This window comes from Giraffa tippelskirchi, chromosome X (genome assembly GCF_054371585.1).
Source record: "Giraffa tippelskirchi isolate mGirTip1 chromosome X, T2T-mGirTip1v1.2.pri, whole genome shotgun sequence".
NCBI classification, from domain to species: Eukaryota; Metazoa; Chordata; class Mammalia; order Artiodactyla; family Giraffidae; genus Giraffa; species Giraffa tippelskirchi.
Window position 1 is genome coordinate 48,867,317 of NC_137289.1, and position 144,179 is coordinate 49,011,495.

At 40.0% G+C, this 144,179-nt stretch overlaps 2 protein-coding genes across 19 annotated transcripts; both read left to right on the forward strand.

Annotated features, from left to right (window-relative positions):
- The first annotated feature begins 45,025 nt into the window (after positions 1–45,025).
- On the forward strand, positions 45,026–113,900 carry ACSL4 (acyl-CoA synthetase long chain family member 4). Of its 18 annotated transcripts, none has more exons than XM_081566791.1 (19): positions 45,026–45,118; positions 57,768–57,873; positions 60,448–60,517; positions 64,879–64,919; positions 71,776–71,828; positions 84,546–84,962; positions 85,202–85,379; positions 85,767–85,876; positions 85,994–86,132; positions 88,825–88,975; positions 89,107–89,230; positions 89,973–90,044; positions 94,462–94,601; positions 95,872–96,044; positions 97,767–97,841; positions 100,272–100,463; positions 101,756–101,870; positions 104,465–104,622; positions 110,968–113,900. In XM_081566791.1, exons 6-19 carry the CDS (start codon positions 84,612–84,614, stop codon positions 111,123–111,125), a joined length of 2,136 nt encoding a protein of 711 aa, XP_081422917.1. In that variant the 5' UTR covers positions 45,026–45,118; positions 57,768–57,873; positions 60,448–60,517; positions 64,879–64,919; positions 71,776–71,828; positions 84,546–84,611; the 3' UTR covers positions 111,126–113,900. The 18 variants fall into 18 exon arrangements, with proteins under 18 accessions (XP_081422917.1, XP_081422926.1, XP_081422928.1 ...); XM_081566800.1 differs by having other exon boundaries at positions 84,723–84,962; XM_081566802.1 differs by having other exon boundaries at positions 84,726–84,962.
- Positions 113,901–132,917: 19,017 nt separating this feature from the next.
- On the forward strand, positions 132,918–134,417 carry KCNE5 (potassium voltage-gated channel subfamily E regulatory subunit 5). Its single transcript, XM_081564236.1, has one exon. It carries the CDS (start codon positions 133,110–133,112, stop codon positions 133,545–133,547), a length of 438 nt encoding a protein of 145 aa, XP_081420362.1. The 5' UTR covers positions 132,918–133,109; the 3' UTR covers positions 133,548–134,417.
- Positions 134,418–144,179: the final 9,762 nt, after the last annotated feature.

Genomic DNA, 144,179 nt, shown 5'->3' on the forward strand with positions numbered 1-144,179 from the left:
GCTTTACAGCTGAATTCTACCAAAAATTCAGAGAAGAGCTAACACTTATCCTACTCAAACTCTTCCAGAGAACTTCAGAGGAAGATAAACTGCCAAATACATTCTATGAGGCCGCCATCACTGTAATATCAAAACCAGACAAAGATGCCACACAAAAAGAAAACTAAAGGCCAATATCACTGATGAACATAGATGCAAAAATCCTTAACAAAATTCTAGCAAACAGAATCCAACAACATATTAAAAAGATCACACATCATGACCAAGTGGGCTTTATCCCAAGGATGCAAGGATTCTTCAATATTCACAAATCAATTGATGTGATACACCACATTAACAAATTGAAAGATAAAAACCATATAATTATCTCAATAGATGCAGAGAAAGCCTTTGACAAATTCAACATCCATTTATGATAAAAACCCTCCAGAAAGCAGGCATAGAAGGAACATACCTCAACATAATAAAAGCCATATATGGGGGCGGGGCTAAGATGGCGGAGGAATAGGATGGGGAGACCACTCTCTCCCCCACAAATTTATCGAAAGAACATCTGAACGCTGAGCAAACTTCACAAAACTACTTCTGAACGCTGGCAGAGGACATCAGGCATCCAGAAAGACAGCACATTATCTTCAAAAGGAGGTAGGAGAAAACATAAAAGATAAAAAGAGAGACAAAGGAGTTAGGGATGGAGACCCATCCCGGGGAGGGAGTGGTAAAAGGAGAAATTTCCAAGCACCAGGAAACCCTCTCACCGGCGGGTTTGGGGGAAGATTTCGAATCTCGGATGGCAACATAACTGGGAGAAAAAATAAAACCGACAGATTACGTGCCTAAAGGCAACTCCCAGCAAAGAACCCCAGACGCTCGCATCCGCCACCAGCAAGTGGGGGCTGAATGGAGAGGAGTGGGCGGCACTGCTTAGGGTAAGGACGGGGTCCGAGTGCCCTGAGGGCAATCTGAGGGAGCTAACGTGAGATAGCAACCTAAACTGTGGGACAGCCAGAGAGAGAGAACTATCCCGCGAAAAGCTCAAATCTAAGGCACTGCCGGCCCGCTCACAGAACAAAGGACTGAGCGATACCAGAGGAGAGCTAGCCGGCTGCGGACTGCCCCATCCCCCGCCGGACACAGCGGGCAGGCGGGGCCAGCCAGAGCCAGAAAGGGGCAAACTCGGCCCCAGAGAGGGCACCCCCTACCAAACTGCAAACAGGCTTCCAATATCTAAGCAAAGACTGCCTGAGATCCCAGAGGGTCGACAGCCGCCGGGAGGGTCGCAGCCAGAGACCAGCTCCCCAGAACTAACACAAAGCACACTGGAGCCGGACGCGCCCGTAAACCGAGGCGGGGACCAGGGAGGTGATAAGCCGCACCACCCCAACAGGGGAGAGTGCGCTCGCCAAACTCCTGGCTGCCTGAGCTGCTCTGACCGGGAACGGCACAAACCGCGGGCCCAACCAAGTCTGCACCTTTGTGGAGTACCTGGGAACCTGAACCTGAGCGGCTTAGATCTGGGAAGTGCACGCATCTCAGGGCCCACTCCCCAGCCAAGTAACCTGAAGCCTGAGCAGGGCAGACTGGGAAAGCTCACACGCCGTGAGCGGGGGCAAACCCAGTGCGGCCGAGACACTGCGAGCTCTCCACACACACCCCAGTGATATTGGTTTGCAGTGTTCCTCCCTCCCCACAGCACAAATGAACAAACGAACCTAAAGAGACCACCTCCGCCCCTTTGTGGCAGGGCGGAAATTAGACACTGAAGAGACCTCCAAACAGAAGCCAAATAAACAGAGGGAAGCGCGTTGGAAGTGACAGGCCAACAGATTAAAATCCCTGTAGTTAACACTGACTGCATTGAAAGGGGCCTATAGATCTTGAAAAGTATAAGCAGGAACAAGGATCTATCTGAAACTGAACAGACCCCACACTGCTCACAACAGCTCTAGAGAAAGTCCAGGATATATTTTTACTATTATCATTTCTTTTTTTTTAATTAAAAAAATTATTTTTCTTTCTTTTTTCTTTAAGTCCTCTATTACACCTTTAATTTTCATTTTCATAACCCACTATTACCTTGCAAACAAACAAACAAACAAACAAAAAACCCTATTTTTTAAAGCAAACCACATACATATATCTTATACTTTTTGCGTTTTCTTTTTTTACTGTTTTGTTCCTGTTTTACTTTTTTTACTGTTTTACTGTTTTTTTTCTTTTTATACTGTTTTCATTTTTTTATCTTGTATTTTTTATAAGAGTCTAACCTCTACTCTAGATTTTTAATCTTTGTTTTACATATTTGATATCAATTTTGTACATTTAAGAACCCAATCTTTAGTACCCATTTTTACTCAGGAGTGTGATTACTGGCTTGATTACTCTCTCCCCCTATTGACGCTCTTTCTTCTCCCCCAGGGAACCTCTATCTCCCACCCTCCTCCTTCTCTTCTCAACCCAATTCTGTGACTCTCTGAGGGTGTTCTGGGTACCAGAGAACACTTCGGGAACAGAATACTGCCTAGATCTCTCTCTCCCCTCCTGATTCGTCCCTTTCTACTCATGCTCACCTCTATTACCTTCCTCCCACCTCTCTATGTATCTCTGTGAACCGCTCTGAGGGTTCCAGACTGTGGAGAGCACAGAGGGAAGTGATTACTGGCTAGACTGCTCTCTCCACGTTTGAGTCCCCCTCTTCTCCTCCTGGTCACCTCAACCTCCCCCCCTTCACCTCTCCATGTAACTCAGTGAACCTCTCTGGGTATCCCTCTCTGTGGAGAATCTTTTCACCATTAACCTAAAAGTTTTATTATTGATGCTGTATGGATGGAGAAGTCTTGAGGCTACTGCAAGAATAAGACTGAAAGCCAGAGGAAACATTAATTAATAAGAGATCATCCAATAGCCTCCACATATACACTGAAACCAAGCTCCACCCAAGAGCCAATAAGTTCCAGAGCAAGACATGGCACACAAATTCTCCAGCAACGCAGGAAGATAGCCCTGAGTATCAATATACAGGCTGCCCAGAGGCACACTAAATCCATAGACATCTCAAAACTCAATACTGGACACTCCATTGTACTCTAGAGAGAAGAAATCCAGCTCCACCCACCAGAACACCGACACAAGCTCCCCCAACCAGGAAACCTTGACAAGCCACCTGTCCAACCCCACCCACAGTGAGGAACCTCCACAATAAAGAGGAACTTCAAACTACTAGAATACAGAAAGGCCATGCCTAGCACAGCAATCTAAACAAGATGAAAAGGCAGAGAAATACTCAGCAAGTAAAGGAAAATGAGAAATGCCCACCAAACCAAACAAAAGAGGAGGAGATAGGGAATCTATCTGAAAAAGAATTTAGAATAATGATAATAAAAATGATCCAAAATCTTGAAAACAAAATGGAGTTACAGATAAATAGCCTGGAGACAAGGATTGAGAAGATGCAAGAAATGTTTATCAAGGACCTAGAAGAACTAAAAAGGAGTCAATATATAATGAATAATGAAATGGAGACAAGGATTGAGAAGATGCAAGAAATGTTTATCAAGGACCTAGAAGAACTAAAAAGGAGTCAATATATAATGAATAATGAAATAAAGGAGATAAAAGACACTCTGGAGGGAACCAACAGTAGAATAACGGAGGCAGAAGATAGGATAAGTGAGGTAGAAGATAGAATGGTGGAAATAAACGAAGCAAAGAGGAAAAAAGAAAAAAGAATCAAAAGAAATGAGGAAAACCTAAGGGACCTCTGGGACAATATGAAACGCCCCAACATTTGAATCATAGGAGTCCGAGAAGAAGAAGATAAAAGGAAAGGCCATGAAAAAATACTCGAGGAGATAATAGTTGAAAATTTCCCTAAAATGAGGAAGGAAATAGTCACAGAAGTCCAAGAAACCCAGAGAGTCCCAAACAGGATAAACCCAAGGCGAAACACCCCAAGATACATATTAATCAAATTAACAAAGATCAAACACAAAGAACAAATATTAAAAGCAGCAAGGGAAAAACAACAAATAACACACAAGGGGATCCCCATAAGGATAACAGCTGATCTTTCAATAGAAACTCTTCAGGCTAGAAGGGGATGGCAGGACACACTTAAAGTAATGAAAGAGAATAATCTACAGCCCAGATTACTGTACCCAGCAAGGATCTCATTCAGATATGAAGGAGAATTCAAAAGCTTTACAGACAAGCAAGAGCTGAGGGAATTCAGCACCACCAAACCCTCTCCAACAAATGCTAAAGGATCTTCTCTAAACAGGAAACACAGAAAGAATGTTTAAACACGAACTCAAAACCACGAAGTAAATGGCAACGGGACCATACTTATCAATAATTACCTTAAATGTAAATGGGTTGAATGCCCCAACCAAAAGACAAAGACTGGCTGAATGGATACAAAAACAAGACCCCTATATATGCTGTCTACAAGAGACCCACCTCAAAACTAGGGACACATACAGACTGAAAGTGAAGGGATGGAAAAACATATTTCATGCAAATGGAGACCAAAAGAAAGCAGGAGTCGCAATACTCATTTCAGATAAAATAGATTTTAAAATAAAGGCTGTGAAAAGAGACAAAGAAGGACACTACATAATGATCAAAGGATCAATCCAAGAAGAAGATATAACAATTATAAATATATATGCACCCAACATAGGAGCACCACAATATATAAGGCAAATACTAACAAGTATGAAAGGGGAAATTAACAATAACACAATAATAGTGGGAGACTTTAATACTCCACTCACACATATGGATAGATCAACTAAACAGAAAATTAACAAGGAAACACAAACTTTAAATGATACAATAGACAAATTAGATTTAATTGATATTTACAGGACTTTCCACCCCAAAACAATCAATTTCACCTTTTTCTCAAGTGCACACAGAACTTTCTCTAGGATAGATCACATCCTGGGCCATAAATCTAGCCTTGGTAAATTCCAAAAAATTGAAATCATCCCAACTATCTTCTCTGACCACAATGCAGTAAGATTAGGCCTCAATTGCAGGAGAAAAACTATTAAAAATTCCAACATATGGAAGCTAAACAACACGCTTCTGAATAACCAACAAATCACAGAAGAAATCAAAAAAGAAATCAAAATATGCATAGAAACGAATGAAAATGAAAACACAACAACCCAAAACCTATGGGACACTGTAAAAGCAATGCTAAGGGGAAGGTTCATAGCAATACAGGCGTACCTCAAGAAACAAGAAAAAAATCAAAAAAATAACCTAACTCTACACCTAAAGCAACTAGAGAAGGAAGAAATGAAGAACCCCAGGGTTAGTAGAAGGAAAGAAATCTTAAAAATTAGGGAAGAAATAAATGCAAAAGAAACCAAAAAGACCACAGCAAAAATCAACAAAACTAAAAGCTGGTTTTTCGAGAAGATAAACAAAATTGACAAGCCATTAGCTAGACTCATCAAGAAACAAAGGGAGAAGAATCAGATCAACAAAATTAGAAAATAAAATGGAGAGATCACAACAGACTACACAGAAATACATCAAAGGATCATAAGAGACTACTACCAACAGCTATATGCCAATAAAGTGGACAACTTGGAAGAAATGGACAAATTCTTAGAAAAGTATAACTTCCCAAAACTGAACCAGGAAGAAATAGAAGATCTTAACAGACCCATCACAAGCACAGAAATCGAAACTGTAATCAGAAATCTTCCAGCAAACAAAAGCCCAGGACCAGAAGGCTTCACAGCTGAATTCTACCAAAAATTTAGAGAAGAGCTAACACCTATCCTACTCAAACTCTTCCAGAAAATTGCAGAAGATAGTAAACTTCCAAACTCATTCTATGAGGCCATCACCCTAATTCCAAAACCAGACAAATATGCCACAAAAAAAGAAAACTACAGGCCAATATCACTGATGAACATATATGCAAAAATCCTTAATAAAATTCTAGCAAACAGAATCCAACATCATATTAGAAAGATCATACATCATGACCAAGTGAGCTTTATCCCAGGAATGCAAGATTTCTTTAACGTCCGCAAATCAATCAATGTAATACACCACATTAACAAATTGAAAGATAAAAACCATATCATTATCTCAATAGATGCAGAAAAAGCCTTTGACAAAATTCAGCATCCATTTATGATAAACCCCCCCAGAAAGCAGGAATAAAAGGAACATACCTCAACATAATAAAAGCTATATATGACAAACCCACAGCAAACACTATCCTCAATGGTGAAAAACTGAAAGCATTTCCCCTAAAGTCAGGAACAAGGCAAGGATGCCCAAGTTCACCACTACTATTCAACATAGTTTTGGAAGTTTTGGCCACAGCAATCAGAGCTGAAAAAGAAATAAAAGGAATACAGATAGGAAAAGAAGAAGTAAAACTCTCACTGTTTGCAGATGACATGATCCTCTACATAGAAAACCCTAAAGATTCTACCAGAAAATTACTAGAGCTAATCAATGAATATAGTAAAGTTGCAGGATATAAAATTAACACACAGAAATCCCTTGCATTCCTATACACCAATAATGAGAAAACAGAAAGAGAAATTAAGGAAACAATACCATTCACCATTGCATCAAAAAGAATAAAATACTTAGGAATATATCTACCTAAAGAAACAAAAGACTTATATATAGAAAACTATAAAACACTGATGAAAGAAATCAAAGAGGACACAAACAGATGGAGAAATATACCGTGCTCATGGATTGGAAGAATTAATATAGTGAAAATGAGTATACTACCCAAAGCAATCTATAGATTCAATGCAATCCCTATCAAGCTACCAATGGTATTTTTCACAGAACTAGAACAAATCATTTCACAATTTGTATGGAAATATAAGAAACCTCGAATAGCCAAAGCAATCTTGAGAAAGAAGAATGGAACTGGAGGAATCAACCTGCTTGACTTCAGACTATACTACAAAGCCACAGTCATCAAGACAGTATGGTATTTCCACAAAGACAGAAATATAGATCAATGGAACAAAATAGAATGCCCAGAGATAAATCCACGCACCTATGGACACCTTATCTTTGACAAAGGAGGTAAAAATATACAGTGGAGAAAAGACAATCTCTTTAACAAGTGGTGCTGGGAAAACTGGTCAACCACCTGTAAAAGAATGAAACTAGAACACTTTCTTACACCATACAGAAAAATAAACTCAAAATGGATTAAAGATCTAAACGTAAGACCAGAAACCATAAAACTCCTAGAGGAAAACATAGGCAAAACACTCTCAGACATAAATCACAGCAGGATCCTTTGTGACCCACCTCCCCGAGTAATGGAAATAAAAGCAAAAATAAACAAATGGGACCTTAAAAGCTTTTGCATAATGAAGGAAACGATAAGCAAGGTGAAAAGACAGCCTTCAGAATGGGAGAAAATAATAGCAAACAAAGCAACTGACAAAGAATTAATCTCAAAAATACACAAGTAGCTCCTGCAGCTCAATTCCAGAAAGATAAACGACCCAATCAAAAAATGGGCCAAAGAACTAAACAGACATTTCTCCAAAGAAGACATACAGATGGCTAACAAACACATGAAAAGATGCTCAAGATCACTCATTATTAGAAAAATGCAAATCAAAACCACAAAGAGGTACCATTTCATGCTGGTCAGAATGGCTGCTATCCAAAAGACTACAAGCAATAAATGCTGGAGAGGGTGTGGAGAAAAGGGAACCCTCTTACACTGTTGGTGGGAATGCAAACTAGTACAGCCACTATGGAGAACAGTGTGGAGATTCCTCAAGAAACTGGAAATAGAACTGCCATATGACCCAGCAATCCCACTGCTGGGCATACACACTGAGGAAACCAGACTTGAAAGAGACGCGTGTACCCCAGTGTTCATCTCAGCACTGTTTACAATAGCCAGGACATGGAAGCAACCTAGATGTCCATCAGCAGACGAATGGATAAGGAAGCCGTGGTACATATACACAATGGAATATTACTCAAGTATTAAAAAGAACGCATTTGAATCAGTTCTAATGAGGTGGATGAAACAGGAGCCTATTATACATAATGAAGTAAGTCAGAAAGAAAAACACCAATACAGTATATTAACACATATATATGGAATTTAGAAAGATGGTAATGATAACCCTATATGCGAGACAGCAAAAGAGACACAGCTATAAAGAACAGACTTTTGGACTCTGTGGGAGAAGGTGAGGATGGGATGATTTGAGAGAATAGCATTGAAACATGTATATTACCATATGTGAAACAGATCGCCAGTCCAAGTTCAATCCATGAAACAGGGCGCTCAGAGCCGGTGCACTGGGACAACGCTGAGGGATGGGATGGGGGGGTGGGTCGGAGGGGGGTTCAGGATGGGGGACACATGTACACCCATGGCTGATTCATGTCAATGTATGGCAAAAACCACCACAATATTGTAAAGTAATTAGCCTCCAATTAAAATAAATTAATTAATTAAAAAAAGAAATATCTCAATACTTTGATTAGTTCTTTCTTATAAACAAAATGGAAGATGGAAGCAAACAGTAATTAATTATAGTACAGAATCAATAAGCCATACCCTATAAATATTAAAAATATTGAGATCACATTTCACTAAATGAAATATAACTATAATTTCATTTCAATTTTCTCATATGATTGAACAGATTTCATCAAAACAGTTTTGTCTCCACAATCAATGCTTAGCTCTTTTTCTCCTATGTCTTGTTCATTGTTCTTATGGGCTCTGGTTAGTTCACTGATGTACTCTGACTATCCCTTCCTCTCATAAAGTGGTCATATGATCTTAGATACAAGAGTGATGCCCAAATTGCAACAAAATTGAGATTTTCACTCCCACCAATAGATAGGACATATTTGTGCTTCAGTTTGGGCACAAAGCTTAGTTTCTGCCTTCTGTGTTGATAACTGCACCATTTGGGGTCAGCACTGGCACCAGTAAATTGCATGTCCTCTATCTTCTGATGTGTGTTGCCATGAATTTGAATTGTTTCAATGCCTGTAGTCTAGTTGTACTAAAGGACTTGGTTATTGGGGAATCTAACTTGACAGTGCTAGTTATAGCTTGTAGCTGACCCCAAAACACTTAATTTGTTAAGATAACAAGTTTAAGGGACACCTAGATGAGATGTCCAATTCCCACTAACAGACCCATACTGTTTTAGTGAGAGGGAACTTGTGAACCTGCTAGACTTCTCAAGACAGCCAAATTTATTCAAAAGTTTCCATAGCCCATTTCTGTAAATGGCATTAAGGGCTTCAGTTAGGTCAATATATCATGTGTGGTCTTGATGCTCTTCCTCACATTTTTGCGAAACCAGCCATAGGATCACGTCCAGCAGAAGCATCCTGGTACTTTGCATCTCATTCTGATTTCCTAAGTTCTTGGTTTCAAGGTGCTGTGTTAGGAAGGATTTTACCAGCTGGAGGAGTGGTATGATTATGTTCCTTCAGTCTTCTATTCAACAGCTATTTATTGTGTGCCTATATGCTCTAAGTACTAAGGATGCAACAGTGGAACAAACTAGACAAGAAGCCCCTGCTCTCATGGAACTTACATTTTTGTTGGGAGAAAAACAGAAAAACAAATACAGGATATCAGGTGATTATAAGTCCCAAGAAGAATAATAAAGCAATTTAAGAGGAAGGAGTGAGAGAGAGGCATGGATGACCAGTGCAAGGGATATGTACTAATTTAGGGAAGGTAGTGGGGCTTTCCTGGTGGCTCAGATGATAAAGAATCTACCTCCAATGTGAGAGACCCAAGTTCTACCTGGTTGGGAAGATCCCCCGGAGAAAAGAATAGCAACCAACTCCAGTATTCCTGCCTGGAGAATTCCATGGTTAGAGGAGCCTGATGGGCTACAGTCCATGGGGTTGCAAAGAGTTAGACATGACTGAAGCAACTGAATACACACAGGGAGGGTTGTTAGGGATCCACTGACACCTGAAAGAAATGAGGGATGTTGGAGGGAAATGCATGAGTAGCAGCAAAGCGAAGTCTGTGGGGCAAGATGGTGCTTGGGTTGTTCAGGGAGCAGCAAGGAGACCTTTGCTAAACGGCAAAAGCAAAGAGTAGTGGAAAGGAGTGAGGAAAGAAGTAGTGCATATGGAGGTCAAAGAGATAGTTAGGAACAAGACAGTGTAAAGTCTAGTGGGCTCAGGTCATGCTATGACAAAAACTAATCTTGATTTTACATTTTTTGTTTTAGAGTTTCATTTGTAAACTGGGTCATGGATTAATATAACAATGTTTTATTTACATATTTTAATATTTAGTTGCAGCAGTAAAAGCAGCTAGCTTATATATCAATAGCTAGGAAACTTTTATTTTCAAAGGAAACATGATTTGGAAATAAGACAATTAAAACAGGAATTGATACATGTGTGGTGTAACAAAGCTGTGCCTTATTCAAAACAGACCAGTTCCCGGGTGGATGGCTTACTTGCGGCATGATAATGTCTGACATTTTCAAAATGCTTTTAGATTTGTGATCTCATCAGACTCTCATAACAACCCAAAGAGATGCGGGGACAGTTGATACTGCAGATATGGAAATAGAGGGAGCTGATATGGTTTACCCCAAGATAACCCAGAGTATGAGTCAGTATCAGAGCGGGAGACTCCTGACTCTGAATAGCCACCTCCTCACAGCCTGCTAAAAGGATTATTGAGTAACTTTTTGACTCAGGGGTCAGAATGTTGAATCAACCAAACTATTAGCTTGTTCCTCCCTTTTACCTCCCAAGGGCATAAAAAATATGCACTATAGAGTTGAGAAAGAAGGCAAGGGATCTCTCTCTCTCTCTCTTTTGTTCCCCAAGCAAAGTCATTGACCACTTTGAAAACATAGCTCTATACTCAGAGAAAGAATGGGTATGTAGGACCCAATCATCTGGAAGATCACCATAGTACAGGGGCTATCCTTTTCCCACCCTCCAAGAATCAACCCTGGAAGAGTACAGTAGCTCTCTGTGAGTCCCATGCATCTATGAATAAGGCTCGGTACATCAACAAGTTAATCTTCTGCTACCATATTCTCAACTTAACAGTATATAAATTTTTTCTAGTTTTTTGAGAAGTATTAACAGTGTATTTACTAACATCCTCCTACTAATATGTGGTCAAAAATAAACGTACTCCCTCACAAAAATAGCACAATCTCCTTCAATAAAGGGAATGTTGATTTAAAGAGGGGAAGAGTTATTTTTTTGGATGTAGTCAGGGTGATTGAGTGGCAAAGTGAAAGAAAGAATTAAGATTTTTAATTTCCAGAAGTGGAGGGAGAATCCACATATTGTCGTAGCTACTTTTTCATTTGGGAGTATAAAATGAAGCAGGGCAAAGGCTAACATAGTTTTGCCAAGAGAACACACGCGTCATAGCAAACACCCTCTTCCAACAAAACAAGAGATGATTCTACATATGGACATCACCAGATAGTCAATACGGAAATCAAATTGACTATATTCCTTGCAGCCAAAGATGGAAAGCTCTATACAGTCAGCAAAAACAAGACAGGGAGCTGAATGTGGCTCATATTATGAACTCCTTATTGCCAAATTCAGACTTAAATTAAAGAAAATAGGGAAAACCACTAGATCATTCAGGTATGACCTAAATCAAATCCCTTATGATTATACAGTGGAAGTGACAAATAGATTCAAGGGATTATATCTGATAGACAGAGTGCCTGAAGAACTATGGATGGAGGCTCGTGGCATTGTGCAAGAGGCATTAATCAAGACCATACCTAAGGAAAACAAATGCAAAAAGGCAAAATGGTTGTCTGAGGAGGCCTTACAAATAGCTGTGAAAAGAAGAGAAGCTAAAGGCAAAGGAGAAAAGGAAAGATATACCCATCTGAATGCGGAGTTCCAAAGAATAGCAAGGAGAGATAAGAAAGCCTTCCTCAGTGATCAATGTAAAGAAATAAAGGAAAACAATAGAATGGGAAAGACTAGAGATTTCTTCAAGAAAATTAGAGATAGCAAGGAAACATTTCATGCAAAGATGGGCACAATAAAGGACAGAAACGGTATAGACCTAACAGAAGCAGAAGATATTAAGAAGAGATGGCAAGAATACACAGAAGAACTGTACAAAAAAGATCTTCATGACCCAGATAACCATGAAACCATGATGGTATGATCACTCACCTAGAGCCAGACATTCTGGATGTGAAGTCAAGTGGGTCTTAGGAAGCATCACTACAAACAAAGCTAGTGAAGGTGATGGAATTCCAGTTGAGCTATTTCAAATCCTAAAAGATGAGGCTGTGAAAGTGCTGCACTCAATATGACAGCAAATTCTGAAAATTCAGCAGTGGCCACAGAACTGGAAAAGGTCAGCTTTCATTCCAATCCCAAAGAAAGGCAATGCCAAAGAATGTTCAAACTACCACACAATTGCACTCATCTCACACGCTAGCAAAGTAGTGCTCAAAATTCTCCAAGACATACTTCAATAGTACATGAACCAAGGACTTCCAGACGTTCAAACTGGATTTAGAAAAGGCAGAGGAACCGGAGATCAAATTGCCAACATCCATTGGATCATCGAAAAAGCAAGAGAGTTCCAGGAAAACATCTACTTCTTCTTCACTGACTACACCAAAGCCTTTTACTGTGTGAATCACAACAAACTGTGGAAAATACTTAAAGAGATGGGAATACCAGACCATCTTACCTGCCTCCTGAGAAACCTGTATGCAGATCAAGAAGCAACAGTTAGAACCGGACATGGAACAATAGACTGGTTCCAAATCAGGAAAGGAGTATGTCAAGGCTGTATATTGTCACCCTGCTTATTTAACTTATATGCAGAGCACATCATGAGAAACGCTGGACTGGATGAAGCATAAGCTGGAATCAAGATTGCCAGGAGAAATATCAATATCCTCAGATATGCAGATGACACCACCTTTATGGAAGAAAGCGAAGAACTAAAGAGCCTCTTGATGAAAGTGAAAGAGGAGAGTGAAAATGTTGGCTTAAAACTCAACTTCCAGAAAACTAAGATCATGGCATCTGGTCCCATCACTTCATGGCAAATAGATGGGGAAACAATGGAAACAGTGACAAACTTAATTTTGAGGGGCTCCAAAATCACTGCAGGTGACTGCAGCCATGAAATTAGAAGACACTTGCTCCTTGGAAGAAAAGCTATTACAACCTAGACAGCATTTTGAAAAGCAGAGACATTACTTTGCCGACAAAGGTCTGTCTAGTCAAAGCTATGGTTTTTCCAGTAGTCATGTATGGATGAGAGAGATGCACTCTAAAGAAAGCTGCTGCTACTAAGTCACTTCAGTCGTGTCCGACTCTGTGCGACCCCATAGATGGCAGCCCACCAGGCTCCCCCGTCCCTGGGATTCTCCAGGCAAGAATACTGGAGTGGGTTGCCATTTCCTTCTCCAGTGCATGAAAGGGAAAAGTGAAAGTGAAGTCGCTCAGTCGTGTCTGACTCTTAGCGACCCCATGGACTGCGGCCTACCGGGCTCCTCCGTCCATGGGATTTTCCGAAGAATTGATGCTTTTGAATTGTTGTGTTGGAGAAGACTCTTGAGAGTCCCTTGGACTACGAGGAGATCTAACCAGCTAATTATAAAGGAAATCAGTTCTGAATATTCATTGGCAGGACTGATGCTGAAGCTGAAACTCCAAACTTCACATCACTTTGGCCACGTGATGTGAAGAACTGACTTATTGTAAAAGACCCTGATGCTGGGCAAGATTGAAGGCAGGAGGAGAAGGGGACGACAAAGGATGAGATAGTTCGATGGCATCACTGAAGCTATGGACATGAGTTTGAGCAAGCTCCGGGAGTTGGTGATGGACAGGGAGGTCTGGTGTGCTGCAGTCCATGGGGTCACAAAGAGCTGGACACGATTGAATGACTGAACTGAACTGAACTGTTTTGTTACACATGTTGACTTTTCCTGAGGCCCAGTCCTCAGTTGTCTCCCATCTCTATGCTCTCTCCCCTGGCAAACTCACCCACATCCACAGGTTAATTACCATGTGCACACACATGAGGTCCCCAATTTATATTTCCAGCTCAGTCCTCTTGTCTGACCTTCAGACTGGTATACCCAAATGCCTACTTGACTGGTCCTCTAGGATTTCTGAAAGCCTACTCAGACTCAACTTGCTCCCCAAACCTGGTCCTCTTGCAGCCTTCCCTATCTCAGTTGATTGGTCTACCATTCTATCCAGTGGTACTTAGAGATCTTTTGATACTACTTGGCTCGTCCCTCACTTTGAAACTTGCTTTTGGGAGGGGAGTCAAATTTTGCTTACTTTTTTGTTTATTACTTACTTCCTAAAATCTTGGGAATCCATCCACTTCTTTCCATCTTCATTCTCACCATGCTACCATCAACCTCTTTCCTAGACTACTGCAGTATCTCCTCATCTACAAACATTCACTCTGATCTGTTCTCTTAATTGCTACCAGAATGGTCTTAGCATAAGGAATGCCATGTCATCCTCATGCTTAAAAGCCTCATGTCTTCCCATCACTTCTAAAACAAACACAAACAAGACTCCTAAATGTAGCCTACAAGGCCCTGCATGACCTGGCATGTGTACTTATTTCTCCAGCCTCATCATAGGCCCCTTCACTTTCCTCACTTACTACCACATTTGTCTTAAGTTCTTCAAGTCACCAGGCTCCCTCCTGCTATGGGGCCTTTGCATGTTCGGATTTGTTTGTTTCTTTGTTTTTCCTTCCTTTCTCATCTCTTATTCATCCTTTAGATGTTATTTTGAGTGACTCCCTTAAGGTTATCTTCTTTGACCACCACCCCCCGGCCCCCGGCCACCCTCCTCCCTGTACGTCAATTAGTGTCTTGGTACTGAGTACTAGCATTTGTAGCACTTACTGTAGTTCCTTTTTGACATTTGTTAGTATGATTACTTGATTATTATCTGTCTCCCCAGTAGATTGTTAGCTCCTGGAGAGCAAGAACTTAACACAGTCTTTCTAGGGCCTAGTAGTAGTCCTAGGGCCTAGCACATACTATATGCCTGGCACATAGTAGTAGTAGTAGTGTTAGTTGCTCAGTTGTGTCCAACTCTTTGTGACCCCATGGACTCCTCTGTGGCCCACCAGGCTCCTCTGTCCATGGGATTCTCCAGGCAAAAATACTGGATTGGATTGCCATTCCCTTCTCCAGAGAATCTTCCCGACCCAGGGATCGAACATGGGTCTCCTGCATTGCAGGCAGATTCTTTATCATCTGAGCTACAGGGAATATCCTGGCACATAGTAGACACCTAATAAGTACTTGTTGAATGAATAAGTATGTTTAAGTACATTAGGTCAGTACTTTCTCCCTGGAGAACAAACACTGGGCCTTTTTAATTTTTTACATTCCTTAGAGCTACTGACTGGATCCCATAGCCATGCCCAATGGTTATCTATGTTTTTAACAGTAGATTCAAGGATGAGAAAAAATAGACTTAGTTAGGGCTCCCAAAAATTTAAATACCAGGGAAATAAAAGAGTTTTGCAACTGGAATTTCAGATGTAAAGCATTGAAAAGAATGCCACCTTATTAATGCTGTTAGAATAATTTAATTTTTAATATTTTGTCCATTGTGGTTTTTTCCCCTTTAAGTAGGCTTTATTTTTCAGAGCACATTCTTTTAGGTTCATAGCACAACTGAGCTGAAAGTACAGAGAGTTCCCATATACTCTCTGCCTTCAAATACATACTGCGTACTCCACCATCAACATTCTGAACCAGATTGGTACATTTGTTACAGTCAATGAACCTACAGTGACACATTATAATCATCCAAAGTCCAGAGTTACCTTAGGGTTCACTCTTGGTGTTATATGTTCCAATGGGTTTGGTTTAGTTGCTCAGTCGTGTCTGACTCTTTGTGACCCCATGGACTGTAGCTTGCCAGGTTCCTCTGTCCATGGGATTCTTCAGGCAAGAATACTGGAGTGGGTTGCCATTTTTTTCTCCAGGGGAACTTCCTGACCCAGGGATTGAACCGTGGTCTCCTGCATAGCAGGCAGATTCTTTCCTGACTGAGCCACCAGAGGTGCCTAATTTTATTCAAAAGGGCTGAGAGGCTGTAAATGATTCCTTCCCTTCAAGTAGTGTCCATGGGAAAATCATCGAAAAAGAATTCAAAGCATGGTCCAAGTCCAAAAGCACTTGGAAACATACTCCACATTGTAAGGCAAGTGCAGAGAAAAAGAGAGCGAGCCGGGCAGTCAGGCAAGGAAAGGGAAATTTATTAGAGGGAAAAGAGAGAGTGACTGGCCCTTAAAGAGAACCAGCATCCTCCCTTTCTGACGGATTCCTTCTTATACCTCACCAATGAAAAATTCTCTGGGCTTGGACTAGTGTATAATGATATTGTAGTATCACACAGAATATTTTCACTGTCTTGAAAATCCTGTATTCTGCTTATTCATCCCTCTCTTTCCTGCTTATTCTATACTAACCATTGACCTTTTTTAAAAAAATAATTTTATTTATTTATCATTTATTTATTTATTTATTTTTTGCCTGTGTTGGGTCTTGGTTGCTGCATGGGCCTTTTCTCTAGTTTCAGTGAGCAGGCTTCTCATTGCAGTGACTTCTTTTGTTGCTGAGCACAGGTTCTAGAGCGCTCAGACTTCAGTAGTTGCCGCATGTGGGCTCAGTAATTGCCAGTCCTGTGCTCTAGATCACAGGCTCAATAGTTGTGGCGCATGGGCTTAGTTGCTCTGCAGCATGTGGGATCTTCCTGAATCAAAGATTGAAACTGTATCTCCTGTATTGGCAGGCAGATTCTTTACCACTGACGTTTTTATAGTGACTATACTTTTGTGTTTTCTAGAATGTCATATAGTTAGAATCAAATAGTATGTAGCCTTTACAGATTAGCTTCTTTCACTTAGTAATATGCATTTAAAGTTTCTCCATATCTTTTCATGATTTGGCTTCTTTTTAGCTTTGAGTAATATTTGACTGTCTGGATGTATTACAGTTTATTTATCCATTCAGCTATTGAAGGACATCTTGGTTGCATCCAGGTTTGGGGAATTATAGAATAAAGCTTCTATAAACATTCATGTGCAGGTTTTTTTAGTAGATGTAAGTTTTCAGCTCATTTGGATAAATACCAAACAGTGTGAATGCTCTATCATACATTAAGAGCACATTTCATTTTGTGAGAAACTGCCAAACTAGCTTCCAAAATAACTGCATCATTTTGCATTCCCACCAGCAATACATGAAATTCCTATTGCTCTGCATCCTCACCAGCATTTGTTGTTGTCAGCGTTCGGATTTTTGGCCATTCTAATAGATGTATAGGGGTATCTTATTGTTGTTTCAGTTTACAGTCACCTAATAATACATGATAGGAGAAGGCAGTGGCACCCCACTCCAGTACTCTTGCCTGAAAAATCCCATGGATGGAGGAGCCTGGTAGGCTGCAGTCCATAGGGGCGCTAGGAGTTGGACACAACTGAGCGACTTCACTTTCACTTTCATGCACTGGAGAAGGAAAGGCAACCCACTCCAGTGTTCTTGCCTGGAGAATCCCAGGGACAGAGGAGCCTGGTGGGCTGCCGTCTATGGGGTCACACAGAGTCGGACACGACTGAAGTGACTTAGCAGCAGCAGCAATAATACATGATAGGGACTTCTGCAGTGGCTGAGTGGTAAGGAATCCACCTGCAAGGCAAGAGATGTGGGTTCTATCCCTGGCTCTGCAAGATCCCCTGGAGGAGGAAATGGCAATGCACTCTAATATTTTTGCCTGGGAAATCCCATGGACAGAGGAGCCTGGTGGGCCACAGTCCGTGGGGTCACAAAGAGTCGGACACGACCGAGTGACTAAACAACAACAAATAATAACAATTTGGAGAATGTTTTCATATGCTTATTTGCCATCTGTATATCTTTCTTTTTTGATTCGGTGTATGTTCAGGTCTGGTGTTAGAAAAGGCACAGGAACCAGAGATCAAATTGCCAACATCCACTGGATCATTGAAAAAGCAAGAGAGTTCCAGAAAAACATCTATTTCTACTTTATTGACTATGCCAAAGCCTTTGACTGTGTGGATCACAACTAACTGTGGAAAATTCTGAAAGAGATGTGCATACCAGACCACCTGACCTGCCTCTTGAGAAACCTGTATGCAGGTCAAGAAGCAACAGTTAGAACTGGACATGGAACAAGAGACTGGTTCCAAATAGGAAAAGGAGTACGTCAAGGCTGTATATTGTCACCCTGCTTATTTAACTTATATGCAGAGTACATCATGAGAAACGTTGGGCTGGATGAAGCACAAGCTGGAATCAAGATTGCCGGGAGAAATATCAATAACCTCAGATATGCAGCGGAGAAGGCAATGGCACCCCACTCCAGTACTCTTGCCTGGAAAATCCCATGGATGGAGGAGACTGGTAGGCTGCAGTCCATGGGGTCGCTAAGAGTCAGACACGACTGAGCAACTTCACTTTCACTTTTCACTTTCATGCATTGGAGAAGGAAAGGCAACCCACTCCAGTGTTCTTGCCTGGGGAATCCCAGGGACAGAGGAGCCTGGTGGGCTGCCGTCTATGGGGTCACACAGAGTCGGACACTGCTGAAGTGACTTAGCAGCAGCAGCAGCAGCAGATATGTAGACCCACCCTTATGGCAGAAAGCAAAGAAGAACTAAAGAGCCTCTCGACGAAAGTGAAAGAGGAGAGTGAAAAAGTTGGCTTAAAACTCAACATTCAGAAAACTAAGATCATGCCATGTGGTCCCATCACTTCATGGCAAATAGATGGGGAAACAGTGACAGTCTTTATTTTAGGGGGCTCCAAAATAATTGAAAATGGTGACTGCAGCCATGAAATTAAAAGACGCTTGTTCCTTGGAAGGAAAGTTATGACCAACCTAGTCATTATATTAAAAAGCAGAGACATTACTTTGCCAACAAAGGTCCGTCTAGTCAAGGCTATGGTTTTTCAAGTAGTCATGTATGGATGTGAGAGTTGGACTATAAAGAAAGCTGAGTGCTGAAGAATTGATGGTTTTAAACTGTGGTGTTGGAGAAGACTCTTGAGAGTCCTTTGGACTGCAAGGAGATCCAACCAGTATACCCTAAAGGAGATCAGTCCTGGGTGTTCATTGGAAGGACTGATGTTGAAGCTGAAACTCCAATACTTTGGTCACCTGATGCGAAGAGCTGACTCATTTGAAAAGACCCTGATGCTGGGAACGATAGAGAGCAGGAGGAGAAGGGGACGACAGAGGATGAGATGGTTGGATGGCATCACCGACTCAATGGACATGAATTTGGGTGGGCTCCGGGAGTTGGTGATAGACAGGGAGGCCTGGTGAGCTGCAGTTCATGGGGTCACAAAGAATCAGACACGGCTGAGCGACTGAACTGAACTGAACTGATGTTCAGATTTTTTGTCCATTTTTAAAATTAAGTTGTTCATTTTCATATTGTTGAATTTTAGACTTTGTACATTTTGAATGACAGTCCTTTATCAGATATGTTTTTTGCAAATATTGTTTTCCCAATCTGTGGCTTGTGTTTACATTATCTTAATGTTTGGTTTCACAGAAATGAAGCATTAATTTTTAATGAAGTCTAGCTTATCAATTATTTCTTTCCTGATTTTTGCTTTGGTGTTGTACCTAAGGGGCTTCCCATGTGGCACTAGTGGTAAAGGACCCACTTGCCAATGCAGGAGACATAAGAGACACAGGTTCAGTCCCTGGATTGGGAAGATATACTGGAGTAGGAAATGGCAACCCACTCCAGTATTCTTGCCTGGAGAATCCCATGGACAGAGGAGCCTGGCAGGCTGCAGTCCATAGGGTCACACAGAGTTGGACACAACTGAAGACACTTAGCACACACACACATTGCACCTGAAAATTCATTGCCATACTCAAGGCAATGATATTCTCATATGTTATTTTGTAGGAGTTTTATAGTTTTGCATTTTATATTTAGGTCTGTGATCCATTTTCAGTTAATTTTTGTGGAGAGTATATCTAGATTTTTTTTTCTTTTTTTACATATAGATGTCCAATTGTTCAATCACCATCTGTTGACAGGATTATCTTTGCTCCATTGTATTGCCTTTGCTCCTTTGTCAAAGAACAGTTGACTATATTTTTGTGGGTCTATTTCGAGGCTCTCTATTCTGTTCCTTTGATCTGTCCATTCTTTCACTAATTCCATTTGGTTATGGTATAGAATTCTTTTTATACATTGCTGGGTTTGATTTGCTAATATTTTGTTGATGATTTTTGCTTATATATTTCTAAGAGATATTTGGTCTATAGTTTCATTTTCTTGTCACGTCTTTGTCTGGTTTTGGTATTAAGGTAATGCTGGCCTCATAGAATGAGTTAGAAAACATTATTTCTCTTTTTATTTTCTGAAAGACATTGCAGAGACTTGGCATAATTTCTTTCATAAATGTTTGATTGAATCCACCAATGAATCTATCTGGCACTAGTGCTTTCTCTTTTAGAAGGTTATTAATCATTGATTCAATTTCTTTAATAGATTGGCTTATTCAGATTATCTATTTCTTTTTGAGTTTTGGCGGAGTGTGTCTTTTGAGGAATTCCATTTCATTCAGGAGGTCCATTTCATTCAGGTTAAGAAATATGTGGGTGTGGCATTATTCATAGTATTTCTTTATCATCCTTTTAATGTCCATAGGATCTTCAGTGACGTTACCTATTTCATTTCTAATATTAACAATTTGTGTCATCTCTCCTTTTTTCCTAATTACCCTAACAAGAGGTTTACTGATTTTATTCATCTTTTAAAAAAACTAACTCTTGGTTTCATTGATTTTCTGCATTGATTTCCCATTTTCAATTTTATGGAATTCCTCTCTAATTTTTATTGTTTTCTTCCCTGTGCTTGCTTTGGGTTTATTTTGCTTTTTAGCTTTGGCGGTTTCTACTGACATATCCTCAAGCTCAGAAGTTCTTCTATCCTCAGTTGTGTCCTACTAATGAGCCTACCAAAGGAATTCATTTAGTATGAATGATGTTAGTATGTTTGATGTCTAGTGTTGCTTTTGTAATCTTTTTTTAGAATTTCTGTCTCTCTGCTTATATTATCCATTTGTTCTTGCATCTTGTTTGCTTTTTCTTTAGCATCCTTAGCGTATCAGTCACAGTTGTTTTAAATTTATGGTCAGAATTCCAATATCCCTGACATACTGAGTCTGGTTCTGTTGCTTGCTTTTTCTCTTCAAACTGTATTATTTTTATGATTTAGTATAATTTATTTTTTTATTGAAAGAAGACATGATGTACTGAATGAAAAGATCTTCAATAGATAGGCATTTAGTGATATGCTGGTAATGTGTAGGAAGAAGGGAAAGTTTTCTGTAGTCCTATGATTGGGTCTCAGTCTTCTATGAACCTGTACCCCTGGAATATAAAGTTCACCAGTATTTTTCAGTCCTCCCCCCCCTCACCTTAGATCAGACAAGATGGCCAGAGGAAATTGGAGTTGGGTATTTCCCTTCTCCCAGAATTGGGTATTTCTCTTTCATCAGGTGCAAGGCTAGAATAAGCTGAAACTTAGTATTTCATTTCCTCCAAGTCAGGCTCCAATACAAACCCAAAAGTTTAGGCTCTGGTAAAATAGATTCTCTTGAGGGTAAGTCTTGTTAAGAAGAACAGAATGCTCTGGTCTAGTTGAAAGTGGCCACTTTTCCCTTCTTCCTGCCAGAAGCCTGAGGGAATTTTCCTTTTCTCCTCCCTGTAAGAACCTGGTAGGGCTCCAGGAGATAAAACTCACAAAAGTGTTGAGTCTCCCTGGAGTTTTTAACTCACAGACTTGTCCACACTAAGCCTCCAGCAGTTCATCATTTACATCTCAGATTTTTCTACCCCAGTATCCAGTACAGGTTCCACTGGAGGTTTCTGCTTTGATAAACTGTGATTCTCTATATCCGCCTGCCTGTTTCTCTAATTTTCAGAGCAACATTTTACCCTGTGACCTCACTTCTTTTGTGAATCTAAGAAAAGCTGTTGATTTTTCAGTTTGTTCAGCTTTTTTTACTTTTTGTCAGGATGGAGTGCCGACTCCCAAGCTCTTTACATGTTAGACAGGAAACCAGAAGTTCCTGTTATGGTTTTAATGCCACTTTAGTGTAGATGTTATCTCTGCAATCCTTAGATAAAAACTTTAAAAACAAAAAAGTAATTTGATCTGTGTTAAAGAGTGAATTACTTATTGAAATCTTGGTAGGCTAGAATAATATGCATTTTGTTGTACATTAACTGTACAACTGATCAAACAGCTATCATTGCCCCTAGGCAAGAGTTAAGTTTTTTGTAAGAAAAGGACTTCAACTAAAGTCTTATGATTAGGTCTCAGTCTTTTATGAACCTGTACCACTGGGATATAAAATTCACCAATGGTTAACTCTCAGATGACAAGGACTACAACCTAAGCCACTCGTATGATTACTTGACTCCATCTCTGCATCACCATTACCTTCTCTTGTATTATTTAAGGATGCCACTGTTGGCAGAGTCCCCCATGTATGGAAGAGTAATTGAAGAGGCTCAAAAGTGAGGCAGTTTTCTCTACACTTGTGTGTGTAAGGAGATGGATTGCAAATGGGAATAGACATTTAGAGCTATAAAAGGTCACAGAAATAACAATTTTTAGTTGTCTATCTCCATGATAATCTCAGGATGTTATGTAATGTTTCCATTGATATATCTAATATGTGACCTCAGTAGTATTTCTATTTATTTCCTTGATCATTGGCATATCACCTTGTGAATATTTTCATGGCACACATTTGGACTACAGGAGTACTTGGATCTTGTATGAATTATATGCTTATTGAGAAGATTGGAAGTTTACTCCAAAAACAAGTTTCTAAGCCCCTTGCTGGGTTATGTCTTGGCTTAGCTTCCCTGGTGGCTCAGGTGGTAAAGAATCTCCCTGAAATGCAGGAGACCCAGGTCTGATCCCTGGGTCAGGAACATCTCTTGGAGAAGGGAATGGCTACCCACTCCAGAATTATTGCCTGGAGAATCCCATGGTCAGGGGAGCCTAGCAGGCTACAGTCCATGGGGTTGCAAAGAGTTGGACATGACTGAGCAAGTAATACTTTCACTATGAAAGATAAAAATGGATCTATGACACAATCTTTTTTTTGCAGCCTTAGTGACTGAGGGGAATGTTCAGGATTGTTGTTCATTGCTCAGTCACCTACTTGTGTCTGACTCTTTTCACCCCAAGGACTGCAGCACGCCAGACCTTCCTGTCCCTCAGCATCTCCTGGAGTTTGTCCAAGTTCATGTTCATTCCATCAGTGATGTTATGCAGCCATCTCATCCTCTGACACTCTCTTCTCCTTCTGCCCTCAATATTTCTCAGCACCAGGGATTTTTCCAATGAGTTGTCTGTTCACATCAGACGACCAAAATACTGGCGCTTCAGCTTCAGCATCAGTCCTTCCAGTGAATATTCAGGGTTGATCTCCCTTAAGATTGACTGGTTTGATCTCCTTGCTGTCCAAGGGACTTTCAGGAGTCTTCTCCCCACCACAGATTGAAGGCATCAATTCTTTGGCGTTCTGCCTTCTTTATGGTCCAGCTCTCCCCATTGTATATGGCCACTGGGAATACCATAGCCTTGACTATATGGACCTTTGTCAGTAGAGTAATGTCTCTACTTTTCAACACACTGTCTAGGTTTGTCATTGCTTTCCTGCCAAGAAGCAATCGTCTTCTGATTTCATGGCTGCAGTCACTGTCCACAGTGATTTTGGAGACCAAGAAGAGAAAATCTGTCACTACTTCCACATTTTCCCCTTCTATTTGCCATGAAGTAATGGGGCTGGATGCGATGATCTTAGTTTTTTAATATTTAGTTTTAAGCCGGCTCTTTCACTCTCCTTCACCCTCATCAAGAGGCTCTTTCGTTCCTCTTTGCTTTCTGCCATTAGAGTGGTATCATCTGCACATCTGAGGTTGTTGATGTTTCTCCCGCCTATCTTGATTCTGGCTTATAACTCATCCCCTTCATGGATCACTGCCTTGTCATGGCAAAGAGCCTGCATAACTCAATGAAGCTATAAGCTATGCCACTCAGGGCCGCCCAAGGTGGACGGGTCACAGCAGAGAGTTCTGACAAAATGTGATCCACTGGAAGAGGGAATGGCAAACCATCTCAGTATGCTTGCCATGAGAACCTCATGAACTGTGGTGGTGGTGGTTTAGTCGCTAAGTTATGTCTGACTCTTTGTGACCCCATGACTGTAGCCTGCCAGGCTCCTCTGCACAAGGGATTTTCCAAGCAAGAATACTGGAGCGGTTTCGGTAGCCATTTCCTTCTCCAGGGTATCTTCCCCACCCAGGGATCAAACCTGGTCTCCTGCGTTGCTGGTGAATTCTTTACCAACTGAGCTACCAGGGAAGCTTAAAAAGAAGTTTTCAGGATACCAATATCTATAATATAATTGACCATATTATTATGGGATATTAAATGGATCTCATTTGAATCTTAGCTGTAAGACAAGGGATTAGGCTTCAAGAAATTTGTGCTAAATCTTTTGTGAGTGGTTAATATGGTCTAGAAATCTTAGTGTTCATTGACATTTTTTCTGTATTTTTTTCTGTATCTGTCACAATGCAAAGAAAGTGAATGCTTGCTATTCCACAGTAAGTAAACAGTTCAAAGAAAACGAGAAAAGGAGCAAAATAATGTTATATTTATCCAAGAGTTGCAAAAGTCTGGGTTTTCAGCAAAGTAATGGTTTGAAGATGTCTGCTTTTGTGAAAAGAAGCATTGGTCATTGAGAGAAGCAAGTGGCTCCCTGTGTGAAGTGTTTATAAAAGGATATATTTAGAGCTTACCACAAGAGATAAAAAGAAGAATCCTTGTTGACTTAAGAGACATCTGAGGAAGAGTAACTCTTGGGAATTTACAGAGGATAAGAACTATAGCCCATTAATATGACATTAGATAAGATAGCTCAAAGGACTCTCAATGGAAACTGCAGTGGAATTCCTTTAGCTGTGGGATGGGAATGATGGCTTAGGCCTGGAGAAGCAGCAGCCTTCTATGATGGAGGTATGCTTAAGAAGTGTGAGTTTTTATTAGAAGTGAGGCCTAGATAACAAGAATTATGTAACACAAATATGCCAGATTTTTCCATTTGGTGAAATGAGATCACATGTATGCTACTATCCAGATTTCATCAGCTGCAAAGCCCCACCTGCTCTCAGAGGAATTTAATCCCCTTCCAAAGACTCTCCAGTTATTTCTAGCCATCCTCTGCAGAAAGCTTTACCACATGTGCTTGTAACAATATCATTCATATTCTTATAGTCCAGCCTATCAGACAAGGCACCTCATCACTATCTCTGTTGCTGATACCCTTTGGGCAAATAGCATTGAGCTTCCAGTCCTTGAAGTATTGAGATTGGGACCCTCACCCAACTTTATATTAATTTTATCAATTTGGCCCTAAACAACAACATTTGAGCTCAGAATCACAGAAGGTCCTTCATGAAAATGTTTTTTTCAGCTTTTGGCTCTATCTTCCATATTGAGCCTTGAATCCAAAGGTCTAGCAGGAACACCAACACTCCACGTTTCCCTCTGTTCTTTGAAGCTCTCTCTCCTCTTCTGTGTGCCCAAGCAAAAACCCAACAAACAAAAACCCAACTTATCACTCCTTCGGGCAAAACCAGAAAGCCTCAATGTGCACAGAATTATGCTAATAGGTAAAGGAAGTAATAGGAGTAGGTGTCACCTGATTTGTTTCAGAAAAAGTTCTAGCACTAGCAGGAGCCTAGTCAAGATAATCTGTAACACATACAATAAAGAGGCTATGTTTCTGTTACATCCTGGGTGGAAATAGGAAAAGCATATCAAGGAAACAGTGGTATAAAGGAACCACCACTTCAGAAAGAGAATTAAACCTTTAAAGAGTGATTGACTGTCTTTGTCATTCTTTCTTATTACTCTCTTTCATTTTTTCAGGTTTAATTTCAATACTGAGTCAAACTCTTTTGTTCCCTCATCTCCTTCATCTTTAGATCCAGGAGAGGACAGAGATTAATTAGTATTCATAACTGAACAACCATTAGTTAAGATGAGTTTTCATTATGAAAAGCTATGGAAAATGATTGATGACATTAAGTTTGACAGACCTCTTTGCCTTAAGTTAATTCTACTTTATAGCCAAAGCAGAAGGCTTCTGTTCCATAATTCAGTGGAATATCTTTTCAGACAAAGCAGCCTTATTATGAGGACAATATCACACTTGAACTGTGGTTATTGAAACAGTAAGGACATGCAAGTACTACCCCCATCCTGTTTTTTGGAGCAGAGAAAGTTTTATTGCAGGGTCATTCAGGGAGAACCAATGGCTCATATTTAAAAGACCCAAACTCCAAAAGTAGCCCTGTTAAATTAGTCATATCACTGAAGATTTTCATACCATAAAAAAGAACAAATAGTTGAACAATTATCTCATGTCTTGAAATGGAAGAATTAATAGACTTGATTTGTTAGATATTATTACCCATGAGGGAGATGATGATGAACCTCACTTCAATAGGTATGTTGTGGATTGCCAGACAAAAGTGGAGAGGAAGAAAGTTCTGGAAGCTGTCGGTGAGGACTCAGAAGATTTTAAAGTTTTAAGAAAAATTCTTGCACATCAAGAGTTTCTAACAACACAGAGAAGAATCTTGAACTTGGTAAAATACTATAAGGTGTTGTTGTGCTGTTTAGACACTAAGTTGTGTCTGACTCTTTTGCGACCCCATGGGCTGTAACCCACCAGGCTCCTCTGTCCTTGGGATTTGCCAGGCAAGAATACTGGAGTGAGTTGCCATTTCCTTCTCCAGGGGATCTTTCTGACCCAGGGATTGAATCCATGTCTCCTGCATTGGCAGGTGGATTCTTTACCACTGAGCCAGCAGGGAAGCCCAATACAGAGGGTGGAACTGCTATAATGAAAAAGCAAATGATTAGATTGAGTTAGAACTGTGGTTCTCAACTGGGGAAGGTTTTGCCAGCTAGGGGAAATTTGACCATGTCTGTAGACTTTTAAAAAATAACCTTTCAAACATTAGTATATCTTTTAGTTCAGTACAGTCGTTCAGTTGTGTCTGACTCTTTGCGACCCCATGGACTGCAGCACACCAGGCCTCCCTGTCCATCACCAACTCCCAGAGTCCACGCAAACCCATGTCCATTGAGTCGGTGATGCCATCCAACCATCTCATCCTCTGTCGTCCCCTTATCCTCCTGCCCTCAATCTTTCCCAGCATCAGGGTCTTTTCAAATGAGTCAGCTCTTCACATCAAGCGGCCAAAGTATTGGAGTTTCAGCTTCAGCATCAGTCCTGCCAATGAATATTCAGGACTGATTTCTTTTAGGATGGACTGGTTGGATCTCCTTGCAGTCCAAGGGACTCTCAAGAGTCTTCTCCAATACCACAGTTCAAAAGCATCTATTCTTCGGAGCTCAGCTTTCTTTATAGTCCAACTCTCACGTCCATACATGACCACTGGAAAAACCATAGCCTTGACTAGACAGACCTTTGTTGACAAAGTAATGTCTCTGCTTTTTAATATCTGTCTAGGTTGGTCATAACTTTCCTTCCAAGGAATAAAGGTCTTTTAATTTCATGGCTGCAATCACCATCTGCAGTGATTTTGGAGCCCCAAAATATAAAGTCAGCCACTGTTTCCACTGTTTCCCCATCTATCTGCTATGAAGTGATGGGACCGGATGAAATGATCTTAGTTTTCTGAGTGTTGAGCTTTAAGCCAACTTTTTCACCCTCCTCTTTCACTTTCATCAAGAGGCTCTTTTGTTGTTCACTTTCTGCCATAAGGGTGGTGTCATCTGCATATCTGAGGTTATTGATATTTCTCCTGGCAATCTTGATTCCAGCTTGTGTTTCTTCCAGCCCAGCGTTTCTCATGATGTACTCTGCATATAAGTAAAATAAGCAGGGTGACAATATACAGCCTTGACGTACTCCTTTTCCTATTTGGAACCAGTCTGTTGTTCCATGTCCACTTCTAACTGTTGCTTCCTGACCTGCATGTAGGTTTCTCAAGAGACAGGTCAGACGGTCTGGTATTCCCATCTCTTTCAGAATTTTCCACAGTTTATTGTGATCCACACAGCCAAAGGCTTTGGCATAGTCAATAAAGCAGAAATAGATGTTCTTCTGGAACTGTCTTGCTTTTCCGATGATCCACCGGATGTTGGCAATTTGATCTCTGGTTCCTCTGCCTTTTTTAAAACCAGCTTGAACATCTGGAAGTTCATGGTTCACGTATTGTTGAAGCCTGGCTTGGAGAATTTTGAGCATTACTTTACTAGTGTGTGAGATGAGAACAATTGTGTGGTAGTTTGAGCATTCTTTGGCATTGCCTTTCTTTGGGATTGGAATGAAAAATAGGGCTAACTGTAATAGTGCTGAGCACACAAAGTCATTCTTAGAATTCAATGAGATGGCACATATGTTAACACTTAGTGCAATGTTTGAAATGTAAATTATTCAATAAAAATCAGTCATTGTCATTGACGATGTAGTGGTTGTTATTGTCATTTAGGAGATTTTAACAGATTTTGAAGGCAGAGAGACCTAGGCTTTTATTTTTGTCCTTAGTTGTTATCTAACACTTCGTTTCTGTTTCAAGAAGATACATTGTATTAATTGTCATGTCTCCTTAGCGTTCTCTAAGTGAAGGTTTCTCAGAATTTTCTCCCTTTTGATGATCTTGACAGTTTTGAGGTGTACAGGTCAGGTATTTTGTAGAATGTTCCTCAATTGTGATTTGTCCAAAATTATTCTCAAGATTAGACTGGGGTTGTGGCTTTTTAACGGGAATAACAATAGAGGTGAAGTGCCATTCTTATCACATCATATCTAAGGCTGTCAACAAGACTTACCAGAAATGGTATGGACCTAACAGAAGCAGAAGAAATTGAGAAGAGGTGGCAAGAATACACAGAAGAACTATACGAAAAAGTTCGTCATGACCCAGATAACCATGATGGTGTGATCACTCACCTAGAGGCAGACTTCCTGGAATGTGAAGTCAAGAGGGCCTTAGGAAGCATCACAACGAACGAAGCTGGTGGAGGTGATGGAATTCCAGTTGAGCTGTTTCAAATCCTAAAAGACGATGCTGTGAAAGTGCTGCACTCAATATGCCAGCAAATCTGGAAAACTCAGCAGTGGCCACAGGACTGGAAAAGGTCAGTTTTCATTCCAATCCCAAAGAAAGGCAATGCCAAAGAATGCTCAAACTACCACACAGTTGCACTCATCTCACACGCTAGTAAAACAATGCTCAAAATTCTCCAAGCCAGGCTTCAACAGTACATGAACCATGAACTTCCAAATGTTCAAGCTGGATTTAGAAAAAGCAGAGGAACCAGACGTCAAATTGCCGACATCCACTGGATCATCGAAAAAGCAAGAGAATTCCAGGAAAACATCTACTTCTGCTTCATTGACTATGCCAAAGCCTTTGACTGTGTGGATCACAACAAATTGTGGAAAATTCTGAAAGAGATGGGAATACCAGACCACCTGACCTGCCTCCTGAGAAATCTGTGTGCAGGTCAAGAAGCAACAGTTAGAAGTGGACATGGAACAACAGACTGGTTCCAAATCAGGAAAGGAGTGTGTCAGGCTATATATTGTCACCCTGCTTATTTAACTTATATATGCAGAGTACATCATGAGAAATGGTGGGCTGGATGAAGCACAAGCTGTAATCAAGATTGCTTGGAGAAATATCAATATTCTCAGATATGCAGATGACACCACCTTTATGGAAGAAAGTGAAGAAGAACTAAAGAGCCTCTTGATGAAAGTGAAAGAGGAGAGTGAAAATGTTGGCTTAAAACTCAACTTTCAGAAAACTAAGATCATGGCATCTGGTCCCATCACTTCATGGCAAATAGATGGGGAAACAATGGAAACAGTGACAGATTTTATTTTTTTGGGTTCCAAAATCACTGCAGATGGTGACTGCAGCCATGAAATTAAAAGATGCTTGCTCCTTGGAAGAAAAGCTATGGCCAACCTAGACAGCATATTAAAAAGCAGAGACATTACTTTGCCAACAAAGGTCCGTCTAGTCAAAGCTATGGTTTTCCCAGTAGTCATGTATGGATGTGAGAGTTGGACTATAAAGAAAGCTAGTGCTGAAGAATTGATGCTTTTGAACTGTGGTGTTGGAGAAGACTCTTAAGAGTCCCTTGGACTGCAGGGAGATCCAACCAGTGCATCCTAAAGGAAATCAGTCCTGAATATTCATTGGCAGGACTGATGCTGAAGCTGAAACTCCAATACTTTGGCCACATGATGTGAAGACCTGACTTATTGGAAAAGACCCTGATGCTGGGAAAGATTGAAGGTGGAAGGAGAAGGGGATGACAGAGGATGAGATGGTTGGATGGCATCACTGACTCAATGGACATGAATTTGAGCAAGCTCCAGAAGTTGGTGATGGACAGTGAGGCCTGGTGTGCTGCCGTCCATGGGGTCACAGAGTTAGGCATGACTGAGTGACTGAACTGAACTGATCAACATGACTTATCACTAGTGGTGTTAATCTTGACCACCTGTTCAAGATAGTATTTGTGAGGTTTCCCCACTGTAACATTTCCCCCCTCATCCCACCCATCTTATACTCTATCCTTTGGAAGCAAGTCACTCCCTTGTGTAGCCCTCACTTGCAAGGTGAGTAGTTACACTGCATTGCATCAAAGAGGGAGTATCTATGTAAATGATTTAGAATTTTGCACAGGAGATTTGTCTCTTCTCCCATATTGATTTATTCATTGTTCATTTACATTATTATGGACTCCTGTATATTTATTACAAACATTTAGATTTTTATAATAATCTGGGTAGAGTGCTTATGGCATCTAGGGGGCAGAGACCAGGGTTGCTGGTCCTGTATCACACAAGACAGACCTCCACAACAAAGAGTTGTCTGATCCGAAATATCAATAGCACCAAGGTTAAGAAACCCCACTTTTGAGTCCTGGATGTTCTATCCTGCTAGAGATCGCATATGGAAATACAGGTCTAAAATCATAATTGAAGTTAGTGAATAAAAGTTGTGTTTTCAGAGAACTTCATTGGAATACATAAAATGAGTGATTCTTTTGGTTTTATACAGACATAAATAAAAGACTAGTCTCTCTAGGCTGTGCTCAAAAGGAGCTGGAAAGTTAAGTCAGCTACCCAGACTATTTAAATCCAGAGGTATAGTGACTCAATAGTCCACATAGGTAGTGTGCATTGAATGAATTTACTGAATATTTACTTAGCACCAATGTATGAGTTCTGGGAATCAACAGATGCTTTGGAATGAGCCTGGAGATGGGAAAGTTAAACATGGTATAATGCACAGGACAGGCTCCTCTGTCCATGGAATTCTCTAGACCAGAATACTAGAGTGGGTAGCCTTTCCCTTCTCCGGGGATCTTCCCAACCCAGGGATCAAACTCAGGTCTCCCACATTGCAGGTGGATTCTTCACCATCTGAGACACCAGGGAAGCCCAAATAAAGAATTATTCAGCCTCAAATGCCAATAGTGCCAAGGTTGAGAAACTCTGGACTAGAAGGGAAAACAGCAATCTTTCAACTTGATCAAATTGATTTCTCACAAACAGAGAGTGGTGTAATTATCTTGGATATCTCTGTTAAAATTGTGTGTGTGTTTCACCAGCCTCTTTGTCCAGATGACTGCTGGTGCTGAAAGACATTTCAGAGCATAGGTGCATCTGAATAAAATCAAACTTCTTATGCTAGCCTATAAAACTGAAAAAAACAGGCCCTCCCCACCTTTCTGTCTTCTTTCCATGCTCTTATGCCCTTGGTTCTCTTGATCCATCCAACTGTAGAAGATGCAAGCCCCATCTGACTTTAAAACCTTTGTACGTCATAATCCTTCTGCCTGGACCACTATTGTCTGAGACTTAAGCATGGCTGGCTTTCTTTCATCATTTCCATGTCAACTCAAGCATCACCTTCTCAGTAAAGTTTTCTTTCCTTTCTTTCTTTTTTTTTAAAATATGGACCATTTTTAAAGTTTGTATTGAATTTGTTACAATATTGCTTCTGTATTATGTTTTGGTATTTTGGCCATGAGGCATGTAGGATCTTAGCTCCCTGACCATAGACTGAACCCACACCCTCTGCATTGGAAGACAAAGTCTTAAACCACTGGACCACCAGGGAAGTCCCTAGGACTCAACACTTTCACTGCCATGGGCCAGGATTTGATTCCAGGTCAGGGAACTAAGATCCCACAACCCAAACGATGTGGCTGAAAAAAAAATGGAATTATACATTATGTGACCTTTTGTGTCTGGCCTCTTTCACTTGGCATGCTGTTTTTAAGGTTCATCCATTATGTATCACATATCAGTGTTTCACTCATTTTTATGGCCAAATAATATTCCACTGTATGGTTATACTATATTTGTTTATCCATTCATAAGATGATGGACCTCTGGGGTGTTTCCACTTTTTGGGCTATAATCAATAGTGTTACTTGAACATAAGTTGTTCCTGTATTTGTTTGATTACCTGTTTCCAATTATTTAGGGTAAATGCCTAGTGGTGGAATTGCTAGATTACATGGTAATTCTATACTTATCTTTTTGAGGAACTGCTGAATTGTTTTCTACAGCTATACCACTTTGCATTCCCACTAACAGTATGGGAGAGTTCCAATTTCTCCTTTTTTGTTTTCCTTTTTTTAAAAAATAGCCTTCCTAGTGAATGTGAAGTTGTACCTCAACGGAGTTTCAATTTATATTCCCTAATGACTAATGAGGCTGAGCATCTTGTCCTGTGTTTATTGTACATTTTCCAGGCAGATTATTTCTGACTGTAGAGTATTTCTGAACTTTTACAGTTCCTTTTATATAGTGTAGAAGATAGAAAGATCAGAAGCAAACAGGAACAAGAGAACTAGTGTTATAAAATTATATTTGGCAAATACCCCAAATGTCTTTCTGGCCTCAACTCCTGAGAATATCACATTTTCCATAACACTGGAAAGTTCCCTTCTGATATCAGGTATTACCGGCCTTGAATATTTGCTGCTACAGTTAAATGACACTGCAGGAATGTTGTAAAAGTGACAGACAGGAAATATGGAAGGCATCTATAGATGGGGCAAGCTGACCATCAACTCCATGCCTCCATCGGGTAAGGAAGAGGTTGCAACCTGAAGTGGACCTTTGTAAAGTAGATTGACCACATGCAAATAATCAACAAATACATTGGAAGAGTTTGTTTTTTTCCCTTAATGAATTACATTAGGGAGCAGAAATGATCTTTCCCCTCAAAATTTCCACTTACTTTCTCAGACACATTCCACATAAATTGAATAGACCACATTTTTTTTGCTATTTTTAAAAAGGTATTCCTGATTTAAAAAAAGAAAACTGAGCAATCCAGGGCACTTTAATAAATGTGGTTATGGAAACATAACCTTTTCAATCTTATGGTTAGATCATCAAACCTCTGGCAAATTGATATGAGGTAGGCAATGTAGCAAAATAGGAAGAGCTTTGAGCCCAGTCAGGAGATCCACGTTCTGGTCTCTAGTTCTGAAACAACTAGTTTTGTAACCTTGGATAAATTAAACTCTTGAAGCCCCAGTTTCCTCATTTGTAAATAAATGAGTGATTGTACTCTAGATTAGCCTTCAAGCCCATTACAGCTCTAAAATTCTATTTGAGAAGCTCATATGTTACGCTAAATTTCAGAAGCAACACATATTCTTTTTATGTTTGCACATGTAAAAATTAAAACCGTTGCCTCAGTTCAAACCTGTATCAACAGAAGAAGTTAAAAAGGATACAGGGTGCTCGGGGCTGGTGCACCGGGATGACCCAGAGGGATGGGATGGGGAGGGAGGTGGGAGCGGGGTTCTGGAAGGGGAACACATATACACCCATGGTGGATTCATGTCAATGTATGGCAAAACAAATACAATATTGTAAAGTAAAAAAATAGATAAATAAACTAATTAAAAAAAAGTTAAAAAGGAAAATAAATAAGGCCTAGGGACACAGGCTTTCAAGTTCCAGAGCCACACTCTTCTTTGTGTACTGGCTAAATGCCTGGGTGCTTTCTACGTGTGATGATCTGTCCTCTACCCTGAGGTTTCTTAATCTACGTTTTGCAATGTGTGTCATAGATGTTTGTTTATCAAACATAACTGACTCATACAGGACATAGCACTCTTTCCTAATCAGTGGCTCAAATATTTCTCATCTCCTAAACTTTTCCAGTCTTAAATTCTGACCTGAAATGAGGATACTTTGACTTTCACTTAATTTGATGATGCATTTTATTGTTGCAGGAAGATACTGGGTTTTGAAATGTTTCCCCCCACCCCCTTCACTTGTAGGAAAACATTACAGGAAATGGTAAGGTGATTCTGTTCTGTCATCCATAGAGTCTCGTTCCAGGCACAAGACCTGGGGAACTCTGGGTCATTTCATTGCCATTGCCAGGAGAGTACAACTGGCAACTTTAGTCCCTGATGAAGATCCAGAGCTTACGATCTCTCTGGGAAGGGTTGTGTTACATTTAGGTACAGTATAGCATGAGGTTGTTTGTAATCTTGGGATTAACATAAAGCCAGAGGAAAGGAAAGGGTGAAGCTAGTCATCTTAGATGAGAAAAGCTGACGTGATCTTTGCGTTAGCATTTATTTCCAATTCGGAAGATGTTCTCACATGAAAAACTGTCCTAGATAAGATAAAGGCTCTATCAAAATTTATGATCAGAGAACTTTATCAGAAAACTGATCTGTTCTGCACTATCTTAAGACTCATTTTTCATGTATTTATTACCTCTTGGCTATTTCTTTTTTGTTCATTTACAGGTGTACATTGCATCAGTGCTTTTCTTAGTTTTCTGTATTTGGTCTTTTAGCCCTAGGTCAGCTTGTGTATTTCCCAAAAAGCAGCAGCTTCTGCAAAATGCTGGGAAACAGGGTGGAATATGGGGTGTGAAGGAGGGAAATGTGATTGAAGCTGAAAGGAACTTTTATGGTTAGTGTGTTCTGTTCAACTAAGCTATCTCTCCCTCGACTTTTTTTCTCCAGTAGAATGTTAAAATATTGTATTCCTGCCAAAGAAGTTCCTAAACTCAAATCCTACACAAAAGAAATGACCTCTCTATCCTGAACTAAGCTGTATTTATTTTGTTTGTGTCTTATTTCAAGAATCATTACATTTAATTTAATTTAAAATTACCCTTGTGATTTTACAGCAGAAAAGTACATATATTTGTTTTCCTATTGGGGTCTATCGATAAACGGGACTATCATTACAAATCATGTTTTCAATTTCTTTTTAAAATCAGAGGAAAATTGTTATGGTGATGTGAGTCAATTACCTTGAAATGTATCATTTGATTCACTAAGTCTATATCTAGGAGTTATTCTAGCAAAATAATTAGGAAGACAAATTTATGTCCAAGAATGTTCACAACAACATCATTTATACTACTGGGAAAACTTAAAAACCAACATAAATGTCTGGCAAAAAAGAGGTAACTAGTTAAATAAATTATGATTCTCATATGCTAGAATAGTATGCAATCCTAAACATTATTTTTAAATAATTTTTAGCAAATGGGGAGAGCTCATGTTACATGTCAAGTGAGAAAAGCACACAGTATCCAATTTTGGAAGAAATATGCATAAGACAAAACTGATGAAAATATATCAAAATATTAACAGTGGTTCTCCCAGGGCAGTAGAATTAAATAATATTCTTCATACATTTTTGGTGTTTTCTATATTTTCTATGATGAATAGTCATTACTTTCATAGAAAAATACAAACAGCTACCAAACATTTTAATGAAAGCCAATTAAACAACAATGAGACGGCATTACCTATCAGATTGGCAAGATTTTTAAAGCTTGATAATATTCAATGTTTTCAAGAATATAAGGAAAATGTTACTCTTATACACTCTAGGTAGGAGTATTAATTCATCTGGCCCTTTTGAAAGACAATTTGACAGTATCTTTTATTTATTTATTTATTTATGTTTTAAATTTGTTTATTTTAGTTGGGGGCTAATTACTTTACAATATTGTAGTAGTTTTTGCCATACATTGGCATGAATCAGCCATGGGTTTACATGTATTCCCCATCCTGAACCCCCCTCCCACCTCCCTCCCCATCCCATCTCTCTGGGTCATCCCATTGCCCCAGCCCTGAGCATTTGTCTCATGCATCGAACCTGGAATGGTGTTCTGTTTCACATATGATAATATACATGTTTCAATGCTATTCTCTCATAACGTCCCACCCTCACCTTCTCCCTCAGAGTCCATAAGACTGTTCTATGCATCTGTGTCTCTTATTCTGTCTTGCATATAGGGTTATCGTTGCTGCTGCTGCTAAGTCGCTTCAGTCATGTCCGACTCTGTGCGACCCCATAGACGGCAGCCCACCAGGCTCCGCCATCCCTGGGATTCTCCAGGCAAGAATACTGGAGTGGGTTGCCATTTCCTTCTCCATCTTTCAAATTTCATATATATGCATTAGTATACTGTATTGGTGTTTTTCTTTCTGGCTTACTTCACTCTGTATAATGGGCTCCAGTTTCATCCATCTCAATAGAACTGATTCAAATGTATTCTTTTTAATGGCTGAGTAATATTCCATTGTGTATATGTACCACAGCTTCCTTATCCATTCATCTGCTGATGGACATCTAGGTTGCTTCCATGTCCTGGCTATTGTAAACAGTGCTGCGATGAACACTGGGGTACACGTTTGACAGTATCTTTTAAAATTTAGAATGCGCGTGCTCTTTGACTCAGCGTCATTTCCACTTATAGGGCTCCACTGTAGAGATGCTTGGACAAATACACAAAGCTATATGCATTGGGATATTAATTGGTATATTGTGAAAAATTAGAGAAAAATCCTGACTGTACATCAGTAGGGCTTTGGCTAACACATTATGGTACATCCATACTATGGAATACCGTGTAACAGTGGAAAAAAGATGAGGTGTAATTATTTAGATATCTATCTACATACAAATATAGACATGGGATAATGTTTGTGATGTATGATTAAATGCATAAAGGCAATCTGTAGAGCAATATGCATAATCTCGTTTTGAAAAAATAAGTATATGAATGTATCTGTGCACAACAAACATTTGGAATGATATATACCAGATTATTCATAGTTATCTCAGAGATTCTGTTACTTCATACACTTCTGTTTGAACCAAAGAAGTGAACATGCACTTCATTTGTAAAAAAAATGATAATAATAAAGAGACAATCAGTGGAAAATGAGGCTTTTTGTGTGAAAATCTGATGTATTAATAGCCTTTCAGGAATGTATTACAGTGGTATACAGCTACTAAGAGTTTGGCCACCTTAACCTAGGGCCTAATCTGTACCATGGCTCAGTAAAGAGACTGAATAGTCTCAGGGAAGGAATTGATTCATAAACTTATCTAGGTTGCCATACCTGAATTTTGCCCAGTGGCAACAAAATCACATTTGTTGAATTCTTTCATAAATACCACTGAAGTGAGTTTGCAGAGAGTTGAGGTTAGCCAGTGATGTTGAAATCTGCCTGAATAGGTGGATTAGATACATATCAGAGCTAAAAATGACTCTTCTAACCTATAAGTTAAATATTTAAAAAAAATTCTATGTGTTCACCTTCAAGGTATTTGCTTTAAATGTCCCTTCATAGAAGGGATTTTCCCTGGGTTTAATATAGAAGTAGGATATTCCCAAACGAGACTTTGTTTCTCTTCTAGATAGGTTTATGTGATAATGAGATGGACATTGGAAATTTTACTTATTCAATCATATGTACATTTCCTCTGGAATAATAATAGTATCCACCTCATAGGCTCATTGGGAAGGTAAAATGAAATAACACATGCAGTGTTTGTGGCAGTGCCTGGTACATACTAGATACTCAATAGCTGGTGGCCATCATTATCCAACCACTTACTAAAGCTTTTCCATTTGAATAATAATTACTTGGCCTGAACCAGGTGCTATATATGGTCCGAGTGAAGGAGAATATTTTCTTATAGTATTTTAGTTTAAAGAAGAATTGCTTTGAATGGAAGTTTGCCAGTTTAAGCAGATGAATATCTAGGTATAATGATGGGGCTTGTCCATTTCATAGAAAGCATTAGCAAAGGCACATTTATAGGATTGAAAAGAATGGAGGCTGGCTTGTAGGTCAGAGAGTGATTTAGTGAATGAAAGTGAAGGTGGTGGTTGTAGACCACTTCAAAAGGGATTTAGCCCTTGGCTTTGAAGAAAAATCACTCAATAAGTAGGAGAATCTGGAGAAAGACTGGTGGAGTATAATGGAAGGGTATGAGTTTTGGTCCTAGCTTTTTTTCAAATCTGTAAAATGAGGAGGTCAAAGTTGGTAACGAATAGCCCCATTTTCTATATGTTTGCCATAACTTGAGTTCAGTTCAGTCACTCAGTAGTGCCCGACTCTTTGTGACCCCATGGACTGCAGCACACCAGGCCTCCCTGTCCATCACCAATTCCCAGAGCTTGCTCAAACTCATGTCCATAGCTTCAGTGATGCCATCGAACTATCTCATCTTCTGTCATCCCCTTCTCCTCCCACCTTCAATCTTTCCCAGCATCAGGGTCTATTTCCAATGAGTCAGTTCTTCACATCACGTGGCCAAAGTATTGGAGTTTCAGCTTCAGCATCAGTCCTGCCAATGAATATTCAGGACTGATTTCCTTTAGGATGCACTGGTTGGATCTCCCTGCAGTCCAAGGGACTCTCAAGAGTCTTCTCCAACACCACAGTTCAAAAGCATCAATTCTTCGGTGCTCAGCTTTCTTTATAGTCCAACTCTCACATCCATACATGACTACTGGAAAAACCATAGCTTTGACTAGACAGATCTTTGTCGGCAAAGTAATATCTCTGCTTTTTAATATGCTGTCTAGGTTGGTCATAGCTTTTCTTCCAAGGAGCAAGCATCTTTTAATTTCGTGGCTGCAGTCACCATCTACAGTGATTTTGGAGCCCAACAAAATAAAGTCTGTCACTGTTTCCATTGTTTCTCCATTTATTTGCCATGAAGTGATGGGACCAGATGCCATGATTCTAGTTTTCTGAAAGTTGAGTTTTAAGCCAACATTTTCACTCTCCTCTTTCAATTTCATCAAGAGGCTCCTTAATTCTCTGCTTTCTTCCATAAAGGTGGTGTCATCTGCATATCTGAGGATATTGATATTTCTCCTGGCAATCTTGATTCCAGCTTATGCTTCATCCAGTCCAGAGTTTCTTATGATGTACTCTGCATAGAAGTTAAATAAGCAGGGTGACAATATACAGCCTTGACATACTCCTTTCCTGATTTGGAACCAGTCTGTTGTTCCATGTCCACTTCTAACTGTTGCTTCTTGACCTGCACACAGATTTCTCAGGAGGCAGGTCAGGTGGTCTGGTATTCCCATCTCTTTCAGAATTTTCCACACTTTGTTGTGATCCAGACAGTCAAAGGCTTTGGCATAGTCAACAATGCAGAAGTAGATGTTTTTCTGGAACTCTCTTGCTTTTTCAATGATCCAACGGATGTTGGCAATTTGATCTCTGGTTCCTCTGCCTTTTCTAAATTCAGCTTGAACATCTGGAAATTCATGGTTCACGTACTGTTGAAGCCTGGCTTGGAGAATTTTGAGCATTGCTTTACTAGTGTGTGAGATGAGTACAGTTGTGCAGTAGTCTGAATATTCTTTGGCATCGCCTTTCTTTGGGATTGGAATAAAAACTGACCTTTTCCAGTCTTGTGGCCACTGCTGAGTTTTCCAAATTTGCTGACATATTGAATGCAGCACTTTCACAGCATCATCTTTTAGGATTTGAAATAGCTCAACTGGAATTCCATCACCTCCACTAGCTTTGTTTGTAGTGATGCTTCCTAAGGCCCTCTTGACTTTGCATTCCAGGATGTCTGGCTCTAGGTGAGTGATCACACCATCGTGATTATCTGGGTCATGAAGATCTTTTTTGTATAGTTCTTCTGTGTATTCTTGCCACCTCTTCTCAATATCTTCTGCTTCTTTTAGGTCCATATCATTTCTGTCCTTTATTGTGCCCATCTTTGCATGAAATTTTCCCTTGGTATCTCTAATTTTCTTGATTGCCATGGTTTCTTGCTTCTTGGTTTATGCTTGCCATAAACCAGACATTTTATGAGCATGATTTCATTTAGCCCTCCCTCAGAAAAGCCTGTGGTACCATAATGAATCTGGTATCATTATTATCCTTGACTTACAGATGAGCAGGCTGAAGTTCAGAACAGGTTATGTAACTTGTCTAGGGGGTCCAAGTCCAAAGCCCATAGTATTTCTCTCCTGCTCCTCTGACTCTATGTGACCTCCTGACTCCAGTAGTCAATGATTCCCAGTAAAGGGGATTAAAAAACAAACAAACAACATTTGTTTAGTTATTTTTGCGTGTACTGGTCTTCATTGCTACATGGACTTTTCTCTAGTGAGTTGGGGTGGGGGGTGGCTACTCTTCTTTGTGGTGCACAGGCTTCTCATTGCAGTGGCTTCTCTTGTTGCAGCTCCTGAGCTCTAGAGCACTGACTATAGTTGTGGCACATGGGCTTTAATTGCTGTGTGGCATGTGAGATCCTGCAGGACCAGAGATCAAAACTGTTTCTCCTGCATTGGCAGGCAGATTATTTACCACTGAGCCACCAGGGAATCCCCGAGTAAGGGAAAACCTGGACTCATCTTTTAAGAATGGGTAAAGAAATCAAATCTTCTTGCATGTGAAAAAGAAAGGAAAATAAAGATTTAAAGTGAGTTAAGATATTGATGATCTTTTGTACATACTGCTATATTCAAAATGGATAACCAACAAGGACCTATTGTATAGCACACAGAACTCTACTCAGTGTTATGTGGCAGCCTAAACGGGAGGAGGGTTTAGGGGAGAATGGATACATGTATATGTATGGCTGAGTCCCTACACTGTTTACCTGAAATGACCACAATATTGTTAATTGGCTATACCCCAATACAAAATGAAAAGTTTAAACTTTGAAGAAGCAAATAAAATAAAAAGGAAAATTCTAAAAAAAGAAAAAGATATTGATGACCTTTCCCTCTAACATTACTAAGCTAGAATCACTACAGAAAATGGGCAAACTATACAAAAGGTAACTTTTTGCAGATTTGAGGACTACCACTGCACATTCAATTTGCCTCTGCCCTTATGGATAAACATGAATATTTTGCTCCTTTTTTCTTTCTTTTTAGGAAGGTTGCAAAAGCAATTTGCGAGGATACTGCAGAGGATTTTATCTAGAGGGGATAGAATTTGTTTTTAAGAAGACAGAGTTAATGAGAGACATGGAAGTCAAATTTCATTAAAACACTGCTCAGGTTTGATTTGGACTGCACAATCTTTACAGATGAATTTGGGAAGAATTGGGTCTTTACTGAGTTTGCCCATCCAGATGAGTTCAATATCTTTCCATTTGTTTTGCCTTTTCAATTAGTTTAAAAGCCACTGGAATGTACTAAAGTGAGAAGAAATTGTGGTCCGAAAAGATAAAAGAGTCGTTTCTCAAAAAATGACATTAAATCTAGCTACGATGGCTATGGTCATTTTCGAAAGGATTACCTTAGGTTATGATTTATGTTCACAGTTAGATCAGCTTCTGTCTAGGTTTCTGATTTCACCAGTTGTTTCAGACACGCCATTGAAGACAATGTTTGGCTTGGTTATTGGGTCTAAAAAAAAATAAGGTCTCATGAATGACAAAACATAACATCACTTGGCTATGCAAATATTATTATAAAGTCCTGCTGCTTGTAGTGAGACCAAAAAGGAAATTATTATTTTACAAACATGTGAAGTATGTTTAACATGCAAAGGCTTGTTACACAGTCAATGAAGAACAGTTGTTTTCTGCCCTTCCATAAATAACTAATGCCAAGAGCAGCCTGGCTATCTGTTTCAGCTTCTTGTTACAGGAGAGTAAAATGGGCAAGTTCTAAATATCAGTACCTGCTAACAGAGCTGTCCTCGTAAGTTCTGTTTGCCTTCAGTTTAATTTCCATGCTTTCAGTGCTTTTTATGTTGTATGTTGAATCTGTCAATTGCACTGTACATTTTCCTAACTTTTCTCCATGTTCATATGTTTCTCTCTTCTGTTTCTAATTGGACTGGTTGTCCTGGGTAAAACTTATTACCTAGGAAGCCTGATGTAGTGCAAGCACCCTGGTCTGGGACTCATAATTGTGATGGGAATTCCATACTCTGCTACTGGTTAGTTGTATGTCTAGACAAGTCATTTAACATGCATGTCTTTCTCTATCTGTAAAATAGGGATAATAATCCCATGTCTTCCAAACTAGTAAACAATGATGCAAATGTTCTCTCTAAAATGTCAGACAGGTGGCTTGGGGGATGTTTTGCTCCTGGGTAGTACACTTCTAGAGGGTTTCTGATGACAAGAAATCAAGCAAAGTTTATTTTGACCTTGAAAAAGTGAAAAAAGAGCAGCTAGAAACAGCGTGGATACACTTGGTTTCCTTTTTGGAGATACTTCTATCCCCTTCGTCCTGAGTGTGGTTAACTAGAGAGGAAAAGGTGAGAAATGGCAGATGATAAAGGTAGCCAGAACTGTTAACATGAATGAATGCTGCTGCTACTGCTGCTAAGTCGCTTCAGTCGTGTCCGACTCTGTGCGACCCCATAGACGGCAGCCCACCAGGCTCCGCCATCCCTGGGATTCTCCAGGCAAGAATACTGGAGTGGGTTGCCATTTCCTTCTCCAGTGCATGAACGGGAAAAGTGAAAGTGAAGTTGCTCAGTCGTGTCCGACTCTTAGCGACCCCGTGGACTGTAGCCTACCCGGCTCCTCTGTCCATGGGATTTTCCAGGCAAGAGTACTGGAGTGGGGTGCCATTGCCTTCTCCGAACAGGAATGAACAGCATGTGATAAAGATCTTGAAAATTCAACTACTTTCTTGGTCTGATAAATATCTCTATATCTGTATTTACAGACATGCTTACACATAGGTATGTACATGCACAGATTCATACATACAAACAAAAACTGATAGCTTCAGACTCTTTCGTTTACACCTTCTAAAGCTGGAGGAATTTTAGCAACCTACGGCTGACTCAGGGTTCAGAAAAAATTACCCAATGAAAAATTCTGGGCTAAATGCCTGCTAGTAAAGGAAATTGACAAAAGTATATACTTTCATTAAGAGTTTTTTTTTTTTTCCATTTTGGTCTGATTTATGTGGTCTACTGGGTCTGTTCTCTGTGTTTCCATTCCATCACTAGACACTAAGTTTGTTGAGGGCAGGGATGATAATTTGCTTGATTTCGTTTGTGTTTACTATACTTGACAGTCCTCTGTACACTGTTGGTGCCCAGTAAATTTTGTAGCTGACAAATGATTACTTATTTCTGGTATTACAACAAGATCTCATAAATAAACATGACAATTAAATTTGTTGTTTGAAGTCCTGAACTTTCTAGGTCAGTCTTGAAAAAAGTTATATGACTGCCATAGCAGTATTCATAGGCATATTATATGTAAGTGGGTGGGCCTGTTGAAAATTGGATGAGTAATCCAACTTCAAAGAAGTAACATAAAAAGGCTGCAGCTCTCAGCTCTCCAATTGCGGGCTTCCAACCACCTATAGTGTCACCTGAGATGCTTATTAAAGATTGAAATTTCTCAGTCCCACTCAGATCCAGGTATCCATATTTTAACAAGCACCTCAGAGGATTCAGATGCATACTAAAGTCTAAGAACAACTCTAGCCTGTAATCTGAGTTGGCCACACACACACACACACACACACACACACGTTGTTACCTCCCATAATTATATGGGAAAATGAAAAACAGTGAAATTACATGTCCATTCCTAGCAAGAAAAGGAAGCCAGTCCTCCATTAAACATCAGGGAACTGGAAGAATACTGGCATTTTCTTTCTTTGGGTGATATATTCTTGGCAGTTTGTCGTGGCTTATTTACAATTACGGTCTCTTTTGAAGCCCCGAGACAGTTCGCCAGCATTTTATTTTTAACAGCAGTTTCTTGAATCTCTTGGGAAGATTATTTGTAGGACTGGCTCAGAAGCAACGATTATGGCCAGTAAGATGTCACACTGCTGCGGTGACATTTCCTTATCGGTTGTGAGCTCTTTTTGCCACGACACCATCGTAGAAACACAAGGCATAAAGTGAAAATCCTGCATTCTTGTGATATTTCATAAGTGGGGGTGGCTATATGGGGTCTTAACGCAGTGAGAGGCGCGATAAAGGGGGAAGAGAGGCGTTAGGTGGGGCTTGGAGAGGCAGGATGTCTTAGGCAAAGAACGTTAAGATCTCTCTCTAGAGTAGTGAAGTCGGAAGATGAGTATCTTGAAAGGGCAGCTGGAATACGACCCGAGGGGAACTTTCATTCTGGGATGGAGTCCTGGGAAAGCGAGCGCAGGTGCGGGCGTGGGCCCATGGGGTAGCTCGCGGAAATCAGATAAAGCGCTGGAACCTGCCGAAAACACGCTCCATCACCCGGCGGCGGGTGCGGGAGCTGGAACCTAAGGCAAGCCCGCGGGGAGCCGCTAGCCAACTCGGTTCCCCCACACCTCCCCCCGGCCCCCGCGTTCTAACGGCCCGCGCCGCCCCTCCTTTTCGGCTGACGTCGGGGTGAGCGGAGGCGGGAGCGTGGGTGGGCTGAGCGGGCCGTCGCCCGCGATTCGGCCGGCTGTGCCACACCACCGCGCGCCCCCGCTCCGCCCGCCCCTCCGGGCGCGTCTTTTCCGGGCCCGCGCGGCGCTGCGCCTCGCCCCGCCTCCGTTGGCCCTCCGGGTGCGCGCGCGCTGCTGCGGCTTTTTCTCCGGCCTCCGCGGCGCGCCCCTCCTCGTCCCAGCGCTAGCGGGCACGCGGCTCCTTTCCGCCAGCTTCTAGAGTGCCGAGCGCCCGCCGGCTGCGAACACGCCACAGGCAGCACCTCGGGTAAGCAGCCGTAACCGGCGAGGCTCCGGCCCCGGCACCCCTACCCCGTTGCTATGGCCCGGGCCCCCCGCTCTGGCCGCGCCACCGTCCCACACCTGAGCCCGGAGGTCGTGCAGGGGGTTGGGGGGGACGTTCCTGTTCTCGAAATCCGTTCGCTTTCTTCTAGAGCCTGGGCGATTTACCCGCCCGCCTCCTCCGGGGCCGGAAGATTTCCCGAGATGCCAGTATCAAATCCTTTGCCGAGGTGTGGGGTCTTTGAGACCCTGGTCTGCCTCTTCATGCCGCTCACCGCCGCCCCCCCGCCCCCACCGAGGGCCAAAAGCTCTTCCTGATCGGGGTGCTAGGCTTTGCCTTGACCTTTTCCCAATGAGCACACCAGGGACTCGCCAGACCTCCAAACGACCTTTAGGACGCCCCCGGACCTCAACTCCATTTTGTCCGTTTCGAGTCGCTCTATATCTGAGAGCTTGGGACTCTTTCTGGCTCTAGAAGCATCCGCCCTTCGAATTTGAAGGATGCCCTAGCTTCCAATATCCTCTTAGCTTCCTATCTTTAGGTAGGTTAGAAAACGACTGGTTTCTAGCAGAAGCATGCTCTTATTTTTTCCTGCCCTACCTATCTCCATCCCTGCCCTCCGTGGGTGCTGTATATTTAGCATCAGCTTTATTCACTTCCTCTTCCTCTCATTCGAGTGCCCTACAGAAAGAACTGTGGTCGATGTCTATAGCACAGAGAAAAATCGAGGAGAATATGATTCACTCCCTAACCCCCATTAAGGGGTTACATATTTTAAATAAGACGTCATTTCTCTTCTTCACTCCAGCATCTCCTCTTTCAAAGGCATTTTTTTCCCACCCTCTTGAAATGACTTTGCTCTAATCGTTCTTTTCACGTTAAAAGAATCAATCATCGCTCTGAGAAACAACGGGCGAAATGGCATTTAAATGAGTCCCTCTGAAAAAGTAAGCAGTCTGCTCTATTGGTTAATGGTTTAATCGACGCCTCAGTTAGCTCATTTACAAAATTGAGGATGTTTAACGAAGGTTCCTTCTAGTATTTTGATTTTAAGACCTGTGAATTCATGCTTAGTATTGTAACGTGTTGCAGCGTAAGGGAGATTTAACCTGATGAAATCCACGTTTCCCAGTAGTTGCTTGTCACATTAGGTTTTCTTTTATATTACTTCTAACAAATCCTTTTAATTGCTCTTGATGCATGAGTTTGTAAGCAGAGATCCAATGACTACTGTCAATGAGCATATGAGTTAGGATTTGCATAGTGTGAGGCCTCTTCCTTGAATTGTAAAATAGCTCATCTTTTAAATTGAAAAGAAGTGTGAAACACCTAAAACTCCTGTAAGAATTAACACCCTCTCTGCCATTTTGGCAGAGGATGAAACACTGAACTGTTACTCTTCTCCCAACGTAGAATAAAGTACCTTATTGTTCTGATAGAAGTAATTTGACACCTAAAAATCCACAGAAGGTGTAATGCAACAATGAACATCTTGAATAAATTCAATTTTTCCCCCTAAAGCCCCGATTTTAAAAATAAGTGATTCAGGCTTGCCCAGTTCCGTGGGAAGAGAAATGAATTGGGACTCTGGAGAGGCTGACGTGCAGTTCCAGTGCTAGCTAAATGTATAACCTTGAACAAGTCACTTTACCTCACTTCATTTTTGCATCTGTAAAAGGGTCTTGATGTTGTCAGAATAATCTGCATAAGTCCCCTAATTTGACAATATATATCTATCACAGTTTGCGTTAAGGCTGTGCCGTAAATCATTAGTTAAGTCCTTAGTTATTTAGAACGTTTTTCTCAAAGATCTGTTTATACTAGTTCCAATCTGTATATGCATAATTCTTAATTCATCTATATCAAATGAATTACTCTATGTGAAAGTCTATATATTGGGAAGCATTCTACAAAAGTCAGGTATTGTTCACTTCTGCTTGAAAGTGAAGGGTGTGCATACCACACTTTATTATTCTTTAAAGGTTCAAGGCTTTTAAGAAATTTGTATGGGAATGTATACAGACTGCCTTGTAACTAATTGGCTAGGCAACTTGAAAAGAATATGCAAGCATCTCATTCATTCATTCATTTGTTCCTTCATTCAACTTATCTCATTCCTCCATCTGTCATTTATTTTGTGCCAGGCCTCTAGGGTATGATGGTTGAGAAGACAATCGTTTCCCTCCAAGGTTTAAATTTATAGTCCAGGATGGAGGCGATAGTGGCGAGGGTTGTGGAGAGATAGTTTTGTGTGTCAGTTTATTTTTATTAACAACAGTCAAATCAGGGATATAAAATCCTGGGGAAGTTAACGCTCCACAGGGGAGGAGGAGATAATTGTGTTAATTGTAGCCTGTAGACTCTCTTCTTGGTGTTCCTTTTTTTTTTTTTTCCTTTCCATTCCTTGACTTTCAATTACTGAGAGTTTAGCAAAAATGAAAGGTTTGTTTTTTCACTCCTGCTGTTGACTGGTTTTGTATATTCCTTTTATTTGTTTCTCTTTTTGCTGTTTAAGATAGTTGTACATTCTCATACAATTGTGAAAAACAATACCGTTTAATTTTCTTAGTGGTACATCTGGCATAACTAGCATAATATCACAAGGAGATTGAAGTAGGTACAATCCATCCACCTGATTCAGAGATCTCCAGTTTTACATACACTCACTTGCGTGTGTGTACTTAGTTCTGTGGGCTTCTCTATAGGCAATATATAGTGGTAAAGAATCTGCCTGCCAATGCAGGAGACATGGGTTTGATCCCTGGGTCAGGAAGATCCTCTGGAGAAGGAAATAGCAACCCACTCCAGTATCCTTGCCTGGAAAATCCCATGGACAGAGGAGCCTGGCCAGCTACAGTCCATGGGGTTGCAAAAGAGTTGGGTACAACCTAGCGACTAAACAACAACAACTTGGCTCTGTGCAGTGCTAGCACATGTGTAAGTTCCTGTAACGACCAGCACCACAGTCAAGATACAGAACAATTCCATCACCCCAAGGTCTCTGATGTCCTTTTATAGCCATTTCCCTCCCTCCCTGACCTCCTGGCAACTGCTAATGTGTTTTCTTTGCCTGATTGGTGTTTTTTCGCTCAGTGTAATTGTGTGGAGATTCTTGCAGGGAATATATCTTGTATCAATAGTTCTTTTCATTCTTGAGTCATATTCCACGCTGTGGATATATTATAGTTTCACCCACTGAAGGATATCTGGTTCTTTATTGTACTTTGTAACCCGTTATGAATAAAGCTCCTATGAACAGTTATGTACTGGTTTTTGTATGAACGTAAATTTTCATTTCTCTAGGATAATTGCCCAAGAGTGCAACTGATGCTTGTATGGATGTTTAGTCTCACAAGGAACTGCCGAACTGCTTTCCAGAGTGACTGTGCCATTTTAAGTTCCCTCAGCAATGCATGAATGGCCCTCATGTTTGCCAGCACTTGGAGTTGTTACTATTTTTTATTTTTAGCCATTCTGATAGATATATATATACGGTGATATCTTGCCATAGTGTTAATTTGCATTTCCCTAATGGCTATGATGTTGGACATCTTTTCATGTGCTTATCTGCTATCTCTGTATTTTCATCAGTGAAATGTACCTTCATGTCTTTTCTCCATTCTCTAGTTGGATTTTTTTTTTTTTTTTACTGTTCTGAGAGTTCTTTATATATTTTCAATGCTAGTGCTTTGTTGGCCTCGTGGTTTGCAAATATCTTCTGCCAGCCTGCAGCTTGTGTTTTTGTCCTCTTCACAGGCAAGTTTCGCAGAATAAAAGTCTTTAATTTTGATGAAGTCCAGTTTGTCAATATTCCCTCTTATGGATAGTGTGAAGGAATCTTATGTACCCTTGTTATTTAATTTTATTCCTTGCTGTTCTGTATAACATCCGGTATTTCTGTAAGCAGTGTGAACATGTTTTTTTCTTTGAGCATTCCTGGGGCTCAGATGTATTCTTCAAACAAGTGACCTTGATGGCTTAGAGTATGAATCCATACTTATACATGTTCTCACTGGATTAAAATGGCTGCCATCCTTTTGTGCCTTAAAAATATAATTTCTACCTTACCAGGCAGTCACCATAACATTAAAATTAATATTTTAAAATTAAGTAGATGCGTCATATGCCAAGGAGATTTTTGGTTTCACTTTCTAATTTTAAAATATTTTGGCAAAACTGTGTAGTTTCTAATCAACATTTCTGGTAAGTAATCCAAAGAAAAAAATTTGAGTTCTCATTTAAATGTACTTTGAAAGTCTGCTTCTGCATTTTGAGTAGTCAAGTTGCAAATATGATGCTACATTTAGTAGGCTTGTTCTGCTCAGAATAATGAATAGAATGTTGAATTTGTCTGTCTAGACTGGATGTTTTTCTTTATAGTAGCTACTTAATGTTCATTTTAATTATCTCTTAAAATAAGCATTAGTTTTAAGGTAGCTTACAAGTGTTATTTTGAAAAATATATGTGCTCATGTTTGAGAAGAACTTACAGGAAAAGCTTAGTGATTGATTTTTAAGAGTATTCATTTCTCTAAGGGGGCACTAAAATTATTACTTGTCCCTTCAGTGTCACAATATTTGCTCAATAAATTTATAGCCAGGATAGTGGATTCCTAGTTGGAGGAGATCAATCATTGGTGTAAGACAATGGTGGGTAAAATACTGCCTGTGACCAAATCCTGCCCACCACCTGCTTTTGTAAATAAATTTCTGTTGGAATACAGGCACATCCATTCATTTATGTGTTATCTGGCTGCATTCAAAATACAGTGTCAGAGTTGAAACAGAGAACTTAACGGCCCTAAAAGTCAATTTACTCTCTGGTTCTTTACACAAAAAGTTTGCCCAGAGATAAAGCAACCTTATAATAAATTATTGAGTCTCTATGCTTTAAAGGAAATTTAACAAATGTTACCTTGAGTTTTAGTACCTTTTAGGTATATTTCCATGTGGAAATTGTGGTTTGGAAGAGTGTATTCATTTTCTTTATTGTGTCCAAAGGCACTGATCTAGGGGCAGCGTTAAGGAATGGATGAAGAGTTGGAAAAGTTGATCTTGTTGTTTTTGTCAAGTGTGGGCTATTTCAGTGTGAATGTCAGTTTGCAAGTTTGGCAACTGGTGAGATTCAGAAGGAAGCCTATCTAGTCGAGATATCCTTTGGAGATTCTGTTGTGTGCCAGAGTGGTAATGACAGAGCCAGGTATGGCAGTTCTGTTGCTCCTCCTCCCAAAGTTACTGTGATCTTTAAATACATAGTAGTTTGAGCCTGTCAAGCTGAACCTAAGACTGTTTATTATTTTGTGTGCACAGCTTCCTTTTATAAGTTAGAAGTTCATACTTTAGTTCTTTTAAATGCCCCACCTACAAGTAAGGTTGAAAATGGAAACTGAGTTTGGACTGTTTCACTGTATATTTGGAAAGAAATGGGTCCCTGCCTCACATCATACTCCGAAAGAAGTTAAAGATGTATTTTAAAAAAAATCTATGTATATATTTTTAAAACTTCTGGAAAGCCCAACACACTGTAACAAAGTTGAAAAGTCATATGACAGGCTGGAGGAAAAGAATTTCTATATATGCCATGGAAGCTTTTATTGACTTCCACTTAACTGACCCACACACGATGAACTGAACACTTGTTATTAGTAGATTGGTATCTGGTATGCCAGGCTTGTGAACCCACCAGTACAACAGATGCTTTTATTACTGAATTATTATGAATTAAAATAATTAAATTAAAATATGAATTATTATTTTATTATAAATTACTATGCATGTTCTTGTTTTCATAAACATGAAATTTATTTTCATATAACTTGATACAATCTGTGCAGTGAGGAATTGAAGTTCTTACTGAAAGTTTACATATGAAATGATATGATATCTGGGATTTGCTTCAAATTATATAGGAGTTGAGGTGCAGAGTGCATAGAGATGTGAAAGAAATAAAATTCAGCAAATACAGATGATAGTTGAAGTTGGGGGATAGGTTTATTGTAACAGAACAAATGGCATATTTTGAAATGAGTTGATGAAAGCAAGTTGTAAGTGTATAATTAGGTGTGTGTAAGACAATGATAAAAGATTTGTATAAAATATATATATAAATCTGAAGGGTTCTCCACTAATAGTTCCTTGCAAGTATCTTTTAAGTTCTTTGAAGTTCTGCATTATCTAAGAATTCAGTTTAAATTTCTTTACAGTCAGTGGGCCTGGAGTTAAAGAAAGGTTTTGGCCTCCTGGCCCTTTATCAAAAACTTGATGAATGAGTGTACATTTACCACTGATAAAATGAAGATAAAATGAAATGTTTGTCATGAGCATATTTTTTTATGATTGTTCACCTTAGTTGACTTTTTAAATTAGCTAATTGTGTTCCAAATAAAATTAGGTTAAAAGGTTTCTACTCTATAATATCTATGATACGTAAAGAGCTCCTACAGACAAATAAGTAAAAGGTACCCGTTAGAAAAAGTGGCAGAGGGTTGTGAATTAGCCTTTTACAAAAAAAAGAAAAGAAATTGAAATAATGATTCAAGAAGAAAAGATGCTCAAATTCACTCTAGTAATTAGGGAAATGAAAAACATTTTTTTTACCAAATACATTGGCAAAAACTGTAATATCCACTTTTAGAAAGGAATGGGCACTGTCATACACTTTAATGAGAGTGTGAATTGTGTAGCTTTTTGATAGAGTGCCAAAATCCTCTCATTTTTAAATGTGCATATATTTTTGACCCAGTAATTCTGTAGGAAGCTATTCTGGGTAAGTTACTGTACATTTGTATAAAAATATATACAAGATTTCAATGCAATGAAGCTTGGTAACAGTGAAAACTTGGCAGCAACCTAAATGTCCATCAGAAGGGGAATGACTTAAATAATAACATGATGTTCTGTGGAATAATATGAAGCTATTAAAGGAAAGAAATCCCTTAGACCTATATAAATGGACATGGGAGTTCCAAAATATGTTGTTAAAGGGTAGAGGGAATTATATAACACTCTATATACCATGATTCCACTTATCTAAAACAGACAAAACCTTGCCATGCATATGGATAATACAAAGAGGTGTGACTGATACACACCAAGAATGGTTATCTCTAGGGCAAAAGGGAGTGGTGTTAGAGGAAGGCATTATAGAGATACTTATACTTTTTACCCTATACAATTCTATAATGCATTTTAATATATTATTACTCTTTTGATAGTAATTTTACAGATTCCTCATATGCAACATTACACATTGAAGGATATTTACAATGCAGTTTCTTCATTGTGCTTTATACAATAACATTGTGCTAGAAATGGGGTGAGTGCCTTGTATTTAGAGAGTGAAGTGAAGTCGCTCAATCGTGCCTGACTTTTTGCGACCACATGGACTGTAGCCTACCAGGCTCCTCTGTCCATGGGATTTTCCAGGCAAGAATGCTGGAGTGGGTTGCCATTTGTACTTTAACAAAGGAAGAACATTATTTTTAAAACTATTTGTATTTTCGGAATTTTCTGCACTGAAAATATAAGTATAAAAAAGAATAAAAGCACCATAATCCCATACCCAGGGAGATCTATTGTCAACTTTTGGGCCAATCCACTCCAGTACCCTTGCCTGGAAAATCTCATGGACAGAGGAGCCTGGTAGACTAGAGTCCATGGGGTCACAAAGAGTTGGACACGACTGAGTGACTTCACTTCTTTCACTTTGTGTACATACATGTATGGACACTTGCATGCACACACACATGCATGTGTGCAAACATATGTATCTTCTTTCTACAAAAGAAGGGTTCTTAGTGTACACACCGATTTGTAACTTGCTTCCTTTAACTGGACTCTATACAGTGAGCATCTTCCATGATCGATAACTGTGAATAAGTGAAAAAGATATCCTAGTAGGAAAAAGAACAACCATGTGCTAGGTAAATGTAGTGTTTCACTTAAAATAACTGATTTCTGGGACAAACTATAATCTTCAAACAAAGTCATGGCCGCCAAAAGTAAATAACCAAGGAATGAAAAAATTCTCAATGTTAAACCAGTTCAGTTCTGTTTTGAATTTATGCACATGTTGTTTAAGTTATAGTTACTAGTAATGATATATAAGTACAGGATATTAAAAGGTCATTAGGGATCTTTTGGGTGGGGTTTGGGTTTAATGAAGATTTTAAAACTGAGCTTTAACAGTTATTGTGGTTCAAAGAAAAACCAACTGCTCTAATTTTTGGTAAATGTGTGGGCATAGTTTTGTTCTTTCCCAGCTTATAAAAGTAAAGAAAATCTGGCTGTCTGTGGCAACATGAATCATTGTCTATGGTATCTCAGTCTACAGTAAAACTGAACATTAGGAGAAGTGTGTTGCAGGACCAAGGTTGATTTATATAGGTATGTATTCTGCTCATATGTCATCGAGAAGCATTTATTAAGCACATCTGCTATAGGCTCATTATAACCACTTCTGGGTTTATATTGTGGGATTTAGAGGTGAAAATACCTCACTTTATGATGAATTCAATAGAGTATTTAACAAAAGAATATTCTGCCTTGTAGACAGTGGTGGTAATGTGATGGCCCAGTGTAGCTGCTCATATTTTTGTTATGGCGATTGAAATAGCATCCCCATTCTCCAAGGCCTTTCTGGAATTGATTTTGCAGCAAGAGGATTTTTTTTTTCATAGGCACTGTGAAGTTAGAAGATTTTATAGGGGTCTAAAAATCCCATGGACAGAGGAGCCTGGCAGGCAACAGTCCATGCGGTCGCCGAGTCAGACACGACTGAGCCACTAAGCATGCGCGCAGAATAAGAGTTTTCCCATTTCTCACTTGATTAATGACAGGTGCGTGTGAGATGAGGTTATTAACAGAGGTATTTGAAACATTTATGGTGGCTTCTAGTGATTGTTAGGAAGTTAAGGCAGTGGAAGGCATGGTGAAATACCTGTTTTCTCTTAGGTATTCTGTTTATTACCTTCAACATGTGCCTGAAGCATCCTAAATATTGTTAAAAAAAGAGAAATGACAGGGTTGTGGAGGACCACTCCCCTGGGGGTACCCAGGTGATGTCATCAAAAAAAAGTCTGCAAAAATGGGCCGAGCAGCAGCAGCTCCCTATGAAATGGTGCTCATTCGTTTTTCTTGGAATATATTAGTCATTTCTGCTTTTCAAATGAACTGAAAGCTGAAAACTTCCCGCAGACAGGAAACAGGGACTTGGTTGAATGGGCTTTAAGTTCAGTTATGGCTTTGGAAACAGAAGAGAAGACACAGCTAGCACAAGCATCTCGCGGGATGCCTCCAAGTAAAAGGTGCTGTGTCCTCCATGACTGCTGAAGATGGTAAGTTGAGAAGTAGCTTAAAAGAATAGTTGAAAAACCGTAACTTGACTCAGGGGTGGAAGTGGGCAGAACTAGCCATAAATAACTGTCAGATGAATGTGTTTCAGACAAATAGAGTAGAAAAGAGAAAAGCAGGCCGGGATAATGGTATTCTTATACTTGGAACCACAGAAACCTTCGGGATTTGGTCAATTGCAGGTTAGTCTAGAATGGTTTAAAGCCTTTGGTAGAATATTGGGGATTCCCTCTGTGCCCAGGCATTTCCTTACAGAAGTAGGTTAGAATATCTGTGAAGAAAGTGGTTTCTATACTCTGGAAACTAGAAAAGGCAGGGTTCAGGCTCACTGTTTGGTGAATTATAGTGACCTGCAGATGGGAAAATGTGTAGTGTTTATTTCCCCCAGTAGAAAGAAATGTCAGCATTAGCATATTCATTCAAATATAGTTACATGTTATACATTTTTAAGCAAAATGACTGAACTTGGAAGGATATTATACAACTCAGATTTTCCACCAGAAATTTTGGGATCCCTTTCCTTCGATTTTGTTTTTAGTGTCAGGTGTAAAGGCCAGAATTTTTATGTAGAAGCAGGTTTTTAATTTATGCCCTTGTGTACATTAATTTTAATATTCTCTTGATCACCAGGAGATCATTGAGAATTAAACTGTTAATAAGGGAGTAGCTTTCTTTAGGAAGTATCCCCCCAAATAATTTACTTCTTTACAAGTAATTTTAGAAAAGACAACTGCAAAATGGAAACCTCCCTGGAGAATCTCCCTTCTCTTTTTTTTATTCTTGTTTTGAAATGGAGTTCCCCAACCTCACTATTCCAGTCTTTCTTTTAGGACTGAGTGGAATTGAATCAGGGATGATGATTCTCAACCCCAGAAGTACATACAGAGTGTTCACTGCAGTTGTAAAGATACGTGCACTAGTCCTGCTGGCTGACTTGAATCCTAGCTCAGTAGGGTCCTTTTGTAGTCACTGTAAGTATAAGAAGTCTGCAAAGGAAGACTGTCCTACCTGGCTCTTGGGAGGAGAATATTCCAGTGCTCAGGTAGCTCCCTAATCTCTGTCTTATGTCAGCGGTACCCTGCATTTGAGCCATTGTTCTTTGGTTATATGAAATGTTTGTGTGGAGTGATTGGCCTGTGATTACAATGATATACATGTGGTGAAATGGCGGAGTTGTTCCTAACTCAATTTTCAGACCACTGATCTTTTTCTCATAAAGCCCCTAACCCTTAAAGATTGTAGGATGTTTTTTTTTTTTTTAACTTCTTGGGGAGAAAGTGTGTTTCCCTGGTGGCTCAGCGGTAAAGAATCTGCCTGCCAATGCAAGAGACTCCGGTTCAATCCCTGGGTTGGGAAGATCCCCTCGAGGAGGGCATGGCAACCCACTCCAGTATTCTTGCCTGGGAAATCCCATGGATAGAGGAGCCTGGCAGGCTACAGTCCATGGAGTTGCAAAAGTTGGACATGACTTAGTGGCTAAACAACACAAGGAGGAAGTGCTTCCTATTAATCTTGCTTCTAATTGTCCTCAACTGATGAAGACTGTTGTCTACCTCCCTCCCTGCCTTTGATTGAAGGGTCATGTTGCTTAGGGCATTGCCCACAGGAAAGAGGAGGTGGATGCTATACTAGGGCATGACCAAAGGAGTGGGAGGTGGCTGTGAGCATACGGTCTCTAGGCAGAATGTACCTTGAGTTTTGAAAACTAGGAATCTCTACTCCAGTTTGTAATTTAAAGACATATTTTAGAAACCAGCTGTAGCCTATCGAATCCCTAAACTAAGAGAAGATTGAGAAGCCTTGCAGTGTTTAATCTGATGATATCACAGTCCTCAGTGGAAATCTGCAAAATTGAGTCAAGATTCTATTTGTCTTCTTCAAATATGGGATTGTTGTTATGAAACACATATATGTAACTTTAATGAGTTTGATGAGATGCACACAATTCATTTTGATGCAGCTAATTCTGGTTGAAAGAGTTACTTTTCAACCTAGACTTGATTTCTTTACTCTTGCATCATTTCTAGCTATTGTGACACTAAGGTCATTTTATTTGTCTGGTCTCTTCTAGATGTCATAACATTTTGTCATGAGATCATGAGAAATGTTTCTTCTGCTTTGAGAGGAGTGATTGGGAATCAGTTTAGGACGGAAAATCTATTCTTAGATTTGTTGCCTCTACTGCTGACCTCTACCTGCTGCATGAAAGAAAATCAATAATGTCTCAAAGCCTCACAGTTAACATATTTGGGTTACATAAAATTGTTCTGTGGAATGATCTAAACTTTTAGAATTTGTTTTGAGTTGGGTACTTGGTCGGGTCTGGGGCCATGTCTTGCTATTGCTTGACCTTAAAATTTTTTTTTTCTGTTTTTTACTGGTACTGCCCCCTTGCTGATGAAATATCAGGATGTTGTCTAGGTGGGCTTGGCACCAGGTGCCAAACCTTGAGGTGCTGGAAGCATTTTAATAATATCTTTTCTTATTCTTTAAAAATCTGGCCTGTCACTGTCACACAACCATCAGACCTCAAGATGTGTGCTTAACGGAGAACGTTTGTTTTCAGAACCGCCTCTGTGTTGACCTTAGTTTTGCTTTTGAAGAAGAGTAAGCAGTGTATTGCCCCATGCAGTCCATGAGAAAGCAAACCACTTTTACTGCTCCTCATATTGTTTGCAGATGTTTCTAGGAGGATTGAATTATAACTTAATTTAAAGATGATACATTTTTGCTTAACAATTCACAGAAATAACTGCAAAGGGATGTCTTAAAGGCAGATTACATTGCAGATACAGCAGAAATTAAATGCTTTAGAGATAAATGGGTGATATCTACTAGTAGGAAATATCAACACTGTTGAAATTGCAGCAAGTTTCTTGGCTGACCTTTTTATGGGGACACATAATAGCCCTTCATTAAGCAGTGTCCCATTGAGATGGGAAAGACTTCTGTTCTGCTTGGGAGTTCTTAGTACACTGGTGCTTCTTTTTAAATCTGTTTTTTGAAATTCTTGTTTTGGGTATCATCTGCAGAAATACCTTATTGATGCATTTTCGATATCAACTAATGAAACTTCCAGGTAACAAAACCTCAGTTGAGTGTGTTTTGCAATGGCACTAACCTATTCCAAATTTTACACTTGCCAGAGTAGTAGTATAGCCAGAAAGCTGTAACCTGTTTGTAACAGCTGGGTAGCAGTCTGTAGATGAAATTGATCAAAACCTTTTAGTTTTCTGTTTGTGTACTTCAGCTCTGCATTTTCCTTTCCTTTATTTCTTTTCAGAACCTCACTTTCATCCTTTGGCCTTGCATAATTCTTCTTGCTTCAATATTTAAAGATTAAAAAAAATACATTTTGAACAAGCCAGCTGGACCCTAAGCAGTAACAGGTATAACTGGATAATTCTGGCGGGTAGCTATTATTATTAACTTTTTATTAATAAAAGGTAAGATGACCATCTGATTGGGCATATAGGGTTGAGGGTTGGCTAATGGGTGACCCTCCTTTCCTGTTACAAGTGTATGTCTGCTCTCTGGGTTAGTCTCATGGCCTCTTTAAAAAAATTTTTTTTAAAGATTTTTCTGATGTGGATCATTTTAAAAGTCTTTATTGGATTTATTACAATATTGCTTCTGTTTTATGTTGTGGTTTTTTGGCCACGAAGCATGCAGATCTTAGCTCCTGGATCAGAGATTGAACCTGCACCCCCTGCGTTCGAAGGCAGATTCCTAACCACTGGACCACCAGGGAAGTGCCTAGTCTTATGTCCTCTTAAAATATTATCTATTGAACACTAAGCTCCAGAAGGAGAGGACATAGTAAATGTTCACTGGATTTTTCATGAATGAATGCATGTTCATGTACCTGTAGCTGCCTGGAATTTGGCAACTAGAAATATTACAACTAAAAATATTACAAAAGAAATGGGTTGGGACTTCCCTGGTGGTCCAGTGATTGAGAATCTGCCTGCCAATGCAGGAGACATGGGTTCGATCTCTGGTCTGAGAAGATCCCACATGCCACGGGGCAACTAAACTGGTGCCCAACAACTACTGAGCCTGCAATCTAGAGCCTTTGAGCCACAACTACTGAAGCCTATGGGCCTAGAGGCTGTACTCCGTGCCCCACAACAAGAGAAGCCACGGCAATAAGTCCATGCACCACAACTAGAGAGTAGCCCCTAATCGCTGTAATAGAGAAAGCCCAAGTACAGCAATGAAGAGCCAGTGCAGACAAAAAGTAAGTACATTTTTTTTAATTAGAAAAAAAGAGAAAATGGTTATTACTGGCTTTACTTACTTTTAATTCCTTCCCTCAAATGTTCTTATGGTGGTTGGTCTTCAGCAATGATTACAAAATCAAAGAAAATAGAGACTCAGCCATTTATTTCTGGCTTCAGTGAGTCTTTGCCCAATAGGGTAACTTCACTTTCATATTATGAGAGGCAATGCATATGTCATTAAGTCTTTACAGCTTTTGGTTGTCATGCTAGAAGGCATAGCTTCTTCAAAGCTTCTATCTATGAAAGAAGTTTGATTCCACAATATTATTCTTTAGATGTAGGAATCTTTTTAACCAAATGGATATTTTCTTCTAGGTTTAAAAGGTGTGATCTTAATACATGGCTTATTTTTTAAAATAAGTATTTCATGTTAGAATAATGTTAGATTTACAATGAATTTGTGAAGATAGTTCTGATGTTCTGGATATCTTTCCCTCAGCTTCCCCTAAGGTTAACATTTTACATAACAGACAGTGGCACAGTACTCTACAGTATAGAATTTGTTTGGATTTCCCTAGTTTTTCTACCAAAGTCTTTATTTTTCTTCCTGTTCCAGGATCCAAAATTGTTATACATGTTTATTTTTGAAACATATTTGGATAAAAAGACAAAACAAAGTAAGGGTAACCCCCTACCCAGAGACATCTAAGATTTTTAGTAAATATCCTTCCATATGCCCCCAAACTTTTGAATGCCCCTAAAACACTGGGTCTTAGAAAAGGCCCTGATGCTGGAAAAGATTGATGGCAGGAGGAGAAGGGGATGACAGAGGGCAAGATGGTTGGATGGTTTCCCCGACTCAATGGCCATGAGTTTGAGCAAACTCCAGGAGATGGTTAAGAACACGGAAGCCTGGCATGCTGCAGTTCATGGGGTCGCAAAGTCAGACACAACTGGGTGACCGAACAACAACAGCAAAACACAAAATGTGTTTTATATACTGTTTTGTAATTGCTTTTTACACTTAATATGGTATTTACTTTTTTGGTGAACGTGTTCCCATGTCTGCTATTTTTTAATATAGTTTAATCTAGTCCCTATCCTGAGGGTTGTTTTTTTTTTGTTTGTTTGTCATGCTATGTGGCTTGCAGAATCTTAGTTCCCCAACCAGGGATTGAACACATATCCTCAACAGTGAAAGGACCGAGTCCTAACCACTGGACTGCCAGCAAATTCGCTATATTTAGTTGTTTTGTTTCCATTTATTTGTTCAAATAACTCTTCATGATTAAAGAGAAACTATGCATGTATTCTGAACCTTTTTTCCCCAACAAACCCTAGAGATAGGACACTCTTATCAGTAACAGTGGCTCACTAAACCAGTGGCTCTAAATAGCTGTGTATTTGGTTGAACTGTTTAAATTGTTATTTTGAGGGGTATGTAACAGTTTTTTGACTCAAGCAATTTTATATGGCTCAAGTTAATAGTTTTTTTTTTTTTTTGATTTTTAAAAAATATGTATTTGTATTTTGAAAATTTTCCGATAAAGATCATGTTCATTTACTAAGACAAAGTATATTCTTTATTTCCACTAAAAGTGGTTTAAGAAGGACTAAAGAAAAACTGCCAAAATCAATTCATGAAAGATATTTTAAAATGTGAGATAATACCACCTAATAGTTTTTTAAATAGCTTTCTAAGTCATTCTGATTGCTTTCCTTCCTTCTCACTCCACTCAGAATCCCTGGTATCTCACTCTGAGATTCTCTGCGTTTAGAACAATGAGCCAACTCTGAAAAATTTCACCAGGTAAAAATGTTGACAAATCACCTTCCAGGTGTCTCTGATAAACACAGCATCCTTAAGACCTATGCCTGTGTTAATGATATATGCAGGGAACTTGAAATCTGGTTAATTGCATCTGTCCATCAATATGCTGAAAATAAACTTCTGAGCATTTAACCTAAGCTCTGGAAGATGCAGGCTACTTGATGGCTCTGCCTCCTGGTTCCATATCTGTATTGGATAGCCAGGGGCACTGGCGCCACCCAGTGGTTCCTTGTAGACTAGCAGCTGATGTTGCTCTTAATACTACTTTCACTTTTTTTTCTTTCCTGTTTTTCCGCGTTCATGGTCTCACCTTCCTTTGCTTCTCTCCATCTGTGCCAATTGCGCTAACGGATTTCATTTAGCCCAGCTGGTGAGAACTGGAGCGGTACCCTAGCCATATAATTTTGCTGCGATATCCTTATATCAGTAAAGGCTTTGGAATATGAGACATGAAATCATAGATGTAAACATACTGAACAGACTGTTACTTGCCCTGCTTGTGAAATCATTATTCCTACCCAGAATGGCCATAAAATTTGTATTCTGCCAGAATGTGGCATGTCTCGTGTTTAATTTCAAACTTCTCAATAGATGAGAGGAAGTATTCCTATACATCTCAGATATGAAGAAGCATACATTTCTGCCTAGAGTGAAAGATTTAAGTGGGAACTCATTCTTTGGTCTCCTTCTTTAGCATGACTTGTTATTTCAGTCCAGAACTGTTTTGTAAGCACCTACTGTGTACCTGTACTGTGCTGGGTTCTGGGGATTATAGCAGTGATGGGGACAGATATGACTTCTGTCTTTAAAGAGTTTATAGCCCAGCTGGGGAACAGAAACTTGAACACATTTAGGTGTTGTGCTATATGAGCGCTGGGAGGACAAACAGCAGAGGCACCTGACATAAAGTGGGGAGGTCAAGGAAGGCTTTTTAGAAGTGTCATTTAAACTAAGACCTAAAGGAAGCCAAGAAAAGGGAGAAGAGAATGTTCTTGGCAAAGAGAAAAGCATGTGCTAGAGGCAGAGGTGAGAGATTAAGCTTGGTGCTTTTGAGAACCTGAAAGAAGTTCGTGATGGCTAGAGCTGTGAGATCAGCTCATTTCAGCTTCACAGCAGTCCCAGGAGGTAGGAGTATTATTCCCTCCATTTCAGGGTTGTGGCAAATGAGGCGCAGATGGTACATAACTTGCCCGAGGTCACTCAACTCTAGTAAGTGGCACCGCCAGGAACTGGACCCAGGCCGGCTGGCTCCAGCACGTTGGTTCACAATTACCCCTCATCAGGGCGGTGTGTTGTGTGTACTGGAGCTTCACTGTCCCCCTCCCTTTAGCCTTTGATGGAGCATAGCACCTTATCCTGTTCATCTGTGGTCTTTTTTTTTTTCCCTAATGGGCCAAATTAAATAAAATCTTTCTTAGTAAACTGAACATTAGGCTGTACTGGATACAGGCTCGTCCAAGAACTGAAGCTTATAAATAGGTGAAAAATTCCTTAAGCTTACAGCATCTGGGTTAGCCTGGAATGTCTCCTGTTTGCTTTAGTCTTTTATCACTGGGAATCAAATACCTCATTCGATATGCAGCTCTATGGTTGTAACCTCTATTTTCCAGAAAATCTTAGATGGCAAGTTATAATCGGTTGTATTTTTCAGAAACGAGTATCAGATTTGTATTCCCTGCAAAGTTAGAATTTTTGTTTGCTCAGTCCATGGGGTCACAAAGAGTTGGACATGACTGAGTGCATAAGCTCAAAGTTGGTTTGGCAATAGGTTAATTGCCAAATTAACCTATTTGATTTAGGTTAATTTAGTGAAAGGGTAAACACAACTTCTTAAATAGGATTATAGTCTTTAAAAGTCATAAGTTAAAACCCTATTTGTGGAGGTATTTTCTTAAAATGGATCTCATTTATCCTTTATGTACATAATATACAAGTGTATGCTTTATAAGATGAGGGATTGACTTCAGTTAGAAATTACCAATTAAAATCTGAGTAGATTTTAGAAGTGGGATTATAAATATTTGGTTGTAGATAAAATATTTAAAGTTATCATAATTTGATATTGTTGAAACACTTGGAATAAAAAGTCGTGTGTATGTTTAATGGCGCAAAGCTGATTATTTCATTTACTTGCCCATTTGTATATGACTGTGGATTCAGTCAGGACTTAGTACATGGAAGTGTCTTTCCAGTTGGGAAGGTTGGCTTTTGCTGATGTAGCCATACATTCTTACCTTGTTCTCTGTGGGACCAGAGTTAGGGTTATTACTGGGTCATCACTAGGGTTGTCTTTCCAAAAAAAGGAAAAAGGTTGGAGGGTGGGGACGACTCTGATAAGAATTCTGGTAAGAATCTGGGAAAACACATGACAACCAGGGAACATACATTAGCAAGCTGAGAAATGTGATTGCCTTTTTTTCACCAATTCATGTGCGCGTGAGCTTGGTCACTCGGTTGTGTCCAACTCTTTGCGATCCCATGGAGCCCACCAGGTTCCAGTGCCCATGGAATTTTCCAGGCAGGAATCCTGGAGTGGGTTGCCATTTCCTTCTCCAGGGGATCTCCTGACCCAGGGTTCGAACCCTCATCTCTTGCATTGCAGGCAGATTCTTCACCAATTCACATGGGGCTCAAATTTGTGAGCTTAGCTTCAGAAGCACTGGCTTAACCCAGTTAGTTGAGTTAACCAGCAGCCACAGATAGCTTTCCCTTTACTTTGGAGTAAAAACATTAATTTTCAAGTAAATGTGTTATTGTATATTGCAGTGGGATGTTATGCGTAGCTGCTGTGTGCCTTTTATCATTTTGAGCATTGTGAACTCAGTGCCACTAGGCCCTGTTGAGGTTATTGCAGGACACAGTTGAAGCTGTGTGGGCCTTTACAGGAAATGAGATTACTTAATGATACTTTACTGTTGCCCGAAACATTTTGAAATGAAAACTTTGAGGGAAAGAAATGATTCAACCCTTTCTGCCTCCTACAGCTTTTTGAAGTCAGCTAGTACATATTAGTAACTTGATATCACAGTTGATTGGAATGTCTGAAGCAAGACAGTCTTAGGTAAGATGAGATCCTCTAATATTCTGAGCCACTGGTCCCAGAGTTGAGGTTGTAAACAAGTGGGTACTGATGGAGAGTTTACTTCTAAAATCCCCTGCCTTTATCATCCCTCCCATCACCGTGTGGAAAGCAAAGAAAGGATACTCATTTGCTGCCTTTTGCCTGTGATGTTTTCACCTGGGGGCAGGCAGGCCTCAATTCCCATTAGGGGGATGATTGATATTAATATTATATTAATATTAATTAATAATATATTAGTATTAATATACTTGGACTATCTGAAAAATATTTTCTTTGTGGGGCAGAGGAATCCCCATATGACTCTTCTCATACCTCTTAAATCTTTTGCCAGTGTCACCTGGCATTTGAGTTCCTGTTTGTTTTAATAGGATAAGTGGTTGGAACTGTGGGCATTAAGGAAATTATTGACATTCCATCTGTGCAGAACCCCTTGTGATTATCTGGTTTTTTGATATTGCCTATTCACTTGCTAGTCGGCTTCCCTGGTGGCTCAGATGGTAAAGAATCTTTCTGTAGTGGGGGACACCTGGGTTCAATCCCTGGGTCAGGAAGATCCCCCCTGGAGAAGGGAATGGCTATCCCAAATCCAGTATTCTTGCCTGGGAAATCCTGTGGACAGGGGAGCCTGGCAGGCTACAGTGTAGTTATAGCAAGAAAAAAACCCACTCATTTTATTTCACTTCATAGATCATATTACATGGGCAAAAGAAGTTTTTTTACTTTGAGTCTAGTTTAAAAACTGAAGTATCTCTTTTGTAGCATCACTTCACCATGTCACTAGGGCCAAATGCCTTATGGGCCATCTTCTTTGTCACTTATAAATACCCACATATAAACATATACACACACTAGAATTAATTGACACTGGTGCTATATTTTTTATTTATGTATTGAGTGATAGAAGTAATATGTTCACTGTAGCAGTTTTAGAAAATGTAGGAAAAAATAGGACAAAACTAAAAATCACCTATAATTCTATAATCCAGAGATGAATATTTCAGCTGCTAGCCTGTATATATTTAGTTAAGTTTTGTCTTAAAGCAATTTCACTTATTAATATCTTGACCATTTTTTCATATCCTTAAAAATCTTTGACAATACTGCGTTTGATGACTGTAGTGTTAAATCATGAGGATACATCATTATTTTACCAGTCTCCTTTTGGATATTTGCTGTTGTTTCTAGTTTTCTGTTATTTATATCACAGCAGTGACTATTGTCTTTGTTTTTTTGTGCGTGTGCATTTCTATTTCCTTAGGCTAGTCCTAGAAGTAGAGAGTGAAATTACTCAGTCATGAGGTATGTATGGCTTAAAGCTTCTGAATGCCTGTTGCCAGATTGCTTTCTATAAAACTTGTACCAATTTACACTTCCGTCAATGGGATATAAAGTGCCTTTCTGTATACATTTGGCAACACTGAACAATTTCTTTATTCTTAATTGGCACTACTTTCAATGGAATTCCAGTGCATTTTTTTTCAGCAAATAAAAATTATTCCTGGCAGAAATGAAAGTGGCGCTTGCAATATTATGAACAGTAGTACTGCCAGGAACTGGTGGCCCTAGATACTTTGAGAGTCATCAAAACAGGCCATATTTTAGCTCTAAGAGTCTGTATTTCTAAAAATATATTTTCTTTTCTCAAGTAGTTTATCAATCTCATCTTTAATGTAGAAGAAAATGCTAATGTTTTTCTCCTAAAATGATTACTTCATGAGTACTTATTGTTCATTACCTTAGTGCTCTCTGTGTGTTTATTTACTGAGTCATGTCTTTAAAAACAAAATGTAACTTCTGGCAAAAATTGCCCAAGCTTTTGGAAAGTTTTGATTGTTACACAGCAGTACTTTCTGGTCAAGATCTCTTAAAGTAATGAATACTTCTTTCAAGCATTGTTCAGTTCATCAGTATTTTAATAAAGGCCTTGTAAATTCAGAATTACCCATGTATCAACATACTGCTTGAGTAAACCTGGAAGGAAGAGATGTGGTAAGTCCAATGTTTGATATTATGCAATCAATTTGTTCAAAACACTCGTTTAAATCAGTATCGGAAGATTGATGCTCCTGAGTCAAGAATTACCAATGTGTCAGCAATTTTCATCTATTAAAACAGTTCTTCCCCAGTGATTGCCTCCTATTAGTCAAGCTATATCTTAGTTGGATCTTACAAATAGGACTTTTGATCTTTGTGGTTTTAAAAATTTCTTATTTAAATGCAGTTGTTCTATTGAGAGCATTTCAAGAGAATGTGCCTTTCTGTCTTGATACTGTTAATTTCATCCTAGGTAACCAAAAGGTTAGAAATAGTGTACTTTTTTGCTTTCTAATATTCTCACATTTCATCTTAAGAGTAAACCTAATCAACACTGATTAGAAAGAAATTCTTACTTTAGCCATATAGGGAAGCATATAAGAGGCTTTCCTTATGTTCTAGAAAATAGATCCTCTCTTAGCTCCTGTGATCATTTGGAAGGGGAGGGAAGAGAGTTTCTTTTTAGAGACTAATTACCCTGATTTTAAAGCCTATTTCAGCTCTGGAAGTCTATAACTTTGTAGGTAAGGAATGTAATTTTTATGCATATAGATTATCTTCCTGTCCCAGGTGAGGTCTGGTATTTATATTGTAGGTAGATACTTGTCATTTTTATACATACACATAATTTATGTATGTGTGTGATATGCAAATTGTATGGGTGCATATATATATATATAGCCATGCTAATGATGAAACTGTGTGTGTGTATAATTCATATAATTTACCATACTAATTATAAGGGAAAAGTTATGTAAGAGAATGGGTGATAACAGAATTCTTAGAGTTGAAGTATTTCTCTTAACGTTCAAACTAGACTGTTTTTGAGCTTGGGTAAAGACGGTGGGTAGAGTATAAATAAACATTGCTTCAAAACTGTGAGAAAATGAAACAAAGAATTTACCCCAGAATACTGCAGATTTAACTACGTAAAGAAATATTCATTGTTGTCATGGATATGCAATTTATATATTGTTCTAGCACTGAAAAGAATAATTTCTGACTAACGAGTAAAACAAAGGATTTTCTCTTTGGCTAAAATTGATTATCATTGTATCATTGTTCTAAAATGTAATGGTAGTTTTTTTGTTGTAAGTACTTTTCCAAAATATCTGCTGAAGTTGATAATGTAAAAAAAAATCCTATCTTAAAAATAGTTATTAATGAAGTGAAAGCTGATACTAAATGTGAAGAAAAAAATGAGTTAAACCAGCTGTATTCTCTGACAGCTGTTAGTTTCCTTTATCCATTCCAACAGATTTTTAATGCTCTTTCAAGCCAAAATAGATGCAGAGATAATAAGACAATCCTTGCCCTATATGACCTTCTATTTATGTTTAATTAAGTGATTAAGATAAATTCATAAATGGTATAAGGTGCAGTTAACCTAGCAGTTTGACTTAACAATTCTGCTAGAAATGTATCCTGTAGAAGGGCTGGCATAAATATATTGTTAAGGGTGTTTATTGCTATGTTTCTAATGATGAGAAATTAGAAAATCCCAAATATGCATCAATAGGGAAGATTGGTAAGACTTAATTTTGACATGTCCATACAATGGAATACCATGTAACTGTTAAAAACTTAAAAAGCAATAACAAAGTAGTATTATGTTAGATCTATGTATTCTGACATGGAAAGGCATGTAAGAGCCATTTTTTAAAAAGAAAGTTGCAAGCTTATATAGATAGTATGATTCAGTTTTTAAAAATTGTGTGTGTGTATTAGAATATGCTTAGAAAAAAGTCCCCAAGGGTATTCACCAAACTGTTAAAAGCTCTTGTTTCTAGAGGATCGAATGAAAAAGATAGTTTCACTTGTATTTGATATTTTGTAATGTTTGTTTTTCAAGCAGCTTTTTGATATCATGAGTATTTTATAAACACTTCATGGTTTTAACTAACTTTTCCATGAAGCAGCATTATAGTCTGTGACTAGTCTGTGACTAGAATTACATCGGTACTCTTTTCATGATAGATTCTGGGTAGTTTTACTTAGGTCATAACATTTCTTTAATAGTTTTAATGTTTACAAATCAAGTGACCCACAATCTTAGGAGCATTTACAGCTCCTGGACCACTCATACTCAAGTATATTTTTAAAGAGAAAAGAAAAGATTCTACTGTAGCTTAGACTCTTGAGCAGTAACCTCTGGTAATTTGACTAGCTTATGACTGTCATGTAGGCCTTTTAAATGAGTCATTCTTGTTCCTTTGGGATTTTGAAAAACTAATTTTTAAGTAAGCAACTTTTATTTCTGGAAACTTTGGAAGATACTAAATCAAAGAATACACAACATAAAATTAGTGAAGCATGTAAAATTCCCCTTTAATTGTACCATGCAATAATAGCAGTAATATTTGGTGCATGTCTTGCTAATTTTTCTACGAATATGTGCCTTCTCAAATATGTATGTATATATATATATAATGATAGACTCATACATACTGTTTTGCACCTGTGTTATTTTTTATTTCAACATCTCTGACCTTTAAAATATATACTAGCATGGCAGTTTTCATCCATTAGTACTTGCCGGTATATAAATTTTGTATACATAGATTTATAAAAGACTGTTGCTTAGGGAATTGTTTTGTAAGGGACTTTCCAGGATTTACTTTTAGATTTGGACACAATGTGCATAGGACTTTGTTAATGTTTCCCACTCTTTCCCGAAACATTCTCTTTTAAACTTACTAAGATTGGTACTTGAGTCATTAAGGAAGGAATGATTGATCATGCTTGAAACATTTCCATCTGATGCTATCACATTTTTAGTATATTGACTTTAGAAGAATGTTTCCAAAATATTCATTAGCAGACTAACTTATTTACAGAAAGGGCAAAAACTAAACACATTAATGGTTTGTTATGAAGTCTGTCTCAAAACATGAGGTTGAACAACACTGCCTTCTATTTGTATTACTTTTCCCCTTAGTCACTCTCTTGTTAGCTGCAAGGACACTGTTATGCTCCCTGATATTTAGTGGGTAAGGCTTTCCCAGAGCTGCCTCATTCCCTAATTGAAAGATGATCAACTCTAGATGCTGTATTACTCCTTTTTTCATGCCACCAAGTGACTATAAAGTGGAAACAAACCATGTTATATGCTTCAGTCTGTTTAAAAATTTGCTATGCTAGGGATTTCCAACTTCCTTATGTTGCAAAAGCTTGCATATCCATGAAAGTGAAAAGTATGACTCAAATTTGCATTATAATTTTAGCCAGATCATCCCTATTTCTGATCATTTGTAAAGAGAACCTGCGTGTTGATAATCTGTTTAGTTCTTTTATATCAAATTATTTCTTCAGTTTAATAGGATGACTTTAAGAGGAGGATGCTATTTTGTAGGGAGGAGGCTAGAGAGAAAGGCGAGTACCAGTTTTTCTGTTGTGTAGAGAAACTTAATTAGGCTCGGTTAGAAAATGTGATTTGATTCCCTTTTATTACACTGGGCAGCTGTTGCTTGCTTGCTTTTTTTGTGTGTGTGATGATAGAAATGTCCTTTAAGATTATAGGCACTGAGAAAAATTATGTCTGTCTTTTGTATTAAACAACATCTGAGAGTTACTTTGTCCTGCCCAATTATTGAGGGCTTTCAGACTGGAAATTAGCCAAAGGTTGGTATGGGCCTCTCATCCAGCTGAAAGAGTTCTCTTATACTTCTGAGTATCCTCTCCAGCCTCTCTCTCTGTAGGACCAATGACCAAGTGTCAAGTCTCCTTTGGAAACTTTCACTATGGAAATTATTTTTCAAATTACACAAACTACTGGATAGTTTTGTATCCCGTCCCCACTCTGCACCACCTATAGGTGTTCATGTGATTTTATGAAAGGTTGGTTTTTTGTTGTTATCTGAATTAAGCTCTGTGTGGGGGAGGAAATACGTGCATTTGTATAAGAAATATGAAGTTTTTCTTCCTTAACGTTCTCTTTTTGAGCTCTTGGGACTTTGTTTTAACAGGAACAAGCAGAGATTTCCCCTCTTGGTGTTAATATCAAGTGTTAGCCCTCAGGGAGAAAAGGAAGAAAATATTAAATAGTGTGTCTTTTGTTTATAAGTAATCTTAACCACTTGTATTCGCACAGGTACTGATACTATTGCCAGAACCCCCTTCCTAAAGTAGATTGTGGGTATTAACTTGAAGTTGAAAAGTAGTTCTATTAAGCCAAACGAGAGGCATCCTCAGTTAGTGATTGAGCTGGGTATAAACCTTTGTTTCCTTCACCCTCCTGATGGTAGCAAAAGAGAAAACCAACTGTTTGAGTTAATACCAGCTAGTTAGTATGTTGATTAGTTATATGGATGTTTGTTTTGCAACTTCCTTTGGGGTGTCTAGAGTAAAAATTTTGTTTGAATGTTATTCTCATAATCATATGGAAGTAGTACTGAGTACTACTGGATGGAAAGAAAACTGAAGCCTAATATGATGCCCAGTCATGTTGAAATGTAAGTAAACAGTATCAGTTACTTGAGAGCTTTATTTTACTGTTCTGAGTATTCAGATGGTAAGAAGTTTTCTCCTGTATTTTCCAAAATAGACTAACCCTCAACTATAAATGGATCCTAAACCTTCACAGTGTATGTATCTTGAAGGATGTCACAAGACTTTCTTTATTCATTGAAGGAAGATGAAAATTATCTCTCATTTCTACTTAGACCAGTGCTGTATTTGAATTTGGAAAGAGCCATGTATTGTTTAAAGGAAATAATTCATTTTTAATGAGAAAATAGCTGGGTGCCTGTGGGCATTGAGATTGGGGATAACCAGTCAGATTGATCTACTAGTTTCCTATAGTCAGACTTTATCTCTGAACTTGGCTCCTATCCTGACTATGGGAGAATAAGAAGTAGAAATAAAACCATTTACATCATGACTCCTGCTCCCTGTCATTAAAAATAATTTAATTGTATATATATATTTCATTGAGATATAATTAACATATCACATTGTATAAGTTTAAGATGTACAATGAGTTGATTTGATATAATTATATATTATACTGATTACTACCTTAGTATTGGCTAACAACTATCACATCATGTTAACTATCATTTCTTCTTTGTGACAAGAACATTTGAAATCTAATCTCTTATAAATTTTGAAGTATGTAATAGAGTATTGTTGATCATAATTACTATGCTATAATTACTATTACTATCTCCAGAACTTACTCAGTGTTCTAGTTGCAAGGTTGTATCTTTTAACATCTCCCCAATTCCTCCACCACCCCACTCAGCCCCTGATAACCAGCCTTCTAGTCTGTTTATTTGAGTTTGACCTTTTCGGATTCCACATAAATGATATAATACAATATTTGTCTTTCTTTGACTTAATCTAACTATAATGTATCAGGGTCCATCCATGTTGTTGAAAATGGCAGGGTTTCCTTCTTTTTCATGACTGAATAATACCTCCATTGTGTGTGTATGTGTGTGCACGCATATCACATCTTCTTTATCCATTCATCCCTTAGCAGACACTTGGGTTTTTTCCATATCTTGGCTATTGTGAATAATGCTTCACTAAACATGGGAAGGCATTGAAGAGATCTTCAGTACCCTGTTTTCATTTCCTTTGTGTATATAAGCAGAAGTGGGAATGCTGGATCATGTGATAGTTCTAGTTTAAATTTTTGAGGAACCTCCATACTGTTTTCCATAGTGCCTGCATCAGTTTGCATTCCCACCAACAGGGCGCAAGAAGTCCCTTTTTCTCCACATCCTCACCAACACTCATTATCTCTTGTCTTTTTGGTGACAGCCATTCTAACAGATGTGAGGTGATAACTCATTGTAGTTTTGATTTGCATTTCCCTGATGATTAGTGATATGTACCTTATTGACCATTTTCTTTGGGAAAATGTCTATTCAGTCCTCTGCCTGTTTCTTAATCTGCCCTTTTCCCATAGGGTTTTGACTACTGTTTCTTAGAGCCAGGCTCAGTTACTTTTGTAAGACCCCAATAGCACTATTTCTAGTCATTTCTTGTTTTTCCTTTGGTACCTGGCTTATCATGAACTAAGGTACACAGGTAATGCAAAAAAGCAGGTGGGTTTCTTTTTAAAAAGGATCTTTTCTTATGTCACCATACACATAAATATTGTCTCTTATTGCAGATTCAAATCCAGAAAGATATACGGGTTCTTCTTAAGAGAAAAAGAGGAAATCTGTAAGTATTTGTCCTTTAAAAATTCTAAATTTGCAGTCTTGTCAGCTTTTAGAGAAAGTTAAGTGACCAAGCTAATAGACATTTTTCCTCTCTTTATATTGGAAAAGCCCTGCCCATATTTATATGTTAAAAAGGCGTTATTTGGGAAAGTAAAATAGGAAAACTTTTTACTCTGGGCAGCTTCTAAGATTAAAACCATCTGTCACTCATTTATGAATGGGGAAGTGATAATTAAAATCTAAATATAATCTTTTTTTTTTTTGAGTATTACCAAAAAGTGGAGTCACGATTGGAGTTCCAATTCTGACTACTGAGGCAGTGTGTCTCTGAAAAGTTATTTAGTTTCCCTTTGCCTCAATTTCTTCATCTGTAAAATGAGCTTAATAGTAAGTGTCCAGTGAATGGTTCGTTAATATTGATGAAGTTGAATCTGTAGTAGTGTATACTTTCTCCAATAAATTGAAGCTTAATTTTAGTCATTATTTCTCAAAATGATGTAAATATATTTCTGATCTTCAAAAATCTAAGCATCAGTACTGTCCTTCACGGAGCACCTACTCTAGAATATAACATAGAACGAAAGAAGTATAACAGAGCACGTAAAATTATAATTTTAGTGTTTGAGCCTTGGACCTTGAAAATTAGTTCAGGAGTTCCAAAACATTTACTTTTAGACAGTACCTTCACCGGTGAAGACTTTTTACTGGTCCATAGTGAAGTGAGGGAAATAAGCCCCACAGGCCGTGAGATTGTTAAAGCTGAACTTTTTCCATTTGAAAAATTGCTGCTTATTATAAGATATATCCTTCTAATTTTGAGGAGTTAGACCCTTTCTGTATTTTATGAAATGATGATAGTAAATGATAGGTTTTTGTTTTCTATGTCCATGCTTGGCCAAAACAAACAAACAAAAAAAATTGGCAGTTCTGTCATTGCCCTCACCATCATTCTTTGTTTATAAATCCTTTGCTTGTCTGTGATATCTTAAAATCTGAATCCAACTTTCTCGTGTAGATGAGGAAATAGACAAGAGGTAATTTAATTTGTTCCAGGTAGTGCAACTCGTCAAGCTGCTGAGCCAGGACCAAAGCCCCGTATACAGTGTTGTCTCTCTTGTATTTCTGGTCTTCTGAGAATCACTCTCATTATAACAGATTATGAAACTGAAACAGAAGAAAGAGTAATTTTTATGTGCTCGTAACTATTTTTGAATTCCAAGTGTAAAGAAATTCAAAAGACTTAATGTGCTTGTATAGCGAAGATTGCTACAGTTGACTGATTAGGCTGCATTAGAAAAATCTTGAACAAAGATTTTCATCAACAGACCAAAATTAGTTGTCTCCAAATTCAGCTACACAGGCAGCATGCTATCCCATGATTGACAAAGGAGATAAGGTAATAGATTTAGTGTTTCTTTTGGGAAATAGACCATAGTGCAATTGTATGGGCTGTAGGACTCAGGCTCCTATAGTTATTTATACACAGAGAATCTATTTCCTGTTTCTTTTTCCCTCTCCACCCCCCCTCCACATGTCCCACACACATAAAAATTTACTGTAATTGGCCTGCGTGTAAGAGAAAGAACTACCAAGGTGAAGAGCAGGAGTTTCCAGAAGCTTTAGCAAGAGTATCTGGCCAGTTCAGGAGTCAACAGACACTTTGGAGAGAGCTCTTCAATTGGCATAGTGCCTTGGCTCTCCCAAAGTACACTTCAAAATAGAAATACCTAATTCCCTTATCTCACTCAACGTTCATGAAGCTTGCATGGGTCAGGTGAACAAATGAACATGAAGAGAGAGCAGAATGGAAAATATTCCTCATCCCTAACATGGAGACATTACCTCTCGGAGTACTTTTCCATGGCTTCTTGTATTTGACTTCATGTGGCATCCTTCTTTAGTTAAGAATTCTTTAATTTCTCAAATGTCAGGTACACCCATAATTCAATGTGAATAATTTAACTATGTATTGCATTAATAATAATGTTAATAATAAAAACACATATTGAATTTTTTCATTGTCTTTGGAATATCCATGCCCTTTTCTTTACTAGCGCTAATATTTGAGTTGACTGAATGGCTCTAAGATTTCAGTCTTCAACAGATTTATCAGTCACTGAACTCTTATTAATCTCAGTTATAAGATATATTTGCTACTGAAGAGCAGAGCGAGGTTTTGTTGTTTTATTTTGTTTGTTATATATCACAGTACAGTTTCACATTATGGTGGCCTGGTAGCTGAATCATAGTGACTTATTTAGCCATTTTGAAAGAAATGATTTAAGACTGCCTTGCTGCATAACTTTTTAACAGTGTGAGTACTGGGAAACAACATTCCTAGAGAACTAATCTATTAAACTGGTCCCTCCTCTAGCAAAGGCCAGAGGGTAGTGCATGTGGCCAAAAAAGATGTAAGTTGCAAAATTCTCCCTGTAACACAAAGGCTGTGGGAAATAGCACTGCAGGTTAATAGATATTTTTTTTAACCTGTGCTCATGGTTGGCAGCTCACAGCTATATTAATTTATTATAATTAGTAGATAAGATGATAGGAGACAGATGTGTAACAAATAGCAAAGATAATAGTCTGTATATTTCTCATTCAGATAACACATTTATAACTGTGAGCTAATTTGAAAGTTCAGATATATAATCCGATTGTTTTTAATTAACTTATGTTAAGATCATAAAGAAAAAAATAGCCAGTACACGGAAGACTCTACAGACAAAAAGTCTACACGGTGCATGTTGGGCCGTTTAATGTAGCAGCCGGGTTTTGTCCAGAGGAACCTGTAGCAGATCCTCTTTAGCAGCAGCTGTAGGGATTGGGGTTGTCATTGTCATTGTCTACTTCCCTTCTACAGCACTGAACACTTTATATTTCTCTCTGAACACATAACTCCTAGGACTTAATTTCTCTCCCATTTTTCATGATGTCTGATAAAGTTGGATGATAACATCATGCTTTGTTGGCAGGTGCCACTTCTAGCATGATATATCCTCAGAATTCCTTATATGTAAGCTTTGGATGAAATTATACCCAACCCACTCTCAACTTTGGAAAGCTTTAAAAATCAAGTGTGTTTTTAAAAATAAAAATCAAGTGTGTTTCAGTCACTTAAAATGAGGAAGATATATGTACTTGTACACAGTGTGTGTGAAGTGTGTAGGCACATTGTATGAGGCTCCCACATTTCAACATACTACATCTCCTTATTTCAACATATGTAGATAGGATCCCAGTAATACTATCCTGTGACCTAGAAAAAGCATTATCTGATGTGTGCTGGGCATGTTCTTAATGCATTATGGGAGGGAACACATGCTCAAGCAAGAAAGGGCATCTTCAACATGGCAGCTGAGGTGCTTTCTTTGCTGGGGAAAGCTGGGAAGAGACTAGCAGGATGGCGACTTCAGGAGTTAATATCCGTCCAGGTGATAAAGCAAACAGGTTTGGTTAATCTTGTCAGAGATGTTACCAAAGATCAGTCATAGCTGTGAGACTCTTCTAGTCAAACTAGCTAGGCAAGGGTACAGTGTGTGGTATAGAGCGTCTGTCTAGTCTAGTCACCCTAGGTCTTTGCTTTTCTTTTGCTTTTTTTTCAGCTTTCAAATGTATTTATTATAATTACTGTATACTTCAAAAGTTTTACTGTATAAGCTATTTCATATTGATTAGATTGACTTAACTTTGAGTCACATGAGACTTACGTAGAGCAGACAGATATATATTTCACATGATTATTTAGTCCTACAAACTGTCTGATAGCAAAAGAGCGTGCTAGCTACTCTTACTGCCTTTTATTTTCTTAAAATATTAACGTTTAAAAAGTTTTAATGTTGAAATATAAGGTTAATTATGTTGTAATCTTGTGCCTATAAAGTTTGATTTCATTAACCAAAGCAACTGTTTTCTTTAACGTGTATATAACCTTTCTTCTATATATTTTAAAATCACTTGAAACTTTTTAATAGTGTGTGAAAGAAAATAGGAATTTTAAAAAAAGCACTCCACCCCTTTACAAAAGTCTTGTTGATGCAATATCTATGTTGAAGTATGACCTTTTAAAGTGCAACAGGTATGCATATCTGTTTTAATCTCTTGGAATTTTTATAATTGTTTTCTGATTTAATGTTTAGTGGATACAGGCTTATCCTTTTCAGAAGGCAAATTATCTCTTTATTTGGTATTTAAATTACTCTTAACTGATGTGTGATTTGAAAATGTGATTTCTTAAAGTAGCACTGACAGTTAATCATTGATTATCACATTGATATATCTTACATTTTCATGAGGAAATATATCAAGGACAGATGAAGTATATTTGTCTCTACCACGTGTCTCAACTTGGTAGATGGATGGATCCTTGCTTGGTTTAGTCCATTTTCTAAAACTTTCGAAAAAAAATATCTTGGCATTGACTTTAGTTTATTATTTTTCCTCTTTCTTAAATGGGTGTTGTGTCACATGCTACTGGGAAAGATGATGATTTCTTTTAAATTCAGCCTTTAATCAGTATGTCACATTTGTTTACTTTGTGTGCTGGAGCTTCATGTATCACTAATGCTTTTTGTGTTTAACCTAACTATCTCAGAGTGTTTGAAGTAACTGGAATGAAATACTTAACATTAAATTTGGCCTCAAAACAAGAAGCAAAGTAAAATTACGTCTGATTTTCACTTAAACTTCTAGGACTTACTGGGCAGCTAAAGGGCTCCCCCCCACCCCCGCTATAAAAATGCCTTAGACTGTAGGACAGATCAGTGCTCAAAGTTGTCATCAGGATTTTTTCATATACAGAGTTTGTCACTCTCAACCTATTTAAATTATACCAGTATGACCCAGGTCACAGACAGTACAGCTAAAAGCATGGACTTTAAAATCCAGTAGACCTGGATCAAAATCTCTACTTAACTGTGTTATCTTGGTCAAATGATCTGTCTGAGAATGTTATATCATCAGTTATAAGTTATATCCCTAGGTATTAGTTCAAAGAGTGTTTCTGAAGGATTAAAGGAAATAGTGTATCTAAAGGACTGAGCACAATCCTAGCCCATAGTACAGGCTCAATTAAGTGGTTATTAATCTGATTCTCGGGCTTCCTAGGTGGCTCATAGGTAAAGAATCCCCTTGCCAATGCAGGAGACGCAAGAGACGCAAGTTCGATCCCTGTGTCAGGAAGATCCCCTGGAGGAGGGCATGGCAACCCACTCCAGTATTCTTGCTTGGAGAATCCCATGGACAGAGAAGCCTAGCAGGCTTCCATGGGGTCCATGGGGTCACAGAAGAGTTGGACACAACTGAGTGAGCATGCAGTCCGATTCCCAAATGGAATGCTGATCATCAACAGGAATGATTTGCTATCCCCTGACTGAAGCTGATGCCCTGCCCTTTCCAGCTCAAATACAAGTGCATCATTTGATTTTAAGGAAGTGCAACTCAGAGTTCATGTCCTCCTGGTGGGACAGCAGTATCCCTCTTCATAACATGGCAGGACAGCATTCCTTTGTGAAAGGCATCCGTCAAAAGGCACATGGCACAAATTCTATAATCCTCTTGCTTTTGTAACAGCTTGTCTTTTTCCTCTGTGGAAAAGGCAGTTTGTCCAGTTTCATGTTTTCTGTCAAGCAACTAAACACATGTTCAAGTTAATTACCAGGGATTTTAAGAGTATACCATTTCCTGGAGTGTTGGCATGGACAGGTGATTTTTTAAAAAGATGACTAAGATTGGTTGTCTTCTGGCTATTGCCTTTAACATCCATTTTTACTTTATAGTTTCAGAGCAATCCCATGTCCATTCTTATTTCAGTCAACAAGTTTATTGAACACTTCATACACAGAGGACAGATGTAGGAGGATTCAGCAGCAAACAATAAACTCTGCCTCACGGAACCTTTATGTTCTAATGGAGGCCTTGAATAGAAACATGAAAGATAAAGCATATGATGTAGTAGTGATAAGTACTAAGGAGAGAAATCAAAATGGGCTGTGATTTTGGAGTGACTGGAGAAGGCCTTGGGCTTCCCAGGTGGCTCTGTGGTAAAGAATCCACCTGCAATGTAGGAGACGAAGGAGACCTGAGTTCAATCCCTGGGTCAGGAAGATCCCCTGGAAGAGGGTATGGCAACCCATTTCAGTATGCTTGCCTGGGAAATCCCATGACTGGAGCCTGGCAGGCTACAGTCCATAGGGTCACAGAGTCAGACATGACTTAGCAACTGAGCACGGAGAAGGCCTTACTGAGGAGGTGATATCTGAATATATGCAAAAAGAAGATGAGAAAATAAGCTGGGCAGGTATCTTAGAAGAACATTCCAGGCAGAGAGAATAGCGTGTACAAGAGCCCTGAGGTAGGGTCATGCTTGTTGTGTCCCAGAAACATCAAGGAACAAGTGGCATGGTAGCAGAAGGAAACAGGGACAGTGTTGCAGATGAAGGCAGAAACTTGAGGTGGGGGACAGGTGCCTTCTCATAGATCGGTGTAAGGACTATGTTTTTTTCTGAATGAGTCACATGGGATTCTTTGAAAGGTTTTGAGCAGAGGAATGGCATGATCCAGCTTACAGTTGAACCAGAGCACTTTGGCTGCTGAGTTTAGAATTTATTATAAAGGTGGAAGCAGGGAGCTCACATTGGCTATTGCATTTCTCCAGGTGAGAGACGATAGTGACTTGAGCCAGGTTGGTACATGTAGAGGTGGTGAGAAGTAGTCGAATTTGATAATCTGTTTTGTAAGTAGAGCCGGTAGGATTTGCTGATGAATTGGGTGTGGAATTGTGAGAAAGAGAGGGAAGTGAAAGTGAACCTGATTGAAGGCTTTTGGTTAAAGCTACAGAGACGGGCAAGACTGAGTGGGCTATTTGTGGAAGGATGATCAGCGGCTCAGTTTCCTATTAATACATCTGTATTAAATGAATATGTAACTGATATCTAAATGGATCTGTTGAGGAAGCAGTTGGATATACAAACCTAGTGCTTAAGGGAGACCTCCAGGCTCAGCGGAGAAACTTTGGGATCATCACCATATATATGCTGTTTAAAGCTATGAGCCTAAATGAGATCACCTTGGGAGTGAGCTTAGATAAAGAAGAGGTTCAAGGACTGAACACTATAGCATTGAGAGGTCCGGGAGATGAGGAAGAAGCACCAATGAGGATGGAGAAGGAATGGTCAGGGAAGTCGGAAGAAAACCTGAAGAATGGGTTTTCCTGGAATCCAAGTGAAGAAGTTTCCAGCAGGAAAAGAGGGGTCAACTGGGCTAAAGGCTGGTGGTGGGTCAAGGGCGGGGTGAGGGCTGAGCTTTAATTGACCTTGGGATCTGACAACATGGAAGTCATTGGTGACCTTGAGCAAAGCGATTTTGTGGAGCGGTAGGAGGAAACCTGAGCTTGGTGGGGTCAAAAGAAAATGGGAGATAACTAGGTGACAGAGCACAGGGACAACTCTTTAAAGGAGTCTTACAGAAGAGAGAGTTTCCTAGGTGGTGCTAGTGGTAAAGAACCTACCTGCCAATGCAAGAGACTTAAGAGACACAGGTTCAATCCCTGGGTTGGGAAGATCCCCTGGAACCCACTCCAGTATTCTTGCCTGGAGAATCCCATGGACAGAGGAGCCTGGTGGACTATAGTCCAAACAGTCAGACATGACTGAAGTGACTTAGCACACACACAGAGAAGGAGAAGAAATGGAGCCATAGGCAGAGAATAAGGTACAAGAGAGGGAATGGTTTTTAAGATGAAAGAAGTCATAGCCTGTTAGGATGTGGGTGGGACCAGTTCAGCAGAACAGAAGAAATTAATGAGGCAGGAGAAGGAAGAGTCAATACAGCAGCGCTGCAAGGTCTTTCTAGTCTAGACAGGGGCTTCATGCATGAGTGAAGGGGCCGGCCTTGGCTGGGAGCATCACCAGCCCATCTCTGGTCACAGGAGAGAGGAGAGATGTGGCCACATGTTGGAAGTCTGTGGACATTCTCTTCAGACGGTTTCAGTTTTCTCAGCCAATTGGTAAGCCAGGTCAGCAGCTGAGGTTGAGGACAGTGAAGGAGCCTTGGTGGTCTGAAGAGAGAAAACAAAGTGTGAACCCCAGGAGACCAAGCATGTGAGTGGCCTAGGACAGGGCAGCATGGTTTCTCTGCAGCTTCAAGGGTCCATTTGAGGGAGCAGCCATGGATCTAAAGGGGGATGTTCGGCACTGTTAGGTGTTTCTCCAGCCAAATTCAGCTGCAGGGGATGGGTACAGATGAGGTGGTAAACTGGATTTAACCAGGTCATGGTTTAGCCGAGTGAGTCCATCAAAGTGGGAGGAGGGAGAGGGTTGAGAGTGTATTCCAGGGACCAATACCACACACACATGGAAGTGAAGCTGGATCAGACAGAGGACTCTCCCAACAGTGCCATGAAGCAGATAACACAAGCAGTATTCCCGATTACACATGATGCTGCTGGTACAGAGCTTTTACGTGAGAGGTCATATATCTTGTCCAGAGTCACACTTAAGAGCAGATACTGAGTTGAGAAGCCAGATCTCCTTTGTTTAGGGCGTTTACCACCCAACCTATCATCAGGCTTTCTCCTAATATAATAGCAGGTTGTTTAATCTTGAGTTACCAAATCATTATACACATGTGTCTCTTATAGTGACATTCTAGTAGCATTGACTCTGAAATAATATGACTTAGATCACAAAAGGGGACCAGCACTTTAAAAGCAGAAAGCTCGAAAGCGTCTGCTATGCTGCTTGCTGTTTTCTGATATATCCTGCAGTTCTGCTGCCAGCCATTCCCCAGTCCATGAGGACCATCCTCATTTCCCAATCTTTGTCCTCTCCTTTTGAAAACGTCCCCATCCTTCACACCAACCCAAAATACCATGCTTTTTTTGTGAAACCTTCCTAGATGGTTCTCCTTCCTCCTTCATCTCTCCCCTGCCCCTGCTCCCCAAACTGGGTGTAATCTCATCCCTTTTTTGAATACCTTTTGTTCTTGCTTCTCTGATGGGATCTATCATAGTCTACTGTATATGTTTGTTAACTCATCTCCCTGCCCCCTACCATACATATGGACATGCAGATGTGCACGCAAAGGATTGAGAGCGTGTTTTACTCATCTTTGTATTATGTGCTCAAAACACACATAGGAGGTGTTCAAATCTTTTTTTTTTTAAATGAATTTATCAACAGACTGTGTGTAATGCTAGAAAACTTTTGATAAAGAAGGATTTTTAAATGATAGGCCAAAGTGGGCAGAGGCTGGCTGGGAGTGTGGGGGTGCTGAAAGAGCACCAAACTTGGGGACAGGCCTTGGATACAATTTGCACTGTCACTCATTTGCTTCCCTTGGAGATGAAAGATCAGACACCATCAGTGGCTCAAATACTCAGCTGAAATGGAGGTTCCATGGAGTCCCTTCAGGTGTTTACACAGCTTCTCCAACTGAAGCAACTCTGCTTTTTGCTTTGATCTACTTGTGTTTCCATGTCCATATAAGATTTTATTCAAATGAGTAACCCATACCCACCCCATGCCAGACTCAGCACCACCAGAAAAAACGAGAAAACTTCTGGACTAAATGATCTCTATTTACCTCAGTGTTCTTTGAGTCTTGTGAGGTGTGTGTGTGTGTGCGCGCGCGCACTATGAGGATTAAGTAGATGTTTCCCTGTGTGTGTGTGCGTGCGTGCGTGCATGCGTGTGCTATGAGGATTAAGTAGATGTTTCCCTGTGTGTGTGTGTGTGTGTGTGCGCGCGTGCGTGCGTGCGTGCATGCGTGCACTATGAGGATTAAGTAGATGTTTCCCTACCTCGAAGACTTAAGGGAAATCGGTGTAAAAAATTAAATGTATATAGCAATACAATTGACTGAAAAGCATACAGCGCAGTTTAAATCCAGATAGTTTGTATAATTGTCAAAAGCTGTCTTCTGCTTCTTCAGCCCCATTTTTCAAATGAGAAGGAGGTGATACTCCCCACTTAGGGGAATTCTATCAGTCTGAAGATTTTGGTTTGTCTTCTTGTATTGTCCCTGAGAATTTATGTATTGAAATAAGTATTTATGTTGAATTAATTTCCTTTCAGTACTTCTTTATATTATCAGTAAGGAATTATTTTTAAAAATGTATGTGTAAGTAGACTATCATCTATGAGTACCCTTTAAGGTTTATAAAGGAGTATTATAAAATATTTGTTATAATAAAGAGGTGCTGGGTTTAATAGGGTTGAGAACTACTGGTCTGTGCTGCATACCTAGATGCTTAGATGTTTAAAAATGATGGTATAATCAAGGATCAGAATGAGGGGTAGACATTTCAAGTGATGAGGGAAATTAGGAAAAGGAGAGATTATCATGGATTTGGGTAGTCATGGAATGTTTGATGGAGGAGAGGATTGTTAGAGGGGATCTTGCATACTGAGGATCAGGTACTATGACAGACCCTTGGTGTGTTGTATCTTGAAAAAAAAAAAAAGGATGACGAGACTTGTCAGAGAGATGGAGAAAGCAATTTCTAGATGTATTGTTGTTTAGTAACTCAGTTGTGTCTGGCTGTTTGTGACCCCATGGACTGTAGCCCTCTAGGCTCCTCTGTCCATGGGATTTCCCAGGCAAGAATACTGGAGCAGGTAGTTGTTCCCTTCTCCAGGGGATCTTCCCATCCCAGGGATCAAATCCACATCTGCTGCATTGGCAGGCAGATTTTTCCACTGAGCCACCAGGGAAGCCCTTTTCTAGGTATACTAAAGCATAAAGTTAAAGTTGCAAGGGCCCCGGGAAATTGTAAGGGTGGTGTCAACCTTTGGTGTTCATGGATGGATTCCAGGAAACTCAGGAATTCCCTGAATTTGAGTATACCATTTTGCATATCTTTCTGAGGAGAACTGGGTTTATAGTTCTCATTGGATTCTGAAAGTGGTCCATCACTCCCTAGGAAGTTAAGGCCTACTGATCTAGCCAGATCTTACTCTCAGAGGCTTTGCCCAAGGTTACACAGCTAGTCAGTGACAGAGATGGGGCCTGAATCGCGGTTCGTTTCATCTGTAGTTTCTTGCTCATTTCACCACGCTCAGTTGAACAACATGAATAACAGCAGAGCAGGTTTAAGGATTATGTTACCATTTTATAGTAATTGGTGTAATAAGGCACAACTGTCTTGGGGTCAGTAGTCGATTTTCACAGGAGTTGCAGAAGGATGCACTTTACTTTGGCTCCTCAAAGTGAGCTAATACTTTACTTTTTTCTAGTTGAAATACACTGCCACTCACCAAAATAGCTTTCTCAACTGAGGGCAAGCTCCTGGAGAAAGATTATTCTCCCTGAGGCTGTTTCTGCAGTTCCTTTCCAATTGGCACTGTTTTTCTGACCTGCAGTGGCCTCCAGTTTCCTGCCAAATCAAATGAAAACTACTTTGCCTGATTTGTCAGATCATGTACTACTGTGGCATGTACTGCTGTGGCGAGTACTCTGTGCCCCAGTCAGGCGAGTGTCCTTATTATTCACACTCATTCCTCTCCCAGAGTCCTTTCATTCTTCTCTTCATGTGGTTCCCCAGCCCAGAATGACCTCTATCCTTTTCCCTTTGTTTCCAGATCCCCAACATAAGGTCCAGCTTAAGTCTAATCTCCACAAAGCTTCCCTTTGTAACTGTGGACCATTTTGCACTTGCTCTGAACTGCTATCACATTAACTGCTTGCACTGCGCACCACAGGACTTGGGTATTTCCACAGACTTTTCATTGGAAAGGTTCCAATGGTCACTTTGGGAATGGGGTTCCAGGAAGTCCAGGGTGGGACTCAGGGCACCCCCAATCCCTGCTTCAGCCAGAGCAGTTCCACTTTAGTGTTTACAGATTGGAAGTCTTCACTGGTGTTTATTTGATGAAATGGGTTAGCTGCCCCTTTCTCCTGCAAACAGTTTGAAAAACACTGGATCTATCTTGTGTGCTGATGACCTCATAACTGTTAACTCATAATGAGCAGGGGCCAGGAGACTTACACTGCCTTGGACTTAATACTGCCACTCCCAGGCAACTGGTACAATTTGAGCACAAAGCAGACATGCAGGAAATGATTTCATGATTATATTAGTCCAGTTTGGGGGACAGGTGATAGTGAATAGCATTAGTAAAAAATTATCTTAATGAAGAACTCAGAATATTTCTGGGTTGATCATTGAGAAATAAACCAAAATTGGATTATTTCCCCTCTTTTGAATAGAAAGTCAAATACTATTTAAAGCTGTTCAGTTTACATATGCCTATTGAAGAGAAACCTCAGTATTGGCATTCTCTACTCTCCCAAAATCTAGCCAGACTTAAACATCACATGCATGCGCTCATATAGGTGCTATGGCGTTATACAACTGACTTGCAGAGTCACGTGCGGTATACCAGAAAACCTGCAAAACTTACATCTAAAATTTATGGCCATAATGATTAAAACTGGAAACTACCAGTCTTTCAGACCAGTTATTTCAGCTTTCTTGTATCAAATCAATGATAGAAACTAATAAAAACCTGAGTATTTAAATCAATGGTGCTATCAACTTGTTAATACTCTTTTGTTTTTGTTTTGTTTTCCCTGCTCTCTGCCTGGTTCATTGTCTTCACCTGCAGGTGTACTTTGTTGTCGGCTTCCAAAGATTACTAACTCTTTCTGTATCATTAAAATTGAACTGCCTTGACTATTCTGCTACTCTTACTGCTGCTCCCATTATTGCCTTCTTCAGCAAAATCAGGCTCTCTGAAGCCAAAGAATAACAAGAAATAAACACCATTTTAGAAGCCTTGCCACCATGAAACTTAAGCAAAATGTGCTCACCATTATTTTGCTGCCTATCCACCTGTTAATAACAATATACAGTGCCCTTATATTTATTCCATGGTATTTTCTTACCAATGCCAAGAAGAAAAACGCTATGGCAAAGAGAATAAAAGCTAAGCCCACCTCAGACAAACCTGGAAGTCCATATCGCTCTGTCACGCACTTCGACTCGCTAGCTGTCATAGACATCCCCGGAGCAGACACCCTGGATAAATTATTCGATCATGCCGTCTCCAAGTTTGGGAAGAAGGAGAGCCTGGGAACCAGGGAAGTCCTAAGTGAAGAAAATGAAATGCAGCCAAATGGAAAGGTTTTTAAGAAGGTAAAGCATTTTGGGGCTTTCTGTTTTCTTTTAAAGGGGAGGGTACACTTGACTATAAATCAAATGCATTTAAAACACACCAACATTTCATCACAGTGCCTGTAACTAATTCTCCAAAGGTGTTCCTAGTGTCTGTATATTCACTTAAGGGCAATTTTGAGTTCTCCCCATTGAATAGTATGTTTTAATTGCTTGTTTGAGTACATATGCTAATATTATAGCATCTTTTACTCTAACAGTTAATTCTTGGGAATTATAAATGGTTGAACTATCTTGAAGTAAACCGCAGAGTGAATAACTTCGGTAGTGGACTCACTGCACTGGGACTGAAGCCAAAGAGCACCATTGCCATTTTCTGTGAGACCAGGGCTGAATGGATGATCGCGGCACAGACCTGCTTTAAGCACAACTTTCCTCGTAAGTGCCTGGTGGTTTTGGAGGGAAAGAGTGGGCTGTGCTTACATATGAAACTGTCCTGAGATCCTCTTGTCTTCCAGGCAAGTGTTTAGCCAGAACCTGTTGACCTTGAGAATCTTAACTGATGGATTTTTGCCCAGTTTGTGGCACTTTCAATATTTTCCAGTTTCTTTAGGTTTAGAGAGTTAGATTCCTGAGAATTTGTAAGACACATTTGTGACTGCCAGGAAGTTTGAGGCAAGGTGGAAGGGTAAGAGCAGAGACTATGAAATCGAATTAGATTATAAAATGTATTCATGTTTGTGAGTCTACCATTAAAAGTTGGCTGAAATAATATATCTAAGAAACGTTTTCATTTAATGTTTGTGTTTATTTTTTATTATGTAGTTGTGACTTTATATGCCACCCTTGGCAGAGAAGCTGTAGTTCATGGGTTAAATGAATCTGAGGCTACCTATCTGATTACTAGTGTTGAACTTCTGGAGAGTAAACTTAAGGTAAATATGACATTTTCTTTTAATTTATGGTAGCATTTGACAGCATAGGAAAATATTCAGTAATGAAGTTGATTGCAGGCCCATATTTAATAACTGGGTTTTCTTTCTGTTCAACAGACTGCATTGATGGATATCAACTGTGTTAAACATATCATTTATGTGGACAATAAGACTATCAATAAAGTAGAATACCCTGAAGGATTTGAGATTCACAGCATGCAATCAGTAGAAGAGTTGGGATCCAAGCCAGAAAACTGTAAGTAAAGCAAACAAATTTATTAATCTATTCAAGGCTTATTATTCCAGTAGATTAAAGAAATAATACAAGTGAAAACTGTTCTCTGATTTAAAAAAAGGTTTGTGTAACTCAATAAAAAACTAACTTTAAAAATGTTTTAAAACTATCAAGACCATCTCTCTCTCATCAGAAAGGTAACCACTGTTTGAAAATTTACTAAATTCTTGAGAAGTATTCAATGGTTCAGGGCTTCCCTGGTGGCTCAGATGGTAAAGAATCCGCCTGCAATGCAGGAGACCTGGGTTCGATCCTTGGATTCGGAAGGTTCCCTGGAGAAGGGAGTGGATACCCATTCCAGTATTCTTGCCTGGAGAATTCCATGGACAGAGGAGCCTGGCAAACTACAGTCCATGGGGTTGAAGAGAGTTGAACACGACTTAGCAACGAAGCACACATGCATTCAGTGATTCAGATTTATGGCAGCTGCTGCCAAACTTTCTTTCTTTCTTTTTTTTTTTTTTGTTAAAAACCTACTATACCCTTCCAATTTGAACCTCATGTAAGGGACAGATCTCAGGCCTTACATTCAGTAAAATTTTCCTTTATTTTTTTTAACGCTAATGCTACTGATTTTAATCATGTCTCTGAGGATATAAACCTGTTTGCTAAAACCATACTTGGATTTATTCTACCACTGATATGGTAGTTGGGAGTCCATTTGAAATAAGTGTGTCATATCAAAATGTCAGTTGGTCATCAGGTCAGAGAGGGTTGAACAATTGAAATACCCCATTTAAATTATTTTCTTTCACATGTTTAGTAAGAAGATCACAACACTCTGCTAGGTGAGGAAGCTGAGTCTTTTATAACAGGCAGTCAGCATGCCTTCCCTTTGCTCTGAGGAAAAGTATTATCTTTATTGCACTGGACAGTGAGCATGCCTGTTCTTTGCTCCAGAGGGAGACACTTTTTCTATCTTCCAAGGCTGTTCACTGTGGAATCATCCTTGAAAAGATAGTCCTGAATAAAGTCAGTGCCTCTGCTCACAAGATGTGCAGAAACTCAACAGACCCATGGAGAACTGTGTCTCAACACCAGGTTGACCCTGCAAGATTGGGATAAAGTTGACTGAGAAGTCCTGATTGGTTGGGATTTGTTGGCATAAAACTATGGGAGGTAGGGGTCCTCATAATTTTGTGTGAGCCATAACATGATAGACCACATATCTCACCTGGCCCACTCATCTCTACCTTCTTCTATTGTACTTTACAAATGCATCCATCCATAAATTATTAGGGGAAAAAAAGGTCCTCACAGCAGATAGTTTGAGAAGCACAACTCTAGCAGACAGGTTAGCAAGCTCCAACCTGCATCTGTGTCTCTAAATGAAGTTGGATTGGAACACAGTCACATCCATTTGTTTAACAACTGCCTATGGTTTCCTTCACTCTCCAGTAACAAACCTGGGTAGCTTTGGCAGAGACCATACGACCCTCTAAGTTTAAAGTATTTACTCTGTGGTCCCTCACAATGAAAGTTGGCCAATCCCTGCTCAAGACAGCTGACTGTAATCTGTCGGGAAGACCTCTTTATTTCTTTCCCCCAATCATTCAATGAGCAGAGACAGCACTGGGGCTCAGGACACAAGATGATTAAACCTTCCTACCTGCAGGCAGACGGCAAGAAGAAACAAAGTTTAGAAACTGTTTAGATATTACCTTTGGTGGGAAATGAAGGGCATGTAAGCCCCACTAAATTGTCTCTTTTTCTTGGTTTCCTAAAATTCCTGTCTGATTTTGATTAAAAAGAATTGAAGTATGGTCTGACCCTGATAGGGAAAGAAGCATTAATTCTGGAAGACCCAAAAGAATCCCCAATCCAGACACATACCAAATATTCTAACTACAGGCATGAGTAAGTGTGTGTATGTGTAGCAGAGAGAGAAACAATTTCCTGTTACAGCTTTTATGTCACTGCACTTTCAATAGTTTCAAGAAATGATTTCCTATATAGATTTCAAGAAGCAACCATCAAAACACAGATATCATTTTGGTTTGATGTCCTTTGGATTTTACTTGCTACTTAGAATCTAATTAAGAATATGTTAGATGTATAATGATTATCTTATTGTTATCTTATTCAATATCCATAGTTCAATTATTTTTAAAATAAAACTATTTTTCTAAAAACTTGAAAAAAATCAAGTCCAGTGGTTTTCAATCAGGAGTGTGTATGAGTGTCACTTGTGGAGCCTGTGATCCATTCCAGACATACAAAACCAGAATTTTCAGAGCTAGGGTCCAGAGATAGTATTTTATTTAAGTTCCACAGGCGATTCTCATGCCCACCAGTGGTTAAGAACCAAAATCTAGTCCAACCATTTCATTTTCGACATGAGAAAGTGAGGCTTGAGGAGCTCACACATAGTACTCTATCTTCTTAATTCTCCAGATCTTAGATATCTTTCCACAACAAAACCCTGTAAACAGCACTGTGGAGAGGGATTAGGCTAAACATTCAGAAAATGGGCCAAATTAAGTTTGAAGTTCTCATTGCAGGTAACCAGAATTGGATAACCATTTTCTTATTGATGATCAGTAGAGAGTATTTGTTTTAAATAGTTTATCATTACACCAGAATCTAAAAATCTTACCTTTGTTTAACAATTTAACTTTTAAACTAAAGGAAATGTGCTTTTTCATTCATTTAGTGAGCATTTCTCCAAATAGACCAACTCCTTCAGACTTGGCTATTGTCATGTATACCAGTGGATCTACCGGCCGACCTAAGGGAGTGATGATGCACCATAGCAATTTGATAGCTGGAATGACTGGCCAGTGTGAGAGAATTCCTGGCCTGGGGTAAGAGAAAATTATTGAGTGTTCTTAGAACTCATGTTCTCTAAACTCATTCTCTATAGTAAAACAATAATTGATGTTTCTAATTTACAATGTCTTTTTAAGAATGGCTAGAATCTTCCTCTTTGTTTTAGACCAAAGGATACATATATTGGCTACCTGCCTTTGGCTCATGTGCTCGAGCTGACAGCAGAGATCTCTTGCTTTACCTATGGCTGTAGGATTGGATATTCTTCTCCACTTACACTCTCTGACCAGGTGACAAGCTTTTCAGTCTATTGATATGATCATATTAAGTTACAGTGTTCGGTTGAGAACAGTTTACTAAAACATGAGCTATTTTAATTCAGCTAAAACTTTCTCCTTGGCTTCAAAAGTAGCTCCCATGAGCAGTATGTTGCTATGGAAAATAACCTTGAGGATTTGTTAGCATTGCTTTATCTATATATTTTAAAATTATTTTGAGACTAATAATTACTTTCATTGTCTTCAGTATTCTATCAACCAAAATGTTACCAAATTAGTATTTCTATATGATGCTAGTTGATGTTCATAGAGATGACTTTGAGATGTGGCTTTGCCATTTGGCTGATCAAAGAAAGTTAAAATTTTTTTCAGTTTAGTTTCAGTGTTTGATCTACCTTAGTTTAGGCTTTTTCGCCTTTTTTGTTTAAAAATGGATGGTCTGTGCTATGTGTGATATGTTATTAGTAAAAATGCTCAGTTTACCAAAATACCCCATTTTCTTTTATCCTGGATCAGAGCTTCTCCTGTAAGGAAGACTGAAATGTGATAGAAGAAATAATCTACAGGACAAAACACTAATGTCCTCATACCTCAGGCTTGTAGGTTATGATAGTTGGAACAGATAACTCACAGAGCAGTAGAGAGCAAATTCCATGTGTAAATTTCTGTCTTTGCTCTTGCTAATACTTAAATTATAACCTTTTTTCTGCTAAGGTTTCTTTCCTTGATCCTATTTACTTTTTCTTTACTCTAGTCCAGCAAAATTAAAAAGGGAAGCAAAGGAGACTGTACTGTACTGAAGCCTACACTCATGGCAGCTGTCCCGGTGAGTATAGCATGTCAGTGTCATCCATGGCCTGCACTTGGACTTTTAAAAAAGTAACCCCCTTAAATATTTGTCAACATTTTAAAATAATTTTACTTTGTGGAAATTACGGTAAAATGTGTCCCTTAAAATCTTAGATAAGCATTGGGAAAAGATGAAATGGCAAACTTCTGAAGTGGATGCCTGTAAGGGTTTGCTGATTCTTGAAAATTAAGTGATGAAACTGACCTAGCTCAAATTACCTAGTCTGAGAATTGGTCATAATATTTTAAAGATAGATGACACTCCAAAGATCATTTAGTTTAGTCACTTCATTTAAAAATGAGGCAACCGAGGCCATCCTAGAGAACTGGGGCAGTGTATCCAAGGTTACAGAGCTGGTTCATGGCAGAGCTGAATCTAGGATCCAAGCCTGCTGACCCTTATGGTGGCTAAGAAAGATTAAGGAAACTGTCGTTTGAGAGAACTCCCAGAGAAAAAAAGTTGAATTCTCAGTTCAGTTCAGTTACTCAGTTGTGTCTGAGACTTTGCGACTCCATGGACTGCAGCACGCCAGGCTTCCCTGTCCCATCACCAACTCCCATAGCTTGCTCAAACTCATGTTCATTGAGTAGGTGATGCCATCCAACCATCTCATCCTCTGTCGTCCCCTTCTCTTCCTGCCTTCAATCTTTCCCAGCATCAGGGTCTTTTCCAGTGAGTCAGCTCTTCACATCAGATTGAATTCTAGATATTCAAAATCTTTATGTGAAATGTTGCCTTTGATAAAAATAAGATGTTACATTTTATAGCCTTGTAATGATAAATTATGAAATATTTAACAGTGTTTCTAACTTGTATAGTCAAATATATTCTAGCACTTTAGGCTTCAGAAACTCCAGTGAGAGTATCACTACTGCTTGTATTATGATCAGACTTTACATCTTATCCTGTTATCTTTCAAAGAATTATTTTTGCATATGGAAAGCCTGTGACTAGATAATGAAGTGTTCAGTCCAAGTTTTTCTGAGAATTACAGATGGAAGATAATTTTTTTTGCCTTCAAATTACCAAAATAACCAAAGTGTTAGGTCAGAGTAGCATTTGCTTTTTTATTTAGAGGTGCCATAGAATTCAGCAAGTTTATAAACTGAAAGGAGAGGCTTCTGATTAAAAGCATAATAAAATGCTAATAATAGGTTTCAGAGTACTTAACTATGTTCCAGACACTGTGCTAAGTGCTTTAGATGGATCATTCTCACTTAATCCTCCCTAAGGCTCTGCTAGGTGGGTCCTTTTATAAAGAATAAGAAAATACTTGCCAAAGGTCACAGAGCCCATAGGTGGTAATTAAAACTTGAACTGTGATGGCAGAGATTTCTTAACCACTGTGGCTGTCTGTTTAGGATTGCCTTTGGGAAACAGTATGTTGGGTTTATTACCCAAGAGTTCTTAGAAAACAGTATCAGAGGACATAATTGGGGGGGGGGGAAGGACCAAGGAGACTAGGAAATAATGTCTGAATTTAGGTCTGAAAGATAAACAAGAGTTAGCTTATATGCTGTGTATCTTTTAATTACCTGTTTTTCATTCTTTACTTTGTCTCTTGGGAGGCTAACTCCAGGAGGATTTGCATGCATTCTGATTTCTGGTCGGGCTTAGCCACTTGTTGGCGCTTGTGAGAGATCAGAGGATGGAGAGAGAGGTCTGCCTATTTACTGACTTTGCCTCTTCCCTGTTAAGCTGCCATTTTTGGCAGTTGTTGCCAGGTCCTCACTGGACAGTCTCTTTCCTATTGGCTCTAACCATGTCTTTCCCATGGCAACAGTCCTCCATCAGATTCCAGTAGTATTTCTCTCCTCTCACTTCTTCAGACCTGGGGATAGTAGACCATCTCCTATGTTGCTAGTTCACTGATGCTTCACCATACCTTATTGGTTCCATTAGCTCCTTCCACTCCTATAAATAAGCCTTTTAAAAAATCTTTTTATTGAGAACTGTTCTGATAGACTCTATTTGCTCAGTTTCTTTCCTGAGTCAGAATAAAACATACATTTAGTATTGTAGTATTCACACACTCACATGATAAGAATTCACAGTAACTCACTACTTATAAGTAATGACTGTATTAAATGTCGTGTAATATTATTAGGTCGAGTTAAAGGGTAACTGAATGTGCTAACAATAAACCCTGCCAGCGTGTTGCAACTGTGTTGTGTTCTTTACTCATTAAGGCCTTTCTGTATCTGTGATTGGTATCTATTGTTGGAAGGAGTGGTGGAAGTAGTTCTCACACATCTGTCTTACTCCCATATGCTCGTTTCCACCCAACATATTTTTTTTAAAAAATGACTTATACATGGTTTATTGGTAGGCTACACATGATACAATTTATTTCCCTTGGTGGGGGTTTAGATTGAAATATAGTTAAGGTACAGTATTATATTAGTTTTAGGTGTACTACATGGTTTGTCATTTGCATACCATACATGTTCTTAAGAGGAATAGTTATGGGATGTTAAAACCCTTTTAGAGAGTCTTTGGGATTTCTCAATCACAGATATAAACAAGGATTTCAGTTTATCCAATAGTGATTCTTTTTGTGGAAATGGAGAAAAACAACATTGTACCATGCTTGAGTTGCCATGCTATCCTCCCTCCCCAGCTTTATTGAGATATAATTGACATATAGCATTGTGTCAGTTTAAGGTCTACAGTGTGATGATTTGCATACATATGTATGCAAAATGATTACCACAATGTTAATTAAAACATTTATCACCTCACACAGTTACTATTTGTGTGTTTATGAAGAGAACATTTAAGATTTTGTTTTACCAACTTTCAAGTATACAATACAGTCTTGTTGATCATAGTCACCATGGTGTACATTAGATCTCTAGACTTATTCAACTGGAAGTTTATACCCTTTGACCAACATTTTCCCATTTCCCCCACCCCCTAGACACAGGCAACCACCAGTTTATTCTCTGTTGCTGTGAGTTCAGCTTTCTTATGTCTCACATATAAATGAGATCATGCAGCAGTTGGCTTTTTCTGTCTGACTTATTTCACTGAACATAATGTAGGGCTGATTCTGCTGTCCTCATTTGAGAATGACTCTGTTCTAGCATTGAAAGAGCCATCCATAGAGTTATTCATTGTAGGACAACTGAATTTACATTACTTGCTATTTTAAATATTGAAAACTAGGTATAAATATGTATGCTTTATGTAATAATTCTTGTTGATTTGTGCTAAGTAATGCCAAAAAAACATGATCTAGTGATATAGTGATAGTTGGGGCTTTTACTGGTTGGTTGGTTTGTTTTGTTTGTTTTCTGTTTTCTGTGTATTAGCTTGGGAGTTAGTATATCCCAAACCTTGTCCTACTTCTAATTTTCCAAAGAGCTGTGAGCAAGAATCCTTTTTTTATTGTTGTTGTTAACTTAGCTTCTATTAAAGTGGAATAGGAATGCCTCATGTATAGGGAAATAATTTTAAGAAACTGTAAAACTCTGTGCCAGGCTATAAGAGTCACAAGGTAGTAGTAAGAACAACATTAGGATTATAGTCAACATTCTTGGATGTTTTAGTGCTATTTGAGAACAAGTGAATATATTTAAAAGAAATTTTTAAAAGTTATTTTTATGTGACATGTGGATGAATTATTTATACTTTCAGTTCAAGTGAGTTCAGTCGCTCAGTCATGTCTGACTCTTTGTGACTCCATAGACTGCGGTATGCCAGGCCTTCCTGTCCATCACCAACTCCTGGAGCTTGCTCAAACTCATGTCCATTGAGTTGGTGATGCCATCCAACCATCTCATCCTCTGTCGTCCCCTTCTGCTTTCAGTCTTTCCCAGCATCAGGGTTTTTTCCAGTAAGTCAGTTCTTTGCATCAGGTGGCCAAAGTATTGGAGCCTCAGCTTCAACATCAGTCCCCCCAATGAATATTCAGGACTGATTTCCTTTAGGATGGACTGGTTGGATCTCCTTGCAGTCCAAGGGACTCTCAAGAGTCTTTTCCAACATCACAATCCAAAAGCATCAGTTTAGTCAACATTTAAAACACTTCCATTCAATATATTTATTAATTGGCCACACCACGTGGCTTGCAGGATCTTAGTTCCCCAACCAGGGATTGAACTCAGGGCCATGGCAGTGAAAGCACTGAGTCCTAACCCCTGGACCTCTAGGGAATTCTTGTAAGAAATTTTAGATAAAGTTAGTGTATAGAACTGAAGAAACCCCTACACTTGCTCTTAGTGTTTTTGAAATAGTAAACAAGTTAGTGAAATTAATTCTTTAATAAAGTAAATATTTCCATTATGCTGAAGACTATTAAGATTTTGTAAATAAAGTATTTTTGACTAAAGGCTATCTCAGTGTTCATGTAGTTCTTTTCATATTATTTAATATGTTGCTTACCTTTCAGGAAATCATGGATAGAATTTATAAGAATGTTATGAGCAAAGTCCAAGAGATGAATTATATTCAGAAAACTCTGTTCAAGATAGGGTATGATTACAAATTGGAACAGATCAAAAAAGGATATGATGCACCACTTTGCAATCTGTAAGTATATTTCACAGACTCTGTAGTTTGAGCCTTTAAATCTTTTTGTGTTTTTATATCTGAAAGATGAATAGGTAAATGACAAGTTAATTTAGTTTGAGCATCGCCACCATGATCATAACATTGATTTCTCTTTTACTCACTTCTAAGCTTTGTTGCTTATATAGCAAGCAGAGGACCCTGAACTCGAATCTTTTAATAATTGGCATACATATTTAAGATTTAATTATAAAATTTGGTCTCATGAAGAAAACCTAGAGTAGACTTTTTCTCAAGATAGTTGAGAAAAAAGTGATCTAACTAGAAAAGTGATTTTCAAGGTTTATTTTGTGTGAATGTTTCTGATTTATTGTATTCATAAAATAGCATATTAAGTATATGAATATGCTGCTGCTACTGCTAAGTTGCTTCAGTCATGTCCGACTCTGTGCGACCCCATAGATGGCAGCCCACCAGGCTCCCCCATCCCTGGGATTCTCCAGGCAAGAATACTGGAGTGGGTTGCCATTTCCTTCTCCAGTGCATGAAAGGGAAAAGTGAAAGTGAAGTCACTCAATCGTGTCCGACTCTTAGTGACCCCATGGACTGTAGCCTACCAGGTTCCTCTGTCCATGGGATTTTCCAGGCAAGAGTACTGGAGTGGGGTGCCATTGCCTTCTCCTATATGAATATAATGGTTACTTTAAATGTAGTGCTGGGGAGTCAAGATGAGGAGGCATTTTTCATTGGAAGGGAAATAAGATAGATGACAAAATGTTCCAAAGATAACTTTACATTTTTTCCTTTGACATCATCCTTTTCTTTCATTTACTATGTGTCAAAGCAGTTTCCCAACGCTGCACATATTTCTTTTTGCATTTTTCAGAGTTTTTCTAGCATTTTTTAAGGTGTTACTAGTTGTTGCTTTGATCACCTCTCATTATCACAACGGTCCCAAAATTTAGATGTTCAACCAAAGTTGAGACATTTTCCAGAGGCTATGAATTAGTGCGTCACCAAGAATAATCTATGCATACATTAAAATATAGATAGCCGGTGGGAATTTGCTGTGTGGCATGGAGAGCTCAACCCAGTGCTCTGTGACAACCTAGAGGGGTGGGATGGGGTGGGATGGGGTGGGAGATGGGAGTGAGGCTCAAAAGGGGAGGGGACATATGTATACCTGTGGCTGATTCATGTTGATACATGGCAGAAACCAGCACAATATTATAAAGCAATTATCTTCCAATAAAAGATTTTTAAAAATTATTTATCGCCCCTTTTTATAAAGGATACTGTTTAAAAAAGTGAAGGCTCTGCTGGGAGGGAATGTCCGTATGATGCTGTCTGGTGGAGCACCCCTGTCTCCGCAGACACAGCGATTCATGAATGTCTGCTTCTGCTGCCCAGTTGGTCAGGGTTATGGATTAACAGAAACATGTGGTGCTGGGACAGTTACTGAAGGTAAGTTGTTTTTTGTTTTTTTTTTTAATTAAAATTTATTGAAGTATAGTTGCTTTACAATGTTGTGTTTGAATGTAAGCATTTTTAACATGGCAAATCATTATATAATTATAATTGCTGTTGGGAACCGTGGTGACTTGATACCTCTTAAGTAATATTGGATTCAGTGCAAATCTCATATTTTAGGTTTAGAAACTTTTAGTTGAGTCATGTGTACCCGTTATTTGTAAGCCTCATAAATATTTATGACACATTGTCAGTCCTCAAAGTTCTGTCACCCTGGTCTCGTAATCTCTCTCTAAAACGATCACTTCCTCAGAGCACTGTGCTCTTGGATTAGGTATCACTTTTTTTTTTCCTCCCAGCTTTCTTTTTTTTTTTATTAATTATTATTGGAGTAGAGTTGTTTTCTGACGTTGTGTTAGTTTTTGCTTTTACTCTTTTGTGCTCCCTGTTGAGTCTATATTCCTATCCTGACTTATTGTTTGCTTTCTTTTCTGTTGTTTTCAACAGCCTACAGCAGGGTTGCTCAACTTCAGCACTGTTGAGATTTTGAACCAGATAATTCTTTATTGTTGGGACTGCTCCTGCACGTTGTAGGATGTTTAGCTGCTACATAGCCACCAGATGATGTGACAATGAATTATATCTTTAGTTGTTGCCAGCTATCCCTGGGTTGTAAAACAGTGGAGTAGAGCAGTTCTTTTTTGTTACCTCACTTTCACTTTAAACTCCTGTCCAAAGTCAATACCATTGTCCAAAACAATCTGTCCACTTGCAAGATTGTGTATGACAGTGTTATTCAGTTCAGTTCAGTTGCCCAGTCATGTCCGATTCTTTGTGACCCCATGGACTGCAGCACACCAGGCTTCCCTGTCCATCACCAACTCCCGGAGCTTGCCCAAACTCATGTCCATTGAGTTGGTGAGAAAACCATTCAGGGCATTAGCTTTGAAGTCATTGGATTGTTTATTTTTAATATCTTTAAATTTTCCTCGATCTCCCCATTTTTTTCATTGGATTGCTCCCTCCCCTGGCTGCCACCTTTGGCATCTCACCTTTTATTACTTCACCATGTCCTGAAGTAACAGTCTTTCAGCTGCTATGTCTGCCTCTATTATATCACTTCTGATTCATCCTGTATTCTTCTGTTAGACATGTCCACCTCAAACACTGGTTCATACCTGGTGAACCTAGATTTTAAGCATCTCTAACCTGGCACCATTGTACCTATTCATCATCATTTCCCACCTGTGTATACACCTGGGTTCTTTTCTCCAGAGAAGCCAATCTTCTTACTCTCTCTTGTATTTTCTGTTCCCTTCTCTTGGAATGCCCCTTTTGCTGTCTGGTCCTAGCCATCTTCTCACGTGCAACTCTTCAATTAAATCTTTCCCAGTCATTTCATTTTATGTTGATCTTTCTAGCCTCCAAGGTGCTAGTGTGCTCACCTTCAGAACCATGCAGTTTACTATTTACATGTGCTCCAAATTATTTAATGTGCTTTTCTCTTCAGGTAGTTTGTTTGTAAGCTCGGTGAGGGTAGGGTCTCCTTACCTTTAATGTGTTTTCCTCACAGTGTTTAATGTAGTGCTAAGGTACATAATAGCTTGTCCATAAATACTTGATTAATGCACACAATAATCACATACTACAAAAGGACAATATCATCAGTGAAATGTCATGCACTAATTAATATCCTTGTTACTCTTTCCCTTATAGTTACTGATTATACCACTGGCAGAGTTGGGGCCCCTCTTATTTGCTGTGAAATTAAGCTAAAAGACTGGCAGGAAGGTAAGCATTTTATGACAAACTCGATTGTTTCTAGATATGCTGAAAATCACCATGAGCCTCTAGACTTCCATTTTTTAAAAGTGTTAGGTTGTCAGTGGTAGCAAGTGAGTCTTTGCTGTTGCTTGTTTTTTGTGCTTTCTTTTTCTTCAGTAACATTATTAGGTTCCCAATAGAAAAAGAAAATCTCTAGAATCTAGGCATGAAGATTCTGAACTTGGGAATACTTGATGGATGGTAAAGAGGAAAACGTTCTTAATGGGGCATTCCCTGGGTTCAGAGAAGGATATATATCCTATCCTTTGAATCTCATGATTGCTAGTGAGTAGATTTGGGCTGAGAAATGAAACCCCAGATTTTCAAGGGATACAGTGGTTAATCACACACACACACTCCCCCAGCTTCTTAGCTCTTGACCCCAGCAAACATTTTTATAGTTGAGAATCCACTGTCTAGCTTTGTATAGTTTAATTTTTATAAGTAACTGTAGAAGGTGAACCACTTAGAGGAGACCTGTGCTTTACGACATTAGTGATAATCCTTTTCTATAAATCAGCTGAAGGCAAAAGTAATGCAGTCTTCCTGTGATGAAATTGTGGAACACATTAAGCATATTCATTACCTGCAAAATAATTAACAACCTAGCCATGCCAGATGAAGAGTAATTAAAAAGTTTAAGATTTCCTTCTATTTTTAATTCACTGTATTTGGTATATAATATGTAAATTTAAGATGTACAACATGTTATTTTGGTACCTTTATATATTGTAATATGATTGTTGCTGTAGCGACATTCAGCATCTCTATTACATTACATAATTGCCTTTTCTTTTTAGTGGATGGGATAATTAAGTTTTAGTCTCTAAGCAAGTTTGATGGATATAGTACAATATTATTGTCTGTTAAAAAAAATCAAAGCTTAACATTTAAAAAGGGAGTATTCACCTTAGGATGGAGCCATAGACTGAAATTTTAAAGGACCAGTTATCTTGTTGTACATATCCCTTAGGTTGTTCAAACCCAAGAAAATGAATGAGCTTTGTCTGACATTAATTTGAAGTTTCTAAAAGTGTTCCTCCTATGTGACTTTTTAATTATGTGCATTATTGTTGGTGCTCTATGAGCAAACAACCATTCCTTTTTAAATACCATGTTGAAAAGCCAATTTCATTCCCAGGTGTTTTACATCTTGGAAATAAGTCTTCCTCTATTCTCCCATGGTAGTGCCTTTCCAGCTTTGGAATGAAAATTTGAAAAAATATAGGGACTGTGTGTCTGTTTATTGGGCATCAGCATCAAAATTGCTGTATTCAATGGGTTATTTATTAAGCAGTGGAATCAGAGAAACAAGGTATATTATAAAACTTGGTAAGAATAATTTTGCCTTTAATTTTTATTTTCTGATTTTTCTGGTACTGGGCTTTAATGTCAGTTTTGTGGGGAGTGGGTCCATGTTTGGAGTTTTCCTTGCTGTGAAAGAATCTTTGCTTTATATAATATGAATGATGTTCATGCTTTACATACAGTGAGTTTTGCCATACTGAAATATTGAATTGTTTTAAGTTTATAAGAGAAGCTAACAGCTGGAAAGAACTCTGCTTTTAATTCCTTTATGACCTAAAATCTAACCAGCATCTCAGTTTATCAATTCAAATTTTTGTGTATTTTCCTTAGAGTAAGCTTTGTTCAGTAATAAACAAGTAATGAGTGTGATCAAATGTTTCAGTACTCGTTGTCAATGATTTTGGTGCTTTCACTTTTAAAGCCATGACTGGTCAGAGGCAAAGTGAAGAAAATAACATTTCCCTCTCACTTCATAGCTTCTCTGGTGGCTCAGATGGTAAAGAGGCTGCCTGCAATGCAGGAGACCCAAGTTCGATCCCTGGGTCAGGAAGATCCCCTGGAGAAGGGAATGGCTACCCACTCCAGTATTCTTGCCTGGAGAACTCCATGGACAGAGGAGTCTGGCGGGCTATAGCCCATGGGGTTGCAAAGAGTTGGGCATGACTGAGCGACTAACAGTTTCTTACTTCATGGTGTTGCCTTTGAGAGCACTTACTCTCAAGGTGCTCTCTTTGATTAAAATAATATATCTGAAACACATTTGACATCAGCATATTAATAATTATAACAGCTTCAAGGATTATCCTACTTGGGGGTGATTTTATTTCAGTAGACGTCTGTGAACCCTAAGCTTTAATGATGTTCTAAGTGTGAAATTTTATGGTCCTGGGAAGGTTTCGAATGGGTTGGTACTTCTGCAGTCACAGTCACCCTCTACCCTCACACAAATCTCAGTAAATATTAACTAATATCTCCTGTAGAGTGAAGTAAAATTTGACCAGCAGAAAAATATTAGCAAAGGATCTTTAAGAATTAATGCAAGTAAATTTTGTTTTGGAACAGTAACTAAATAGCTTTTATGACCTCCAGGCGGTTATACAATTGATGACAAGCCAAACCCCAGAGGTGAAATCGTAATTGGTGGAAAGAATATCTCCATGGGATATTTTAAAAATGAAGAGAAAACAGCTGAGGATTATTCTGTGGATGAAAATGGCCAAAGGTGGTTTTGCACTGGTGATATTGGAGAATTCCATCCCGATGGGTGTTTACAGATTATCGGTCAGTGCTTTTGTGCTTTTCTGTAGTTTTTGCAATTTCAATAACTATGAAAGGTAATATTGGTCATTAATAACATTGATGATGGTTCCATTGGTTTAAACTTTAAACATGTTATTTAATTAATGTCTGTGCTTCTCCATCTGTGAAATAGGGACAGCAACACTGACCTGGTCAGTGGTTTTGTTAGGATGAAATGAGTTTGTATGTATAAAATGCTTAGAGCAGGGCAGTGCCTTCACCTTAGTAAGTGGTAGCAGAAGCAACATTAGAGTGGGCAGGATGGGTGGGAAAATAGCATTTGGTAATGAGAAAACAAAAATTGCTCAGAAGAGGGATTTTTGGTTGTTTCTTTGTGGGCTTTTTTTTTTTTTTGTCAACTACATTTGGTTCCATATAACCATGTACTGCAACATTCCCTATTCTAGGGCTTCCTCACCCTTTACCTCCCCAGCCAAGAAGCATTGTGGACACATTATTTTCCCTAGTGGCCACTTACATGATTCTAACTAGCCTCGACTCTTAGAACAAACTTCTTGGCCAACACATCTCAGTTCTCAACGTTAATCTATTCTGAGAATGTCAATTGGCTTGGCACTGCCTTTATTGAGCCTACTAGAATAGACTTTGAAGTTCAAAGCTTACTCCAAAATAGCCCTTACACTACTCACTTTAATCAGGCAAAAGTTAAAAATTTGACTAGCTAATACCGATCAGTGTTGAGTCTCATTCAGGCCCATTTCAAGCCATAAAATTTCCTCAATCATATCTCCAGTGGTCCATTTAAATCTGTCTCTGGACCCATGTGTGATCTGAGTAGAATTAGAGATTTCCTGAGAAAATCTGGTTCTTCACCTAGAAGTTTGATCTGCCAGGGAAATTCCCAGGAAGCATGCCTTGATCTAGAACCAGTAACCTCCTCATTGCCTTTTTCTCCTTGATGCTTAATTGTGCTAGAATCAAAGGTTGGCTCTGTTGGCATGTAGAGTGGGTTCCCAGCCTGTGGGTAGGGATATAAGACAATCTGATGATTAGCCATGCTGTGCCATCCTGTGCCAGCATGTTATTAGAGCACAGTCATTTTAACAATAAAAAATTGAAAAAGAAAAACTTTTGGTGTGGGATGTGATTTAAGTAGGCATTTTCTTTTTAACCGATGTGTGTGAGCAGGCATTCTATATAACAAGATTTTAGAAGTATCTTTATAACTAAAGGTTAAGGCAATGGGATGGAAAGGAAATCAAAATTGTACATACCTGTACTGTGGGTAAGCTAACATGCTTCATGACTTACAGACCGTAAGAAAGATCTGGTGAAGTTACAAGCAGGAGAATATGTGTCTCTTGGGAAAGTAGAAGCTGCACTGAAGAACTGTCCACTTATTGATAACATCTGTGCTTTTGCCAAAAGGTAATTTTAAAGTCGCATTTGTTTCATATACTTATAGTAACAGGATAATTGGGAAAATATTGATACAATCATAAGGGAAACATTAAACTTTCAGAGTTGGGGAATGTTATACATTTTATGAAAGTTCTTGAATTCAACAGCTTAAAGGTCATTTGAGATAATCCAGACATTTTAACCATTTATGGACCACCTACAACGTCTTGCTATGGCACAGCAGTTATTTGATTTAACATCCATAACAACTGAAACTTAGCATAGGTAATTTTCCTAGGAAGGTAACACAGCTAGTATAAGTTTTCTAAGTAAAAAGCCTGAGAGGCTGAACCTTTTTCTTTCTTTATATGTTAATATGGTTTATTTTTCTGGGCTTTATTACTCCTTTTAAAAAATTTAATTGTAAAAAACACAAAACGCAAATTTACCATCTTAACCATTCTTAATACAGTTCACTAGGGTTAAGTATCGGAGAAGGCAATGGCACCCCACTCCAGTACTCTTGCCTGGAGAATCCCATGGACGGAGGAGCCTGGTGGGCTGCAGTCCATGGGGTCGTGAAGAGTCGGACATGACTGAGCGACTTCACTTTCACTTTTCACTTTCATGCATTGGAGAAGGAAATGGCAACCCACTCCAGTGTTCTTGCCTGGAGAATCCCAGGGACGGCGGAGCCTGGTGGGCTGCCGTCTGTGGGGTCGCACAGAGTCGGACACGACTGAAGCGACTTAGCAGCAGCAGCAGCAGGGTTAAGTATACTTACATTCTTGTACAACCAATCTCCAGAACTTTTCATCGTGCAAAAAGGAAACTCAGTGTCCATTAAACAACTCCACATCTCCTCCTTCCCCCCATCCTCCCCACCCCTTGTCCACCAACATTTTGCTTTTCTGTTTCTGTGAATTTGACTACTCTAGATACCTTAAATAAATAGAATCATACAATGTTTGTCTTTTTGTGTCTTTTTGTAAGGCTAGAATATTATTTAGCCTTAATAAGGAAAGAAATTCTGATACATACTACAGTATAGATGAACCCTGAGGAAAATTCTAAGTGAAATAAGCCAGTGAGAAAAAGATAAGCACCATATGATTCTGTTTATTCAAGGTATCTAGAGCAGTCAAATGGCAGAATCTCTTTTTTTCTCATGGCTCAGTAATATTCCATTGTACATATACACCACATCTTTATCCATTCATCCACTGATAGACACTTGTTTCTATATCTTGGCTCTTATGGACTAATGCATGCAGTCCGTTACATGGACTATGCAGCTGTGAACATGGACCAGCTATCTCTTTGATATCCTGTTTTCATTTCCTTTGGGTTTATACCAAGAAGTTAGATTACTGGATCATATGATAGTTCCATTTTTAATTTTTTGAGGAGCCTCCATACTGTTTTCTACAGTGCTGCACCAATTTGCATTCCCATCAATAGTGTACAAGTGTTCCTTTTTCTCCACATCCTCCCCCAAACTTGTTATTTCTTGGCTTTTTGATAATAACCATTTTAACAGGTATGAGGTGATATCTTATTGTGATTTTGATTTGCATTTTCCTGGTATTGAGCACCTTTTCATGTACCTGTTGGCCATCTGTATGTCTTCTTTGGAGAAATGTCTATCCAGATAGACTGAATATTTTTTGCTGTTGAGTTATATGAGTTCTTTATGTATTTTGGATATTAGCCCTGTGTCAGATATGATTTTCAAATACTTTTCTCACATTTTGTAGGTGGCTTTTTCATTTTGTTGATGGCTTCCTTTGCTGTGTAGAAGCTTTTTAATTTTGTATGCTCCTACTTGTTTGTTTTTGATTTTGTTGCCTTTGCTTTTGGTGTCTAATTCAAAAAATCATTACCACACCTATGTCAAAGAGCTTCCACTTTTGTTTTCCTCTAGGAGTTTTATGGTTTCAGGTCTTTGCCCATTTTTTAATAGAATTATTTTGTTGTTGTTATTGAATTATATGAATTCTTTATACATGCTAGATATTAACCCCTTATCAGACATATCATATGCAAATAGTTTGTCCAGTTCCATAGATTGCTTTTTTATACTCTGTTGTAACCTTTGATACACAGAAAATTTTTTATTTTTGTTGTACTCTTCATCTATTTTTTCTTTTGTTGCTTGTGCTTTTGGTATCATATCTAAGAAAGCATTGCCAAATTCAATGTCATAAATCTTTCCCCTTGTTTTCTTCTAGGTGTTTTATTATTTTAGCTCCTACATGTTTAGGTCTTTGATCTATTTTGAGTTAATTTTCCTGTGTGCTATAAGATACAGATCCAGCTTCATTCCTTTGTATGTGGATATCCAGTCCTTTCAACACCATTTGTTTTAGAGACTGTCCTTTCCCCATTGAGTGGTCATGGTGCTCTTGTTGAAGATCATTTAACCATATATGCAAGGATTTATTCTGGACTCTATTCTATTCCATTGATCTATCTATGTATCTGTGTTTATGGCAGTACTATGGGCTTTATTACTTCTTAATGAACTTGTAACAAGAGAAATATATATTTGGACTTATGTGTGCTATTTTCGTTGAATTTATGTTTTAATGTCTGTTCTGCTTTATTATCTAAATTTTTAGTGACCAGTCCTATGTGATAAGTTTTGTGGTTCCTAATCAGCAAAGGTTGACACTTTTGGCACAACAGAAAGGGGTAGAAGGAACTTGGGTTGATATCTGCAATAACCCTGCCATGGAAGCTGAAATACTGAAAGAGATTAGAGAAGCTGCAAATACCAGTAAGTAAGAAATTGTTTGTCTGCTGAAGTCCTCAAAAGTTATTTAATGAGTTCCTATGCAGTAGGCTTTTCAAGATGTCTATTTGTTTTGTTTTGATAATAAAATACAAGTTTTTTTTTAAAAAAAAACCTGACTCTTAAATTATATATAGTGAATTTTCTTGTTGAAAGGATCTTTAAATGTTATATGATGAGGTAACCTATCTGGTTCTTTATTGCATGTCACAGCATCCCTGCTAAGTGGTCATCTAGCCTGTGTTTGGAATGGTCCATCTTTGTTCTCATTGGGCTTCCCTGATAGCTTGGTTGGTAAAGAATCCACCTGCAATGCAGGAGACCCCAGTTGGATTCCTGGGTTGGGAAGATCCCTTGAAGAAGGGAAAGGCTACCCACTCCAGTACTCTGGCCTGGAGAATTCCGTGGACTATATAGTACATGGGGTCACAAAGAGTCGGAGACGACTGAGCGACTTTCACATGTGCCCTGGTGTGAATCTTTTATCATTTACTATTGTGTATACTTTCTTGGTGTGGGCCCTTTTAATCTAGAGATCTCTGCTCTTTGTTTCTGGGAAATATCCATTTACCTTTTGTTGTGTGTTTGCTTTTCTTTCATAGTCTTTCCCCTCTTTAAGTTTTGGGTTCATGTTTTTATTTGGGACTACTTTTATATGACTGTTGACCTTCTACATTCATCTTCTTATTTTCTTATCTATTTTTTTCTTTTGTATTCTGCCTTATCCATTTTGTTTTATATCCTGGCAGATCCCTTAACTTTATCGTTGCTTCAGTCTATTGAATTTCCAGCTTCTAATATCAGAATTTAAGTTTTCAAGAGCTCTTTCCCGCTTTCTCAGTGTCCTTTTAGTAGCATCCAGTTGCTCTTTCATGGGTGCAGTCATCCTCTGAGGATAACTTCTGTGAAGTTTTCTTTTCCTGTTACTGTTTTTATTTCCTCCAAGTTCCATTTTCTGCTTGCTTTGTTTAGCCTCACATACATCTGCTGACCTTTGTCCATTCATATTTGAGAACGAGGTACTAAAAAGCTATTTGGAAAACTTACTGGGCCTCACTGAAAAGTTACTCAAATGTTAATGTCTTGGGTAATACTGTTTCTCCAAAGAAGACTTCTCCACTCTCTTCCCTGGTGTGATATTAACCTGAGTGTCAGTATTCCGTCAGCCACAAAAGGGACTCAGGGCTGGGGTTGGGGTATGTAGATCTTCCCCTCACTGAATTCTTAGGTTTTCAGCTTTATTCCCTCCCTCTACTGTACCTGGTGTCCTTGAGTCCAGAGTCTCTAGTTCAGTTGGGGCTTCCTAGGTGGCAGTGGTAAAGAACCCATTTGCCAACACAGGAGACATAAGAAATGCAGGTTTGATCCCTGGGTTGGGAAGATCACCTGGAGGAGGGCATGGCAACCCACTCCAGTATTCTTGCCTGGAGAATCCCATGGACAGAGGAGCCTGGTGGGCTATAGTCCATAGGGTCACAAAGAATCGGGCATGACTGAAGCAACTTAGCACGCATGCACACCTATCTCCAGCCTGGCTGGGGAAGAGCAGAATAAGAGAGAACTGTCCTCTGAAGAGGCGGGGGTCAGCCCTCCTGTTTTCAATGTGCCTCTCATCTCTTTCTGTGGCCCCTGTCGCTTCTGTCTATGAGCTCAGGAAGTTGGTTTGCCTCTGTCAGTGTCCTTCAATATCAGCAGTTAACTTTCTAGCCTGTTTGCTTTTGGTCTTCTAAGATTTTGTTGAGTCCTCTCACCCACTGTCCTGTTTCTCGCGTTTCTATTTTTTTTCTGTGAGGTTAATACCTTTTTAATATAAAAAATTATTTTCAAACTGTTTATTTTCCATGGGAACCTGTATAAACTGTGTACTCTGCATGCTTAATTGGAAGCTGTTAGCCTAGTTTAACCTGTTGCCTTCCCTCCAAAAAATGAAAATATCATTTTTCTGAGGACAGGTTACCTGGGGAGGGAGGTGGGTGGGGGGTCCAGGAAGGGGAACACATGTAAACTCATGGCTGATTCATGTCAATGTATGGCAAAACCTATTACAATATTGTAAAGTAATTAGCCCCCAACTAAAATAAATAAATTTATTAAAAAAAAAAAATAAAAAGCAGAGACATTACTTTGCCTACAAAAAAAAAATATTGGATAATACAGAAAATTTAAAGGAGGAAGCAAAAATCACTTGATAGTAGTTACCTTTGGGTGGTGACATTACATTCTGGTATATATACTTAACATATCAATGTCATCTACTTTCTTCTAAGTCAGTAGATATAGAATTGCATTACCATTTTTTTTAGCTAAGTAGTATTCCAGTATAGGAGTGTCTACTTGTTAGACTTTTTCCCTCTACTATTAAACAAATAGACCCCCACCTGTTCTTGCCTAATTATTTTATTAGTATGAATCCTTAGATACTGAATTTCTTTTTTAAAAATAATTTTATTTATTTAGTTTTGGCTGTGCTGGGTCTTTGTTGCTGTGTGTGGGCTTTCTCTAGTTGCAGCAAGTGGGGTCTTCTCATTGCAGTGGCTTCTCTTGTTGCAGTGCACAGGCTCTAGGGCACATGGACTTCAGTAGTTGCAGTCCCTGGTCTCTAGAGCACAGGCTGAATAGTTGTGACACACAGCTTAGTTGCTCTGAGGCATGTGGGATCTTCCCAGACCAGGGATTGAACCTGTGTCTCCTGCATTGGCAGGTGGATTCTTTACCACTGAGCTACCAGGGAAGCCCCAGAAATGAAATTTCTGAGTTAGGGAAAATGTGTATTTTAAAGGCTTATGGTTTACCCTGGACTTCCCAGGTGGTGCTAGTGGTAAAGAATCTGCCTGTCAGTGCAGGAGACATGAGACGAAGGTTCTGTCCCTGGGTCAGGAAGAGTCTCTGGAGGAGGGCATGGCAGTCCACTCCAGTATTCTTGCCTGGAGAATCCCCATGGACAGAGGAGCCTGACTGGCTGTACTCCATAGGGTCACACAGAGTCAGAAGCAACTTAGCACACATGCTTGGTTTACCTTATGTTGCCAAATCACTCCCTCTTCCCCCAGAAAAACTGGAATAGTTTATACTCCTATTAGAGATACATGAGCACACCTATTTCCCTAACTAGGGTACTATTTTTTTTAGATTACCTACTTGCATTCCACTTTGGTTTAAATAAAGAGTTTGCAACATTTGTTAGCAAGTTGAAGTTAAAAAGCTATTTCCTCCAAGAAGAACATTCTTCTAGTTAACTCTGGTCACTGTAAAGTTTTGGATAACAGTTATTAACATAATCTGAAAAGTATGTTACTTTATAAGCATAAAGACAGTGGCTTAATTTTTTCTTAAAGTTGGTTTTGTTAGTTATAGTATTATTGACATATAACACTTTTTATGTTAATGTCACAAGGCTTCCAGAATTTTCTTTGATACAAATCCTCATTTTTTTTCTTTAAATGTAGTATTTTAAAAATGATCTCAGTCAGTAGGCTGTTAGTCACTCTCAAAGTGCTAATGGAATAGAATGTGACTTGAATATTTCATCATTGAATATTTAACTGTGTGAAAGCAATAATGGGGAAAGTTTTTCAGGCTGGAAAATGGAATAAAATTCTAGGACCTAATACATCTACATAACTTTTCTGTGTTTGGAATGGGCATGAAACTGAGCAATTCGTGATTTGGTTAATGAACAAGTAAATCATGAGTTAAGTGTATAACTCATGAGCTTGTCCGTGCCACAAAAGATTTATTTTACTAATCTTTTGCTTCAGATTATAATTTCAGAAAATGAAAATGTTAGTCACTCAGTTGTGTCTGATTCTTTGTGACCCCATGGACTGTAGCCCGCCAGGCTCCTCTGTCCATGGAATTCTGTAGACAAGAATACTGGGGTGGGTACCCATTCCCTTCTCCAGGGGATCTTCCCAACCCAGGGATAGAACCTGGGTCTCCCACATCGCAGGCAGATTCTTGAACTTTTGAGCCACCAAAGAAGCCCTAATTTCAGAGACTAAGGCAAAAAAGTATAAAATAGTTTTGATTGGTCTCAGCTAAATCTGCCTGAAATCACGCATTGTTCACAGCAGGCCTCTTCATGTTTTAAATATAAGTGCAAGGTATTGATAAGAAATACAAAATAATTGTTTTGGGGTGATTTGACAATTATCACTGGCTAAGAAAACTGACATTTGCTGCCACCTGCAGGTCACATTTCATAATGTCCTAGGTAATTCTGATAAAATGCCATGATTAAAATTGTCTTTTTTTCTTCCCCTAATCTTTTTCACTTGTTGGCAATTTTTCCTTTTTATAGGAAACTGTGTGATTGCCTATTGTTCTCTATAACTTGTGGTACTAGATAATGTTTAGGCGTTTCCAAAACTGGGAAACCTCTGATGCAGCATTTTAAAAATATGTATGCTTTATTTGCTTGTGTGCAATTGAAATAATATGCCTGCTTTGTCTCATTGTTGTCAGTGTTTCTGGAATAGGACCTAGGTAAGTAGGGAATGTAATACAAAATAAAAGGTTTTGGAGCCCGATCAATACTTGAGTCATTCCCTTGAAATTCAAATTTGGCCTTATTTCAGGGACCTCTGTGTAACTGAGCTGTAATGTATCATCAGAGTAGATACGGTTAATGTGAACAAGTTTTGATAGTGTTAGTCGCTCAGTCATGTCTGACTCTTTGCGACCCCATAGACTGTAGCCTGCCAGGCTCCTCTGTCCATGGAATTCTCAAGGCAAGAATACTGGAGAGTTTTGCCATGCCCTCCTCCAGGGGATCTTCCTGACCCAGGGATCAAACCTGGATCTCCTGTGTTGCAGGCGGCTTCTTTACCATCAGAGCAACCAAGGAAGCCACCAGGGAAACAAGTTTCATATCCTTTTATTTACCTTTTTAAGCATCACTTTTAGGAAGTTGGTTCTAAGTAGTTCAAAAGATTACTTTTCATATTCAGCTTTATATTTTTCTCTTATTTTAATGAGAAACTCACTAATTCAACCAAGCTTTCATAAAACTTAGACTAGCCTTAGAACAAAAGCTTCATTGAATTTGAGTTCTTTGTGCCTATCACTAAAACCAAGTTATCCCTAAAGTTACCTAAGGCTGTTTAGTAGTAGTTTTAAAGCATGTGGATGTTTGTTTGTGTCTTCAAAACTACTGTTTTAAATAATAGCGTATAAAATAAAGCTCATCTGTAGATTAACACTACTGTTAGTAGTGGGCCTTCAGAATCTTAAAGAAGACATTGTATTAATAATAAGTAACTTGACTGAATATAACATTGAAATTTAAAATTATTGGGTACTATATTGATTGCTTCTCTTTATTTTCACCATTTTCTTATATTTCTTTCAACATGAGTTGTCTAACTCAAACCCATTATGTGCTACATCAGTTCTTGTATCGTTTAAAAGTATGAAATTCACAACCCCCTTTTGATTCTTATTTAATTATAATAAAGTTTCTGAAGAACAGTTAACTAGAGGCTAATTTTCTGTGGAATGAGTGAATAAATATGTATATGCTTCTTGAGGGCTCAATGTAGCCTGTAAATGGCAGTGAGTAGAACAAAACCCCTGCTTTCATGAAGCTTACATTCTAATAAGTGAGACACACATACAATGTATGGGGTGGTGATAAGTATTTTGAAGAAAAGATAGCATAAGGGGATACAGAGAGACAAATGGACTTCTGTTTTGTTAGGAGAGGTCAGGGAAGTCCTCTCTGAGGAGGTGGCATTTGAACAGACGCTTGGATGAAGTAAGGAAGTGAGCTGTGCAGCTACAATAGGGAAGGCCATTCCAGGCAGAGGGAGCAGCAGATAGACTCTAAATAGGAGGATGTTTACACATGTATATAGTGTGTGTGTGTGTGTGCTCAGTCGTGTCCAACTCTTTGCAACCCCGTGGACTATAGCCTGCCAGGCTCCTCTGTCCATGGGATTCTCCAGGCAAGAATACTGGAGTGGGTCACCATGCCCTTCTCTGGGGAGTCTTCCCAAGCCAGGGATGGAACCTGCATCTCCTGCATTGGCAGGCAGATTCTTGACCACTGCACCGCCTGGGAACATATATATTAGGTAAAAAAACTGCAAAGACCAAAACCATCCAACTGAAACAATTGATGTGTACTTTGAGAAATATAAAATGAAATTATAAGGTGGTGGTATTATTAACTAACTATAATATACCATTAAGTAAGTTTGTCTCATCACCTGCATCATCTAAATCCTGCAAAATTCATGTTTTATTAATTGTTTCTGTCTCTCACTATTCCCCGTCCTTGCCTCCCTCTCTCCCCCTTTCCTCTCCCTGCCCCCACACTTCTCATTTCAGTGAAACTGGAGCGCTTTGAAATTCCAATCAAGGTTCGCTTAAGCCCAGAGCCCTGGACCCCTGAAACTGGTTTGGTCACTGATGCTTTCAAACTGAAAAGGAAGGAACTGAAGAACCATTACCTCAAAGACATTGAGCGAATGTATGGGGGCAAATAAAATGTTGATCTTGTATTGACAGTTGTGCAGAAGGTGGCTTGGTGTTTTTTTGGTTCTAGAGTTTTAAGCCTCGCATCATTGAACTGTCTGTTAGAATGTAAAGTGTATCGTTCTAAAGACATAATAACAAAAAATCAAAACCAAAAGTGATTAAGTCTACTTTAACTAGTTTCCATAGTTCTAGAGAAGCTGAAATTGAAAAGTTATTTCCCTGTAGCTGTGTTATTAATTTTAGAGCAAAACTTCTGTTTTTAAAAATTAGCCTAAGATTATACTTCTTTCATTAAAGAAAAAAATTTAATGTTGAACAAAATAAATTGGACCTGGAGTAGAATGTAGTTTGAGGAAATTTGCAACTTTCAACGTCTACTGTCTTCCTAGTTCAGAAGATGCTTAAATATTAAGCATGACCAAAAAAATGTATTAACACTACTCAAAGCAGAAGTGCTGCAGGGCTTTAAAATTCTCTTCCAACCATTTGTCTTGATTTGTAATGTAATATACGGAATCAAATAAAAACATCGGAAACCATTTTAGGATTCATAATTGTTGTGTAGGTTAGACATAGAATCATTATAATATTGTGAATAATTACAGTGCCTGAAGTTAGAATAAAAACATGTAAATGCACCAAAAAATATCTAGTAATACATTTAAAGGGAAATTGAACTGTTATTTGAAACTTGGAGATAGAAAATCAGTAACTGTAATTATTTGAATGGCTCAAGTATAAAAGTACATCTTAAAAATGCTGAAAATTGCCTTCCTCTGTTTGTTCAAAATAAGACTGAAACCAAGAATTAAAATGATAGGAATTTAATCAGATTTTAGTGGGAGCATTTTCTCTGTTAGAAAAGGTGATAAAATCCTGAGTATTTAGAATCCTGACCCTTGCTTAGCATTGAACCTGGGAAAGGATTTAGACTCTGAATTTATCTTTGATAACAGGGATTGATTTAAAAGTGTATTAAATCACACTCATAATTTAAGGTCTGTTTGCTGTTGCTGATTTGATTCTTGATCAATTTGTATTTCTAAAACCATTTCATCTTGCTTTAATTTTAGCAAAGCGGTTTATGATGAATGAATTCCCTGCTGTCTTGTTTGAATCTATGAATGATTAATTAACTTGGGTGAATTTGGGGACGTTAAAGGGAAGAACACACTGTTACTACTTTTTTCCTGTTTGTAAGAAGAGTTTAGAAACTGGAAATGCTGGATTTGGGAGAAGGGAAGTTACTCAATAAGGGACTGATATTTGTGCAGTAACTTTGTGTGTGGGCTTCTTTTTGAATCTTTAATTGAAATCTGGGATTATATATCCCTGCAATATAGTCACACTTGAACCATAGTTACTGTAAAACACAAAATTTCTTAAATACTGTTATTCTTTGCACTTTTTTCTTAATCATTTTATATATATACATATATATATATATGCCTATATATATATGTTGCTTACATTGCTTTGTACAGTTGTGGGCCACCACTGCAACAAAACACATTCTTTTTGCTCTAGAATATTTATAAAGAAAATATTTAAATGTTATGTATATGGTGGTGAAAAGGAAAAATCATCTGGTGTTATTATAAGCAAGAATGAAGGTTTTTGTAAAGAATGTTCAGTGTCTGCAATGTAAAATTTGAAGCAAGGTCCCCCTGAAGTTATGTGTATGTGAGTATTCTCATTCTTCCCAAATTGCCTTTGAAGTGTGAAAAACCATTCTTACCAAGTAGACTACTGTTCAGCTTCTGCTGTTCCTGGCCCACTGTTGACCCTCTAAGGATGATGTACTTAGACTATTTCAGTATGTGACCCCCCTTTTGAAATGGTGATTTTAAATGTGTGAGTGCATGCATACATACTCAGATATTTGCACCCCCACCCACTCCCATCTCCCAAAAGCTAGAACACTGCCAACTAATCTGTTGTATGGGTCCTTTAGAAACACGTAATTAACACTTAAGGATGGGTGCTGCTAATTCTTTGTGAAAATCCAAATATTGTTAAGGGACCAGGGAGATGCCACTACCCCCTGATTTTTCATCAAAAAATACACTTGTTTATGTAAACAGATCTTTCCATATTCATAGTGACTTTTCAAGTATTTGAGCCTAAAGATTTTGATCCTACATTTTTATACCAGTTTAAATTGTTCACTGTTATTATTACATGTCAGCCATCAAATAAAGTTGTACTTTAAAAATTTCCTACAAGTATGTACATTTCTAAGATGAACACCTGTGACTTTTGCTTTAATTACATGAAAGTATCTTGCCTCCAAAATTTCCTACAAGTATGTACATTTCTAAGTCAAACATCTGTGACTTTTGCTTTAATTATGTGAAAGTATCTTGCCTCCTTGATATTTGTATTGATTTTTTTTCTGGAGTGGAGGTATAATTGCATCACTTTTTGGAACTGAGATACAGATGAATGATTCAAAAAGTCAGAAGTTAAGAATGATGTTTCTGTGGTCATAAAGATTGATTAATAATCTTTGCTTATATTTTCCTGATGGCACGTTACAGATGTTTCTGGAATAGCAAGATGAAAACAGATTAAAGATTGTGGGGTATTTGGGATTTGGAGAGAAATATTTTAATTTTCAAATGTAGTTACAAATTAGAATGTATTCATATTTGTATTTTCTGTTAAAATGCATGATTGCAGGATTGTTACTTAGATTTTCGTGTTTTCCTTGATGAAAAGCTTTGTTCTGGTTTTTAAGTTTGCACTCGAATCTTAAGAAATAAATCCACCCATGTTATCAAGCCAATTCGTGCTTAATTATGTGCCAGGATAAAATTGCAAATTTGAGGAATATTAACCAAACTTTTAAACACATATTTCAAAAGTACTCATCTCTAGGTTTATAGAATTGCGTTAAGCAGATAACCTGGTTTGTAGAAATCACATCCATTAGTTTGGAGGATTGAACCCAAAGCTGTTACTTTCGTACAGTTAATAGAGTAGAATTCCTTTGTAGCACTGATACTGTGGGACAAAACATAGTCATTTTCTGTGGATTGTTAGCATGTGCTAATAAATAATTATTACCTTCAGGCTAATTAAAATTTAGGGAGAAATTAAGTTACCTGAGTTATACGAAGGTGTATATAAAATGGTATTAGAGACCAGGAACCATTGCCTGAGTCTGTTTCCTGGCGTTGCCACCCACTAGGTGTGTGACTGGGCAAGTTTGTTAACATTTCTCCACTGCATTTCTCCTTCCTGAAAAATGAGGTTGATTGATAATAGGATGGTTGTGAGGGTAAAATGAGTTAAACTGTTTAAAACATAGTAAGCATATGTTACCAGCACCAACAAAAGCATATGTTAGCTGTTATCATCATTGTTGTATCCAGGTAACATTCATCGGTCAAGTTATTTAACATATTGGCTGGCACGCTCAGGGACTCGAAAGGACTGCTAGCCCTGAAGACTTGGTAGAAAGAGTTCTGGATTTAGAGGTGAGGAGACCTGGGCTCACTCTATCACTAGTTTTGTAGCCATGGACAAATCTCATAACACTCCCTTAGTTTTAGTTCCTTTTCCTTATATCAAAGAAAGGGGGAAGACTGGACTTTAAAAAAAAAAGCCCTTTGTAAATAGAGAAAGATGAATGACAGAAGAAATAAGGAGTGTAATTGACCCTAACTCCCATCACATCTAGCTTTCTTATTGTGATTTTGCTACCCCAAGGTGAATTTTTGTTTTTTTAAGATGCCCTCGGCCCCAAGTTTCCTATAGGGATATGCGGCTGTAGATGATGCCATGCTACTAGGTACCAAGAATTTCTGTCACTCCCATGTTCTCTCTTTAAAAAGCAGGGCTGTGCACACACAATTCAGCAGTGCTTTCAATTTTTTGTAAACATGATCCACGATGCTGTGACCATACGCTTCTGCGTATCCTGCTCGTACTCAGTCCCTCGGTTATGTCTGATTCTGTGATCCCATGGACTGTAGCTTCTCTATCCATAGGACTTTTCAGGCAAGAATACTGGAGTGGGTCACCATTTCCTTCTCCAGGGATCTTCCCGACCCAGCGATCAAACTTGCATCTCCTGCCTTGGCAGGCCGATTCTTTATACTGAGCCACCTGGGAAGCCCCTGCTTCTGTGTATATGAAACAATATTTTATGACAATGTTTATGTGAAAAAAACAATAATAATGAGATGACCAGTGCATCTCTTTTGTTTATTTAAATGCTGGTTGTCACCCTCTACACTGATTTCATGACCCCACAAGATGGTGCTGTCCGATGGAACTCTGTGAGTTTGGAAATGTTTTGTATCTGTGCTATCCATTATAGTACCACTAGTCACGTGTGACCATCAAGCATTGGAGATGTGGTTAGTGTGACTGAGGAACTGAGTTTTTCATTTCATTTCCATATTGGATAGCACAGCTCTAGAGAGTCTGCAAGCCACTCTTTGGAAAGCACAGGTTGAAAGTCAGCTGTCCTATGATGTCCATGAAAGAAAGCTATCCCTTGCCCTCATCCTCCCACTTCCTCTACCTCAGAGACAACCACACTGTTAGACCTCCCAGTCAGTACTAGTATTTTCTTCTTAGATGAGAAGGCTAGGATTACCTTTGAAGACTAGAGAAAAGAGCAAATTGGAGTAATTTGGTTCTGTAAGATAAAGAAATTTTCACAAAAAACTTAAAAACTACCATTAAATAAGAGCAGAGAGCTGCAGAAAAAGTAATATATAGAAAACAAAGTGCAGCTCTTATTATAAATATGATGGCTAAAATGAAAAATTGAAAGAACTGGTAGAGGAAATTTCTCAAAGTAGAATTTTTGGAGGGACCAAAATATTGTAAAATATATATAACAAAATGTTGCTTCTAGCCATTTTTGAGTGTGCATAGGTGGTATTAATTATATTCACAACAATGTTGTGCCACTATCACTACTACATAATTGCAAACAAAGTATTTTTTATTTTTTATTTTTTTATTGCTGAAAACATTGCACTTTACTAGAAGTACATATACAAAGAGGTATACAGCAGGATTCTGCTCCAAAATTAACTTCTTAGAAAAAGAATATAAATATAACAAGAATACCTTTTTAAAAAAGCAGTATATGTGTCATATACATTTATAAACAAAGAGACACAGGAATTTAGAGGATAATTAAACCATTTCCAGAAAATGAAAAAGGCAGAAGTACAACCATGGAACACAGAGAGTCTTTCATCATTATGCAATTATAAAGGCCACCTCCACTTTGTTACTTAAACCAAAGCTTATGGAGCATTTACTGCAAGATAATTTTCTCATTATACATTCTCCTGTTAATTTCTAATAATTTTTTTGTGTGAAGCTTGTTGGTTACTGTCACTAGGTACCCTAGAGTACAACTTCTAAAAATGCTTGGTTATCAAGGGGTTGGGAGTGACAGTATTTTTTAAAGATGAAAAATAGGACCAAAAAGGTAAGGGTATTAAAGAGTCAGTCCAGGTGATTGATTTGAACAACAGAACTTCAAGAGAGAGAGAACCAAAAAAAGGGAGGGGGGGTTTCAAGTATTGAAGAAAATTACCCAGAACAATGTGGGTGGAGTTTGTTAAAAAAAAGCTTTGCTGTAAGGTGATGTCGGCTAGGCCATTTGGGAAACCCCATGTCAACACTATTCGTAATGACCCACAAACTGGAAACAACTATAATGGCTATCAACAGGAAAATAGAGAAGAAATTGTGGTATATTCATACAAGGAAATGCTACATAGCGAGTAAAAAGAATAAACTGCTACATGCAAAGATATGGATAAATTATATTCACAGATAATTGTACGAAAGAAGCTATTCACAGTACATTATGATTCTATTTATATGAAGTTTATATGAAGAATAGCCACAACAGTGATAGAACCCAGAATAATGGTTTTCTCTGAAGAAAGTGCTGGTGTTGCCTAGAAAGGGGCATGAGGGAATATTCTGGCATCCTGAAAATGCCCTATATCTTGTTTACACGAGCATCCTGAGTAGGATCAGACATGTCTGGCCTGAGGAGGCAAGATTGACAGGAAAAGTTGAAGGTTGGGTGTATTAAGGTTTGTTGGAGGAGAAGAGGATGAACCAATTAGGCTCATATTCTGTCCAGCATATACTGGAAAGAATGTCAAACTGGTCTCAAACTGATAAGTATGGGGACAAATGTGTTTAATTAAGGGTGTGGGAGAACCTGAAAGGCTCATCTGATGAGTAACATCTTTGTGGGCTTGAATAGGAGGAAGTAGACCTAGGCAGCTGTGAAATAAGGGGCACAGACCACTTGGGTGAACTTAAAATACCTGAAGTATGTCAGTATATTTCACTGTTTGCTTTCGGTCTCAATTGGGCTTAGTTTTTGGGAGACTTGACCTCATGTACCTAAAGTTCATTTCCTACTCTCTTCCTGTGGTTACTACCATAAATCAGACCTTCACTACTTTTCACCTAAATCAGCTATGCATGCCTGAGTGCTTAGTCGCTCAGTCTTCTCTGACTGTTTGCTACCCTATGGACTGTAGCCCACCAGGATCCTCTGTCCATGGGCTGCTCTGTCCATGGGATTCTCTGAGCAAGAATACCGGAGTGGGTAGCCATTCCCTTCTCCAGGGGATCTTCCCAACCCAGGGATTAAGCCCCGGTATCCTGCATTGCAGGCAGATTCTTTACCGTCTGAGTCACCAAAACAGCTATACTGACCTCCCAACTAATTTCTTGGCAAGTCTTTTCTTTCCATCACAGCCAGTATACTCAGTATACTCCATCTTGTACAGAGCTCTGCCAGACTAACCTTCTTAAAATACCACCTTGTTGATGCTGTTTTTATTCAAATCACAATGTCTTGGTATTTAAGTCCTTGAATCAGAAGCTCTCTTTACTTGTCTTACCATATCTCCACAACAGAAACCTTCCATTCTCTTTCATTTCTGTGTTTCTCAATCTGCCAAGCTCATCCCTCCAAGTTTTCCTTCATTCTGCCTTCACTTAGGAATCACATGGGAAGTTTAACAGCAATAACAAGAACCAAAACCCAAACAAACAAAAAAGAGTATCCGTACCTCATCCTCTCATTGGTCAACAGTGACCTTTTCCCTAGATCTGTAAATTCCTTTAACACCTGTCCTTAGATTAAACTTTTATACAAAATAATTCACAGAAGAGAGTGCAGTCTTCACAGCTTACCAAGATAGGAGGCTCCCGGTTAACTGTTGGCTCCCCTAACCCTCTACTGTTGATAGGGGATTGATTTTTCTTTTGTGGGATAGATGATCTATTTCCTTTGACACCTGAAAACGTGAGAGATTCTGAGAATGAAATCTTGAATCAGTTTGTTTCTTGGAAGACACTCCTAAGGGTATCAAGAATCAGAAATGGGCTTTAGTGGTGGGACCACTTGGGAGTGCTAACCATCAACTTTATCTAATTCATATTTTTGCCTTGGGGCTGTGAGAAATCAACAACAACAATAATAATAAGAGTCAAGAGACTCCTAGGGACAAGGAAAAAGAGAAAAGAAGAGAGAATATGTTGACCTATCCATGTGTCTCTCCAGAGAGACTTTTTGAAGCAGAATTATGAAAATGATTCTTTTGAGGTCAGGTATTTCTTCTTGTGGCCAGCTTTTTGCTAGCTGATGGAGATATAAGAAGCTCAGAATCAGATATATGTATATGTATACATACATATGCATTACAGACATGTCTGCACATATTTTCTTTATGGCCAACAGCTCTACCTTAGTTGTATATTTGACATTCCTTAGGATGGAGCACTCCAATGCCCAATTTCAATTTGGGATGGTGAATTGTACTCATCAACTTAGGAAAGTAACAATGTAGCTCCCCAGGAATGGGGGGAGGAACTTCCCTAGTGCTCTAGTGGCTATGTCTCTGTGCTACCAGTGTAGGGGGCCCAGGTTTGATCCCTGGTCAGAGAACTAGATCCCACATACCACAACTAACAGTTCCTGTGCTGCAACTAAAGATCCCATGTGTGCCAACTAAGACCTGGCACAGTCATATAAATAAAGTAAATATTCTAAAAATTTTTGTTTAAAAGAATGAAGGAGAGACGGGGCCAGAAAGGGAAATCAGGAAGCCTCCTTGTCTAGTGACTGAATCATGAACTATTTGAGCAGGCAATGCAAAGAGATGAGTTAAATTTGTCACATTTGAACCCCAGCCTTCCTCAAGATTGCATCATTTCTCACCCAAATCTTCATTTCATTGGCCATTAGGATTCATGATGGTGAGAGAATTAACTTTTCTCAGGGAGTCCAAGGGAAGGAAAGGATGTGGACTCTTCTGTTTCATTTCAGCAGGAGTCTTTGTTTTCTCTGCAAGACACCCCTTGGGCTCTCTTTGCTTGTGAATTTTTCCTTTTGCTTATGATATAAACAATAGCTCCCTCGACCCTATCTCCTGGGGTTGTGGGACATCTTGGTTGACCTTTGCTTGTGTTCTGAGAAGAAAAACTCCAAACTGGCCTGGAGCTGTGGGGCTTCAGCTTCCTGTCTCCAGGAAGAAGGCCAATTACTTCATTCTCTTACAGCTTTGGGACTTTCTCTCTGAAGTTTTAAAAGATGGCTTCAGCACTGAATATTTCTTAGATAACAAAGCCATTTCTATTTTAAGACCCTCTTAAGTTCCAATAAGATTTCTTTGGTCTTGAAACATGACACTGAAGAAGTACTTTGGAGCCCTTTCTTGTATAGTACTGCTTGATGCTATAGGAGAAACGATGTTCTTGTGCTGTCAGCATGCAATATCAGACTGTGGGGGTGAATTAGAAGTTGAACTGTGAACTGAAGACTCTCAGTATGTAGGAATTTGTAAGAGTCAGAGATCCTTTTAGGCTTTGGTTGTCCAGGAAGCCTTCCTTGGAGCCTCCAGTCTAAGCCTAACGCTGAAGAGGCAAAAGTGACTCTTACCAACTTCTAGTTAATAACAAAGAGTGCGTATTCATCTGCAGCAGCATCCCTTCTGTGCCCATCAGCCTACAAGGACGAAGTGGGATGAGAGCAACAATAATGCCATGGGTTATAACTTGAGATTCTCAACCAGAGATGCTAGGTTTGCCCGAGATATTGATGCCCTCTGCTCTTGGAGTGGCCAGAGCTCCCTGGCAGGCTACTTTCTTACCCATTTATCCTAGGGGTTATATATGTTATCGATGTGTGCTATGTGATGGAAACAATTGGAAAGCACTATTCTAGATAGATCCCTCTGAGAAAACTCTGGTGACTCATGGTCACAATGCTTTGTTTTCATGTCATAGTTTCAGGCAGACTGTCAGCTCTGGGAAGGTAGACAGACTGTGTCTGTCTTGTTCACTGCTATATCTCTAGTGTCTGCCTGGCACATAGTACATTCTCAGAAAATATTTCAGGCAAGTCAAAATCACAGTGAGCTACAACCTCACACCTGTTAGGATGGCTATTACCAGGAAGACAAGAAATAACAAGTGTTGGTGAGGATGTGGAGAAAAGGGAATCCTCATGCACTGTTGGTAGGAATGTAAATTGGTGCAGCCTCTATGGAAAATAGTATGGAGTTTCCTCAAACAATTTAAAAGAGTATCGAGGTTCCTATCATATGATTGAGCAATTCCACTTCTGGGTGTTTATCTGGAGAAAATGAAAATACTAACTTGAAAAGAGACACACATCCCCATGTTCACTGCAGTATTATTTACAATAACCAAGATATGGAAACAACCGAAGTGTGCATTGATGGATGAATAAAAAAAGAAAATGTGGTGTATACATACAATGGAATAAATGAAATAAGTCAGAGAAAGAGAAATACTGCATGATGTCATTTATGTGTGAAATCTAAAAAAAAGAAAAACAAGCTCACAGATACAGAAAACATTGGTGGTTGTTGGGAGGTATGTGGGAGAAAGGGGTGAAGAGGGTCAAAGTTACAAATTTCCAGGTATAAAATAAATATGTCCTGGGGATGTAATGTACAGCCTGGTGACTATAGTTAATAATACTGTACTGCATATTCACAAGTTGCTAAGGAAGTAGGTATTAAAAGTTCTCATCACAAGAAAAAATTTTGTAACTGTGTGTGGTGACGGATGTTCACTTACCTTATTGTGGTGATCACGTCACAGTATATTCAAATATTGAAGCATTAAGTTGTGCACTTATAACTAATAAATGTTATATGTCAATTATACCTCAATTTAAAAAAGAAAATATTTCATGAATAAATGAGAAAGTCTAGACCATGAAGGATGAGTAAAATTGGGACAACATAGAAGGCTTAAGAGTTTGCAGGGAAAAACAATATGAATAGAATCAGATGTGGTCATGATGTGGGCCAGGCACAATTTGGAGAGCAACAGAGGGGCCCAGAAATGTTCATGTTTTGAGGCAGTGGGAAATTACCAGGCTCCAGCATGCCTATGTTGGGTGAATAAAGAACCAGTGAAGCACTATTGCCCCCAAAGTCAGAATTAAAACAAACACGTGGTAGTTGACACAACTGGTTTTGATTTTTCTTTTAGCATTCAATTTCAAGTCAAGCTTTGCTTATCCACTGTGGGAACCAATTTCTCACTTGGTGTGGGTCCCAATTCCAATAATTCCTAAATGTTCCCACAGCATCTTCCAGCTCAGAGGCCCTCGCTGAAGCCCCTGGCACTCCCGAGGCAAGGATGCTGTGCCAGCTCTTCACGATGCAGGGGTGAGGGGAGGTGAACGCTGTTGTTTTCCTTACCCACATGTTGTGGACATTGCTTTCCATGTGGAGGAAGGGTCCGAGTGACTACTTCCTATTCAAAACATCCCAAATGTCACATCCACAAGGATGGCTGCTATGAGCTCTCTGAGGATGAGTTAAATGCCCCTCTTCTGGGCCCCACAGCACCATATGCTTATCATTAATGATGAAGTAACCATGGCTGAGGGCTTCCCTGGTGGATCAGTGGTAAAGAATCTGCCTGCCAGTGCAGGAGACATGGGTTTGATCCCTGATCTGGGAAGATCCCCTGGAGGAGGACATGGCAACTGACTCCAGTATTCTTGCCTGAAGAATCCCATGGACAGAGGAGCCTGGTGGGTTACAGTCCATGGGGTCGCAAAGAGTCGGACACAACTGAGCACGCCTATAACCACGGCTGACATTATTAAACATTTAATATGCTCAAAGCATTATTCTAAGTGCTTTCTCAGCATTATCTTATTCAATCCTTGCCACAAAACCCTACAGTGAGCACTTTTATTATTATCTCCATTTTACAAAAGACAAAACTGGGACACAGAGAAGTTAAGTGACTTTGCTCAAGGTAACAGAGCTGGTAGATGGCCAACCTAGAACGAAAATGCAAGTTTGCCTTATTTGTCTCTAATAGGACTTTTACCACACAGTGCTGTAAGGGTTTGGGTAACCCCCATACCCTAGAACGTTAGCTTCATTACGGGAGGAAACAAGTCTCATTTGGATTCTCCACTCCTAACCCACGGCCTAGCACAGAAACCGGCAATAAACCTGTGAACAGAAAAACGAAGAAAAACAAAAATCCATGGCTTCCACCAGATGGTGCTGTGGCAGTCCAAGAGAAAAGTGCCCCTGGCTTCTTCCTTTCCAACTCCTTTCCCACAGAATACCTCAAGTCTTCACATTTGTTTTCTTTCCTTTTCCAGAGAAGACTGAGTGGGCGGGAGAAACATTTTTCAAGATAATGTTTAGGCATGAATCGACACAAATTTGACAATTTAATTTGTGACCTTATGTTTTGGCCCCAAAGGGAAGGTTGACCCTACTCCATTCTCTTAGATTCACACACTTCTTTCAGAGATTTCAAAGTGGTTTTCAGACTCTTGTCATCATTAAAAAGGCAGAAACAAAATCCGAATTGCCCAAAACATTGAAGGAGGCTGTGTACTGGAGTGGAAAGGTTTCCTGACTAGGACGTAGGATTCTGATGGCTGTGTGTGTGTGTGTGTGCGTGTGTGTGTGCGTGCACGCGCACGCATGTGTGTGCATGCGCGCTCCATCATGTCTGACTCTTTGTGACCCCACAGACTGTAGCCCACTAGGTTCCTCTGTCCATGGAATTCTCCAGGCAAGAATACTGGAGTGGGTTGCCATTTCCTTCTCCAGGGGATCTTCCCAACCCAGGGATCGAACTCTGGTCTCTTGTGTCTCCTGCACTAGCAGGTGGATTCTTAACCACTGCGGCACTTGGAGACTTCAGTCAAGTCTTTCTCCTCTCTGGACTTCCATATTCTCAGCTGAAAAATAAAGGGGTTAGGAGTGAACAGAGTTCTTTTTTTTCCTGTTAGCCTCTAGACAAAGGACATAAGACAGCAGCACTATAGCATCTTGGTAGTACATTATGGGCAGCTTCCCCTGTGGCTCAGTGGTAAAGAGTTTGCCTGCAATACAGGAGCTTCAGGAGATACAGTTTCAATCCCTGGGTTGGGGAGATCCTCTGGAGGAGGAAATGGCAACCCACTTCAGTATTCTTGCCTGGAGAATCCTATGGGCAGAGGAGTCTGATGGGCTACAGTCCATGAGGTGGAAAAGAGTTGGACACAATTGAAGTGACATGGCATGCATGCAGTGCATTACAGACTCAGGTTCAAGTCTTGGCCACCTACAAGCTTGTGACTTTGAGCAAGTTAACCTCTCTGGGCCTCAGTTTCCTCATCTGTATAATGGGAATGTTATTGTACCTACCTCACAGGGTTCCTGTAAGGATTAAGTCATATAATGCATATAAAGTGTTTAACACAGTGCTGGGCACATGTAAACTTTCAGTAAGAGCTATTATCACACAGAGTTTACTCACATTTTAGCAACTCCATCTAGAAATTGGATATACATTTCAGTTCAGTTCAGTTCAGTCGCTCAGTCATGTCCGATTCTTTGCGACCCCATGAATTGCAGCATGCCAGGCCTCTCTGTCCATCGCCAGCTCCTGGAGTCTACTCAAACCCATGTCCATCGAGTTGGTGATGCCATCCAACCATCTCATCCTCTGTCGTCCCCTTCTCCTCCTGCCCCCAATCCTACCCAGCATTAGGGTCTTTTCCAATGAGTCAACTCTTCGCATGAGGTGGCCAAAGTATTGGAGTTTCAGCTTCAACATCAGTCCTTCCAATGAATACCCAGGATTGATCTCCTTTAGGAAGGATTGATTGGATCTCCTTGCAGTCCAAGGGACTCTCAAGAGTCTTCTCCAACACCACAGTTGAAAAGCATCAATTCTTCGGAGCTCAGCTTTCTTCACCGTCCAACTCTCACATCCATACATGACCACTGGAAAAACCATAGCCTTGACTAGACAGACCTTTGTTGGCAAAGTAATGTCTTTGTTGGCAAAGTAATGGTAGGCGCGGGTGCTGGAGCTAGAAGCCCAACTTTTTAACGGTTCTTTGCCCTGTTTGAAGCTGAGCCAGCCCTGTGGAAGTCTCAGAGACCCTGGAAACTTTCTTCCTTGAGCGCCTGCACAGAACAGGTGGCTTGCATCCCCTCTCTTGCCTTTCTCTTGGAAGAAGTGTGGGAGAGTGTCTCGGAGGCTTAAAAGCTGTTCAAGTTGCAGGGCTCCCCTTTAAGGATCTCGAAGGGCCCACAGTTTTGCTGCATTGGGCGCCTACCTTCACTTGTAATTTGACATTGAAAGCTTTCGTGAGATTACACACTGCTCCGGGGAACCTACTCAGAGTCATTCAGAAGCAAGCGGAAGCGAGGCGGCTGGGACGGCTCAGCGCAGAAGCGTGGCTGAGAGGAGCTAGGCCGGGCCGGGGGCCGGGGGCGGCGGCCGACAGGGGCTAGGCCGGGCCGGGGGCCGGGGACGGTGGCGAGAGGAGTTACCCCAGGCCCAAGGAGCAGGGGCTGCGTGGGCACAGGAGGGCCGAGAGGAGTTACTCCACATTCAAGGTCAGGAGGGGCTGTTGTGAGTAGATACCCCTTGTCCAAGGTAAGGAGCAACGGCTGCACTTTGCTAGAGCAGCCGTGAAGAGATACCCCATGTCCAAGGTAAGAGAAACCCAAGTAAGATGGTAAGTGTTGCAAGAGGGCATCAGAGGGCAGACACACTGAAACTAAAATTACAGAAAACTAGCTAATCTGATCACACGGACCACAGCCTTGTCTATCTCAATGAAACTAAGCCATGCCGTGTGGGGCTACCCAAGACGAATGGGTCATGGTGGAGAGGTCTGACAGAATGTGGTCCACTGGAGAAGGGCATGGCAAACCACTTCAGTATTCTTGCCTTGAGAACCCCATGAACAGTATGGATGTACATTTAGTAGTCAGCAAAATAGGTGATGGGGGGAGGCTTTAAGTAATAAACCACAAACAGGCCTGGCCCTATTCTAAGAGTAAATGCATGTCATGGGTACAAGACAAAGCTAAGTATGTGACTGAAGCAAAGAGCTGGAAAATCAACCACAAACAATTGGAATCTTCATACATTATTGGTGGGAGTGTAAAAAAAATACAACCACCTTGAGAAAAGGTCTGGCCGTTTCTTACAAAACTAAATCACATCTTCCCTGTGACCCAGCATTTTTCTCCCTGTGTATTTACCCAAGAAAAAGGAAAATATATGTTTACAACAAGACTTGTATGAGAATATTCATAGCTACCTTACTCTTAATAGACAGAAACTGGAAACAAGACAAGTGTGCTTCAGTAGGAGAAAGGATAAATGGATAACTGATACACAAACTGTGGTATTGTCACACAACGGAGTGCTGTTCAGCAATGCTGCTGCTGCTGCTGCTGCTGCTAAGTCGCTTCAGTCGTGTCCGACTCTGTGCGACCCCATAGACGGCAGCCCACCAGGCTCCGCTGTCCCTGGGATTCTCCAGGCAAGAACACTGGAGTGGGTTGCCAGTTCCTTCTCCAGTGCATGAAAGGGAAAAGTGAAAGTGAAGTCACTCAGTCATGTCCGACTCTTAGTGACCCCATGGACTGCAGCCTACCAGGGTCCTCCGTCCATGGGATTTTCCAGGCAAGAGTACTGGAGTGGGGTGCCGTTGCCTTCTCCGTGTTCAGCAATAAAAAGGAACAAATGACAGGTACCTGATTGGATGGTTCTCAGAAACCTCAGGCTGAGTCAAAGAAGTCTTTTCTTAGCATATATCTTTTCAAAGAAGTCTTATACAAAAGACTTCATACTATATGATTCCATTCATATGAAGTTCTGTAATAGGTAAAACTAATCAATGATGGAAAAAAAAAATCAAAGCAGTGGTTACCTCTAAGAGTGAAGGGAGAGGACTGCCAGGGAAGGGGCAAGAGGAAGCTTAATCTTGAGTGGAGATAATCTTCTACATCTAGGTAGGGAGCTAAGTTACACAGTTACATTTGTCAAAACTCAGCAAATGTACAATGAATGTTTGTGTATTTCATCACAGATATATTTTACCTCCAAAGTAAAACAAAAGAATAACAAGCAAATATTGAACCCTATCCCCTGGAGTAGGAAATGGCCACCCACTCCATTGTGTGGGAAATCTGATGGACAAAGGAGCCTGGCAGGCTACAGTCCAGGGTGTCTCGAAGAGTCAGACGTGACTGAGCACACGCACACACACATACACACACACACACGGAAAGTGTTTAGGGGTAAAATGTACTGATACCTGAAACTTAAGAAAGAAAGGACACTGGATAGACAGACAGATGGATAGGTGATGGATGGATAAAGCCAGTATTAGAAAACTTTACGGTAGGATTTGGCTAATAAGTTACAAGGTGCTGCTGGCAAATTCTTTCAACTTTGTTGTATGTTTGAAATTTGCATAATATTCTCTGTTTTTGGAAAAAGAATGCATCCACAAAGTTCCATACCCTGAATGGAGCCAATTTCTTTCAAACTTATAAGGCTTCATTGGAAGAAGGCAGACTTCAGACCCAGGTAAATATTTCCTGATCACCTACTGTATGCCAGGCACTGTTCCAGGCTAGACGAGGAATATGAAGAGAAAGAACACAGCCCTTGCCCTCAAAAGGATTGTTGGGACCATCTGACAAGCACACATATTACTGGTATCCTATGCTGTGGAGTTGCTAAGTACAGAGAGATGTCATCTAGTTGAAAATGTGTCTTAAAAGCTCTCCCTACCAAAAAGAAATGATCATTATGTCAGGTGATAGAGGAAGATTTAGCTCACGTTACGGCAGTAATCATTTTGCAATACAAATGTACCAGATCAACATATTTGACACCTCAGACTTACACAGTGTTATATACTAATTACATCTCAATAAAAATAAGTTATAAAGAAAGAGAAAAGATTTCTGGTATTGGAGACATGTTGGGTAGTTATTGCTACAGATATGACTGGAAGGCATCTTCAAGCCAGAGCACAGAGAGTTTTGATGGCCACACTAAGGTGATAATTTGTCAAGCCAATGAGGCCCATTCAAGAATTTTGAGCCAACAAGTGGCATCCTTAGAAAACTGCTGGGAGAGAGGGGCAGCTGCAGTAGATAGCATTGCTTTAGAGGAGTCAGTAGGCGAGGGATATTTCACGTACTTGCTGTGAACACAGGGAGCATTGGAGGCACCGGCAGGGAGGAAAGAGATTCAAAATGACTCAGGACAGCTGTGAACCCCAAGGAGATGAGATCTTGGTTTCGTCTTCTGGGAACTAGGAAGTTCTTTAGTCTGTGCCTCTCTCCTACTTCTTTGCCCCATGACGTGGCTCTGTGAGGCTATATTGGTTGCTTATAGTCAGCATCTAAAACCTACTCCAGTATTCTTGCCTGGAGAATCCCAAGGACAGAGGAGCCTGGCAAGCTACAGTCCATGGGGTCACAAGAGTCGGACATGACTTAGTGACTAAACCATTCTGATTGTTTGCTCATCCATCAGTGACCAAGACATAGTGCTGTTAAATATTTTTAATAACAACCCTACCCTCCTCATAGCGTTGTTGTGAGGTTAATTAATAGCACATGCTAGGCATTTGAGACTTGAGAGTCCCTTGGACTGCAAGGAAATCAAACCAGTCAATCCTAAAAGAAGTCAACCCTGTGTACTCATTGGCAGGATTGATGCTGAAGTTGAAGCTCCAATACTTTGGTCACCTGATGCAAAGAGCCAACTCATTGGAAAAGACCCTGATGCTGGGAAAGATTGAGGGCAGGAGAAGGGGTGACAAAGGATGAGATGGTTGGATAGCATCACTGACTCAATGGACATGAATTTGAGCAAACTCTGGGAGATGGTGAAGGACAGGGAAGCATGGCGTGCTGTAGTCCATGGGGTCGCGAATTGTCAAACACAACTGAGTGACTGAACAACATCAACAGGCATTTGATAAATGAGATCAGGGGCCATATTTCATGTTCCTGTATGTGGCCTGGATATAGGGTGACCTCAGCACAAGCCCATCTCCAAGAAATCTCCAAAGTAGGCACATGAAGCCGCTGGGGTTCATTTGAACCCATAAATATTGATTTTATCAAACCACAGTCCCTCTACCCCCAATACTGCACACAATCCCATGATGCAACTGAGAAGTCTCAGTGGGTTCCAGGAACTGTCCCATTTATTCTCCTCCCTCTTTTGAATTAAGGGGAATCTTCTTTTTTTAAACACGTCTTTGGACTCTAACGCTTAGGTCCAGACTCAAAATTCTCTCCCAGTCAGAATTCTGGCTGTCCTTCATGCTCACCTCTCATCTCATTCCAGATCCGGGCACTCCCTGCTTTGGCCCAGTTCACAAAGAAGTGTCTGTGAACCACCAAAGCCACAGCCAGCTCACCGGTGTGACTTGTTTGCTGAGGTGTCTCTAGGATCCAGCACAGTGCCTTGCACAGTGTAACATGCAATAAGTATTCATTGAAGAAATGAATGAATGAATGATTCTTTCTCAGTCTGTAGTTGGTGCTTCATGAAGCCTTCTTTCCTCCCCTCCCTTGGAGCCCATTGTAGCTTTGCCAGCCTCCTGGACTCCAACAGTGCTTACCATCTGTGCCCGTCCTTTGGCAACTAGCCAAACTCAACTCAGTTCAATTCAACCAACTTCCATGGAGCTGCGCTATTGGCAGGAAACATTCACAGTTTCAAGGAATGGTGAAAGCATTTCCTAGCCCATGGCGCCTCAATTGTACTTTTAAAACAACCCTGGCATGGAACAGAACCTTTTCCAAGACTTTTTTGAAAGTCTAAACACATGATTATAAATTCCTTCCCTTTGTCAACACACTTGATTACCAGTCAGGAAATAAGTGAGTTCTGGACAATGGATAAACAGATGATTATGTGACAGGTATGGGACAGGTGTAGAGGGGATGGGAAGCTGGGGAGGAATGAGATTCAATCCTTGTCTGATGAATTCACAATTTCATTAAATGTAGGGGTTTGGAGGGGGTTGGCATCTCAGCCATTCAGGGCTGGGGTTGTAGGGTTGTCCAGCAGCCAGCCCCTTGAGTGAAAAGAAAACCAGAGTCTCCCCCACACACACCTGTTGTTTTTTCGGAGGGTTGGGCCTTTTTAAATTTTACAACTAGTCTCCATTCCTGTTTCCACACCCTTCTATACATTTCTCGCTCCCTATGCCAGTCTTCCGTAAATGTGTAACTTGCTTTCTCTCTGGTAATTATTTCCTTTAAAGGAATTAGAATTAGCCTTGTATGTGTTCATGAAAACATTATCTTTAATAGCAAGAACCTGGAAATTAATCAGAAATCTTACAATAAGAGCTCATTTAAGTATATCATAGCAGGTCCATAGTCCAGAATACTGTGTAGATAATAAAATGATGTTATAAAAAATAGTTATTGACATGAGGAAAAATTCCCAGTATCTTGTTAAGTGAAAAAGGCTACAAAACAATGATGTATGTATGGTGTGTGCCTGTATGTGTGTGTGTTCATGTGCAACATTTGTGCGCTCTTGGGGATTATTTTTCTTGGTGTTTTTCTGTGTTTTCAAAATTTTGTGCATTGAATACTGCAGTCTGAGTTGGGGCACTATCAGGCGGGGTGTGTTGTAAGGACTCTGAGAGCACAAATAGGGGCATCAAGCAAGATTTCCTTTTGTCAGTGTATTTTGAGGAAGATGAAAGACCCAGAGTATTGGAGTGGAACTCCAGGAATATGCTATTTTGCAAGTGCAAAGGAAGAAGGTGGTGTCTATTGGTGATGAGGACTTCAGAGCCATCAAAGAAGATCGGACTCCATTAAAGAAGCAGTGGGGAACAATTTTGGGTTTCTAAACACAGAGGTGAATGGATGGAAGTGGTGTTGGCAGAGAATTATTTCAGCCATAGCAAGGTGGACTGGGTTGTAGGCAGGGCAATCTGACAGGAGACTCTCAGTTTGCATATTTGACCTGAGGTAATGAGAAGTTGGATTAAGCTTGTGGTGATAAAACCAGAAAGGAAGGAGCGGATGGATCTAAAAGATGTTACCAAGAAAGAATCAGAGCTAGAGATTCAGATTTGGCTAAATAAATGCCGTGTGGTTGGTGAGACCATGTAAGGAGACACTTTACAAGGAAATGGATGTTAAGAGAGAATAGCTAAGGACCGAGTCTTCGGGGATTCCAACAACTAATAGGAGGAGGAAAGAACAGGACCCAGCAAAGGAGACAGAGAATGATGCATCAGAGAGATAAGAAGAGAAACTTGAGAATGAAATACCACCAGAGCCAAGGGTAGGGCAGGAAGAAGTGGGTGGTTGATGGTATCAAATTCACCCTTGAAGTCAAAGATGCAAACTGAGCAGAGACCCTTAAATTTGGCCCTGAGGGTGTTGGTGAACTTACTTACAGAGAGTAGTTTTGGCCAAAAGCGCTGGACACTAGAAGGTTCCAGGAACGGAAAGGAAAGGGAGGGGTGAGAAAATGGAGGCAGCTCGTGGATACCGCCCATGTGACATGAGTCACGTGTTATGACATAGAACAAGGTCAAACTTTATTATTCTAGTCTTGCTGCTTAACCATTTGAATCTACTGGCTTATAAGGCTGTTGAAAGTAAAAGTTTCAATGATTGTATTCATGCTACAGTGAAGAGGCTTCTTCCTCCCACTCCCCCCAACAAAAAACCCTAGATATTATGGGCATGTTTTAACAGGTCAGAGAGGTTTTTTAGCTTAACAGTTCTGTCGTTAGGTTGGTAGTGCTTTGAGAATTTCCTAGCTGTGTCCTCTGGCATTAGTCATACCAATTCACTTGAACAGTTCTACCCTGAGTCCCTCTGAGGTGAGGACATTAAGGCAAGGTGATTAGGAGGGACGCAGTGGTCAGGGTCACGTGGAATGTCTCTTAAGAGGTATGTAGAGGCTGCTAAGCAAGGTTCTGTTTGAGACCCTGGATATGGTTTGGTGCCACCCTGACTCCAACATACAGAAGGCTACAGCCCTGCAGTGGCTGGCCCACTAGTTGAAGGGTGGCTGAAGCAGAGACATCAGAAAAACATCTCTTTTTAAACCCATGGTCCTTGAAGATCAAATGGCCCCTGGACTGAATGGTCCTAAACAGGTAGCTTGATTTGCAAGGCATGCATACAGGCATATAGCTTTTTTAAAAATTCCTTTTATTCTTACTTGGCAATCATATACGAGACCTGACCAGCACTACTTCATTTTTTTCCTACTCGCTGTTTAGAAATCAATCCTTTGAGCAGTTTTTCTTTGTGAATCCCAGTCTGTTTCCAGTTAGACATACTATGAACTTATCTCTGTCTTAGTGCCTTGATTCCCCCTAAAAGAAGACTGTTGTTGTTGTTTAGTTGCTAAGTTGCATCCAACTCTTTGTGACCCCATGGACTGTAGCCTGCCAGGCTCCTGTGTCCATGGGATTTTCCAGGCAAGAATACTGAAGTGAGTTGCCATTTCCTTCTCTAGGGGATCTTCCAGACTCAGGGATTGAACCCACATCGGCAGGCAGATTCTTTACCACTGAGCCACCAGGGAATACGCTCTGAGGAAAAAAAAAATGACTGGGCATAAGACAGCAGGGCCAAGACCTGTTACCAAGCCCCACAGAGGCACAGAGCTGGATATCAGGCTAATTGGATGTGGAGGTCAGCATATTCTCTAGAATTGGCACTTTTCAGATCCTGAGATGTCTAGAGTGTAGCCAAATGGCCTTTTAAATATCCCTGCTCCTTTTAATGGAAGAACTTGGTTGCATTTCTGGAAAGATGACTTGCCACCCAAGGGAAAACAGGGCCACATAATAGATGTTACACTCACATGCTAAGATGTGGAGGTCCCTCTAAAAATGTGATAGAAGATCAGAGCAGGGGTACTTCCCAGGAGGCTAGTATATTATCAGAAGCCTTTTTGGAAGCCTGGGGCATCCTACTCCACTTCAGTTGCCAAATTTGTTCTGAGCATCTTCTGAATAAGATGCTCACCTCCTCTGTCCAGGGTAAGCAATGATGGCTGGGAAGCTAGGCCAGGGTCCTTGTCTACATCAGTAATCACCAGCTCTGAGAGGTGGACCAGCGGTCTCTGCTGCCATGTTCTGTGAGAGCTGATGGAACCCCCTGCACAGGGCCGGCCTTGGGGGGGATGGGGGGAGATGCTGTAACTGGGCCAAAACTGGGCCTGCAGGGCAGGTGGCCAGAACTTAGAAGGAATTCTCTTTCGCTGCAGCCCGGGGTCCAGGCTTGGCCCCAGTGAGCCGCCCCGCCAGCCTTGGCCGCCTGGGGGCCCCGCGCATTCCGCGCCCCCGCCCCCTCCGCCCCTCTCGGCCTCGCCCCCTCCCTCGTCCCCTTCTCCTCCCCCCCACCAGCTGTCCCCTGTCCCCCGGGCGGCGAGACAGCCTGGGAAGAGGCGGCCTCGGGCCGAGGGGGCGTGGTGGGGAAGAGGAGGAGGTGCGGGGGTGAGGGAATAAGGAGGCCAGGGCGGCGGGGCCCCCCAGCCACTCCGCCGTCCGCCCCAGAGGAGCCGGGTGCCGCCGCGGCTCGCCTGCCCGCATCCCCTCGGCCTGGCCCGGGGGCAAGGTCAGCAGCGATCTGGAGTCGCCGTGTCACTCCCCGACAGCCATGAACTGCAGCGAGAGTCAGCGGCTGCGGACCCTGCTGAGCCGCCTGCTGCTGGAGCTGCATCACCGGGGCAACGCCAGTGGCTTGGGCGCCGGCCCTGGCCCGAGCATGGGCATGGGGGTCGTGCCCGACCCCTTCGTGGGCCGCGAGGTGACCAGCGCCAAGGGTGACGATGCTTATCTCTACATCCTGCTCATCATGGTCTTCTATGCCTGCCTGGCCGGCGGTCTCATCTTGGCCTACACCCGCTCCCGCAAGCTCGTCGAGGCCAAGGACGAGCCGTCCCAGGCCTGCGCCCAGCACGAGTGGCTCCCGGGAGGGGCCCCGGCCACTGCCGACGCCGAGACAGTGGTCGGTTTGCCCGCCGAGGGCCGCCGCCAGCTCGCCCCCGGCGGGCTGCCCGCTCCGACCCTGGCCCGGAGCACCAAGGGGGTCTAGAACCGCCACCCAGCTCTCTGGCTCGCCTGCTCCCTCCTCAGCTCGCTCATCTCGCAGTGTCCTCTCCTCCCCTTCCAGGGCTTGCCTCACCTGAGGCTCAGAGGATGTTGAGAGGCCAGGAGACCTCGCCTGGAAGGCTGTGGAAGAAGCATCACCCTCTGGACCGGCCTCTCGCTCCTCTCCCCGCACCCCAGACCCCCACCCCCACCCCGCACATCCCACCACCCTAAACTGCCTCTGCTCTCTTTGTCTTCAGACACCCCCGACACCAAGCTCCAGCCCCCTGGGAACTGAATCCAACACGTCCAACACTTGGCATTGAAATGAAGCAGTGAAGTCTACCTGAACTCTGGGCCATCTAACTGGCAGCTGCTCCAGGGGCTCAGACTCTGCAGAGCCAACGCGCTTGCCACCACTGCCAGGCTGGCCGTGGAGGCTCCAGCTTCCTGTTGCCTTAGGGACAGAGACAAAGAAAATGAAGAGACCTCAGACGTCTTTTCCCTCCCTCCTCCTTCAGCAGGGAGCTAAGCAAGACACTAGGACCAGTCTGTGGCGAGGAACGGACTTGAGGGGGACTGGTGGGGGAGGGGGCTTAGGGGTGGGGAAGACGTCTGAGTCCCAACTGTATGGTTTACTTGCTTCCAGTTGTCATCCCAAAGGTAACTTGCCTACTTTTGAGCAGCTTTGCCATCTTCTGCCGTGGATAAACATTGCTGGGTGTATTACCCCAGTATTTCTCCGTGCCTCTCTTATCTTGATTAAGTTGTTAGGGCGGCTATCTGCTTCCTCCATGGAACACGAGGCTCAGTCGTCTCCTGCTCTGTAACCTGGGGAATGTCAGAGGCAGGTAATAAAGTTCGTTTAAAAATGGCTTAAGACTCTTTCCTCAAAGATCCCAGCGTTGAGACCCAGCACTATATACAGAATGAATTCTTTTTGTTTTTTGGAAATAATATTTAGATTTGGGAGTTGGCTTGTTGTGATATCCAGTTCCAATGCCATAGATGCCACTGTGGGTGAAGAAAAGGCTTATATGTGGCTAAATGGGTTGTTTTTTTTTTCAAATGTTTCCAAGTTATAATGGCTTTATTCTCCTTTTCCCTTAATGCTGAAGCACTTTCAAATATCACAGTGCTAAATAAGGATTTTTCACTTGCCTTTTGCAGTTTTTTGGCATAGACTTTAAATGAAAGCAACACCTCATACCCATCGCTATTAGCTATTATCAAAGTTAATTTTTGGAAGCCACCTTTGTAACTCTCTCAAAGAAGTGGCTTATTTAAAAGAGAAAAAGCCACCAAAGAATGTAAATCTTAGGTCAGAGAGGAGATGCTTAAACTATCTTAACCAATGATGGGTAAAGTTAGAGGTGTATGTTTATTGATTTATTCTCCTCTGAAGGTCATCAGAAACTTGCTTGCTTAGGGCTTAAATGCTTATACCTGATGATGGCTGTTTGAGCCTCATTAAACACACATGAAGTCACCTCAGCATTAAGTCAACTTGCTTCAAGACAGCTGGTTTCTCAGTAGTAGCAGGACAAAGATGTTATGGGTTACTTAAATGCACTGAAAATACACAAGCCTCATTCAAGGCATTGGTTTTGACCTTGTAGCCCATATGGTATTTTACTGGAGCTATTAATAAGTTACACGAACTTACTTTCATTCCCAGGATTCACTCCTTGAAGATATACTGGCCTTGCCCCACTGGCTCCTCTCCAGTCCTAGTTCCAGCCTTAGGAACTTGCAGGTGGGGGCCAGGGCAATGAGAGGAGAAGAGATGATGCTGTGAGAATCATCTCAGGGCCAGGCAGGGGGGCCTGAATGGGATATGGAGGGAGGACACAGATATCCATCCATGCCAGGGGCATGGCAGGGGAGGGGGAGCAGTGGCAGTCCTCAGCCTTGTATTAGTTGGCCAGAAAGTTCCTTCAGATTTTTCTGTAACATCCTATGGAAAAATCAGAACGAACTTTTTGGCCAACCCAGTATTTTGGGTGCAAAAACATCCTTCACTGATCTGCCATAACTGGGGACACGAGGTTGTTTGATAATGAAGCATCATCACTGCTCTAGGTGTTGAAATTTTGTAAACATCTGTACTATTTTTTCAACAACATTAAAAATATATATATTGCCCCAAAAAGGGCAGCTGGGAGCAGTTGGGATAATGTCCATGAAAAGCATGAATGTGCCAGCTGTGGGAAACAAATCCCATTGCCAAACTATTCTTGCTTTTAAACACATTTTAACCTTTTGTTTTTCAATTTCATTTTCTTTAAAAATTATTTAAATTAATTAATTTATTTTTAATTGAAGGATAGTTGCTTTATAGTATTGTGTTGGTTTCTGCCAAATAGCAACATGAATCAGCCATAGGTATACCTATGTTCTCTCCCTCTTGAACCTCCTTCCCATCTCCCTCCCTATCCCACTCTCCTAGGTTGTTACAGAGCCCCTGTTTGAGCTCCCTGAGTCATACAGCAAATTCCCATTGGCTATCTGTTTTACATATGGTAATGTATGTTTCCATGTTACTCTCTCCATACCTTCCACCCTCTCCTCGCCCCCTCACCGTGTCCATAAGTCTTCTGTTCTCTATGTCTGTGTCTCCATTGCTGCCCTGCAATTATCATTTTAACCTTTTTAGGATGATGAGCATCCTCATTAAGTTCATGTGAGAGTAGCCAAAGAGCTTTCCCAGTGAGAAAAGTGAGCTGGATGGGGGAGAGTGATTTGCTTGACTGCCCAGCCACTTTTCCCAAGCACTTTCAGGAGTGCAACTGTGTCCCAGATAATGAAGTTTCCCACATGTCTGGACACTCGACTCTCTACCACTCGTGGGGGTGTCAACAGCATTGAAGTGCTCACACTGTGGTCAGCAAGAGCTAGAAGAAAGAAGACCTGAAGGGACCTGGCCAGCCTGTAGTTTTAATAATGTATTCCTGAATAGCACTAGCTGACTGTACAAACTGGGAAGTTTTTTTCACCTTCTCCTTAATGTGATTCTAATCAATTAGAGTGATTTTTTTTTTTCAATTTACCCCCCAACAGCAGGCTATTTCTTCTGTGTAAGTAGGTCCCATTTCAGTTCAGGTTCAGATCTTTGCTCCATAATAATAACGAAGAATGCTTCCTTACTTGTAACTTGAGGCTTTCAACCAAGTGGGGCTAGGAGATGTTTTGAGTTCCAATGTCTGGAAGTGCTCATTGACAGTGCAAAAATAAACAGAAGCTTTCCTCCCATTACAGACATAATTCTGTGTTGTCAGTTCACTTTTCTAGAGGGACTTAAACAGGGTCTTTCATTTGTCTGTAGTCACCATCTTCTTTACAATTTGCCATTTCCTTTAGAAACCAAAGATCTGCACATAATTTGTATCAACAAGAGGAAAGGGACTGGGCTGCTTTCCAAACAATCTTGCCTGACGGCTAAAGCAAGGACAAAAATCTGCGAGAACTGGGGTCCAGCCCCAGGTTTGCCACTTAACAGGCTTTGTTTCTCAGGGTGAGCTACTTAACCTCTCTGGGCCCATCTCCGCAGCTGTGGGGAACTGAGGATCAAGTGAGATACCATACAGGAAAGAAGTACAGCAACTATAGAATAAGGTGTTACATTTATATTTTCCTTTTCCTTCTTTGGGGGAGTGCTCTTGGGCAGGTGTGCGGGGAAAGTGAGGAAGAGAAAATTCTCTGCTGCATTGTTGTTGTTTAGTCACTCAGTCGTGTCCGACTCTTTTGTGACCCCACGGACTGTAGCCCGCTAGGCTCCTCTGTCCATGGGATTTCCCAAGAAAGAACTCTGGAGTGGATTGCCATTTCCTTCTCCAGGGGATCTTCCTGACCCAGAGATTGAACCTGTGTCTCCTGATTTGGCAGGTGGATTCTTTACCACTGAACCACCAGGGAAGCTCTCTCCGCTGTACGGTTCACTTTTATTGTTCAAAGAAGAGAATTGCAATGATTTCGCCACTAGCTCCCAGATTTGTCAGCCTTTTCCCTCAATCTTGGAATCTTGGATAACTAGGAATTGTGCAAAACTCTCTCGCATTCCTATTCTATTCCCATTTATCGGTAGGCCTACAAGTGTCCTTTAAAAAAAATAACAAATACTGTATTTTCAGGGATTCACCAGGACTGATGTCTAGATTTTGAAGACACAGGTCAGGGATTGAGAGAAGACATAAGAGAAGAAAATGAAGGGAAATAATCATGAGCCTTCATGAGGGACTTAGGAGGAAGAGCAATATAGAATGTTCTGTGAAGGTAAGGGAGCATGAACGAAGACCACCAAGGGTGCATAGATTAGACTGGTCAATAGCCAAGCCTTGTTGAACTTAAAGAACCATCAGAATGGCTTTGGGAGAAGAAGTTGGATGGAAAGTCACTTTTCAGCCCTTTTTCTCACTTAACCTACCCTGCAGCCTATCCAGGAAGACAAATAATGTGATTAAGGCAAGTCTTCTTTGCTAGATCTCAGCATGGGACCAGGTGACCAGTCCCTCATCAGCTGTTTTTTTTTTTTTTTAATTGAATAAAAGATTCTTTAAATTCTATAGTGCTTCACAGTTTTCAAAAGTTGCAAACATAATTTCATATAATCCCACAAATAACCCCATTTCCCCCATCTTGCCCCTCCCCCTTCCCTCTCCCCACTGATAACCACTAGTTTGTTCTCTATATCTGTGAGTCTCATCAGCTGTGTTTTGAGGCAGGCAGGGTCTTGGTACAGCTGTGGCCTGGGCCTCTTCTTCTGAAGAGAGTATAGTCAGAGCAATGGGGGGATAGTTCAGATACATTTAAAAAAAATTGTGGTAAGTTACCTATAGCATAAAATTCAACATCTTAGCCACTTTCAAAAGTATATAGTTCTGTAGTGTTGAGTGCATTCATATCATTTCCATCACAGTGCCCTTGAAGTCAGAGAAAAAGGCAAGCAGCTAAATTATGTAGAAAAAGCAGGGCTTAATCACTGCTTCATATGACTCTCCCTTTAGGGTATTCACACTTTATAATAGCCCATTCAGGGCGATGTAAAGGTGAAACCTGAGGAAAGAATCTCGAGTTGTGAATTTCAGTGGACTCTGAAAGGAGAGCTATCCAGAAATGTCTACGTAGGATGGGAAAGGTGTTTGGGGGAGAGGTGAACAAAGGAGAAGCCCCAGTAAGACGGTAGGAGGGGCGAAATCACATTTGGAATCAAACCCCATATCTGGCAGAGACACTCAGAGGGCTCAAACATACCTTGTGTGCACCAGGACCCAGAGACCCCACAGAGACTGAGACAGAACTGTGTCTGTGTGTCTCCTGTGGAGGTACGGGTCAGCAGTGGACTGCCGCAGGGGCAGGGGCTCTGGGTGCAGCAGACCTGGGTATGACATAAGCTCTCTTGGAGGGAGGTCACCGTTAACCCCAGCATAGAGCCGCCAGAACTTACACAGGACTGGGGAAACAGACTCTTGGCGGGTACAAACAGAACCTTGTGTGCCCCAGGACCCAGGAGAAAGGAGCAGTGACCCCACAAGAGACTGACCCAGACTTGCCTGAGAGTGTCCAGGAGTCTCCGGCGGAAGCGTGAGTCGGCGGTGGCCTGCTGCAGGGCTGGGGGCACTGAGTGTAGCAGTGCCTGCATAGGACCTTTTGAAGGAGGTCGCCATTATCTTCATTACCTCCACCACAGTTTGGCTCCAGGTAAATAGCAGGGACAGAACATAGCTCCACCCATCAACAGAAAGTTAGATTAAAGTTTTACTGAGCATGGCCCTGCCCATCAGAACAAGACCCAGTTTCCCCCTCAGTCAGTCTCTCCCATCAGGAAGCTTCCATAAGTCTCTTACCCTTCTCCAGCAGAGGGCAGACAGACTGAAAACCACAATCACAGAAAACTAACCAATCTGATCACATGGACCACAGCCTTATCTAACTCAATGAAACTGTGAGCCATGCCGTATAGGGCCACCCGAGACAGACAGGTCATGGTGGAGAGTTCTGACAAAATGTGTTCCACTGGAGAAGGGAATGGCAAACTACTTCAGTATTCTTGCCTTGAGAACTCCACGAACAGTATGAAAAAGCAAAAAGATGGGACACTGAAAGATGAATTCCCCAGATCGGTAAGTGCCCAGTATGCTACTGGAGATCAGTGGAGAAATAACTCCAGAAATAATGAAGAGACAGAGCCAAAGCAAAAACAGCACCCAGTTGTGGATGTGACTGGTGATGGAAGTAAAGTCCAAAGTAAAGTAAAGTAAAGAGCAATATTGCATAGGAACCTGGAATGTTTGGTCCATGAACCAAGGCAAATTGGTAGTAGTCAAACAGGAGATGGCAAGAGTGAACATAGACATTTTAGGAGTCAGCGAACTAAAATGGACTGGAATGGATGAATTTAACTCAGATGACCATTATATCTACTACTGTGGGCAAGAATCCCTTAGAAGAAATGGAGTAGCTACCATAGTCAACAAAAGAGTCTGAAATGCAATACTTGGATGCAATTGCAAAAACGACGGAATGATCTCTGTTCATTTCCAAGGTAAATCGTTCAATATCACAGTAATCCAAGTCTATGCCCAGACCAGTAGTAATGCTGAAGAAGCTGAAGTTGAATGGTTCCATGAAGACCTATGAGACCTTCTAGAACTAACACCCAAAAAAGATGTCCTTTTCATTATAGGGGGCTGGAATGCAAAAGGAGGGAGTCAAGAAATATCTGGAGTAACAGGCAAATTTGGCCTTGAAGTACAGAATGAAGCAGGGCAAAGGATAATAGAGTTTTGCGAAGAGAACACACTGGTCATAGCAAACACCCTCTTCCAACAACACAAGAGAAGACTCTACACATGGACATCACCAGGTGGTCAATACCGAAATCAGATTGATTATATTCTTTGCAGCCAAAGATAGAGAAACTCTATCCAGTCAGCAAAAACAAGATCAGGAGCTGACTGTGGCTCAGATCATGAACTCCTTATTGCCAAATTCAGACTGAAATTGAAGAAAGTAGGGAAAACCACTAGACCATTCAGGTATAACCTAAATCAAATCCCTTACGAGTATACAGAGGAAGTGACAAATAGATTCAAGGGATTAGATCTTACAGACAGAGTGCCTGAAGAACTATGGATGGAGGTTCGTGACATTGTACAGGAGGCAGGGATCAAGACCATCCACAAGAAAAAGACATGCAAAAAGGCAAAATGGTTGTCTGAGGAGGCCTTACAAATAGCTGTGAATAGAAGAGAAGCAAAAGGCAAAGGAGAAAAGGAAAGATATATCCATGTGAATGCAGAGTTCCAAAGAATAGCAAGGAGAGATAAGAAAGCCTTCCTCAGTGATCAATGAAAAGAAATAGGGGAAAACAATAGAATGGGAAAAACTAGAGATCTCTTCAAGAAAATTAGAGATACCAAGGGAATATTTCATGCAAAGATAGGCTCGATAAAGGACAGAAATGGTATGGACCTAACAGAAGCAGAAGATATTAAGAAGAGTTGGCAAGAATACACAGAAGAACTATGCAAAAAAGATCTTCACAACCCAGATAATAACGATGGTGTGATCACCAATGTAGAGCCAGACATCCTGGAATGCGAAGCCAAGTGGGCCTTAGGAAGCGTCACTATGAACAAAGCTAGTAGAGGTGATGGAATTCCAGTTGAGCTATTTCAAATCTTGAAAGATGATGCTGTGAAAGTGCTGCACTCATTATGCCAACAAATTTGGAAAACTCAGCAGTGGCCACAGGACTGGAAAAGGTTAGTTTTCATTCCAATCCCAAAGAAAGGCAATGCCAAAGAATGCTCAAACTACTGCACAATTGCACTCATCTCACACACTAGTAAAGTCATGCTCAAAATTCTCCAAGCCATGCTTCAACAATACGTAAACCGTGAACTTCCAGGTGTTCAAACGGGTTTTAGAAAAGACAGAGAGGAACCGGAGATCAAATTGCCAACATCCGGTGGATCATGGAAAAAGCAAGAGAGTTCCAGAAAAATATCTATTTCTGCTTTATTGACTATGCCAAAGCCTTTGACTGTGTGGATCACAACAAACTCTGGAAAGTTCTTCAAGACATGGGAATACCAAACCACCTGACCTGCCTCTTGAGAAATCTGTATGCAGGTCAGGAAGCAACAGTTAGAATTGGACATGGAACAACAGACTGGTTCCAAATAGGGAAAGGAGTATGTCAAGGCTGTATATCGTCACCCTGCTTATTTAACTTATATGCAGAGTACATCATGAGAAATGCTGGGCTGGAAGAAACACAAGCTGGAATCAAGATTGCTGGGAGAAATATCAATAACCTCAGATATGCAGATGACACCACCCTTATGGCAGAAAGTGAAGAAGAACGAAAGAGCCTCTTGATGAAGGTGAAAGAGGAGAGTGAAAAAGTTGGCTTAAAGCTCAACGTCCATAAAACTAAGATCATGGCATCTGGTCCCATCACTTCACGGCAAATAGATGGGGAAACAGTGGAAACAGCGACAGACTTATTCTTTGGGGGCTCCAAAATCACTGTAGATGGTGACTGCAGCCATGAAATTAAAAGATGCTTGCTCCTTGGAAGAAAAGTTAGGACAAACCTAGACAGCATATTAAAAAGAGACATTACTTTGCCAATAAAGGTCTGTCTAGTCAAAGCTATGGTTTTTCCAGTAGTCATGTATGAATGTGAGAGTTGGACCATAAAGAAAGCTGAGCACAGAAGATTTCATGCTTTTGAACTGTGGTGTTGGAGAAGACTCTTGAGACTGCAAGGAGATCCAACAAGTTCATCCTAAAGGAAATCAGTCCTGAATATTCATTGGAAGGACTGATGCTGAAGCCGGAACTCTAATACCTTGGCCACCTGATGTGAAGAACTGACTCATTTGAAAAGACCCTGATGCTGGGAAAGATTGAAGGCAAGAGGAGAAGGGGATGCCGGAGGATAAGATGGTTGGATTGTATCACCGACTCAATGGACATGAGTTTGAGTAAGCTCCAGGACTTGGCAATGGACAGGGAGGCCTGGTGTGCTGCAGTCCATAGGGTCGCAAACAGTCGGACAGGCCTGAGCGACTGAACTGAACTGAACTGAACTCCCACAACTTCTCAAGTCACATCCTTCTCTGCCTGCCAGATGCTCTTAGGACCCTGTGGAGAACCATGGTGGCCATGAATGATTGGATTTAGCATGAATGTGCCATATTTCTGTATACCTGACTCAGGGACATCCACTCATGAAAACACTTCAGGTCCCTAGAAGGACAAGGGGCCTTCCCTTGGCTCTTTTAATTATCTAGATATGCTCTAGCAGGGGTTGCATCTCCAGTAAGCCTGGAAGGGAATGAATGGAGAGAAGCGGGCACATTAATTTTGCTCCTCTTTTTGTGGGGCCACTCCTCTGGGGATATTGGTGGCCAGGACCAGTTCTTAGTAAAACTATGGGATTGGTATTTATCTCATTTCCCCTTGTCCTGTTCCAACCTTCCCCTGGCCATTCCCAGTCCTCCAAAACTGTTTCTTCCCTATTGCCAGGGTCTAATGATCTTATTCACTTACATCTAATCTGCTGCTCATCCCAGTGATGATCCAAGGAGTGCATCTTTTTTCAAAAAAATTATTTTTAATTGGAAGATAATTGCTTTACAATATTGTGTTGGTTTTGGCCATACATCAACATGAATCAGTCATAGGTCAAGGAGTGTATCTTTAATGGTGGCTTTTAGACACTGGATCAAGGAGAAAGGTGTCGAGAGGGACTTGTCCTAGGACGCCCAAATCTGATTTGAGTAAGGCTGCTCTGACAGTCACATCGTTTTGGTAAGCTCGAGAACAGAAGTTTGGCTCTTTCTTTATTCTCATTCCTTCCGGGGGTGTTCAGAAGACTTAACTTTAGCCATATAGGAGGGCACCTGCATTTCCAGGTGAGTCTCTTGAGGTTGGGGGGAAGGTTGGGATGAGGGTGGGGATAGGAGTAACTGGAACAAGCAGAGAGATGATAGACCCTTGGCCTACTCTTCAGTTAGGTCTCTGTACATTGGGAGGCTAATTTAGCAAACAGGACACCAGAGAGGAATGGCTGAGGTGAGTGAGAAAAGAAATATTAGGATAGATACCTTCAGAACTGTAAGGATGGAATTCCTATTGTTTTTCTGCCACTGCCCTATCCATCTGTGCCAAACCAAGGCTGTGACCAAATAACAAGCCCTGCTAAGAGGAGGCTGTTCTGCAATCAGCTGGGTTAGTCTCCATCCCAGTTCAAAGTAACTGGTACCATCTCTCAGAGACTAGGATTTCCCTCTAGCAAGTCCAGGGTGCTGATCAGTTCAAAAGCCCCCACCTTTTCACTTTCTCTGTCATCCAAGAAAGTAGGATGGTGTAGTGCATAGGGCATGGGCTCTAGAGCCAGGCTGCCTAGGTCCACATCAATGGTCTGCCTTTCATCACCTAGGTAATGTCAGGAACAGGACTTTACTCTCTCTAAGCTTTGTTTCTCCATCTGTAAAATGGATGGAAGAATAATGCCTACCTCCCTGAGTTGCTGTGAAGATTGAATGCTTAACATAGTGCCTTGTTCTGGGTAAAGGTTCAGTAATCATAGCTTCCAATCTTGCCCGGATTACATGCAGGGTTG

Bases quoted from the DNA above. Each gene is read 5' to 3' on its own strand.
- ACSL4 (XM_081566791.1), top strand. From the start codon at position 84,612: ATGAAACTTAAGCAAAATGTGCTCACCATTATTTTGCTGCCTATCCAC. The intron at 100,464-101,755 runs GTCAGTGCTTTT...CATGACTTACAG, and splicing joins TGGGTGTTTACAGATTATCG to ACCGTAAGAAAGATCTGGTG. The intron at 101,871-104,464 runs GTAATTTTAAAG...CTAAATTTTTAG, and splicing joins ATCTGTGCTTTTGCCAAAAG to TGACCAGTCCTATGTGATAA.
- KCNE5 (XM_081564236.1), top strand. From the start codon at position 133,110: ATGAACTGCAGCGAGAGTCAGCGGCTGCGGACCCTGCTGAGCCGCCTG.